Source organism: Pristiophorus japonicus, unplaced genomic scaffold (assembly GCF_044704955.1).
Source record: "Pristiophorus japonicus isolate sPriJap1 unplaced genomic scaffold, sPriJap1.hap1 HAP1_SCAFFOLD_282, whole genome shotgun sequence".
Taxonomy (NCBI): Eukaryota; Metazoa; Chordata; class Chondrichthyes; family Pristiophoridae; genus Pristiophorus; species Pristiophorus japonicus.
In genome coordinates, this window is record NW_027252582.1 from 457,395 (window position 1) to 579,290 (window position 121,896).

General features: G+C 44.9%; 50 non-coding genes across 50 annotated transcripts; all 50 read left to right on the forward strand.

Moving 5' to 3' along the window:
* The first annotated feature begins 26,166 nt into the window (after positions 1–26,166).
* trnae-uuc (transfer RNA glutamic acid (anticodon UUC)) lies at positions 26,167–26,238 on the forward strand. The gene has a single exon. It is a non-coding gene; the product is annotated as a tRNA-Glu (tRNA).
* A 1,772-nt stretch (positions 26,239–28,010) lies between these two features.
* On the forward strand, positions 28,011–28,082 carry trnae-uuc (transfer RNA glutamic acid (anticodon UUC)). The gene has a single exon. It is a non-coding gene; the product is annotated as a tRNA-Glu (tRNA).
* Positions 28,083–29,854: 1,772 nt separating this feature from the next.
* Positions 29,855–29,926, forward strand: trnae-uuc (transfer RNA glutamic acid (anticodon UUC)). The gene has a single exon. It is a non-coding gene; the product is annotated as a tRNA-Glu (tRNA).
* A 1,772-nt stretch (positions 29,927–31,698) lies between these two features.
* On the forward strand, positions 31,699–31,770 carry trnae-uuc (transfer RNA glutamic acid (anticodon UUC)). The gene has a single exon. It is a non-coding gene; the product is annotated as a tRNA-Glu (tRNA).
* A 1,772-nt stretch (positions 31,771–33,542) lies between these two features.
* Positions 33,543–33,614, forward strand: trnae-uuc (transfer RNA glutamic acid (anticodon UUC)). The gene has a single exon. It is a non-coding gene; the product is annotated as a tRNA-Glu (tRNA).
* A 1,772-nt stretch (positions 33,615–35,386) lies between these two features.
* trnae-uuc (transfer RNA glutamic acid (anticodon UUC)) lies at positions 35,387–35,458 on the forward strand. The gene has a single exon. It is a non-coding gene; the product is annotated as a tRNA-Glu (tRNA).
* Positions 35,459–37,230: 1,772 nt separating this feature from the next.
* trnae-uuc (transfer RNA glutamic acid (anticodon UUC)) lies at positions 37,231–37,302 on the forward strand. Its single transcript has one exon. It is a non-coding gene; the product is annotated as a tRNA-Glu (tRNA).
* A 1,766-nt stretch (positions 37,303–39,068) lies between these two features.
* trnae-uuc (transfer RNA glutamic acid (anticodon UUC)) lies at positions 39,069–39,140 on the forward strand. The gene has a single exon. It is a non-coding gene; the product is annotated as a tRNA-Glu (tRNA).
* A 1,772-nt stretch (positions 39,141–40,912) lies between these two features.
* trnae-uuc (transfer RNA glutamic acid (anticodon UUC)) lies at positions 40,913–40,984 on the forward strand. Its single transcript has one exon. It is a non-coding gene; the product is annotated as a tRNA-Glu (tRNA).
* Positions 40,985–42,756: 1,772 nt separating this feature from the next.
* On the forward strand, positions 42,757–42,828 carry trnae-uuc (transfer RNA glutamic acid (anticodon UUC)). The gene has a single exon. It is a non-coding gene; the product is annotated as a tRNA-Glu (tRNA).
* Positions 42,829–44,600: 1,772 nt separating this feature from the next.
* Positions 44,601–44,672, forward strand: trnae-uuc (transfer RNA glutamic acid (anticodon UUC)). The gene has a single exon. It is a non-coding gene; the product is annotated as a tRNA-Glu (tRNA).
* Positions 44,673–46,442: 1,770 nt separating this feature from the next.
* trnae-uuc (transfer RNA glutamic acid (anticodon UUC)) lies at positions 46,443–46,514 on the forward strand. The gene has a single exon. It is a non-coding gene; the product is annotated as a tRNA-Glu (tRNA).
* Positions 46,515–48,286: 1,772 nt separating this feature from the next.
* Positions 48,287–48,358, forward strand: trnae-uuc (transfer RNA glutamic acid (anticodon UUC)). Its single transcript has one exon. It is a non-coding gene; the product is annotated as a tRNA-Glu (tRNA).
* Positions 48,359–50,130: 1,772 nt separating this feature from the next.
* On the forward strand, positions 50,131–50,202 carry trnae-uuc (transfer RNA glutamic acid (anticodon UUC)). The gene has a single exon. It is a non-coding gene; the product is annotated as a tRNA-Glu (tRNA).
* A 1,771-nt stretch (positions 50,203–51,973) lies between these two features.
* On the forward strand, positions 51,974–52,045 carry trnae-uuc (transfer RNA glutamic acid (anticodon UUC)). The gene has a single exon. It is a non-coding gene; the product is annotated as a tRNA-Glu (tRNA).
* Positions 52,046–53,816: 1,771 nt separating this feature from the next.
* trnae-uuc (transfer RNA glutamic acid (anticodon UUC)) lies at positions 53,817–53,888 on the forward strand. Its single transcript has one exon. It is a non-coding gene; the product is annotated as a tRNA-Glu (tRNA).
* A 1,771-nt stretch (positions 53,889–55,659) lies between these two features.
* trnae-uuc (transfer RNA glutamic acid (anticodon UUC)) lies at positions 55,660–55,731 on the forward strand. The gene has a single exon. It is a non-coding gene; the product is annotated as a tRNA-Glu (tRNA).
* A 1,772-nt stretch (positions 55,732–57,503) lies between these two features.
* trnae-uuc (transfer RNA glutamic acid (anticodon UUC)) lies at positions 57,504–57,575 on the forward strand. Its single transcript has one exon. It is a non-coding gene; the product is annotated as a tRNA-Glu (tRNA).
* A 1,772-nt stretch (positions 57,576–59,347) lies between these two features.
* On the forward strand, positions 59,348–59,419 carry trnae-uuc (transfer RNA glutamic acid (anticodon UUC)). The gene has a single exon. It is a non-coding gene; the product is annotated as a tRNA-Glu (tRNA).
* Positions 59,420–61,190: 1,771 nt separating this feature from the next.
* Positions 61,191–61,262, forward strand: trnae-uuc (transfer RNA glutamic acid (anticodon UUC)). Its single transcript has one exon. It is a non-coding gene; the product is annotated as a tRNA-Glu (tRNA).
* Positions 61,263–63,033: 1,771 nt separating this feature from the next.
* On the forward strand, positions 63,034–63,105 carry trnae-uuc (transfer RNA glutamic acid (anticodon UUC)). The gene has a single exon. It is a non-coding gene; the product is annotated as a tRNA-Glu (tRNA).
* Positions 63,106–64,877: 1,772 nt separating this feature from the next.
* Positions 64,878–64,949, forward strand: trnae-uuc (transfer RNA glutamic acid (anticodon UUC)). Its single transcript has one exon. It is a non-coding gene; the product is annotated as a tRNA-Glu (tRNA).
* Positions 64,950–66,721: 1,772 nt separating this feature from the next.
* trnae-uuc (transfer RNA glutamic acid (anticodon UUC)) lies at positions 66,722–66,793 on the forward strand. Its single transcript has one exon. It is a non-coding gene; the product is annotated as a tRNA-Glu (tRNA).
* A 1,772-nt stretch (positions 66,794–68,565) lies between these two features.
* trnae-uuc (transfer RNA glutamic acid (anticodon UUC)) lies at positions 68,566–68,637 on the forward strand. Its single transcript has one exon. It is a non-coding gene; the product is annotated as a tRNA-Glu (tRNA).
* Positions 68,638–70,409: 1,772 nt separating this feature from the next.
* trnae-uuc (transfer RNA glutamic acid (anticodon UUC)) lies at positions 70,410–70,481 on the forward strand. Its single transcript has one exon. It is a non-coding gene; the product is annotated as a tRNA-Glu (tRNA).
* Positions 70,482–72,253: 1,772 nt separating this feature from the next.
* Positions 72,254–72,325, forward strand: trnae-uuc (transfer RNA glutamic acid (anticodon UUC)). Its single transcript has one exon. It is a non-coding gene; the product is annotated as a tRNA-Glu (tRNA).
* Positions 72,326–74,097: 1,772 nt separating this feature from the next.
* trnae-uuc (transfer RNA glutamic acid (anticodon UUC)) lies at positions 74,098–74,169 on the forward strand. The gene has a single exon. It is a non-coding gene; the product is annotated as a tRNA-Glu (tRNA).
* Positions 74,170–75,941: 1,772 nt separating this feature from the next.
* On the forward strand, positions 75,942–76,013 carry trnae-uuc (transfer RNA glutamic acid (anticodon UUC)). The gene has a single exon. It is a non-coding gene; the product is annotated as a tRNA-Glu (tRNA).
* Positions 76,014–77,785: 1,772 nt separating this feature from the next.
* trnae-uuc (transfer RNA glutamic acid (anticodon UUC)) lies at positions 77,786–77,857 on the forward strand. Its single transcript has one exon. It is a non-coding gene; the product is annotated as a tRNA-Glu (tRNA).
* Positions 77,858–79,628: 1,771 nt separating this feature from the next.
* Positions 79,629–79,700, forward strand: trnae-uuc (transfer RNA glutamic acid (anticodon UUC)). Its single transcript has one exon. It is a non-coding gene; the product is annotated as a tRNA-Glu (tRNA).
* Positions 79,701–83,308: 3,608 nt separating this feature from the next.
* On the forward strand, positions 83,309–83,380 carry trnak-uuu (transfer RNA lysine (anticodon UUU)). The gene has a single exon. It is a non-coding gene; the product is annotated as a tRNA-Lys (tRNA).
* Positions 83,381–88,080: 4,700 nt separating this feature from the next.
* trnae-uuc (transfer RNA glutamic acid (anticodon UUC)) lies at positions 88,081–88,152 on the forward strand. Its single transcript has one exon. It is a non-coding gene; the product is annotated as a tRNA-Glu (tRNA).
* A 1,766-nt stretch (positions 88,153–89,918) lies between these two features.
* On the forward strand, positions 89,919–89,990 carry trnae-uuc (transfer RNA glutamic acid (anticodon UUC)). The gene has a single exon. It is a non-coding gene; the product is annotated as a tRNA-Glu (tRNA).
* A 1,771-nt stretch (positions 89,991–91,761) lies between these two features.
* On the forward strand, positions 91,762–91,833 carry trnae-uuc (transfer RNA glutamic acid (anticodon UUC)). The gene has a single exon. It is a non-coding gene; the product is annotated as a tRNA-Glu (tRNA).
* Positions 91,834–93,599: 1,766 nt separating this feature from the next.
* On the forward strand, positions 93,600–93,671 carry trnae-uuc (transfer RNA glutamic acid (anticodon UUC)). Its single transcript has one exon. It is a non-coding gene; the product is annotated as a tRNA-Glu (tRNA).
* A 1,772-nt stretch (positions 93,672–95,443) lies between these two features.
* trnae-uuc (transfer RNA glutamic acid (anticodon UUC)) lies at positions 95,444–95,515 on the forward strand. The gene has a single exon. It is a non-coding gene; the product is annotated as a tRNA-Glu (tRNA).
* A 1,772-nt stretch (positions 95,516–97,287) lies between these two features.
* On the forward strand, positions 97,288–97,359 carry trnae-uuc (transfer RNA glutamic acid (anticodon UUC)). The gene has a single exon. It is a non-coding gene; the product is annotated as a tRNA-Glu (tRNA).
* A 1,772-nt stretch (positions 97,360–99,131) lies between these two features.
* Positions 99,132–99,203, forward strand: trnae-uuc (transfer RNA glutamic acid (anticodon UUC)). Its single transcript has one exon. It is a non-coding gene; the product is annotated as a tRNA-Glu (tRNA).
* Positions 99,204–100,975: 1,772 nt separating this feature from the next.
* On the forward strand, positions 100,976–101,047 carry trnae-uuc (transfer RNA glutamic acid (anticodon UUC)). The gene has a single exon. It is a non-coding gene; the product is annotated as a tRNA-Glu (tRNA).
* A 1,772-nt stretch (positions 101,048–102,819) lies between these two features.
* Positions 102,820–102,891, forward strand: trnae-uuc (transfer RNA glutamic acid (anticodon UUC)). Its single transcript has one exon. It is a non-coding gene; the product is annotated as a tRNA-Glu (tRNA).
* A 1,766-nt stretch (positions 102,892–104,657) lies between these two features.
* Positions 104,658–104,729, forward strand: trnae-uuc (transfer RNA glutamic acid (anticodon UUC)). Its single transcript has one exon. It is a non-coding gene; the product is annotated as a tRNA-Glu (tRNA).
* Positions 104,730–106,496: 1,767 nt separating this feature from the next.
* trnae-uuc (transfer RNA glutamic acid (anticodon UUC)) lies at positions 106,497–106,568 on the forward strand. The gene has a single exon. It is a non-coding gene; the product is annotated as a tRNA-Glu (tRNA).
* A 1,772-nt stretch (positions 106,569–108,340) lies between these two features.
* On the forward strand, positions 108,341–108,412 carry trnae-uuc (transfer RNA glutamic acid (anticodon UUC)). Its single transcript has one exon. It is a non-coding gene; the product is annotated as a tRNA-Glu (tRNA).
* A 1,772-nt stretch (positions 108,413–110,184) lies between these two features.
* On the forward strand, positions 110,185–110,256 carry trnae-uuc (transfer RNA glutamic acid (anticodon UUC)). The gene has a single exon. It is a non-coding gene; the product is annotated as a tRNA-Glu (tRNA).
* Positions 110,257–112,028: 1,772 nt separating this feature from the next.
* On the forward strand, positions 112,029–112,100 carry trnae-uuc (transfer RNA glutamic acid (anticodon UUC)). The gene has a single exon. It is a non-coding gene; the product is annotated as a tRNA-Glu (tRNA).
* A 1,772-nt stretch (positions 112,101–113,872) lies between these two features.
* On the forward strand, positions 113,873–113,944 carry trnae-uuc (transfer RNA glutamic acid (anticodon UUC)). The gene has a single exon. It is a non-coding gene; the product is annotated as a tRNA-Glu (tRNA).
* Positions 113,945–115,716: 1,772 nt separating this feature from the next.
* trnae-uuc (transfer RNA glutamic acid (anticodon UUC)) lies at positions 115,717–115,788 on the forward strand. The gene has a single exon. It is a non-coding gene; the product is annotated as a tRNA-Glu (tRNA).
* Positions 115,789–117,560: 1,772 nt separating this feature from the next.
* Positions 117,561–117,632, forward strand: trnae-uuc (transfer RNA glutamic acid (anticodon UUC)). Its single transcript has one exon. It is a non-coding gene; the product is annotated as a tRNA-Glu (tRNA).
* A 1,772-nt stretch (positions 117,633–119,404) lies between these two features.
* trnae-uuc (transfer RNA glutamic acid (anticodon UUC)) lies at positions 119,405–119,476 on the forward strand. Its single transcript has one exon. It is a non-coding gene; the product is annotated as a tRNA-Glu (tRNA).
* Positions 119,477–121,242: 1,766 nt separating this feature from the next.
* trnae-uuc (transfer RNA glutamic acid (anticodon UUC)) lies at positions 121,243–121,314 on the forward strand. The gene has a single exon. It is a non-coding gene; the product is annotated as a tRNA-Glu (tRNA).
* The last annotated feature ends 582 nt before the right edge of the window (positions 121,315–121,896 follow it).

Consider the following 121,896-nt stretch of genomic DNA (forward strand, 5'->3'; position numbering starts at 1 on the left):
CTTGGAAATAGTGGATGCATTGACAGTCATTTTCCAACATTCCATTGACTCTGGATCAGTTCCTATGGAGTGGAGGGTAGCCAATGTAACCCCACTTTTTAAAAAAGGAGGGAGAGAGAAAACACGGAATTACAGACCGGTCAGCCTGACATCGGTAGTGGGTAAAATGATGGAATCAATTATTAAGGATGTCATCGCAGTGCATTTGGAAAGAGGTAATATGATAGGTCCAAGTCAGCATGGATTTGTGAAAGGGAAATCATGCTTGACAAATCTTCTGGAATTTTTTGAGGATGTTTCCAGTAGAGTGGACAAGGGAGAACCAGTTGATGTGGTATATTTGGACTTTCAGAAGGCTTTCGACAAGGTCCCACACAAGAGATTAATGTGCAAAGTTAAAGCACATGGGAGTGGGCGTAGTGTGCTGACATGGATTGAGAACTGGTTGTCAGACAGGAAGCAAAGAGTAGGAGTGAATGGGGACTTTTCAGAATGGCAGGCAGTGACTAGTGAGGTACCGCAAGGTTTTGTGCTGGGGCCCCAGCTGTTTACACTGTACATTAATGATTTAGACGAGGGGATTAAATGTACTTTCTCCAAATTTGCGGATGACACTAAGTTGGGTGGCAGTGTGAGCTGCAAGGAGGATTCTATGAGGCTGCAAAGCGACTTGGATAGGTTAGGTGAGTGGGCAAATGCATGGCAGATGAAGTATAATGTGGATAAATGTGAGGTTATCCACTTTGGTGGTAAAAACAGAGAGACAGACTATTATCTGAATGGTGACAGATTAGAAAAAGGGCAGGTGCAAAGAGACCTGAGTGTCATGGTACATCAGTCATTGAAGGTTAGCATGCAGGTACAGCAGGCGGTTAAGAAAGCAAATGGCATGTTGGCCTTCATAGCGAGGGGATTTGAGTACAAGGGCAGGGAGTTGTTGCTACAATTGTACAGGGCATTGGTGAGGCCACACCTGGAGTATTGTGTACAGTTTTGGTCTCCTAACCTGAGGAAGGACATTCTTGCTATTGAGGGAGTGCAGCGAATGTTCACCAGACTGATTCCCGGGATGGCGGGACTGACCTATCAAGAAAGACTGGATCAACTGGGCTTGTATTCACTGGAGTTCAGAAGAATGAGAGGGGACCTCATAGAAACGTTTAAAATTCTGACGGGGTTAGATAGATTAGATGCAGGAAGAATGCTATCAATGTTGGGGAAGTCCAGAACCAGGGGACACAGTCTAATGATAAGGGGGAAGCCATTTAGGAACGAGATGATGAGGAATTTCTTCACCCAGAGAGTGGTGAACCTGTGGAATTCTCTACCACAGAAAGTTGTTGAGGCCAATTCACTAAATATATTCAAAAAGGAGTTAGATGAAGTCCTTACTACTAGGGGAATCAAGGGGTATGGTGAGGAAGCAGGAATTGGGTACTGAAGTTGCATGTTCAGCCATGAACTCATTGAATGGCGGTGCAGGCTAGAAGGGCCGAATGGCCTACTCCTGCACCTATTTTCTATGTTTCTATGTTTCTATGTAAGTTATTGTAAAAGTTTCCTTTGACATTTGATGGTTCTGGTGCCCTTGCCAAAAGGGGGCAATTGTTTTATGTTCATCTAAAATATTTGCAGCCCCTCTTCCATTATTTAAAGGGGATGCTCCTGGATATATGGTAGCACTTCAGTCCCACGCTTCTGATCATTGAGCATCATGTGCGGAGTGGAGCGGGTAATTTGGAAGGGTTCCTCGTAGGACTGTTCCTGGGCCTAGCCAAGGTGGCCATTAACAGGTCCAGGCAGCAGGCGGTCGAGTGGTTTGTTCAGCCCGACTGCCTGCCTCTTCTGCGGCTTCCTTCACACCAGGGTATGCCTGGTCATGGGGCGCATCGTGTTCACTCGTACACTCGCGTGTTTCCGCGAGAGGTGTGCACAGGAGGGACTGGAGTGCATTATTACCCCCGGCAACCATCTTTTGATTAAACATTTTTGGGTCATTTGGTTAGTTTGCAGGTTCTAGTTGATGTGTCTCTTTAACAAGGGGGAACTTGGTTTAATTATATAATTTAAAGCGTTGTAGGTTTGGGGCAGGGTGAGTGTTCGGGTCGGTATTAGGAACAGGGTCAGTAGTGGGCAAAGTGTTCGGCCCAGAGCTGAATAACTCAACAATACGGAGAATATTGATCGCACTTCTCTGGCAAACATTCCATCCAATCGGTTGATCAGAGTTTGTCAACAACTTCCTCATTTCACTCAACCTTGCATTTTACGACTTTGATCGTGTTTCTTGGTCCATTCGCCATTATATTCATACTGATTTGAAGTACGTGATGTACAGCTTCTTGAATCATGCAGCAGCATCCTTCCAGACGACTGTTCCATCACATTTTTGCCTGGTGCCTTATGCGAGGTATACTAAGCTCTGGTAGCAATGGCGTTTACGTGTCTGGTCAGTTGGCTTTCTTATCTATAGCGACACGCAGAATGTTGATGAGGTGGGATTCGATTAAGATAATACCATTGAATGTGAAGGGGATGTTTTGAAACTCTCTTGTTGGTGGTTATTATGGACTATTTCACTATCCGAGGAGTTATGCATGGAGCTGAATACTATAATCTTTAGCGAACGTGCCCATTTCTGACTCTATGATGGAGGGAACATAGGAACACGATCGGGCCAGTTAGCTCCACGATTCTGTCGCGCCATTCAATCAGATCGTGGCTGATCTGTGATCTGACTCAATATACCCGCATTTGACCCATATCCCTTATACCTTTGGTTAACGAAAATCTATCCACCTCAGATGTAAAATGATCAAATGACGCCAGCAACAACGGCCGTTTCTGGAAGGGAGCTTGAAACTTCTACCATACTTTGCGTGTATAAATATTTCCTTATCTCCATCTTAAAAGGACTGGCTCTAATTCGTAGCCTATGACCTCTCGTTTTAAAATTCCCAACCAGCAGAAATAGAGTCGATAAAGTGAAACTTTCAGTTTGCTTTACTATCTTGAAAACGTCGATCAAATCACTCCTTAATCTTCTAAATCACAGGGAATAAAACCATAATTGTGTAATCTCTCTTCGAAATTCAACCCTTGGAGTTCATAAGACTATAAGAAATAGGAGCAGGAATCGGTCATATGGCCACTCGAGCTTGCTCGGCCATTTAATATGATCATGGCTGACCCGATCATGGACTCAGCTCCACTTCCCTGCCCGCTCTCCATGAGAATTTATTACCTTATCTTTAAGAAACTGTCCATTTCTGTCTTAAATTAATTCAATGCCCCAATTTCCACATCTCCTGAGGCAGCAAATGCCACAGGTCCACAAAACTGAGAAGAAATGTCTCCTCATCTCAATTTTAAATGGGCGGCCCCTTATTCTAAGATCATGCCCTCTAGTTCTCGTCTCCCCCATCAGTGGAAACATCCTCTCTGCATCCACCTTGTCAAGCCCCTCATAATCCAATATGTTGCGATAAGATCACCTCTCCTTTTTCTGAATTCCATTAAGTAAAGGGCCCAAACTACTCAACTTTTCCTCATCAGTCAACCCCCCTCATCTTTCATTTATCATTCAGGCCAATATATCCCTCTGAAGGTGTGATGCCCAGAACTGAACGCACTACTGCACAGGGAGGGAGGTGCCATTTTTGCTGAATATTTTAGGCGCTAAAGATGTGGCCAAGATGGGGGCGGGGGTAATTTTGATCAAATGGTGAAAATAGGCGCTAAATAAAGGAGCCGTCAGTTTACCTCTAGGTGTGAATGATTCCCGACTCCCAGAACTGTTTTACATTGAACCCAGCTAAGATCAAGATGCATCATCATCATGGGCAGTCCCTCGAAATCGAGGAAGACTGGCATCCACACTCAAAGTGAGTTCCCCGTCCAATAAAGGAATTACCGTCTCTGTCACAGGTGGGACAGACAATGGTTGAAGGCAAGCGAGGCTGGGGAGTCTGGTTTGCCACATGATCCTTCTGCTGCCTGTACTTATTTTCGGCATGACAAGAATCAAGGTGCTCAGCACGCTCCAGGATGCTGTTCCTTCACGTAGGGTGGTCTTTGGCCAGGGACGCCCAGCTGTCGGTGGGGATGTTGCATTTTATCAAGGAGTCTTTGAGGGTGTTCTTGAAACGTTTCCTCTGCCCACCTGGATCAGGCCAACATCCCCAATATCGAAGCACTGACAACACTTGACCGGCTCCGTTGGTCGGGCGACATTGTCCGCATGCCCGAGACAAGACTCCCACAGCAAGCGCGCCATCAAGATGCATTCCAGTTAAAGAAGAATAGAGACAAACTTCACCCACAACTGAAGGAGATGAAAGCAGCCATTAGAGAAGCCAAGAAATATTTGCAAAAGCTGATGGTGCACAATTGTATTAGTGATAGCAACAACTTTTGCAGCTAAGTCAGGGGTCAGTAGACCGTTAAAGATGATTTTCACATCAGTCTACACTCCTGTGCAAGATGCTTAGATTCCAGCTGTGGGATGTGATATCGACAATAATATCAGCAATATTAACATAGAAAGAGATTGTCATACACTCATCGAATAGTACCGCACAGAAGGAGACTATTCTGTCCATCGAGTATGTGCCAGCTATTTCGACGAGCAATCCGTTTAGTCCCACCTCCCCATTCCCCAAATCCCTGCAATTTCTTCTCCTTTGAGTCCCTTTTGAAGGCTACTATTGAATCTGTATCCACCAACTTAACAGGTAGTGCATTACAAATCCTAACCACTCATGAGTAAAACATTTTTCCTTATGTAACCTCTGATTCTTTTGCCAATCACCTTAAATCTGTGTCCTCTGGTTATCGACCCTTCAGCCATTGGAAAACGTGTCTTACTATTTACTCCATCTGAACCCTTTGTGATGTTAAACACCTCACTTAAATCTCCACTTAGGCTTCCCTACTCTTCCAACAACCTCAGGGGCTTTTTCTGTGGTGGGACTGACCCAATATCCTCAGACTTGGTGTGGGCCTCATTCAACAAAAGTTATTAAAATTAAATAGATGAAGATAGACTATATCGGTACTTACTTACATTTAGATTTTATTTCCTGCTATTGCTACTCACGATTCCTGCCACTTTTGAGCTTGAATCATTGCATCAATATTTAGAGCAAATGACTGGGCTGAGGCCTGCCTTGAATGAAAACACGAGGACCCCTTGTAACCACAGAACCTGTGCCCCAACCACTGACACTGGAAGTGAATTCCACAGCCTCACAACTCTGTGTGAAGAAGTTTCTCCTGATCAATGTTCTCAATCTCTGACATTTAACCCTATATCCGTGGCTCGTTGTTCTGACCCATCAACCACTAGAAACAGCTCGTTTCTATTAACCCCATCCCCTCTTGCATTAAGTTAAACATTGCTCTCATATCGTCCAGTAATATGTATTGAATATTAGAAGGATGAGTCCTAACAGAACGGACACAAAAATCAGAATTAGCCTGAGAATGAGTCATTGAGAGTTCTGGTCAGGAATGCACTTTTCGGGTTGGACTTCCTGTAGTTCTGATCGGTATACTTCCACGACTGGCTGCCTCAGAGATTATTAGCGTAAAACAACAAACAGCAAACAATCTCTGCTGCTCACACCTTGTAAGCACCATCTATGGGTCTCCACAGTGAGAAAGAAAACTGCAATAGTGGAAAAGAGGAGCCCATCCTTCCCCGCGCAATCGGCATTATTACTCGATAATCTTTACCCTTCAAATAAAGTAAATCACTCAAAGCGGGTTTCCCAGACCCCGCCCACACATAGAGTGCGTTCCTTAGGCACCGCCCCCACACAGAGCGCGTTCCGGAGGGCCCACCCCCACACAGAGCGGGTTTTTCAGGCCTCGCCCCCACACAGCGCGTGTTTCCCAGGCCCCGCCCCCAGACAGCGCGTGTATCCCAGGCCCCGCCCCCACACAGCGCGAGCATCGCAGGCCCCGCCCCCGCACACACAACAAGCATCCCAGGCCCCGCCCCCACACTGCGCAGGTTCCTCAGGCCCCGCCACACAGAGCGCGGGTTCCCCAGGTCCCGCCCCCACACAGAGGGGGTTTCCCAGACCCCGACCCCAAACAGCGCTTGTTCCCTAGGCCCCGACCACTCAATCAGCGCCTGTTCTCTCGACCCTTCCACTGTCTGTGGGAATGGGTCAGTAACTCCACGTTTTCTTCTTATTTATGGTGGAAGGGACAGTCCAGTTTATCTTGGAGTGTTGAACGACTTCACTAGCCGCTCTCCCATTAACAGACGCACCCTTCCCTACTGTGCAGTTATTGTAAAGCTCTCTATTTAACGGACCTGAGCCTTTCTAACATGTCTGTTTTTTGATGATCTATTTAACTTGCTCGTTTAATTTTCAAAGACTTCAAAACTTTGCAGTATGTCGAAGTTCTCGTTTAAAGATGGAGTGGTACTTCTTTCTAAATATTATTTTCTAACCCTCTTCCGCCGCCGCCCTCCACTTTAGCGCACTCTGCACTACTGACTCGGAGGGTCCCAACTTCAATCCTTCATCTGTGCTGTTCGTTGATATCTGTCAAGGCAGCAGTTCAGGGCTATAATTAGCCTCAGTTCCACTGGGCCAACTAAGAGTAAAATCAACCACATCCCCTGCTCTTGATAGCGACCAAGTGAGCTCAATTGGGAAGTTAGGGATGTGAATTGAGGGCAGGATTGGAATTTACTGTGATGCCTACTACAATGTAAATCCTGCTGACTCTCAGTGTGGCGGCTGATGTTGAGGCACGAAATTAAAGGTAAAGACTGTGGAATTTAACCGGCAAGATTCAGCAACTTCTGCAGAGAAGGGGAGAAACAAATTCCCGGAAGGTGCAATTAATATTGCTTTTAATAAGGGTGGAGGGAGCGTGTATTTAATGTGAAACCTCATACTCACCGAGCAGGATCCTAATACAATGTGAACCCCCATTAAATGGTCTAAATTGTTATATTGGGATACCCCAAACATAGCAGGCAATTATGCTGATACATTGAGAATCCCCATACACATCTGCCAGGATCCCAATATAGTTTGAAAACCCATACACACCTGGCATGATCCAGATACACAGTGAAAATCCATAGACACCGAGGAACCTGACACACTGTCCAGACAAGTTTCGGGCCCAGGATCGTGTATCAAAAAGTGTGAGATTAGCCACTCACTATCACAGTTTGAATCCACTTGTTGTCACGTAAAGGAACAGGTATATAGAGCTGATATTACTGACAGTATCTGTGCTGATTATAGAGCTGATATTACTGACAATATCGGTGCTGATTTTAGAGCAGAAATTACTGACAGTATCTGTGCTGATTATCGAGCTCATATTATGAAAATTATCTGCACTGATTATGGAGCTGATATTACAGACAATATTTGTGCTGATTATGGAGCGATATTACTGAAAATATCTGCACTGATTACGGAGCTCATATTACTCACACTATCTGTACTGGTTATGGAGCAGATATTACTGACAATATCGGTGCAAGTTATGGAGCTCATGTTACGAACAGTATCTGTGCTGATTATGGAGAAGACATTACTGCCAATATCTGCGCTAATTATGGAGCTGATATTACTGACAGTATCTGAGCCGATTATGGAGAAGACATTACTGGCAATATCTGTACTGATTATAGAGCTGATGTTACTGAAAGTATCTGTGCTGATTATGCAGCTGATATTACTGAAAGTATCTGTGCCGATTATGGAGCTGATAGTACTGACAATATCGGTGCTGATTATGGTGCTAATATTACTGACAATATCTGTACTGATTATAGAGCGGACATTACAGTCAATACCTGTACTGATTTAGGAGCTGATATCATGGACAGTATCTGTACTGATTATAGAGCTGACATTACAGTCAATACCTGTATGATTATGGAACTGATATCACTGACAGTATCTGTACTGATTATAGAGCTAATATTACTGACAGTATCTGTGCTGATTATGGAGCAAATATTACTGACAGTATCTGTACTGATTATGGAGCTAGTATTACTGACAATATCTATACTGATTATGGAGCTGATATTATCGACAATATCTGTGTTGGTTATGGAGCTCATATTATTGAGCGTATCTGTACTGATTATGGAGCAGATATTACTGAAATTATCTGTACTGATTATAGAGCTGATATTACTGACAGTATCTGAACTGATTATGGAGCTCATATTACTCACAGTATCTGTACTGATTAGAGAGCTGATATTAGTGACAGTATCTGTGCTGATTATGGAGCTCATATTACGAACAGTATCTGTGCTGATTATGGAGCAGATATTACAGTCAATATTTGTGCTGATTAAGGAAAGATATTACTGAAAATATCTGTACTGATTATGGAGCTCATATTACTCACGATATCTTTACTGATTATGGAGCAGATATTACTGACAATATCTGCACTGATTATGGAGCTGATATTACTGACAATATCGGTGCTGATTATGGAGCAGATATTACTGACAATATCTGTACTGATTATAGAGCTGACTTTACAGTCAATACCTGCAATTATTATGGAGCTCATATCACTGACAGTATCTGTACTGATTATAGAGCTGACATTAAAGTTAAATCCTGTACTGATTATGAAGCTGATATCACTGACAGTATCTGCACTGATTATAGAGCTGATATTACTGATAATATCTGTGCTGATTATGCTGATAATATTACTGACAGTATCTGTGCTGATTATGAAGCTGATATCACTGACAGTATCTGCACTGATTATAGAGCAGATATTACTGATAATATCTGTGCTGATTATGCTGATAATATTACTGACAGTATCTGTGCTGATTATGGAGCTGATATTACTGACAGTATCTGTACTGATTATGGAGCTGATATTACTGATAGTATCTGTACTGGTTATGGAGCTGATATTACTGACAGTATCTGTACTGATTATGGAGCTGATATTACTGACAGTATCTGTACTGATTATGGAGCTGATATTACTGACAGTATCTGTACTGATTATGGAGCTGATATTACTGACAGTATCTGTACTGATTATGGAGCTGATATTACTGACAGTATCTGTACTGATTATGGAGCTCTTATTACTGACAGTATCTGTACTGATTATGGAGCTTATATTACTGACAGTATCTGTACTGGTTATGGAGCTGATATTACTGACAGTATCTGTACTGATACTGGAGCTGATATTTCGGACAGTATCGGTGCTGATATTACGGACAATAGCTGTGCTGATTATGGAGCTGATATTACTGACAGTATCTGTGTTGGCTCGGGTGCGGTTATTACTGAGTGTATCTTTGCTGTTTATGGATCTGATATTACTGAAGTATCTGCACTGATTATGCAGCTTATGTTACCGACAGTATCTATGCTGATTATGGAGCTGATATTAATGACAGTATCTGTGCCGATTATGGAGCTGATATTACTGACAGTATCGGTGCTGATTATGCAGCTGATATTACTGACAGTATCTGTGCTGATTATGGATCTGGTATTACTGAAATATCTGTACTGATTCTGCAGCTGCTATTACTAACAGTATCTGTGCTGATTATGGTGCTGACATTAAAGAGAATATCTGTGCTGATTATGGAGCCGATATGACTGAAAATATCTGTGCTGGTTATGGAGCTGATATTACTCAAAGTATCTGTACTGATTATGGAGCTGACATTATTGACAGTTTCTGTGCAGAATATGGAGCTAATATTACTGACAGTATCTGTACTGATTTTGAAGCTGAAATTAATGAAAATATCTGTACTGATTATAGAGCTGATATTAATGACAGTATCTGTGCTGAATATGGAGCTCATATTATTGAGAGTATCTGTACTGATTATGGAGCCGATATTACTGAAAATATCTGTACTGATTATAGAGCTGATATTACTGACAGTATCTGAACTGATTATGGAGCTGATATAAAAAAAATATCTGTTCTGATTATGGAGCTCATATTACTCACATTATCTGTACTGATTATAGAGCTTATATTACTGACAGTATCTGTACTGTTTATGGATCTGATATTACTGACAGTATCTGTACTGTTTATGGATCTGATATTACTGAAGTGTCTGCAGTGATTATGCAGCTCATATTACTGTCAGTATCTGTGCTGATTATAGAGCTGATATTACTGACAGTATCTGTACTGTTTATGGATCTGATATTACTGAAGTGTCTGCAGTGATTATGCAGCTCATATTACTGACAGTATCTGTACTGTTTATGGATCTGATATTACTGACTGTATCTGTACTTTTTATGGATCTGATATTACTGAAGTGTCTGCAGTGATTATGCAGCTCATATTACTGTCAGTATCTGTGCTGATTATAGAACTGATATTACTGACAGTATCTGTACTGTTTATGGATCTGATATTACCGATGTGTCTGCACTGATTATGCAGCTCATATTACTGACAGAATCTGTGCTGATTGTGGAGCTGATGTTACTGACAGTAACTGTACTGATTATGGATCTGATATTACTGACAGTGTCTTTGCTGTTTATATAGCTGATATTATTGGCAGTGTCTGTGCTGAATATAAAGCTGATATTATTGACAGTATCTCTACTGATTATAGAGCTAATATTATGACAGTATCTGTGCTGAGTAAGGAGCTCATATTACTGACACTATTTGTACTGATTATGGAGCTGATATTACTGACAGTGTCTGTGCTGATTATAGAGCTGATATTACTGACAGTATCTGTGCTGATTGTAGATCTGATATTACTGACAGTATTTGTACTGATTATGATGCTGATATTACTGAAAGTATGTGTACTGATTATGGAGCTGATATTACTGACAGTGTCTGTGCTGATTTTCGAGCTGATATTACTGACAGTATCTGTGCTGAATGTAGAGCTGATATTACTGACACTATCTGTAATGCTTATGTATCTGATATTACTGACAATGTCTGTACTCTTTCCGTTGGAATATAGATCTGCCAAACCGGCCCCTCGTTCAGCCATGTTTCTTTAACGGCGAAAATGTCATACCCTCATGTGTCTATACCACTGCTCTTTAGCTCATCCACCTTATTCGCTATACTCCTTACATTAAAGTATATACCATTCATCACCGCGAGACCTCCTTGCTTAGTACATACTGGCTCTGGTTCCTCTGTCTTACAAATTCGCTTACTAGATTTTGGCTATCCAATTTCTGCTTTACTTCCATTACTTTTGAATTCATTCTCGGGTTCCCATCACCCTGCCAATCTAGTTTAAAATCTCCCCACGTCAGCAGCAAAACTCCCCATGAGGATATTCGTCCCTGCGCTGTTGAGATGCAACTCTTCAGGATTGTAAAAGTCAAATCTCGACCAGAAGCGGTCCCAATGCCTCAAGAATTTAAAGCCCTCCCTCCTACACCAAATTTTCAGCCACGTGTTGATCCTCTCTATCCTTCTTTTCTTATACTCATTAGCACGTGGCACCAGTAGTAACCCAGAGATTACTACAGAGGCCCGCTTTCTACCCATAAACATTGAAATCAGAGCCAATTGACTTCGCCTCTCCCCTAGGCTACACATTACTTTCCTCAAAACTGGGCTGTTGGAGCATCTCTGGACAGGCCGCCCTCACGCACTGCCTGGCCCAAGTAATGGGGTGGTGACCGGTACACATACTATTAGCGGAGTGTGGAAGTTTAAGTGTACAGGAACCACTGTCTTCAGACTGAAATCCGCTTTTGTCTTTCTCGCTGAACTAGAGGTGAACAAGGCGGGCCCAGGCTCGCTGGCGCTTGTGAAAACCGGGATCAGTGAAAAGTGGACAGGCGGAATTCCCTGATCCGTGTACGTTTGTCGCTGTTCAGTTCGTTCTATTCCATGGTCCTCTCTCTGAAATGTTTGTTCCATCGGTCAGTTTTACCTCCGCCGCCGGGGCTGCAGTCGGTGAAAACCTCCAACTTTCGTTAACTGAATGATTTCGGTCCGCTTTATTGTCTCTCCAAACCCCAACCAGGTCCCGGAACACTTCCATCGGACAGAGTTTTGAAAAAGGACCAGCGCCCGAGAGGTAACAGATTATGCCCGAAGTTTAATTATCTGATGCAGGGCCAAGCTGGATCTGAGCGGGTCCCTGTGACGCTCCACTCATTCTTCATCCGGGCAGTAAGTGGCCAGGGATGGCAAAATTTGGTCATCGAATTAATTATTTGTTGAACGCTTTTTTATATACTTAATAAAGTTCGTTCCTGTAAGGTTCTTTTCTCGGTTCTTGAGCTTATTCCGGGTGAAGTGAGTAATTCGTTGTCAGAGGAATAACAAATGAGCCTGGGCGGAAGTCGGATGAACTCGGGCTTGGATCGTCTTGCAATCGGTGGTGCAGCAACAGATTTCGGCAATGTGCACTCCTGGTCTCATGTGAATATTTCTGCTCCTTTCTTTCATACCTCTTCCTTTTCTCCTGCTTTGGACCCATTAGGTCGCTGCTCCTGTTCACGAGCTTGCACCACTGACCAATGGAAGCACAGCCGTTTCAGCAGTTGAATGTGCTGACTCAACTCCGCAGTCCCAGCACGGTCAGTGTTCCATATTCAATGAGCAGACTGAACCGCTCGAGCTGTTGGCAACTTCCTTTAAACCTCAGTAACTGAGGTGGCGTTAACTCAGTGCTTCGCCCCTCCTTATATACATCTGCATATTGTACCTCGATGACATCATGCAAAAGACAATGGGCTGGATTTAACCGATCCTATGACGGCCTACGCACAGTGTACGCTGTCGCAAGTGCCCTTGTGGGATTTCGGCAGATGGATGTGGGGGGAAAAAGAAACCCCAGAACTTTTGATATGTCCAGTTTCACCATGACTGATCACATCCATCTGCTGTAAATTCCCTTTCGCTGCTGCAGGATTGGGCTATTTGCCCAACTACTACCCAGCGAACACCCAGTAAACACTTGTACTTGGTAAAAGCAGTAAGGTCATTTACCAGCATAATGGTTTGTAAAATATTGTAAGCGATTTTTAAAAATCACTTCAATTTGAATCTTCTCGTCAATTTGTCCTGATTAAAAATGCCTAGTTTTATTTTCCAATTTTATTTTTAATTTTGAAACTATTTTAGTCTGAATAGCATTTTTAGGTAATTTCCAATATGCTTGTGCGGATTAAAGAATCACCCTTTCTCATTGGTTGTCCTGACTCCCGTGAGCCCAGGTACACTGGCGAACTGCATGCGCCCCTGGGATGCATGAGACTTTACGCTGCCGCACGCCTGCAAGCCCAGGTCCGCAAAGGGCTGGAGCTATCAGGTAAGTAGGTACCTTTCTTGTGGTTGAGGTTTGAGCGTGCGGCAAGAATCCGACTGCAATTGCCAGGCCATTATCAGAAGATTGCAGCTTCGAGTCCTGTCACGCTCGTTTAACTCCGTGTAATTTTGTATTCTCTGTTCTAAATTGTCCCAAACCGATTGTTTGACAGTACTCGGCTGAAGCAACAGAAGGTCATTTGCGTGGAGATAATCGCCCAGGTTACCAGCAGAAAATTATCATTAAGGCAGTACTGGTAGCACAAATACCCTGCATGAGGAAATTCAAAGCTCAGAACTCGAGGAGATCTCTCTCCATGAGCTACACCTTCGGAGTCGATCTGAGAGGCACCCGACCATATAAGGCCCTCAGCAATGACACACATGCGACTAAAAATAAATGATATCTAGAGTGGCTGGAGAACCCAAATAACTCTTGAAGTGGCTGACACAAATCCTGACAACACCCTTCAAACAGTCGTGGCCAGGTTTGTTCGCCACTCCAGACGTTCCAGCATCTGTGGGCTGCGCTCTGTGACCTCTGCACAAGATAAAGCGGGAGCATTCAAGTAAGATGCTCAACAAACTGAGTCAATCCTCCTAGAGAACTGCGAACAGTGACATCGCCCACATGGTGCGGCTGCACACCATGGCACTACAATCACGGTCGAGCGTCAACAGACGGTCGGGACACTCGACAGAACTCCAGGACATCGTCCTCAATTCAGACTACCCTGATCAATGCTCGAGCTGACATCGCTGCTGCCACGAAGAACGCAGTCTTGGTGGAGGTCATAGCGAGACAAATGGCCGAGGCGAAAGTGACAGAAGTCCAGGCCGAGGTGACCCTCAAGTTACTTCAAGCCTGGAAATCCACCGCTGTACAGCAAGCAAGGGTAGAGGAGATGGAGCGAGCCGGGCAAGAAACACGGAGGCCTTGTGTCCAAACCTCACCGGAACAGACCTCAAATGACCATGCCTCGCACTTTCGGCATCTCACAGCCAGGCCTTCTCATTCTGCCACTGCATTCCGACTTCAGCCAGCAGCCCTGATCATTGAGCCAGCCGGAGCGTTGTGAAGAGCTGTCCCACCAGCCAGTGGCGTAGCACCAAACTACTCGAGCCTCCGTCATGTCGAGCCAGCAACCAACATGCAGGAGCCAACACTCGACTTAACAATGGCATTGCCAACACTCGTCAGCGCCAGCCTACACATGAGCCCGATTTTACGCTCCCCATCATAAAATGTTTCAGCCATGGCGCCACACATTTGAAGCCATGGCAGACCAGCCACGGAGAAACTTGCTTTTCTCATCAAGTATACAAAGTACACGTTCAAACAATTGGTACAGATTCCTTGGTACGGTGCGGACTGTGAAACGGCCAACAAGGAACTGTGCAAGGAAATGGAGAGTTTTGGCAACAAGTTGAGGTATACGACATCCTTTCTGCGGAAACTTGTCGAGCTTTTGAAGTTCAAGGCGGATGAAGCCACAAGCTTCCAGAACTTGCTGAATTATGCACAAATCGCAGCGCAGATGGCTGAATTGTCCGATTTGTGGCTGCTCAACTATCCCCACTATCTTCGCCCAACACTCACAACTCGATACCTACTTATGCAACACATGGAGGGAGCATTTATCGGAGCATAAGACTGATACTGGCAGCTACTCCTTTCACCTAAGTTGGCTAAATTTCTTACAGTAAGCCAGACACCAGTGACAGCGACCTTGTATGCAGTTCGCCTCGTAGACAGACTTAAAAGAAGATGACCATCCTTCTCCGACAAAGAAATTCGCCGGAACGACTGACCACTTGTAAGTGCCTCTGGGACCTACCCCACCGAGGGCAGAAGGGTACGTAAGGTGGAGGTTACGGTTGGCAGTGATGGCACGTGTCATACCTAATATGAGACTGAACTCCAACATACAGATGATACCTGCCTAGAAGCCAACTCATGCACTAAGAGGAACCGAACTCTGGGTAAGCATTTTTAATCCTTGATTTTGACGGAGTGTATTGGTTGGAGTGAGTTTAATTCTTGTCATGAAGTATTCCAGCCATAGAATGGCATTTTCCCAATTGAACGGAAAAGAGCATGAAAGAAAAACCAGAGGAAACCAGCAGCCACAGAGCAAACAAGCATCCATTTTAGCTCATTGTGTAATTTTAGTTAAGAACGAACCTCCTGCTGTATTAAACCTACCCAGAAGTAGTGATGTAAGAAGCTTCTCATTCAACTGTTCTGTGATGTACGGTATAATAAATAACTTTTCGATTACTGCTTTTATTTGGTTGTTAATATTACAAGAATGTTAGATCTGTATTTTATTCTTTATCACCAGTTTTCACACATTATAAAAGGATTTGGATTCTGAAGTTCTGACCTTCGGCCACATGTCTTGGTGTAGAGTTGAACCCAGCTGAAGAATCAGAGCTATGCTCGCGTTAGGCTAAATTCTGACAGAAACCGATACAAGAACCCCGTAAGTTCCATGTGAATGACGCCCTCTCCTAATTCCCCATGCATTTTGAATCTCCTGTTTCTTTTGCTCCCAATTACTTTGTTGATGGAACCATTATCCCCTTGTTTCTGGATCTCATAATTCCCCTGTTGCTGGAGCTAATTCCCCAATTTCTTGAACCAATACACCTGTTGCTGTGGCTGAAAAGTCCTCTGCTACTGGACCACCTCATTCCTCCTCTTTCTGGAGCGAATTAACATATTTCTGGAAATTCGCTTTTTGGAGTTAATAATTCTTGTGTTTCTGGAATACCTACTTCCCCAGTTTGTGGTTATTCCGATGTTTCTGGAGTTAATTCCCCTGTTTCTGGAATTAATTCCTGTAATTCAGGAAATACCATTCCCCGTTTCTGAGGCTAATTTCTCTGCTCCTGAAGCTTCATGGGACCCTGCATTTTCACGTGATTGTTCGTCATCTTGTCGCCAGTTGTTAGTTACATTAGTTTATTATGAGCCTGCTTACTGTAGATATGAGTAATGGTACCTCAGCTCCTTTATTCAAAATCCAGAGTGTTGATACAACATGCCAGGCCTGCTTATATGTAGTGCTCCCAAGGGATGCAGGGATCCCTTGAGACTCCAACAGCTATGCTTTCTGGTGGTGGTATGATACAAGTCACTCAGGTTGTATGCAAAACAAGGTATTCTTGTTGCAGGGTAATTAGTAGAGCACACTTTAAATAGTCTATTCGGAGCTCCTAATATCGCGAAATTATCAGCCACATCAAAAGAACAATTAGCTACTCCATTACCATCCGAATTTTGAAGCTCCAAAAACGGCATTTGGGTGCTCCATAAAAAAGGGAATTCGCTTCAGAAACAGGGGACTTGTAACTTCAGGAAGAGGGGAATTAGCTCCAGATACAGGGGTATAGTCTCCATAAACAGGCGTCTTAGATTGAGAAAGAACAGAATTGCTCCAGAAAAATAGCAATTGGGACGTCCACAAACCGCGATAGTAGGAGCCCATGAAAATGGAGAATTAGCTCCAAGATCAGGGGAATTAGGATCAGCAGAAACAGCATCAGAACCAGGAATGCGTGAATTAGCTCCGGAACAAATGATTTCACTCCAGGAACAGCGGAATTTGAAGCTCCAGCAACAGGGGAATTAGGTCAAGGAGAAGGGAATTAGCTGCAGTACATGTGCAATTATGAAATACAGAAACAGGGCAACTAGCTCCAGGAACATGATTTTACATAGAAAATAGGTGCAACAGGAGGCCATTCGACTCTTCGAGCCTGCAGCACCATTCATAAGATCATGGCTGATCATTCACATCAGAACTCATTTCCTGCTTTCTCTCCATACCCCTTGATTCCCTATCCACAAGGGCCATATCTAACTCTCTCTTGACTATATCTAATGAACTGGCCTCAACAACTTTCTGTGGCAGGGAATTTCACAGGGTAATAACCCTCTGACTGAAGAAGTTTCTCCTCATCTCGGTCCTAAATGGCATACCACTTATCCTTAGACTGTGATCCCTGGTTCTGGACTTCCCCAGTATCGGGAACATTCTTCCTGCCTCTAACCTGTCCACTCCCATCAGAATGTTATATATTTCGATGAAATCCCCTCTCATTCTTAAACTCCAGTGAATACAGGTGCCGTCGATCCAGTCTACCTTCACATGTCAGTCCTGCCATCCCGGGAATCAGTCTGGTGACCCTTCGCTGCACTCCCTCAATAACAAGCACGTCCGTCCTTAGATTAGAAGACCAAATCTGAACGCAATATTCTATATGAAGCCTCACCAAGGCCCTCTACAACTGTACTAAGACGTCCCTGCTCATATACACAAATCCCCTAGCCATGACGGCCATTTGCCTGCTTCACCGCGTGCTGTACCTGCATGCCAACCTTCAATGACTGATGTACCATGACAACCAGGTCTCGTTGCACCTCCCCTTTTCCGAATCTGTCACCATTCAGATGATATTCTGCATTCCTGTTTTTTCCACCAAAGTGGATAACCTCACATTTATCCACATTTTCCTGTATCTGCCATGCATTTGCCCACTCACCTAACCTATCCATGTCACCCTGCAGCCTCATGGCATCCTCCTCACAGCTCACACCGCCACCCAGCTTAGTATCATCTGCAAACTTGAAGATATTACACTCAATTCCTTCATCTAAATCATTGATGTATATTGTAAATAGCTGGAGTTCCAGCACTGAACCCTGTGACACCACACTTGTCACTGTCTCCCATTTTGAAAAGGACCCATTTATTCCGACTCTCTGCTTCCTGTCTACCATACAGGTCTATATCCACTTTAATATCTTACTCCCAAGAAATGTGCTTTAATTTTGCACACTAATTTCTTGTGTGGGACCATGTCAAAAGCCTTTCTGAAAATCAAAATATACCAAATCCACTGGTTCTCCCTTGTACACTCAACTAGTTACGTCCTCAAAATTCTCGAAGATTTGTCAAGCATGATTCCATTTCATAAATCCATGCTGACTTAGACCGATCCTGTCACTACTTTCCAAATGCGCTGCTATTTCATCTTTAGTAATTGATTCCAGCATTTTCCTCACTGCCGATATCAGGCTAACCGGTCTATAATTCCACGTTTTCTCTATCCCTCCTTTTTTAAAAAGATGTCTTACATTAGCTACCCTCCAGTCCATAGGAACTGATCCAGAGACGATCGACGTTTGGACAATGATCACTAATGTTTCCACTATTTCTAGGGCCACTTCCTTAAGTATTCTGGCATGCAGACTATCAGGCCCTGGTGATTTATCGGCCTTCAATCCTATCAATTTCTCAAACAATATCCTGACTAATAACGATTTCCTTTAAATCCTCCTTCTCACTAGACGCTCGGTCCCCTAGTATTTCCAGAAGGTTATTGTTGTCTTCCTTCGTGAAGACAGAACTTAAAATATTTGTTCAATTAGTCTGCCATTTCTTTGTTTATTATAAATTCACCTGATTCTGACTGCAACGGACCTTCGTTTGTGTTCACTCGTCTTTAACTCTTCTCATATCATCTATAGAAGTTTTTGCAGTCAGTTTTTATGTTCCGCACAAGCTTCCTCTCATATACTCTATTTCCAACCCCTCCCTACTAATGTCCTCTGCTGAATTCTAAATGTCTCCCAGTCCTCAGGTTTGCTGCATTTTCTGGGCAATTTATGTGCCTCTTCCTTGGATTCAACACTATCCCTAATTTGCCTTGTTAGCCACGGTTGAGCAACATCCCCCGTTTTATTTTTACTCCAGACAGGGATGTACAATTGTTGAAGTTCCTCCATTGCGATCTTTAAATATCTGCAAATGTCTATACACCTTCAACCCTTTATGTACCATTCGCTAGTTTATTTTAGCCAATTCACGTCCCATACCATCGAATTTACCTTTCGTTAAGTTCAGGACCCTAGTCTCTCAATTAACTATCTCTCTCCATCTTAACGAATAATTTTACCATATTTTGGTCACTCTTCCCCAAGGGGCCTCGCACAACAAGATTGCTAATTAGTCCTTTCTCATTACACATCACCCAGTCTAGGATGGCCAGCCCTCTAGTTGGTTCCTCGACATATTGGTCTAGAAATACATCCGTAATACACTCCAGGAAATCCTCCTCAACCGTATTGTTACCAGTTTGGCTAGCCCAATCCATATGAAGGTTAAAGGCGCCCATGATAACTGCTGCACCATTAATGCACGCATCCCTAATTGCTTGTATGATGTTGTCCCCAACCTCACTACTACACTTTCCAACTTCACTACTACTCTTTCGAGGTCGTACACAACGTCCACTAGCGTTTTCTGCCCCTTGGTATTCCGCAGCTCTACTCAGACAGATTCCACATCATCCAATCTAATATCCTTCCTTACTGTTGCGTTAATTTGCTCTTTAACCAGCAACGCTACCCCACCTCATTTTCCTTTCTGTCTATCCTTCCTGAATGCTGAATACACCTGGATGTTCAGTTCCTAGCCTTGGTCACCGTGGAGCCATGTCTCTGTAATCCCAATTATATCATATTCGTTGATAGCTGCCTGCACAGTGAGTTCATCCACCTTATATGAATACTCCTCGCATTGAGGCACAGAGCCATCAGGCTTGTATTTTTAACACACTTTGTCCCATTAGAATTTTACTGTAATGTGGTCGTCATTAAATTTTACCTTGTGTTTCTCTGCTCTCCCCTTTTACTTTTCTTCTATCTATCTTTGACTACTGCGCAAACTTGACTTCCCTCTGTCTCCGTGCATAGGTCCCCACCCCCTGCCATATTAGTTTAAACCCTGCCCAACAGCACTAACAAACACTCCCCCTAGGATATTGTTTCTGGTCCTGCCCAGGTGCAGACCGTCTCGTTTGCACTGGGCCCACCTCCCCCAGAACCGGTTCCAATATCCTTGGACTTTGAATCGCTCCCTCCTGCACCACTCCTCCTCAAGCCACGCATTCATCTTATCTATCCCACTATCTCTACTCTGACAAACACGTGGCACTGGCAGCCATCCTGAGATTACTACTTTTGAGAGCCTACCTTTCAATTTAAATCCTAGCTCCCGTCATTCAGCTTGTCGGTTCTTGTCGCATTTCTTTACCTCTCTCGTTGGTACCTATATGCACGATGACAACTGGCTGTTTCCGCTCCCCCTGCAGAATTTCCTGCAGCCTCTCTGGAACATCTTTGACAATTGAACCAAGGAGGCAACATACCATCCTGGAGTCTCTGTTGTGACCACAGAAACGCCTATCTATCCCCCTTACAATAGAACCCCGTACCACTATAGCTCTCCCATTCCTTTTCCTGCTCTCCTTTGCATCAGAGCCACCCACGGTGCCATGAGCTTTGCTGCTGCTACCTTCCCCTGATGAGCGATGTCCCCCAACAATATCCAAAACGGTATATTTCATTTAGATGGAGATGACTCCTGCACTGCCTTCACATTCCTGTTCTGCTTGATGATCCCCCATCCGCTATCTGCCTGTGTAACCTTTACCTGCATTGTGACCAACTCATTAAACGCTCTACTCTCGAAATCCTCAGCATCGTGGATGCTCCAGAGTGAATCCATCCACAGCTCCATTGCCCTAATGCGGTCTCCAGAAATAGTCAATATAACCCAAGAAACAAGGGGATTTCCTCCTGAAACTGGATATTAACTAGAAATAGTGGATATAGCGCTGGAAACACGGGGATTGACTCCAGAAACATGGGAATTGGGATCTCCGCACAAAAGGTAAGATAAAAGCAAAAGACTGTAGATGCTGGCTACTTGAATAATAACAGAAAATGCTGGAAATCTCAGCAGGTCAGGCAGCATCTGTGCTGAGGAAGCCGAGTTAACGTTTCGGGTCGATGACACTTTGTCAGAACTGGAACGTTTCACGAACACATATACACCACAATTTATTTACATCTATCAGAGATCAAAGAAAATTTTACTCGCTGCGGATCCTCAGCAAATGCAGCAGTGCCTGTTTTCAGTGTGCTTGTGCTGGGTGTATGGGAAGATTTTGCCGGGCCGTGGTATATCGGGGCTGCATTTCCCTCCCTCAGAGACTGTGAGATCCGACAGCATTTAATTTGTCGCTCAATGCTCTTCTCCAAAATGTGAAGAGATGAGAAACTGGACAGAGTGTCAATAAAAAGTAACAGAAAAAGAGTGAATGAATCTAACAGAATTCATGTTGAAAATTATTGTCACGCAATTTCTGAACAGCCCATCCCTCAAGCAATGTCCCGATATGAAACCCGCCTTTCCCCTTAAAATGAAGCGAAGACAAAATAACCAGAAATTGCAGAAACCTAGGATTGACCAGGAACCTTTAGACCTACTGTCTAACACTCTCCCAAATAAGCTATTTTCAACTGAACAAATGAAAGAAAACACGTTTTGAAAAAAACCTAATCCAGGAATAAATTCCCCAACCACACAGCCATCGCTTCGGGGCAATAGGTCCCGATCAGATCTCGGAACTCAGGTTTTGTTAATGCATAATGAAAATCTTAATGCCCAGGTTAAGTTTTCATTGCCCATCGCCACGGAATCAAACACGGTCCGCGACGGTGAGCGCAGCGAATCCTCACCACTAGGCTACCAAGATTAAGAGTCGCGACGCAAGGAGACATTTAATGATATTGAAGTTGAATCTCGTTGAGATCAAACAGTCCATGAATACTCGGCTGGGAAATTCAGAGCTTGGAAATCGCAAATGAACGCTATACATAGACACACAGTGAGCCAATGTGCAATGTAGGAGTGGCCCAGGACAAATGAATGCTCAGAATAAGTTATCAGTGCCCATAGTCCAGGCATTCTCTGATTCCAGTCTTGCACACGTTGCGAAGTTTATAATGCTGAATATTTCCACACTGGCAATGCATTGATTGATGATAAGCTCGAGTGATGTGCCCCAAAATGGTACCTGGAAGATAAAAGATAGCCAAGATTGGCGACATTTCCGGTATCAATCAACAATTGTAGTTCCACTTGTTGAGCGAGATCTCGTCATTTACTGCTGACTTTAAAACAGAAGGCACAGAACTGTATGTTTTAACACTGCAATGAAGGATGCGCTGCTGGTGCTTGAGGCAGCAACACTGTGGAGAGCTGTATATTTGATCCTGGACGCCTTGCAGTTCGAACAGCCAAAAATACAACGTTCTTTACCCGTGAATCGAACCCAGGTCTGTGCCAGTAAAAACACAAAATGCTATTAACGAGATCACCAGGGAAGCAGCTGCAAATATTTTTGCCAGCAAGAAGGCCAATCCAGTCCTTCCTCCTTCCTCCTTCGAAATTCTCATCACATTCGCGACTGGCAAAACAGTTCGTAGCAAATGGCATTTTTATGGAGAACACCAAAGACATGTCAACGCAACGACATCATTAAGTGCGGGCAGGCGTCCATTGAAATCTATTTCATTCTGTCATTTTCGCGGTATTTTTCACTTTCATTTGGTGTTTTTGTCCTGGACTGCAGCATTTTGCCCTGCTCCGGGCGACAGAACCGTTCTGTCTGTCTGTTCTGCTTATAACCATTGACGGGCACAGGTCTCCCGTTCATCGGTTATCAGCAAACCAAGAAACACATATAAACAGAAAGTTGTGCTTTGCACACAGTCGGCAAAGAAGCAATGACTGTTATTCCAAATAATTCCCAACTCTTGGGATTCCGTGTGGATTTGTTTCATTATGAAGATTGATTGCAAAAGTTACTAAAAACCGAATAAAAATTATGAAAAATTTGGGATGGCCCGTACGGGGATCGGGCCCGCGCTCTTGTCTTTATTGATACCACGCACGAACCGACCAAGTTAACCGGCAACAAAATGCCCTAGGGCACTAGGTGATGGAGTTACTGCATAAGCATTCAACACATCGCTTCGCTTAAACATTGTTCACTCTTCATATACAAAACTGGGCAGAGTGTAAATAGAAAGTAACAGAAAAAGCGTGCTTAATCGAAAAAAAAATCATGTTGAAAATTAGTATCACGGAACCGCAAAACAGCCCATTCCTCAAGCACTGTCTCAACAGAAAACCAGTGTCTCCCCTTAAAATGAAGGGAACGCAAAATCACCAGATATTGCTGAAATCCGGGATTGAACCAGATACCTTTAGATCTTCAGTTATTGCTCTCCCAACTGAGCTTTTTCGGCCGAGAGTGAAAATTCCCGGAAAAAGGAGGGAATGAAATGGATTTCAGTGGATGCCTAGCCCACTGAATTTTTCATAATTTTTATGAAATAACGCGGATGCGTGATACTAATTTTCGACATGCTTTTTTTTAGATTCAGCGCTCTTTTTCTGTTACTTTCTATTTATACTCTGCCCAGTTTTGTATATGAAGAGTGAACAATGTTTAAGCGATGCGATGTGTTCAATTCTTATGCAGTAACTCTATCACCCAGTGTGTGACGGATACAAAATCATCTCAGGCTGGGCTTTCACGCAGCCCAAGGGCATTTTGTTGCCGGTTAAATCGGTCGTTTAGGGCGTGGTATTAATAAAGCCAAGAGCGCGGGCCCGATCCCCGTATGGGCCATCCCAATTTTTCATGATTTTTATTCGGTTTTTAATAACTTTTACAATCAAATCTTCATAACGAAACAAATCCACACGGAATCCCAAGGGATGGGAACGATTTGGAATAACAGCCATTGCTTCTTTGCCGACGGTGTGCAGAGCACAACTTTCTGTTGATACGTGTTTCTTGCTTTGCGCATAACCGATGAACTGGAGACCTGTTCCCATCAATGGTTAAAAGCAGAACAGAAAGACAGAACGGTTCTGTCGCCAGGAGATGAGCAAAAGGCTGCATTTCAGGACAAAAGCACCAAATGAAATCTTCACACGGTACCGAGAGTGAAAATTCCAGGAAAAAGGAGAGAATGAAATGGATTTCAGTGGATGCCTAGCCGCACTTAACGCTGTGATTGCGCGGACATGTCTTTGATGTTCTCCACAAAAACTGCCATTTGCTGCGAACAGTTTTCCCTGGCGCGAATGTGATGATAATTTCTAAACAGCAAGGAGGAAAGACTGGGTTGGTCAGGGAACATTGTATCTCCGGTGCTTCGAAATGCAATGTTGTTCCTGAACATGCTTGCAGCTCAACTCGCTGTTGTTGCCCCAATCATCAGCAGCGTGTGGTGATACAACAAAAACACTTCTGTTTTCAAGTCTGCACAAAATGACAAGATCTCGCTCAACAAGTGGAACTCCAATTGCTGATAAACAACGTACATTTTGCCAATCATGGCTATCTTTAGTCTTCCAGGTACGTATTTGCGCCACATCACTCGAGCTTGTCATCAATCAATGCATTGCCACTGCGGAAATATTCAGCATTTTAAACTTCGCAAAGAGTGCAAGACTGGAATCAGGGAATGCCTCGACCATGGGCACTGATAACTTATCCTTGAGCATTCATTTGGACAGAGCCCCTTCTACAGTGCACACTGGCTCACTGCGTGTCAAAGTTTAGCGTTTAAAGGCGATTTCCAAGATCTGAATTTCCCGGCAGAGAATTCATGGAGTTTTTGATGTAACCGAGATTCACCATCACTAACGTTAAATCTCTCCTTTTCAATATCATTATACATTACATGAACACATCCGGAGCTCCGAGATGTGTTTGGGACCCATTGCCCCGAAATGAGGACTGAGTGTGCGGGGCAATTCCTTCCGGGGTTTAAGTTTTCTTTCAAAAAGGTGTGAGAAAGTTTTGCTTCGTTTTCTGTCGTGCCGAAATAGTCCAGTTGGGAGAGCGTGAGACTGAAGATTTAAAGGTCGCTGGTTCAATCCCGGGTTTCGGCAATATCTGGTGATTTTACGTTTCCTTCACTTTAAGGGGAGAAGCTGGTTTTAGATCGAGACAGTGGTTGAGGGCTGGGCTGTTCAGCGGTTGCGTGGTACTAATTTTCGACATGATTTTTTTTAGATTCAGCGCTCTTTTTCTGTTACGTTCTATTTATACTCTGCCCAGTTTTGTATATGGTACTGAAGTTTCATGTTCAGCCATGAACTCATTGAATGGCGGTCCAGGCTAGAAGAGCTGAATGGCCTGCTCCTGCACCTATTTTCTATGTTTCTAAGAGTGAACAATGTTTAAGCGATGCAATGTGTTCAATTCTTATGCAGTAACTCTATCACCCAGTGTGTGCCGGATACAAAATCATCTCAGGCTGTGCTTTCACACAGCCCAAGGGCATTTTGTTGCCGGTTAAATCGGTCGTTTAGGGCGTGGTATTAATAAAGCCAAAAGCGGGGGCCCGATCCCCGTATGCGCCATCCCAATTTTTCATGATTTTTATTTGGTTTTTAGTAACTTTTACAATCAAATCTTCATAACGAAACAAATCCACACGGAATCCCAAGGGATGGGAACGATTTGGAATAACAGCCATTGCTTCTTTGCCGACGGTGTGCAGAGCACAACTTTCTGTTGATACGTGTTTCTTGCTTTGCGCATAACCGATGAACTGGAGACCTGTTCCCGATAATGGTTAAAAGCAGAACAGAAAGACAGAACGGTTCTGTCGCCAGGAGATGAGCAAAAGGCTGCATTTCAGGACAAAACCACCAAATGAAATCTTCACACGGTAGCGAGAGTGAAAATTCCCGGAAAAAGGAGAGAATGAAATGGATTTCAGTGGATGCCTAGCCGCACTTAACGCTGTGATTGCGCGGACATGTCTTTGATGTTCTCCACAAAAACTGCCATTTGCTGCGAACAGTTTTCCCTGGCGCGAATGTGATGACAATTTATAAACAGCAAGGAGGAAAGACTGGGTTGGTCTGCTTGCTGGTACAAACGTTTGCAGCAGCTTCCCTGGTGGTCTAGTGGTTAGGATTCGGCGCTTTCACCGCCGCGGCCCGGGTTCGATTCCCGGTCAGGGAACATTGTATCTGCGGTGCTTCGAAATGCAATGTTATTCCTTAACATGCTTGCAGCTCAACTCGCTGTTGTTGCCCCAATCATCAGCAGCGTGTGGTGATACAACAAAAACACTTCTGTTTTCAAGTCTGCACAAAATGACAAGATCTCGCTCAACAAGTGGAACTCCAATTGCTGATAGACAACGTACATTTTGCCAATCATGGCTATCTTTAGTCTTCCAGGTACGTATTTGCGCCACATCACTCGAGCTTGTCATCAATCAATGCATTGCCACTGCGGAAATATTCAGCATTTTAAACTTCGCAAAGAGTGCAAGACTGGAATCAGGGAATGCCTGGACCATGGGCACTGATAACTTATCCTTGAGCATTCATTTGGACAGGGCCCCTTCTACAGTGCACACTGGCTCACTGCGTGTCAAAGTTTAGCGTTTAAAGGCGATTTCCAAGATCTGAATTTCCCGGCAGAGAATACATGGAGTTTTTGATGTAACCGAGATTCACCATCACTAACGTTAAATCTCTCCTTTTCAATATCATTATACATTACATGAACACATCCGGAGCTCCGAGATGTGTTTGGGACCCATTGCCCCGAAATGAGGACTGAGTGTGCGGGGCAGTTCCTTCCGGGGTTTAAGTTTTCTTTCAAAAAGGTGTGAGAAAGTTTTGCTTCGTTTTCTGTCGGGCCGAAATAGTCCAGTTGGGAGAGCGTGAGACTGAAGATTTAAAGGTCACTGGTTCAATCCCGGGTTTCGGCAATATCTGGTGATTTTACGTTTCCTTCATTTTAAGGGGAGAAGCTGGTTTTAGATCGAGACAGTGGTTGAGGGCTGGGCTGTTCAGCGGTTGCGTGGTACTAATTTTCGACATGATTTTTTTTAGATTCAGCGCTCTTTTTCTGTTACGTTCTATTTATACTCTGCCCAGTTTTGTATATGGTACTGAAGTTTCATGTTCAGCCATGAACTCATTGAATGGCGGTGCAGGCTAGAAGAGCTGAATGGCCTGCTCCTGCACCTATTTTCTATGTTTCTAAGAGTGAACAATGTTTAAGCGATGCAATGTGTTCAATTCTTATGCAGTAACTCTATCACCCAGTGTGTGCCGGATACAAAATCATCTCAGGCTGTGCTTTCACGCAGCCGAAGGGCATTTTGTTGCCGGTTAAATCGGTCGTTTAGGGCGTGGTATTAATAAAGCCAAAAGCGGGGGCCCGATCCCCGTATGCGCCATCCCAATTTTTCATGATTTTTATTCGGTTTTTAGTAACTTTTACAATCAAATCTTCATAACGAGACAAATCCACACGGAATCCCAAGGGATGGGAACGATTTGGAATAACAGCCATTGCTTCTTTGCCGACGGTGTGCAGAGCACAACTTTCTGTTGATACGTGTTTCTTGCTTTGCGCATAACCGATGAATTGGAGACCTGTTCCCGTCAATGGTTAAAAGCAGAACAGAAAGACAGAACGGTTCTGTCGCCAGGAGATGAGCAAAAGGCTGCATTTCAGGACAAAAGCACCAAATGAAATCTTCACACGGTACCGAGAGTGAAAATTCCCGGAAAAAGGAGAGAATGAAATGGATTTCAGTGGATGCCTAGCCGCACTTAACGCTGTGATTGCGCGGACATGTCTTTGAAGTTCTCCACAAAAACTGCCATTTGCTGCGAACAGTTTTCCCTGGCGCGAATGTGATGAGAATTTCAAAACAGCAAGGAGGAAAGACTGGGTTGGTCTGCTTGCTGGCACAAACGTTTGCAGCAGCTTCCCTGGTGGTCTAGTGGTTAGGATTCGGCGCTTTCACCGCCGCGGCCCGGGTTCGATTCCCGGTCAGGGAACATTGTATCTGCGGTGCTTCGAAATGCAATGTTGTTCCTGAACATGCTTGCAGCTCAACTCGCTGTTGTTGCCCCAATCATCAGCAGCGTGTGGTGATACAACAAAAACACTTCTGTTTTCAAGTCTGCACAAAATGACAAGATCTCGCTCAACAAGTGGAACTCCAATTGCTGATAGACAACGTACATTTTGCCAATCATGGCTATCTTTAGTCTTCCAGGTACGTATTTGCGCCACATCACTCGAGCTTGTCATCAATCAATGCATTGCCACTGCGGAAATATTCAGCATTTTAAACTTCGCAAAGAGTGCAAGACTGGAATCAGGGAATGCCTGGACCATGGGCACTGATAACTTATCCTTGAGCATTCATTTGGACAGGGCCCCTTCTACAGTGCACACTGGCTCACTGCGTGTCAAAGTTTAGCGTTTAAAGGCGATTTCCAAGATCTGAATTTCCCGGCAGAGAATTCATGGAGTTTTTGATGTAACCGAGATTCACCATCACTAACGTTAAATCTCTCCTTTTCAATATCATTATACATTACATGAACACATCCGGAGCTCCGAGATGTGTTTGGGACCCATTGCCCCGAAATGAGGACTGAGTGTGCGGGGCAATTCCTTCCGGGGTTTAAGTTTTCTTTCAAAAAGGTGTGAGAAAGTTTTGCTTCGTTTTCTGTCGGGCCGAAATAGTCCAGTTGGGAGAGCGTGAGACTGAAGATTTAAAGGTCACTGGTTCAATCCCGGGTTTCGGCAATATCTGGTGATTTTACGTTTCCTTCATTTTAAGGGGAGAAGCTGGTTTTAGATCGAGACAGTGGTTGAGGGCTGGGCTGTTCAGCGGTTGCGTGGTACTAATTTTCGACATGATTTTTTTTAGATTCAGCGCTCTTTTTCTGTTACGTTCTATTTATACTCTGCCCAGTTTTGTATATGGTACTGAAGTTTCATGTTCAGCCATGAACTCATTGAATGGCGGTGCAGGCTAGAAGAGCTGAATGGCCTGCTCCTGCACCTATTTTCTATGTTTCTAAGAGTGAACAATGTTTAAGCGATGCAATGTGTTCAATTCTTATGCAGTAACTCTATCACCCAGTGTGTGCCGGATACAAAATCATCTCAGGCTGTGCTTTCACGCAGCCGAAGGGCATTTTGTTGCCGGTTAAATCGGTCGTTTAGGGCGTGGTATTAATAAAGCCAAAAGCGCGGGCCCGATCCCCGTATGCGCCATCCCAATTTTTCATGATTTTTATTCGGTTTTTAGTAACTTTTACAATCAAATCTTCATAACGAAACAAATCCACACGGAATCCCAAGGGATGGGAACGATTTGGAATAACAGCCATTGCTTCTTTGCCGACGGTGTGCAGAGCACAACTTTCTGTTGATACGTGTTTCTTGCTTTGCGCATAACCGATGAACTGGAGACCTGTTCCCGTCAATGGTTAAAAGCAGAACAGAAAGACAGAACGGTTCTGTCGCCAGGAGATGAGCAAAAGGCTGCATTTCAGGACAAAAGCACCAAATGAAATCTTCACACGGTACCGAGAGTGAAAATTCCCGGAAAAAGGAGAGAATGAAATGGATTTCAGTGGATGCCTAGCCGCACTTAACGCTGTGATTGCGCGGACATGTCTTTGAAGTTCTCCACAAAAACTGCCATTTGCTGCGAACAGTTTTCCCTGGCGCGAATGTGATGAGAATTTCAAAACAGCAAGGAGGAAAGACTGGGTTGGTCTGCTTGCTGGCACAGACGTTTGCAGCAGCTTCCCTGGTGGTCTAGTGGTTAGGATTCGGCGCTTTCACCGCCGCGGCCCGGGTTCGATTCCCGGTCAGGGAACATTGTATCTGCGGTGCTTCGAAATGCAATGTTGTTCCTGAACATGCTTGCAGCTCAACTCGCTGTTGTTGCCCCAATCATCAGCAGCGTGTGGTGATACAACAAAAACACTTCTGTTTTCAAGTCTGCACAAAATGACAAGATCTCGCTCAACAAGTGGAACTCCAATTGCTGATAGACAACGTACATTTTGCCAATCATGGCTATCTTTAGTCTTCCAGGTACGTATTTGCGCCACATCACTCGAGCTTGTCATCAATCAATGCATTGCCACTGCGGAAATATTCAGCATTTTAAACTTCGCAAAGAGTGCAAGACTGGAATCAGGGAATGCCTGGACCATGGGCACTGATAACTTATCCTTGAGCATTCATTTGGACAGGGCCCCTTCTACAGTGCACACTGGCTCACTGCGTGTCAAAGTTTAGCGTTTAAAGGCGATTTCCAAGATCTGAATTTCCCGGCAGAGAATTCATGGAGTTTTTGATGTAACCGAGATTCACCATCACTAACGTTAAATCTCTCCTTTTCAATATCATTATACATTACATGAACACATCCGGAGCTCCGAGATGTGTTTGGGACCCATTGCCCCGAAATGAGGACTGAGTGTGCGGGGCAATTCCTTCCGGGGTTTAAGTTTTCTTTCAAAAAGGTGTGAGAAAGTTTTGCTTCGTTTTCTGTCGGGCCGAAATAGTCCAGTTGGGAGAGCGTGAGACTGAAGATTTAAAGGTCACTGGTTCAATCCCGGGTTTCGGCAATATCTGGTGATTTTACGTTTCCTTCATTTTAAGGGGAGAAGCTGGTTTTAGATCGAGACAGTGGTTGAGGGCTGGGCTGTTCAGCGGTTGCGTGGTACTAATTTTCGACATGATTTTTTTTAGATTCAGCGCTCTTTTTCTGTTACGTTCTATTTATACTCTGCCCAGTTTTGTATATGGTACTGAAGTTTCATGTTCAGCCATGAACTCATTGAATGGCGGTGCAGGCTAGAAGAGCTGAATGGCCTGCTCCTGCACCTATTTTCTATGTTTCTAAGAGTGAACAATGTTTAAGCGATGCAATGTGTTCAATTCTTATGCAGTAACTCTATCACCCAGTGTGTGCCGGATACAAAATCATCTCAGGCTGTGCTTTCACGCAGCCGAAGGGCATTTTGTTGCCGGTTAAATCGGTCGTTTAGGGCGTGGTATTAATAAAGCCAAAAGCGCGGGCCCGATCCCCGTATGCGCCATCCCAATTTTTCATGATTTTTATTCGGTTTTTAGTAACTTTTACAATCAAATCTTCATAACGAAACAAATCCACACGGAATCCCAAGGGATGGGAACGATTTGGAATAACAGCCATTGCTTCTTTGCCGACGGTGTGCAGAGCACAACTTTCTGTTGATACGTGTTTCTTGCTTTGCGCATAACCGATGAACTGGAGACCTGTTCCCGTCAATGGTTAAAAGCAGAACAGAAAGACAGAACGGTTCTGTCGCCAGGAGATGAGCAAAAGGCTGCATTTCAGGACAAAAGCACCAAATGAAATCTTCACACGGTACCGAGAGTGAAAATTCCAGGAAAAAGGAGAGAATGAAATGGATTTCAGTGGATGCCTAGCCGCACTTAACACTGTGATTGCGCGGACATGTCTTTGATGTTCTCCACAAAAACTGCCATTTGCTGCGAACAGTTTTCCCTGGCGCGAATGTGATGAGAATTTCAAAACAGCAAGGAGGAAAGACTGGGTTGGTCTGCTTGCTGGCACAGACGTTTGCAGCAGCTTCCCTGGTGGTCTAGTGGTTAGGATTCGGCGCTTTCACCGCCGCGGCCCGGGTTCGATTCCCGGTCAGGGAACATTGTATCTGCGGTGCTTCGAAATGCAATGTTGTTCCTGAACATGCTTGCAGCTCAACTCGCTGTTGTTGCCCCAATCATCAGCAGCGTGTGGTGATACAACAAAAACACTTCTGTTTTCAAGTCTGCACAAAATGACAAGATCTCGCTCAACAAGTGGAACTCCAATTGCTGATAGACAACGTACATTTTGCCAATCATGGCTATCTTTAGTCTTCCAGGTACGTATTTGCGCCACATCACTCGAGCTTGTCATCAATCAATGCATTGCCACTGCGGAAATATTCAGCATTTTAAACTTCGCAAAGAGTGCAAGACTGGAATCAGGGAATGCCTGGACCATGGGCACTGATAACTTATCCTTGAGCATTCATTTGGACAGGGCCCCTTCTACAGTGCACACTGGCTCACTGCGTGTCAAAGTTTAGCGTTTAAAGGCGATTTCCAAGATCTGAATTTCCCGGCAGAGAATTCATGGAGTTTTTGATGTAACCGAGATTCACCATCACTAACGTTAAATCTCTCCTTTTCAATATCATTATACATTACATGAACACATCCGGAGCTCCGAGATGTGTTTGGGACCCATTGCCCCGAAATGAGGACTGAGTGTGCGGGGCAATTCCTTCCGGGGTTTAAGTTTTCTTTCAAAAAGGTGTGAGAAAGTTTTGCTTCGTTTTCTGTCGGGCCGAAATAGTCCAGTTGGGAGAGCGTGAGACTGAAGATTTAAAGGTCACTGGTTCAATCCCGGGTTTCGGCAATATCTGGTGATTTTACGTTTCCTTCATTTTAAGGGGAGAAGCTGGTTTTAGATCGAGACAGTGGTTGAGGGCTGGGCTGTTCAGCGGTTGCGTGGTACTAATTTTCGACATGATTTTTTTTAGATTCAGCGCTCTTTTTCTGTTACGTTCTATTTATACTCTGCCCAGTTTTGTATATGGTACTGAAGTTTCATGTTCAGCCATGAACTCATTGAATGGCGGTGCAGGCTAGAAGAGCTGAATGGCCTGCTCCTGCACCTATTTTCTATGTTTCTAAGAGTGAACAATGTTTAAGCGATGCAATGTGTTCAATTCTTATGCAGTAACTCTATCACCCAGTGTGTGCCGGATACAAAATCATCTCAGGCTGTGCTTTCACGCAGCCGAAGGGCATTTTGTTGCCGGTTAAATCGGTCGTTTAGGGCGTGGTATTAATAAAGCCAAAAGCGCGGGCCCGATCCCCGTATGCGCCATCCCAATTTTTCATGATTTTTATTCGGTTTTTAGTAACTTTTACAATCAAATCTTCATAACGAAACAAATCCACACGGAATCCCAAGGGATGGGAACGATTTGGAATAACAGCCATTGCTTCTTTGCCGACGGTGTGCAGAGCACAACTTTCTGTTGATACGTGTTTCTTGCTTTGCGCATAACCGATGAACTGGAGACCTGTTCCCGTCAATGGTTAAAAGCAGAACAGAAAGACAGAACGGTTCTGTCGCCAGGAGATGAGCAAAAGGCTGCATTTCAGGACAAAAGCACCAAATGAAATCTTCACACGGTACCGAGAGTGAAAATTCCAGGAAAAAGGAGAGAATGAAATGGATTTCAGTGGATGCCTAGCCGCACTTAACACTGTGATTGCGCGGACATGTCTTTGATGTTCTCCACAAAAACTGCCATTTGCTGCGAACAGTTTTCCCTGGCGCGAATGTGATGAGAATTTCAAAACAGCAAGGAGGAAAGACTGGGTTGGTCTGCTTGCTGGCACAGACGTTTGCAGCAGCTTCCCTGGTGGTCTAGTGGTTAGGATTCGGCGCTTTCACCGCCGCGGCCCGGGTTCGATTCCCGGTCAGGGAACATTGTATCTGCGGTGCTTCGAAATGCAATGTTGTTCCTGAACATGCTTGCAGCTCAACTCGCTGTTGTTGCCCCAATCATCAGCAGCGTGTGGTGATACAACAAAAACACTTCTGTTTTCAAGTCTGCACAAAATGACAAGATCTCGCTCAACAAGTGGAACTCCAATTGCTGATAGACAACGTACATTTTGCCAATCATGGCTATCTTTAGTCTTCCAGGTACGTATTTGCGCCACATCACTCGAGCTTGTCATCAATCAATGCATTGCCACTGCGGAAATATTCAGCATTTTAAACTTCGCAAAGAGTGCAAGACTGGAATCAGGGAATGCCTGGACCATGGGCACTGATAACTTATCCTTGAGCATTCATTTGGACAGGGCCCCTTCTACAGTGCACACTGGCTCACTGCGTGTCAAAGTTTAGCGTTTAAAGGCGATTTCCAAGATCTGAATTTCCCGGCAGAGAATTCATGGAGTTTTTGATGTAACCGAGATTCACCATCACTAACGTTAAATCTCTCCTTTTCAATATCATTATACATTACATGAACACATCCGGAGCTCCGAGATGTGTTTGGGACCCATTGCCCCGAAATGAGGACTGAGTGTGCGGGGCAATTCCTTCCGGGGTTTAAGTTTTCTTTCAAAAAGGTGTGAGAAAGTTTTGCTTCGTTTTCTGTCGGGCCGAAATAGTCCAGTTGGGAGAGCGTGAGACTGAAGATTTAAAGGTCACTGGTTCAATCCCGGGTTTCGGCAATATCTGGTGATTTTACGTTTCCTTCATTTTAAGGGGAGAAGCTGGTTTTAGATCGAGACAGTGGTTGAGGGCTGGGCTGTTCAGCGGTTGCGTGGTACTAATTTTCGACATGATTTTTTTTAGATTCAGCGCTCTTTTTCTGTTACGTTCTATTTATACTCTGCCCAGTTTTGTATATGGTACTGAAGTTTCATGTTCAGCCATGAACTCATTGAATGGCGGTGCAGGCTAGAAGAGCTGAATGGCCTGCTCCTGCACCTATTTTCTATGTTTCTAAGAGTGAACAATGTTTAAGCGATGCAATGTGTTCAATTCTTATGCAGTAACTCTATCACCCAGTGTGTGCCGGATACAAAATCATCTCAGGCTGTGCTTTCACGCAGCCGAAGGGCATTTTGTTGCCGGTTAAATCGGTCGTTTAGGGCGTGGTATTAATAAAGCCAAAAGCGCGGGCCCGATCCCCGTATGCGCCATCCCAATTTTTCATGATTTTTATTCGGTTTTTAGTAACTTTTACAATCAAATCTTCATAACGAAACAAATCCACACGGAATCCCAAGGGATGGGAACGATTTGGAATAACAGCCATTGCTTCTTTGCCGACGGTGTGCAGAGCACAACTTTCTGTTGATACGTGTTTCTTGCTTTGCGCATAACCGATGAACTGGAGACCTGTTCCCGTCAATGGTTAAAAGCAGAACAGAAAGACAGAACGGTTCTGTCGCCAGGAGATGAGCAAAAGGCTGCATTTCAGGACAAAAGCACCAAATGAAATCTTCACACGGTACCGAGAGTGAAAATTCCAGGAAAAAGGAGAGAATGAAATGGATTTCAGTGGATGCCTAGCCGCACTTAACACTGTGATTGCGCGGACATGTCTTTGATGTTCTCCACAAAAACTGCCATTTGCTGCGAACAGTTTTCCCTGGCGCGAATGTGATGAGAATTTCAAAACAGCAAGGAGGAAAGACTGGGTTGGTCTGCTTGCTGGCACAGACGTTTGCAGCAGCTTCCCTGGTGGTCTAGTGGTTAGGATTCGGCGCTTTCACCGCCGCGGCCCGGGTTCGATTCCCGGTCAGGGAACATTGTATCTGCGGTGCTTCGAAATGCAATGTTGTTCCTGAACATGCTTGCAGCTCAACTCGCTGTTGTTGCCCCAATCATCAGCAGCGTGTGGTGATACAACAAAAACACTTCTGTTTTCAAGTCTGCACAAAATGACAAGATCTCGCTCAACAAGTGGAACTCCAATTGCTGATAGACAACGTACATTTTGCCAATCATGGCTATCTTTAGTCTTCCAGGTACGTATTTGCGCCACATCACTCGAGCTTGTCATCAATCAATGCATTGCCACTGCGGAAATATTCAGCATTTTAAACTTCGCAAAGAGTGCAAGACTGGAATCAGGGAATGCCTGGACCATGGGCACTGATAACTTATCCTTGAGCATTCATTTGGACAGGGCCCCTTCTACAGTGCACACTGGCTCACTGCGTGTCAAAGTTTAGCGTTTAAAGGCGATTTCCAAGATCTGAATTTCCCGGCAGAGAATTCATGGAGTTTTTGATGTAACCGAGATTCACCATCACTAACGTTAAATCTCTCCTTTTCAATATCATTATACATTACATGAACACATCCGGAGCTCCGAGATGTGTTTGGGACCCATTGCCCCGAAATGAGGACTGAGTGTGCGGGGCAATTCCTTCCGGGGTTTAAGTTTTCTTTCAAAAAGGTGTGAGAAAGTTTTGCTTCGTTTTCTGTCGGGCCGAAATAGTCCAGTTGGGAGAGCGTGAGACTGAAGATTTAAAGGTCACTGGTTCAATCCCGGGTTTCGGCAATATCTGGTGATTTTACGTTTCCTTCATTTTAAGGGGAGAAGCTGGTTTTAGATCGAGACAGTGGTTGAGGGCTGGGCTGTTCAGCGGTTGCGTGGTACTAATTTTCGACATGATTTTTTTTAGATTCAGCGCTCTTTTTCTGTTACGTTCTATTTATACTCTGCCCAGTTTTGTATATGGTACTGAAGTTTCATGTTCAGCCATGAACTCATTGAATGGCGGTGCAGGCTAGAAGAGCTGAATGGCCTGCTCCTGCACCTATTTTCTATGTTTCTAAGAGTGAACAATGTTTAAGCGATGCAATGTGTTCAATTCTTATGCAGTAACTCTATCACCCAGTGTGTGCCGGATACAAAATCATCTCAGGCTGTGCTTTCACGCAGCCGAAGGGCATTTTGTTGCCGGTTAAATCGGTCGTTTAGGGCGTGGTATTAATAAAGCCAAAAGCGCGGGCCCGATCCCCGTATGCGCCATCCCAATTTTTCATGATTTTTATTCGGTTTTTAGTAACTTTTACAATCAAATCTTCATAACGAAACAAATCCACACGGAATCCCAAGGGATGGGAACGATTTGGAATAACAGCCATTGCTTCTTTGCCGACGGTGTGCAGAGCACAACTTTCTGTTGATACGTGTTTCTTGCTTTGCGCATAACCGATGAACTGGAGACCTGTTCCCGTCAATGGTTAAAAGCAGAACAGAAAGACAGAACGGTTCTGTCGCCAGGAGATGAGCAAAAGGCTGCATTTCAGGACAAAAGCACCAAATGAAATCTTCACACGGTACCGAGAGTGAAAATTCCAGGAAAAAGGAGAGAATGAAATGGATTTCAGTGGATGCCTAGCCGCACTTAACGCTGTGATTGCGCGGACATGTCTTTGATGTTCTCCACAAAAACTGCCATTTGCTGCGAACAGTTTTCCCTGGCGCGAATGTGATGAGAATTTCTAAACAGCAAGGAGGAAAGACTGGGTTGGTCTGCTTGCTGGCACAAACGTTTGCAGCAGCTTCCCTGGTGGTCTAGTGGTTAGGATTCGGTGCTTTCACCGCCGCGGCCCGGGTTCGATTCCCGGTCAGGGAACATTGTATCTGCGGTGTTTCGAAATGCAATGCTCTTCCTCAACATGCTTGCAGCTCAACTCGCTGTTGTTGCCCCAATCATCAGCAGCGTGTCGTGATACCACAAAAACACTTATGTTTTAAAGTCTGCACTAAATGACAAGATCTCGCTCAACAAGTGAAACTCCAATTGCTGATAGACAACGTACATTTTGCCAATCATGGCTATCTTTAGTCTTCCAGGTACGTATTTGCGCCACATCACTCGAGCTTGTCATCAATCAATGCATTGCCACTGCGGAAATATTCAGCATTTTAAACTTCGCAAAGAGTGCAAGACTGGAATCAGGGAATGCCTGGACCATGGGCACTGATAACCTATCCTTGAGCATTCATTTGGACAGGGCCCCTTCTACAGTGCACACTGGCTCACTGCGTGTCAAAGTTTAGCGTTTAAAGGCGATTTCCAAGATCTGAATTTCCCGGCAGAGAATTCATGGAATTTTTGATGTAACCGAGATTCACCATCACTAACGTTAAATCTCTCCTTTTCAATATCATTATACATTACATGAACACATCCGGAGCTCCGAGATGTGTTTGGGACCCATTGCCCCGAAATGAGGACTGAGTGTGCGGGGCAATTCCTTCCGGGGTTTAAGTTTTCTTTCAAAAAGGTGTGAGAAAGTTTTGCTTCGTTTTCTGTCGTGCCGAAATAGTCCAGTTGGGAGAGCGTGAGACTGAAGATTTAAAGGTCACTGGTTCAATCCCGGGTTTCGGCAATATCTGGTGATTTTACGTTTCCTTCATTTTAAGGGGAGAAGCTGGTTTTAGATCGAGACAGTGGTTGAGGGCTGGGCTGTTCAGCGGTTGCGTGGTACTAATTTTCGACATGATTTTTTTTAGATTCAGCGCACTGTTACGTTCTATTTATACTCTGCCCAGTTTTGTATATGGTACTGAAGTTTCATGTTCAGCCATGAACTCATTGAATGGCGGTGCAGGCTAGAAGAGCTGAATGGCCTGCTCCTGCACCTATTTTCTATGTTTCTAAGAGTGAACAATGTTTAAGCGATGCGATGTGTTCAATTCTTATGCAGTTACTCTATCACCCAGTGTGTTCCGGATCCAAAATCATCTCAGGCTCTGCTTTCACGCAGCCCAAGGGCATTTTGTTGCCGGTTAAATCGGTCGTTTAGGGCGTGGTATTAATAAAGCAAAGAGCGCGGGCATGATCCCCGTATGAGCCAACCCAATTTTTCATGATTTTTATTCGGTATTTAGTAACTTTTACAATCAAATCTTCATAACGAAACAAATCCACACGGAATCCCAAGGGATGGGAACGATTTGGAATAACAGCCATTGCTTCTTTGCCGACGGTGTGCAGAGCACAACTTTCTGTTGATACGTGTTTCTTGCTTTGCGCATAACCGATGAACTGGAGAGCTGTTCCCGTCAATGGTTAAAAGCAGAACAGAAAGACAGAACGGTTCTGTCGCCAGGAGATGAGCAAAAGGCTGCATTTCAGGACAAAAGCACCAAATGAAATCTTCACACGGTACCGAGAGTGAAAATTCCCGGAAAAAGGAGAGAATGAAATGGATTTCAATGGATGCCTAGCCGCACTTAACACTGTGATTGCGCGGACATGTCTTTGATGTTCTCCACAAAAACTGCCATTTGCTGCGAACAGTTTTCCCTGGCGCGAATGTGATGAGAATTTCTAAACAGCAAGGAGGAAAGACTGGGTTGGTCTGCTTGCTGGCACAAACGTTTGCAGCAGCTTCCCTGGTGGTCTAGTGGTTAGGATTCGGCGCTTTCACCGCCGCGACCCGGGTTCGATTCCCGGTCAGGGAACATTGTATCTGCGGTGTTTCGAAATGCAATGCTCTTCCTCAACATGCTTGCAGCTCAACTCGCTGTTGTTGCCCCAATCATCAGCAGCGTGTCGTGATACCACAAAAACACTTATGTTTTAAAGTCTGCACTAAATGACAAGATCTCGCGCAACAAGTGGAACTCCAATTGCTGATAGACAACGTACATTTTCCCAATCATGGCTATCTTTAGTCTTCCAGGTACGTATTTGCGCCACATCACTCGAGCTTGTCATCAATCAATGCATTGCCACTGCGGAAATATTCAGCATTTTAAACTTCGCAAAGAGTGCAAGACTGGAATCAGGGAATGCCTGGACCATGGGCACTGATAACTTATCCTTGAGCATTCGTTTGGACAGGGCCCCTTCTACAGTGCACACTGGCTCACTGCGTGTCAAAGTTTAGCGTTTAAAGGCGATTTCCAAGATCTGAATTTCCCGGCAGAGAATTCATGGAGTTTTTGATGTAACCGAGATTCACCATCACTAACGTTAAATCTCTCCTTTTCAATATCATTATACATTACATGAACACATCCGGAGCTCCGAGATGTGTTTGGGACCCATTGCCCCGAAATGAGGACTGAGTGTGCGGGGCAATTCCTTCCGGGGTTTAAGTTTTCTTTCAAAAAGGTGTGAGAAAGTTTTGCTTCGTTTTCTGTCGTGCCGAAATAGTCCAGTTGGGAGAGCGTGAGACTGAAGATTTAAAGGTCACTGGTTCAATCCCGGGTTTTGGCAATATCTGGTGATTTTACGTTTCCTTCATTTTAAGGGGAGAAGCTGGTTTTAGATCGAGACAGTGGTTGAGGGCTGGGCTGTTCAGCGGTTGCGTGGTACTAATTTTCGACATGATTTTTTTTAGATTCAGCGCTCTTTTTCTGTTACGTTCTATTTATACTCTGCCCAGTTTTGTATATGGTACTGAAGTTTCATGTTCAGCCATGAACTCATTGAATGGCGGTGCAGGCTAGAAGAGCTGAATGGCCTGCTCCTGCACCTATTTTCTATGTTTCTAAGAGTGAACAATGTTTAAGCGATGCAATGTGTTCAATTCTTATGCAGTAACTCTATCACCCAGTGTGTGCCGGATACAAAATCATCTCAGGCTGTGCTTTCACGCAGCCGAAGGGCATTTTGTTGCCGGTTAAATCGGTCGTTTAGGGCGTGGTATTAATAAAGCCAAAAGCGCGGGCCCGATCCCCGTATGCGCCATCCCAATTTTTCATGATTTTTATTCGGTTTTTAGTAACTTTTACAATCAAATCTTCATAACGAAACAAATCCACACGGAATCCCAAGGGATGGGAACGATTTGGAATAACAGCCATTGCTTCTTTGCCGACGGTGTGCAGAGCACAACTTTCTGTTGATACGTGTTTCTTGCTTTGCGCATAACCGATGAACTGGAGACCTGTTCCCGTCAATGGTTAAAAGCAGAACAGAAAGACAGAACGGTTCTGTCGCCAGGAGATGAGCAAAAGGCTGCATTTCAGGACAAAAGCACCAAATGAAATCTTCACACGGTACCGAGAGTGAAAATTCCAGGAAAAAGGAGAGAATGAAATGGATTTCAGTGGATGCCTAGCCGCACTTAACGCTGTGATTGCGCGGACATGTCTTTGATGTTCTCCACAAAAACTGCCATTTGCTGCGAACAGTTTTCCCTGGCGCGAATGTGATGAGAATTTCAAAACAGCAAGGAGGAAAGACTGGGTTGGTCTGCTTGCTGGCACAGACGTTTGCAGCAGCTTCCCTGGTGGTCTAGTGGTTAGGATTCGGCGCTTTCACCGCCGCGGCCCGGGTTCGATTCCCGGTCAGGGAACATTGTATCTGCGGTGCTTCGAAATGCAATGTTGTTCCTGAACATGCTTGCAGCTCAACTCGCTGTTGTTGCCCCAATCATCAGCAGCGTGTGGTGATACAACAAAAACACTTCTGTTTTCAAGTCTGCACAAAATGACAAGATCTCGCTCAACAAGTGGAACTCCAATTGCTGATAGACAACGTACATTTTCCCAATCATGGCTATCTTTAGTCTTCCAGGTACGTATTTGCGCCACATCACTCGAGCTTGTCATCAATCAATGCATTGCCACTGCGGAAATATTCAGCATTTTAAACTTCGCAAAGAGTGCAAGACTGGAATCAGGGAATGCCTGGACCATGGGCACTGATAACTTATCCTTGAGCATTCGTTTGGACAGGGCCCCTTCTACAGTGCACACTGGCTCACTGCGTGTCAAAGTTTAGCGTTTAAAGGCGATTTCCAAGATCTGAATTTCCCGGCAGAGAATTCATGGAGTTTTTGATGTAACCGAGATTCACCATCACTAACGTTAAATCTCTCCTTTTCAATATCATTATACATTACATGAACACATCCGGAGCTCCGAGATGTGTTTGGGACCCATTGCCCCGAAATGAGGACTGAGTGTGCGGGGCAATTCCTTCCGGGGTTTAAGTTTTCTTTCAAAAAGGTGTGAGAAAGTTTTGCTTCGTTTTCTGTCGGGCCGAAATAGTCCAGTTGGGAGAGCGTGAGACTGAAGATTTAAAGGTCACTGGTTCAATCCCGGGTTTCGGCAATATCTGGTGATTTTACGTTTCCTTCATTTTAAGGGGAGAAGCTGGTTTTAGATCGAGACAGTGGTTGAGGGCTGGGCTGTTCAGCGGTTGCGTGGTACTAATTTTCGACATGATTTTTTTTAGATTCAGCGCTCTTTTTCTGTTACGTTCTATTTATACTCTGCCCAGTTTTGTATATGGTACTGAAGTTTCATGTTCAGCCATGAACTCATTGAATGGCGGTGCAGGCTAGAAGAGCTGAATGGCCTGCTCCTGCACCTATTTTCTATGTTTCTAAGAGTGAACAATGTTTAAGCGATGCAATGTGTTCAATTCTTATGCAGTAACTCTATCACCCAGTGTGTGCCGGATACAAAATCATCTCAGGCTGTGCTTTCACGCAGCCGAAGGGCATTTTGTTGCCGGTTAAATCGGTCGTTTAGGGCGTGGTATTAATAAAGCCAAAAGCGCGGGCCCGATCCCCGTATGCGCCATCCCAATTTTTCATGATTTTTATTCGGTTTTTAGTAACTTTTACAATCAAATCTTCATAACGAAACAAATCCACACGGAATCCCAAGGGATGGGAACGATTTGGAATAACAGCCATTGCTTCTTTGCCGACGGTGTGCAGAGCACAACTTTCTGTTGATACGTGTTTCTTGCTTTGCGCATAACCGATGAACTGGAGACCTGTTCCCGTCAATGGTTAAAAGCAGAACAGAAAGACAGAACGGTTCTGTCGCCAGGAGATGAGCAAAAGGCTGCATTTCAGGACAAAAGCACCAAATGAAATCTTCACACGGTACCGAGAGTGAAAATTCCAGGAAAAAGGAGAGAATGAAATGGATTTCAGTGGATGCCTAGCCGCACTTAACGCTGTGATTGCGCGGACATGTCTTTGATGTTCTCCACAAAAACTGCCATTTGCTGCGAACAGTTTTCCCTGGCGCGAATGTGATGAGAATTTCAAAACAGCAAGGAGGAAAGACTGGGTTGGTCTGCTTGCTGGCACAGACGTTTGCAGCAGCTTCCCTGGTGGTCTAGTGGTTAGGATTCGGCGCTTTCACCGCCGCGGCCCGGGTTCGATTCCCGGTCAGGGAACATTGTAGCTGCGGTGCTTCGAAATGCAATGTTGTTCCTGAACATGCTTGCAGCTCAACTCGCTGTTGTTGCCCCAATCATCAGCAGCGTGTGGTGATACAACAAAAACACTTCTGTTTTCAAGTCTGCACAAAATGACAAGATCTCGCTCAACAAGTGGAACTCCAATTGCTGATAGACAACGTACATTTTGCCAATCATGGCTATCTTTAGTCTTCCAGGTACGTATTTGCGCCACATCACTCGAGCTTGTCATCAATCAATGCATTGCCACTGCGGAAATATTCAGCATTTTAAACTTCGCAAAGAGTGCAAGACTGGAATCAGGGAATGCCTGGACCATGGGCACTGATAACTTATCCTTGAGCATTCATTTGGACAGGGCCCCTTCTACAGTGCACACTGGCTCACTGCGTGTCAAAGTTTAGCGTTTAAAGGCGATTTCCAAGATCTGAATTTCCCGGCAGAGAATTCATGGAGTTTTTGATGTAACCGAGATTCACCATCACTAACGTTAAATCTCTCCTTTTCAATATCATTATACATTACATGAACACATCCGGAGCTCCGAGATGTGTTTGGGACCCATTGCCCCGAAATGAGGACTGAGTGTGCGGGGCAATTCCTTCCGGGGTTTAAGTTTTCTTTCAAAAAGGTGTGAGAAAGTTTTGCTTCGTTTTCTGTCGGGCCGAAATAGTCCAGTTGGGAGAGCGTGAGACTGAAGATTTAAAGGTCACTGGTTCAATCCCGGGTTTCGGCAATATCTGGTGATTTTACGTTTCCTTCATTTTAAGGGGAGAAGCTGGTTTTAGATCGAGACAGTGGTTGAGGGCTGGGCTGTTCAGCGGTTGCGTGGTACTAATTTTCGACATGATTTTTTTTAGATTCAGCGCTCTTTTTCTGTTACGTTCTATTTATACTCTGCCCAGTTTTGTATATGGTACTGAAGTTTCATGTTCAGCCATGAACTCATTGAATGGCGGTGCAGGCTAGAAGAGCTGAATGGCCTGCTCCTGCACCTATTTTCTATGTTTCTAAGAGTGAACAATGTTTAAGCGATGCAATGTGTTCAATTCTTATGCAGTAACTCTATCACCCAGTGTGTGCCGGATACAAAATCATCTCAGGCTGTGCTTTCACGCAGCCGAAGGGTTTTTTGTTGCCGGTTAAATCGGTCGTTTAGGGCGTGGTATTAATAAAGCCAAAAGCGCGGGCCCGATCCCCGTATGCGCCATCCCAATTTTTCATGATTTTTATTCGGTTTTTAGTAACTTTTACAATCAAATCTTCATAACGAAACAAATCCACACGGAATCCCAAGGGATGGGAACGATTTGGAATAACAGCCATTGCTTCTTTGCCGACGGTGTGCAGAGCACAACTTTCTGTTGATACGTGTTTCTTGCTTTGCGCATAACCGATGAACTGGAGACCTGTTCCCGTCAATGGTTAAAAGCAGAACAGAAAGACAGAACGGTTCTGTCGCCAGGAGATGAGCAAAAGGCTGCATTTCAGGACAAAAGCACCAAATGAAATCTTCACACGGTACCGAGAGTGAAAATTCCAGGAAAAAGGAGAGAATGAAATGGATTTCAGTGGATGCCTAGCCGCACTTAACGCTGTGATTGCGCGGACATGTCTTTGATGTTCTCCACAAAAACTGCCATTTGCTGCGAACAGTTTTCCCTGGCGCGAATGTGATGAGAATTTCAAAACAGCAAGGAGGAAAGACTGGGTTGGTCTGCTTGCTGGCACAGACGTTTGCAGCAGCTTCCCTGGTGGTCTAGTGGTTAGGATTCGGCGCTTTCACCGCCGCGGCCCGGGTTCGATTCCCGGTCAGGGAACATTGTATCTGCGGTGCTTCGAAATGCAATGTTGTTCCTGAACATGCTTGCAGCTCAACTCGCTGTTGTTGCCCCAATCATCAGCAGCGTGTGGTGATACAACAAAAACACTTCTGTTTTCAAGTCTGCACAAAATGACAAGATCTCGCTCAACAAGTGGAACTCCAATTGCTGATAGACAACGTACATTTTGCCAATCATGGCTATCTTTAGTCTTGCAGGTACGTATTTGCGCCACATCACTCGAGCTTGTCATCAATCAATGCATTGCCACTGCGGAAATATTCAGCATTTTAAACTTCGCAAAGAGTGCAAGACTGGAATCAGGGAATGCCTGGACCATGGGCACTGATAACTTATCCTTGAGCATTCATTTGGACAGGGCCCCTTCTACAGTGCACACTGGCTCACTGCGTGTCAAAGTTTAGCGTTTAAAGGCGATTTCCAAGATCTGAATTTCCCGGCAGAGAATTCATGGAGTTTTTGATGTAACCGAGATTCACCATCACTAACGTTAAATCTCTCCTTTTCAATATCATTATACATTACATGAACACATCCGGAGCTCCGAGATGTGTTTGGGACCCATTGCCCCGAAATGAGGACTGAGTGTGCGGGGCAATTCCTTCCGGGGTTTAAGTTTTCTTTCAAAAAGGTGTGAGAAAGTTTTGCTTCGTTTTCGGTCGGGCCGAAATAGTCCAGTTGGGAGAGCGTGAGACTGAAGATTTAAAGGTCACTGGTTCAATCCCGGGTTTCGGCAATATCTGGTGATTTTACGTTTCCTTCATTTTAAGGGGAGAAGCTGGTTTTAGATCGAGACAGTGGTTGAGGGCTGGGCTGTTCAGCGGTTGCGTGGTACTAATTTTCGACATGATTTTTTTTAGATTCAGCGCTCTTTTTCTGTTACGTTCTATTTATACTCTGCCCAGTTTTGTATATGGTACTGAAGTTTCATGTTCAGCCATGAACTCATTGAATGGCGGTGCAGGCTAGAAGAGCTGAATGGCCTGCTCCTGCACCTATTTTCTATGTTTCTAAGAGTGAACAATGTTTAAGCGATGCAATGTGTTCAATTCTTATGCAGTAACTCTATCACCCAGTGTGTGCCGGATACAAAATCATCTCAGGCTGTGCTTTCACGCAGCCGAAGGGTTTTTTTTGCCGGTTAAATCGGTCGTTTAGGGCGTGGTATTAATAAAGCCAAAAGCGCGGGCCCGATCCCCGTATGCGCCATCCCAATTTTTCATGATTTTTATTCGGTTTTTAGTAACTTTTACAATCAAATCTTCATAACGAAACAAATCCACACGGAATCCCAAGGGATGGGAACGATTTGGAATAACAGCCATTGCTTCTTTGCCGACGGTGTGCAGAGCACAACTTTCTGTTGATACGTGTTTCTTGCTTTGCGCATAACCGATGAACTGGAGACCTGTTCCCGTCAATGGTTAAAAGCAGAACAGAAAGACAGAACGGTTCTGTCGCCAGGAGATGAGCAAAAGGCTGCATTTCAGGACAAAAGCACCAAATGAAATCTTCACACGGTACCGAGAGTGAAAATTCCAGGAAAAAGGAGAGAATGAAATGGATTTCAGTGGATGCCTAGCCGCACTTAACGCTGTGATTGCGCGGACATGTCTTTGATGTTCTCCACAAAAACTGCCATTTGCTGGAACAGTTTTCCCTGGCGCGAATGTGATGAGAATTTCAAAACAGCAAGGAGGAAAGACTGGGTTGGTCTGCTTGCTGGCACAGACGTTTGCAGCAGCTTCCCTGGTGGTCTAGTGGTTAGGATTCGGCGCTTTCACCGCCGCGGCCCGGGTTCAATTCCCGGTCAGGGAACATTGTATCTGCGGTGCTTCGAAATGCAATGTTGTTCCTGAACATGCTTGCAGCTCAACTCGCTGTTGTTGCCCCAATCATCAGCAGCGTGTGGTGATACAACAAAAACACTTCTGTTTTCAAGTCTGCACAAAATGACAAGATCTCGCTCAACAAGTGGAACTCCAATTGCTGATAGACAACGTACATTTTGCCAATCATGGCTATCTTTAGTCTTGCAGGTACGTATTTGCGCCACATCACTCGAGCTTGTCATCAATCAATGCATTGCCACTGCGGAAATATTCAGCATTTTAAACTTCGCAAAGAGTGCAAGACTGGAATCAGGGAATGCCTGGACCATGGGCACTGATAACTTATCCTTGAGCATTCATTTGGACAGGGCCCCTTCTACAGTGCACACTGGCTCACTGCGTGTCAAAGTTTAGCGTTTAAAGGCGATTTCCAAGATCTGAATTTCCCGGCAGAGAATTCATGGAGTTTTTGATGTAACCGAGATTCACCATCACTAACGTTAAATCTCTCCTTTTCAATATCATTATACATTACATGAACACATCCGGAGCTCCGAGATGTGTTTGGGACCCATTGCCCCGAAATGAGGACTGAGTGTGCGGGGCAATTCCTTCCGGGGTTTAAGTTTTCTTTCAAAAAGGTGTGAGAAAGTTTTGCTTCGTTTTCGGTCGGGCCGAAATAGTCCAGTTGGGAGAGCGTGAGACTGAAGATTTAAAGGTCACTGGTTCAATCCCGGGTTTCGGCAATATCTGGTGATTTTACGTTTCCTTCATTTTAAGGGGAGAAGCTGGTTTTAGATCGAGACAGTGGTTGAGGGCTGGGCTGTTCAGCGGTTGCGTGGTACTAATTTTCGACATGATTTTTTTTAGATTCAGCGCTCTTTTTCTGTTACGTTCTATTTATACTCTGCCCAGTTTTGTATATGGTACTGAAGTTTCATGTTCAGCCATGAACTCATTGAATGGCGGTGCAGGCTAGAAGAGCTGAATGGCCTGCTCCTGCACCTATTTTCTATGTTTCTAAGAGTGAACAATGTTTAAGCGATGCAATGTGTTCAATTCTTATGCAGTAACTCTATCACCCAGTGTGTGCCGGATACAAAATCATCTCAGGCTGTGCTTTCACGCAGCCGAAGGGCATTTTGTTGCCGGTTAAATCGGTCGTTTAGGGCGTGGTATTAATAAAGCCAAAAGCGCGGGCCCGATCCCCGTATGCGCCATCCCAATTTTTCATGATTTTTATTCGGTTTTTAGTAACTTTTACAATCAAATCTTCATAACGAAACAAATCCACACGGAATCCCAAGGGATGGGAACGATTTGGAATAACAGCCATTGCTTCTTTGCCGGAAGTGTGCAGAGCACAACTTTCTGTTGATACGTGTTTCTTGCTTTGCGCATAACCGATGAACTGGAGACCTGTTCCCGTCAATGGTTAAAAGCAGAACAGAAAGACAGAACGGTTCTGTCGCCAGGAGATGAGCAAAAGGCTGCATTTCAGGACAAAAGCACCAAATGAAATCTTCACACGGTACCGAGAGTGAAAATTCCAGGAAAAAGGAGAGAATGAAATGGATTTCAGTGGATGCCTAGCCGCACTTAACGCTGTGATTGCGCGGACATGTCTTTGATGTTCTCCACAAAAACTGCCATTTGCTGCGAACAGTTTTCCCTGGCGCGAATGTGATGAGAATTTCAAAACAGCAAGGAGGAAAGACTGGGTTGGTCTGCTTGCTGGCACAGACGTTTGCAGCAGCTTCCCTGGTGGTCTAGTGGTTAGGATTCGGCGCTTTCACCGCCGCGGCCCGGGTTCGATTCCCGGTCAGGGAACATTGTATCTGCGGTGCTTCGAAATGCAATGTTGTTCCTGAACACGCTTGCAGCTCAACTCGCTGTTGTTGCCCCAATCATCAGCAGCGTGTGGTGATACAACAAAAACACTTCTGTTTTCAAGTCTGCACAAAATGACAAGATCTCGCTCAACAAGTGGAACTCCAATTGCTGATAGACAACGTACATTTTGCCAATCATGGCTATCTTTAGTCTTCCAGGTACGTATTTGCGCCACATCACTCGAGCTTGTCATCAATCAATGCATTGCTACTGCGGAAATATTCAGCATTTTAAACTTCGCAAAGAGTGCAAGACTGGAATCAGGGAATGCCTGGACCATGGGCACTGATAACTTATCCTTGAGCATTCATTTGGACAGGGCCCCTTCTACAGTGCACACTGACTCACTGCGTGTCAAAGTTTAGCGTTTAAAGGCGATTTCCAAGATCTGAATTTCCCGGCAGAGAATTCATGGAGTTTTTGATGTAACCGAGATTCACCATCACTAACGTTAAATCTCTCCTTTTCAATATCATTATACATTACATGAACACATCCGGAGCTCCGAGATGTGTTTGGGACCCATTGCCCCGAAATGATGACTGAGTGTGCGGGGCAATTCCTTCCGGGGTTTAAGTTTTCTTTCAAAAAGGTGTGAGAAAGTTTTGCTTCGTTTTCTGTCGGGCCGAAATAGTCCAGTTGGGAGAGCGTGAGACTGAAGATTTAAAGGTCACTGGTTCAATCCCGGGTTTCGGCAATATCTGGTGATTTTACGTTTCCTTCATTTTAAGGGGAGAAGCTGGTTTTAGATCGAGACAGTGGTTGAGGGCTGGGCTGTTCAGCGGTTGCGTGGTACTAATTTTCGACATGATTTTTTTTAGATTCAGCGCTCTTTTTCTGTTACGTTCTATTTATACTCTGCCCAGTTTTGTATATGGTACTGAAGTTTCATGTGCAGCCTTGAACTCATTGAATGGCGGTGCAGGCTAGAAGAGCTGAATGGCCTGCTCCTGCACCTATTTTCTATGTTTCTAAGAGTGAACAATGTTTAAGCGATGCAATGTGTTCAATTCTTATGCAGTAACTCTATCACCCAGTGTGTGCCGGATACAAAATCATTTCAGGCTGTGCTTTCACGCAGCCCAAGGGCATTTTGTTGCCGGTTAAATCGGTCGTTTAGGGCGTGGTATTAATAAAGCCAAAAGCGCGGGCCCGATCCCCGGATGCGCCATCCCAATTTTTCATGAATTTTATTCGGTTTTTAGTAACTTTTACAATCAAATCTTCATAACGAAACAAATCCACACGGAATCCCAAGGGATGGGAACGATTTGGAATAACAGCCATTGCTTCTTTGCCGACGGTGTGCAGAGCACAACTTTCTGTTGATACGTGTTTCTTGCTTTGCGCATAACCGATGAACTGGAGACCTGTTCCCGTCAATGGTTAAAAGCAGAACAGAAAGACAGAACGGTTCTGTCGCCAGGAGATGAGCAAAAGGCTGCATTTCAGGACAAAAGCACCAAATGAAATCTTCACACGGTACCGAGAGTGAAAATTCCAGGAAAAAGGAGAGAATGAAATGGATTTCAGTGGATGCCTAGCCGCACTTAACGCTGTGATTGCGCGGACATGTCTTTGATGTTCTCCACAAAAACTGCCATTTGCTGCGAACAGTTTTCCCTGGCGCGAATGTGATGAGAATTTCAAAACAGCAAGGAGGAAAGACTGGGTTGGTCTGCTTGCTGGCACAGACGTTTGCAGCAGCTTCCCTGGTGGTCTAGTGGTTAGGATTCGGCGCTTTCACCGCCGCGGCCCGGGTTCGATTCCCGGTCAGGGAACATTGTATCTGCGGTGCTTCGAAATGCAATGTTGTTCCTGAACATGCTTGCAGCTCAACTCGCTGTTGTTGCCCCAATCATCAGCAGCGTGTGGTGATACAACAAAAACACTTCTGTTTTCAAGTCTGCACAAAATGACAAGATCTCGCTCAACAAGTGGAACTCCAATTTCTGATAGACAACGTACATTTTGCCAATCATGGCTATCTTTAGTCTTGCAGGTACGTATTTGCGCCACATCACTCGAGCTTGTCATCAATCAATGCATTGCCACTGCGGAAATATTCAGCATTTTAAACTTCGCAAAGAGTGCAAGACTGGAATCAGGGAATGCCTGGACCATGGGCACTGATAACTTATCCTTGAGCATTCATTTGGACAGGGCCCCTTCTACAGTGCACACTGACTCACTGCGTGTCAAAGTTTAGCGTTTAAAGGCGATTTCCAAGATCTGAATTTCCCGGCAGAGAATTCATGGAGTTTTTGATGTAACCGAGATTCACCATCACTAACGTTAAATCTCTCCTTTTCAATATCATTATACATTACATGAACACATCCGGAGCTCCGAGATGTGTTTGGGACCCATTGCCCCGAAATGATGACTGAGTGTGCGGGGCAATTCCTTCCGGGGTTTAAGTTTTCTTTCAAAAAGGTGTGAGAAAGTTTTGCTTCGTTTTCGGTCGGGCCGAAATAGTCCAGTTGGGAGAGCGTGAGACTGAAGATTTAAAGGTCACTGGTTCAATCCCGGGTTTCGGCAATATCTGGTGATTTTACGTTTCCTTCATTTTAAGGGGAGAAGCTGGTTTTAGATCGAGACAGTGGTTGAGGGCTGGGCTGTTCAGCGGTTGCGTGGTACTAATTTTCGACATGATTTTTTTTAGATTCAGCGCTCTTTTTCTGTTACGTTCTATTTATACTCTGCCCAGTTTTGTATATGGTACTGAAGTTTCATGTTCAGCCATGAACTCATTGAATGGCGGTGCAGGCTAGAAGAGCTGAATGGCCTGCTCCTGCACCTATTTTCTATGTTTCTAAGAGTGAACAATGTTTAAGCGATGCAATGTGTTCAATTCTTATGCAGTAACTCTATCACCCAGTGTGTGCCGGATACAAAATCATCTCAGGCTGTGCTTTCACGCAGCCGAAGGGTTTTTTTTGCCGGTTAAATCGGTCGTTTAGGGCGTGGTATTAATAAAGCCAAAAGCGCGGGCCCGATCCCCGTATGCGCCATCCCAATTTTTCATGATTTTTATTCGGTTTTTAGTAACTTTTACAATCAAATCTTCATAACGAAACAAATCCACACGGAATCCCAAGGGATGGGAACGATTTGGAATAACAGCCATTGCTTCTTTGCCGACGGTGTGCAGAGCACAACTTTCTGTTGATACGTGTTTCTTGCTTTGCGCATAACCGATGAACTGGAGACCTGTTCCCGTCAATGGTTAAAAGCAGAACAGAAAGACAGAACGGTTCTGTCGCCAGGAGATGAGCAAAAGGCTGCATTTCAGGACAAAAGCACCAAATGAAATCTTCACACGGTACCGAGAGTGAAAATTCCAGGAAAAAGGAGAGAATGAAATGGATTTCAGTGGATGCCTAGCCGCACTTAACGCTGTGATTGCGCGGACATGTCTTTGATGTTCTCCACAAAAACTGCCATTTGCTGCGAACAGTTTTCCCTGGCGCGAATGTGATGAGAATTTCAAAACAGCAAGGAGGAAAGACTGGGTTGGTCTGCTTGCTGGCACAGACGTTTGCAGCAGCTTCCCTGGTGGTCTAGTGGTTAGGATTCGGCGCTTTCACCGCCGCGGCCCGGGTTCGATTCCCGGTCAGGGAACATTGTATCTGCGGTGCTTCGAAATGCAATGTTGTTCCTGAACATGCTTGCAGCTCAACTCGCTGTTGTTGCCCCAATCATCAGCAGCGTGTGGTGATACAACAAAAACACTTCTGTTTTCAAGTCTGCACAAAATGACAAGATCTCGCTCAACAAGTGGAACTCCAATTGCTGATAGACAACGTACATTTTGCCAATCATGGCTATCTTTAGTCTTGCAGGTACGTATTTGCGCCACATCACTCGAGCTTGTCATCAATCAATGCATTGCCACTGCGGAAATATTCAGCATTTTAAACTTCGCAAAGAGTGCAAGACTGGAATCAGGGAATGCCTGGACCATGGGCACTGATAACTTATCCTTGAGCATTCATTTGGACAGGGCCCCTTCTACAGTGCACACTGGCTCACTGCGTGTCAAAGTTTAGCGTTTAAAGGCGATTTCCAAGATCTGAATTTCCCGGCAGAGAATTCATGGAGTTTTTGATGTAACCGAGATTCACCATCACTAACGTTAAATCTCTCCTTTTCAATATCATTATACATTACATGAACACATCCGGAGCTCCGAGATGTGTTTGGGACCCATTGCCCCGAAATGAGGACTGAGTGTGCGGGGCAATTCCTTCCGGGGTTTAAGTTTTCTTTCAAAAAGGTGTGAGAAAGTTTTGCTTCGTTTTCGGTCGGGCCGAAATAGTCCAGTTGGGAGAGCGTGAGACTGAAGATTTAAAGGTCACTGGTTCAATCCCGGGTTTCGGCAATATCTGGTGATTTTACGTTTCCTTCATTTTAAGGGGAGAAGCTGGTTTTAGATCGAGACAGTGGTTGAGGGCTGGGCTGTTCAGCGGTTGCGTGGTACTAATTTTCGACATGATTTTTTTTAGATTCAGCGCTCTTTTTCTGTTACGTTCTATTTATACTCTGCCCAGTTTTGTATATGGTACTGAAGTTTCATGTTCAGCCATGAACTCATTGAATGGCGGTGCAGGCTAGAAGAGCTGAATGGCCTGCTCCTGCACCTATTTTCTATGTTTCTAAGAGTGAACAATGTTTAAGCGATGCAATGTGTTCAATTCTTATGCAGTAACTCTATCACCCAGTGTGTGCCGGATACAAAATCATCTCAGGCTGTGCTTTCACGCAGCCGAAGGGTTTTTTTTGCCGGTTAAATCGGTCGTTTAGGGCGTGGTATTAATAAAGCCAAAAGCGCGGGCCCGATCCCCGTATGCGCCATCCCAATTTTTCATGATTTTTATTCGGTTTTTAGTAACTTTTACAATCAAATCTTCATAACGAAACAAATCCACACGGAATCCCAAGGGATGGGAACGATTTGGAATAACAGCCATTGCTTCTTTGCCGACGGTGTGCAGAGCACAACTTTCTGTTGATACGTGTTTCTTGCTTTGCGCATAACCGATGAACTGGAGACCTGTTCCCGTCAATGGTTAAAAGCAGAACAGAAAGACAGAACGGTTCTGTCGCCAGGAGATGAGCAAAAGGCTGCATTTCAGGACAAAAGCACCAAATGAAATCTTCACACGGTACCGAGAGTGAAAATTCCAGGAAAAAGGAGAGAATGAAATGGATTTCAGTGGATGCCTAGCCGCACTTAACGCTGTGATTGCGCGGACATGTCTTTGATGTTCTCCACAAAAACTGCCATTTGCTGCGAACAGTTTTCCCTGGCGCGAATGTGATGAGAATTTCAAAACAGCAAGGAGGAAAGACTGGGTTGGTCTGCTTGCTGGCACAGACGTTTGCAGCAGCTTCCCTGGTGGTCTAGTGGTTAGGATTCGGCGCTTTCACCGCCGCGGCCCGGGTTCGATTCCCGGTCAGGGAACATTGTATCTGCGGTGCTTCGAAATGCAATGTTGTTCCTGAACATGCTTGCAGCTCAACTCGCTGTTGTTGCCCCAATCATCAGCAGCGTGTGGTGATACAACAAAAACACTTCTGTTTTCAAGTCTGCACAAAATGACAAGATCTCGCTCAACAAGTGGAACTCCAATTGCTGATAGACAACGTACATTTTGCCAATCATGGCTATCTTTAGTCTTGCAGGTACGTATTTGCGCCACATCACTCGAGCTTGTCATCAATCAATGCATTGCCACTGCGGAAATATTCAGCATTTTAAACTTCGCAAAGAGTGCAAGACTGGAATCAGGGAATGCCTGGACCATGGGCACTGATAACTTATCCTTGAGCATTCATTTGGACAGGGCCCCTTCTACAGTGCACACTGGCTCACTGCGTGTCAAAGTTTAGCGTTTAAAGGCGATTTCCAAGATCTGAATTTCCCGGCAGAGAATTCATGGAGTTTTTGATGTAACCGAGATTCACCATCACTAACGTTAAATCTCTCCTTTTCAATATCATTATACATTACATGAACACATCCGGAGCTCCGAGATGTGTTTGGGACCCATTGCCCCGAAATGAGGACTGAGTGTGCGGGGCAATTCCTTCCGGGGTTTAAGTTTTCTTTCAAAAAGGTGTGAGAAAGTTTTGCTTCGTTTTCGGTCGGGCCGAAATAGTCCAGTTGGGAGAGCGTGAGACTGAAGATTTAAAGGTCACTGGTTCAATCCCGGGTTTCGGCAATATCTGGTGATTTTACGTTTCCTTCATTTTAAGGGGAGAAGCTGGTTTTAGATCGAGACAGTGGTTGAGGGCTGGGCTGTTCAGCGGTTGCGTGGTACTAATTTTCGACGTGATTTTTTTTAGATTCAGCGCTCTTTTTCTGTTACGTTCTATTTATACTCTGCCCAGTTTTGTATATGGTACTGAAGTTTCATGTTCAGCCATGAACTCATTGAATGGCGGTGCAGGCTAGAAGAGCTGAATGGCCTGCTCCTGCACCTATTTTCTATGTTTCTAAGAGTGAACAATGTTTAAGCGATGCAATGTGTTCAATTCTTATGCAGTAACTCTATCACCCAGTGTGTGCCGGATACAAAATCATCTCAGGCTGTGCTTTCACGCAGCCGAAGGGTTTTTTTTGCCGGTTAAATCGGTCGTTTAGGGCGTGGTATTAATAAAGCCAAAAGCGCGGGCCCGATCCCCGTATGCGCCATCCCAATTTTTCATGATTTTTATTCGGTTTTTAGTAACTTTTACAATCAAATCTTCATAACGAAACAAATCCACACGGAATCCCAAGGGATGGGAACGATTTGGAATAACAGCCATTGCTTCTTTGCCGACGGTGTGCAGAGCACAACTTTCTGTTGATACGTGTTTCTTGCTTTGCGCATAACCGATGAACTGGAGACCTGTTCCCGTCAATGGTTAAAAGCAGAACAGAAAGACAGAACGGTTCTGTCGCCAGGAGATGAGCAAAAGGCTGCATTTCAGGACAAAAGCACCAAATGAAATCTTCACACGGTACCGAGAGTGAAAATTCCCGGAAAAAGGAGAGAATGAAATGGATTTCAGTGGATGCCTAGCCGCACTTAACGCTGTGATTGCGCGGACATGTCTTTGATGTTCTCCACAAAAACTGCCATTTGCTGCGAACAGTTTTCCCTGGCGCGAATGTGATGAGAATTTCAAAACAGCAAGGAGGAAAGACTGGGTTGGTCTGCTTGCTGGCACAGACGTTTGCAGCAGCTTCCCTGGTGGTCTAGTGGTTAGGATTCGGCGCTTTCACCGCCGCGGCCCGGGTTCGATTCCCGGTCAGGGAACATTGTATCTGCGGTGCTTCGAAATGCAATGTTGTTCCTGAACACGCTTGCAGCTCAACTCGCTGTTGTTGCCCCAATCATCAGCAGCGTGTGGTGATGCAACAAAAACACTTCTGTTTTCAAGTCTGCACAAAATGACAAGATCTCGCTCAACAAGTGGAACTCCAATTGCTGATAGACAACGTACATTTTGCCAATCATGGCTATCTTTAGTCTTCCAGGTACGTATTTGCGCCACATCACTCGAGCTTGTCATCAATCAATGCATTGCTACTGCGGAAATATTCAGCATTTTAAACTTCGCAAAGAGTGCAAGACTGGAATCAGGGAATGCCTGGACCATGGGCACTGATAACTTATCCTTGAGCATTCATTTGGACAGGGCCCCTTCTACAGTGCACACTGACTCACTGCGTGTCAAAGTTTAGCGTTTAAAGGCGATTTCCAAGATCTGAATTTCCCGGCAGAGAATTCATGGAGTTTTTGATGTAACCGAGATTCACCATCACTAACGTTAAATCTCTCCTTTTCAATATCATTATACATTACATGAACACATCCGGAGCTCCGAGATGTGTTTGGGACCCATTGCCCCGAAATGATGACTGAGTGTGCGGGGCAATTCCTTCCGGGGTTTAAGTTTTCTTTCAAAAAGGTGTGAGAAAGTTTTGCTTCGTTTTCTGTCGGGCCGAAATAGTCCAGTTGGGAGAGCGTGAGACTGAAGATTTAAAGGTCACTGGTTCAATCCCGGGTTTCGGCAATATCTGGTGATTTTACGTTTCCTTCATTTTAAGGGGAGAAGCTGGTTTTAGATCGAGACAGTGGTTGAGGGCTGGGCTGTTCAGCGGTTGCGTGGTACTAATTTTCGACATGATTTTTTTTAGATTCAGCGCTCTTTTTCTGTTACGTTCTATTTATACTCTGCCCAGTTTTGTATATGGTACTGAAGTTTCATGTGCAGCCTTGAACTCATTGAATGGCGGTGCAGGCTAGAAGAGCTGAATGGCCTGCTCCTGCACCTATTTTCTATCTTTCTAAGAGTGAACAATGTTTAAGCGATGCAATGTGTTCAATTCTTATGCAGTAACTCTATCACCCAGTGTGTGCCGGATACAAAATCATTTCAGGCTGTGCTTTCACGCAGCCCAAGGGCATTTTGTTGCCGGTTAAATCGGTCGTTTAGGGCGTGGTATTAATAAAGCCAAAAGCGCGGGCCCGATCCCCGGATGCGCCATCCCAATTTTTCATGATTTTTATTCGGTTTTTAGTAACTTTTACAATCAAATCTTCATAACGAAACAAATCCACACGGAATCCCAAGGGATGGGAACGATTTGGAATAACAGCCATTGCTTCTTTGCCGACGGTGTGCAGAGCACAACTTTCTGTTGATACGTGTTTCTTGCTTTGCGCATAACCGATGAACTGGAGACCTGTTCCCGTCAATGGTTAAAAGCAGAACAGAAAGACAGAACGGTTCTGTCGCCAGGAGATGAGCAAAAGGCTGCATTTCAGGACAAAAGCACCAAATGAAATCTTCACACGGTACCGAGAGTGAAAATTCCCGGAAAAAGGAGAGAATGAAATGGATTTCAGTGGATGCCTAGCCGCACTTAACGCTGTGATTGCGCGGACATGTCTTTGATGTTCTCCACAAAAACTGCCATTTGCTGCGAACAGTTTTCCCTGGCGCGAATGTGATGAGAATTTCTAAACAGCAAGGAGGAAAGACTGGGTTGGTCTGCTTGCTGGCACAAACGTTTGCAGCAGCTTCCCTGGTGGTCTAGTGGTTAGGATTCGGCGCTTTCACCGCCGCGGCCCGGGTTCGATTCCCGGTCAGGGAACATTGTATCTGCGGTGCTTCGAAATGCAATGTTGTTCCTGAACATGCTTGCAGCTCAACTCGCTGTTGTTGCCCCAATCATCAGCAGCGTGTGGTGATACAACAAAAACACTTCTGTTTTCAAGTCTGCACAAAATGACAAGATCTCGCTCAACACGTGGAACTCCAATTGCTGATAGACAACGTACATTTTGCCAATCATGGCTATCTTTAGTCTTCCAGGTACGTATTTGCGCCACATCACTCGAGCTTGTCATCAATCAATGCATTGCCACTGCGGAAATATTCAGCATTTTAAACTTCGCAAAGAGTGCAAGACTGGAATCAGGGAATGCCTGGACCATGGGCACTGATAACTTATCCTTGAGCATTCATTTGGACAGGGCCCCTTCTACAGTGCACACTGGCTCACTGCGTGTCAAAGTTTAGCGTTTAAAGGCGATTTCCAAGATCTGAATTTCCCGGCAGAGAATTCATGGAGTTTTTGATGTAACCGAGATTCACCATCACTAACGTTAAATCTCTCCTTTTCAATATCATTATACATTACATGAACACATCCGGACCTCCGAGATGTGTTTGGGACCCATTGCCCCGAAATGAGGACTGGGTGTGCGGGGCAATTCCTTCCGGGGTTTAAGTTTTCTTTCAAAAAGGTGTGAGAAAGTTTTGCTTCGTTTTCTGTCGGGCCGAAATAGTCCAGTTGGGAGAGCGTGAGACTGAAGATTTAAAGGTCACTGGTTCAATCCCGGGTTTCGGCAATATCTGGTGATTTTACGTTTCCTTCATTTTAAGGGGAGAAGCTGGTTTTAGATCGAGACAGTGGTTGAGGGCTGGGCTGTTCAGCGGTTGCGTGGTACTAATTTTCGACATGATTTTTTTTATATTCAGCGCTCTTTTTCTGTTACGTTCTATTTATACTCTGCCCAGTTTTGTATATGGTACTGAAGTTTCATGTTCAGCCATGAACTCATTGAATGGCGGTGCAGGCTAGAAGAGCTGAATGGCCTGCTCCTGCACCTATTTTCTATGTTTCTAAGAGTGAACAATGTTTAAGCGATGCAATGTGTTCAATTCTTATGCAGTAACTCTATCACCCAGTGTGTGCCGGATACAAAATCATCTCAGGCTGTGCTTTCACGCAGCCCAAGGGCATTTTGTTGCCGGTTAAATCGGTCGTTTAGGGCGTGGTATTAATAAAGCCAAAAGCGCGGGCCCGATCCCCGTATGCGCCATCCCAATTTTTCATGATTTTTATTCGGTTTTTAGTAACTTTTACAATCAAATCTTCATAACGAAACAAATCCACACGGAATCCCAAGGGATGGGAACGATTTGGAATAACAGCCATTGCTTCTTTGCCGACGGTTTGCAGAGCACAACTTTCTGTTGATACGTGCTTCTTGCTTTGCGCATAACCGATGAACTGGAGACCTGTTCCCGTCAATGGTTAAAAGCAGAACAGAAAGACAGAACGGTTCTGTCGCCAGGAGATGAGCAAAAGGCTGCATTTCAGGACAAAAGCACCAAATGAAATCTTCACACGGTACCGAGAGTGAAAATTCCAGGAAAAAGGAGAGAATTAAATGGATTTCAGTGGATGCCTAGCCGCACTTAACGCTGTGATTGCGCGGACATGTCTTTGATGTTCTCCACAAAAACTGCCATTTGCTGCGAACAGTTTTCCCTGGCGCGAATGTGATGAGAATTTCAAAACAGCAAGGAGGAAAGACTGGGTTGGTCTGCTTGCTGGCACAGACGTTTGCAGCAGCTTCCCTGGTGGTCTAGTGGTTAGGATTCGGCGCTTTCACCGCCGCGGCCCGGGTTCGATTCCCGGTCAGGGAACATTGTATCTGCGGTGCTTCGAAATGCAATGTTGTTCCTGAACATGCTTGCAGCTCAACTCGCTGTTGTTGCCCCAATCATCAGCAGCGTGTGGTGATACAACAAAAACACTTCTGTTTTCAAGTCTGCACAAAATGACAAGATCTCGCTCAACAAGTGGAACTCCAATTGCTGATAGACAACGTACATTTTGCCAATCATGGCTATCTTTAGTCTTGCAGGTACGTATTTGCGCCACATCACTCGAGCTTGTCATCAATCAATGCATTGCCACTGCGGAAATATTCAGCATTTTAAACTTCGCAAAGAGTGCAAGACTGGAATCAGGGAATGCCTGGACCATGGGCACTGATAACTTATCCTTGAGCATTCATTTGGACAGGGCCCCTTCTACAGTGCACACTGGCTCACTGCGTGTCAAAGTTTAGCGTTTAAAGGCGATTTCCAAGATCTGAATTTCCCGGCAGAGAATTCATGGAGTTTTTGATGTAACCGAGATTCACCATCACTAACGTTAAATCTCTCCTTTTCAATATCATTATACATTACATGAACACATCCGGAGCTCCGAGATGTGTTTGGGACCCATTGCCCCGAAATGAGGACTGAGTGTGCGGGGCAATTCCTTCCGGGGTTTAAGTTTTCTTTCAAAAAGGTGTGAGAAAGTTTTGCTTCGTTTTCGGTCGGGCCGAAATAGTCCAGTTGGGAGAGCGTGAGACTGAAGATTTAAAGGTCACTGGTTCAATCCCGGGTTTCGGCAATATCTGGTGATTTTACGTTTCCTTCATTTTAAGGGGAGAAGCTGGTTTTAGATCGAGACAGTGGTTGAGGGCTGGGCTGTTCAGCGGTTGCGTGGTACTAATTTTCGACATGATTTTTTTTAGATTCAGCGCTCTTTTTCTGTTACGTTCTATTTATACTCTGCCCAGTTTTGTATATGGTACTGAAGTTTCATGTTCAGCCATGAACTCATTGAATGGCGGTGCAGGCTAGAAGAGCTGAATGGCCTGCTCCTGTACCTATTTTCTATGTTTCTAAGAGTGAACAATGTTTAAGCGATGCAATGTTTTCCATTCTTATGCAGTAACTCTATCACCCAGTGTGTGCCGGATACAAAATCATCTCAGGCTGTGCTTTCACGCAGCCGAAGGGTTTTTTTTGCCGGTTAAATCGGTCGTTTAGGGCGTGGTATTAATAAAGCCAAAAGCGCGGGCCCGATCCCCGTATGCGCCATCCCAATTTTTCATGATTTTTATTCGGTTTTTAGTAACTTTTACAATCAAATCTTCATAACGAAACAAATCCACACGGAATCCCAAGGGATGGGAACGATTTGGAATAACAGCCATTGCTTCTTTGCCGACGGTGTGCAGAGCACAACTTTCTGTTGATACGTGTTTCTTGCTTTGCGCATAACCGATGAACTGGAGACCTGTTCCCGTCAATGGTTAAAAGCAGAACAGAAAGACAGAACGGTTCTGTCGCCAGGAGATGAGCAAAAGGCTGCATTTCAGGACAAAAGCACCAAATGAAATCTTCACACGGTACCGAGAGTGAAAATTCCAGGAAAAAGGAGAGAATGAAATGGATTTCAGTGGATGCCTAGCCGCACTTAACGCTGTGATTGCGCGGACATGTCTTTGATGTTCTCCACAAAAACTGCCATTTGCTGCGAACAGTTTTCCCTGGCGCGAATGTGATGAGAATTTCAAAACAGCAAGGAGGAAAGACTGGGTTGGTCTGCTTGCTGGCACAGACGTTTGCAGCAGCTTCCCTGGTGGTCTAGTGGTTAGGATTCGGCGCTTTCACCGCCGCGGCCCGGGTTCGATTCCCGGTCAGGGAACATTGTATCTGCGGTGCTTCGAAATGCAATGTTGTTCCTGAACATGCTTGCAGCTCAACTCGCTGTTGTTGCCCCAATCATCAGCAGCGTGTGGTGATACAACAAAAACACTTCTGTTTTCAAGTCTGCACAAAATGACAAGATCTCGCTCAACAAGTGGAACTCCAATTGCTGATAGACAACGTACATTTTGCCAATCATGGCTATCTTTAGTCTTGCAGGTACGTATTTGCGCCACATCACTCGAGCTTGTCATCAATCAATGCATTGCCACTGCGGAAATATTCAGCATTTTAAACTTCGCAAAGAGTGCAAGACTGGAATCAGGGAATGCCTGGACCATGGGCACTGATAACTTATCCTTGAGCATTCATTTGGACAGGGCCCCTTCTACAGTGCACACTGGCTCACTGCGTGTCAAAGTTTAGCGTTTAAAGGCGATTTCCAAGATCTGAATTTCCCGGCAGAGAATTCATGGAGTTTTTGATGTAACCGAGATTCACCATCACTAACGTTAAATCTCTCCTTTTCAATATCATTATACATTACATGAACACATCCGGAGCTCCGAGATGTGTTTGGGACCCATTGCCCCGAAATGAGGACTGAGTGTGCGGGGCAATTCCTTCCGGGGTTTAAGTTTTCTTTCAAAAAGGTGTGAGAAAGTTTTGCTTCGTTTTCGGTCGGGCCGAAATAGTCCAGTTGGGAGAGCGTGAGACTGAAGATTTAAAGGTCACTGGTTCAATCCCGGGTTTCGGCAATATCTGGTGATTTTACGTTTCCTTCATTTTAAGGGGAGAAGCTGGTTTTAGATCGAGACAGTGGTTGAGGGCTGGGCTGTTCAGCGGTTGCGTGGTACTAATTTTCGACATGATTTTTTTTAGATTCAGCGCTCTTTTTCTGTTACGTTCTATTTATACTCTGCCCAGTTTTGTATATGGTACTGAAGTTTCATGTTCAGCCATGAACTCATTGAATGGCGGTGCAGGCTAGAAGAGCTGAATGGCCTGCTCCTGCACCTATTTTCTATGTTTCTAAGAGTGAACAATGTTTAAGCGATGCAATGTGTTCAATTCTTATGCAGTAACTCTATCACCCAGTGTGTGCCGGATACAAAATCATCTCAGGCTGTGCTTTCACGCAGCCGAAGGGTTTTTTTTGCCGGTTAAATCGGTCGTTTAGGGCGTGGTATTAATAAAGCCAAAAGCGCGGGCCCGATCCCCGTATGCGCCATCCCAATTTTTCATGATTTTTATTCGGTTTTTAGTAACTTTTACAATCAAATCTTCATAACGAAACAAATCCACACGGAATCCCAAGGGATGGGAACGATTTGGAATAACAGCCATTGCTTCTTTGCCGACGGTGTGCAGAGCACAACTTTCTGTTGATACGTGTTTCTTGCTTTGCGCATAACCGATGAACTGGAGACCTGTTCCCGTCAATGGTTAAAAGCAGAACAGAAAGACAGAACGGTTCTGTCGCCAGGAGATGAGCAAAAGGCTGCATTTCAGGACAAAAGCACCAAATGAAATCTTCACACGGTACCGAGAGTGAAAATTCCAGGAAAAAGGAGAGAATGAAATGGATTTCAGTGGATGCCTAGCCGCACTTAACGCTGTGATTGCGCGGACATGTCTTTGATGTTCTCCACAAAAACTGCCATTTGCTACGAACAGTTTTCCCTGGCGCGAATGTGATGAGAATTTCAAAACAGCAAGGAGGAAAGACTGGGTTGGTCTGCTTGCTGGCACAGACGTTTGCAGCAGCTTCCCTGGTGGTCTAGTGGTTAGGATTCGGCGCTTTCACCGCCGCGGCCCGGGTTCGATTCCCGGTCAGGGAACATTGTATCTGCGGTGCTTCGAAATGCAATGTTGTTCCTGAACATGCTTGCAGCTCAACTCGCTGTTGTTGCCCCAATCATCAGCAGCGTGTGGTGATACAACAAAAACACTTCTGTTTTCAAGTCTGCACAAAATGACAAGATCTCGCTCAACAAGTGGAACTCCAATTGCTGATAGACAACGTACATTTTGCCAATCATGGCTATCTTTAGTCTTCCAGGTACGTATTTGCGCCACATCACTCGAGCTTGTCATCAATCAATGCATTGCTACTGCGGAAATATTCAGCATTTTAAACTTCGCAAAGAGTGCAAGACTGGAATCAGGGAATGCCTGGACCATGGGCACTGATAACTTATCCTTGAGCATTCATTTGGACAGGGCCCCTTCTACAGTGCACACTGACTCACTGCGTGTCAAAGTTTAGCGTTTAAAGGCGATTTCCAAGATCTGAATTTCCCGGCAGAGAATTCATGGAGTTTTTGATGTAACCGAGATTCACCATCACTAACGTTAAATCTCTCCTTTTCAATATCATTATACATTACATGAACACATCCGGAGCTCCGAGATGTGTTTGGGACCCATTGCCCCGAAATGATGACTGAGTGTGCGGGGCAATTCCTTCCGGGGTTTAAGTTTTCTTTCAAAAAGGTGTGAGAAAGTTTTGCTTCGTTTTCTGTCGGGCCGAAATAGTCCAGTTGGGAGAGCGTGAGACTGAAGATTTAAAGGTCACTGGTTCAATCCCGGGTTTCGGCAATATCTGGTGATTTTACGTTTCCTTCATTTTAAGGGGAGAAGCTGGTTTTAGATCGAGACAGTGGTTGAGGGCTGGGCTGTTCAGCGGTTGCGTGGTACTAATTTTCGACATGATTTTTTTTAGATTCAGCGCTCTTTTTCTGTTACGTTCTATTTATACTCTGCCCAGTTTTGTATATGGTACTGAAGTTTCATGTGCAGCCTTGAACTCATTGAATGGCGGTGCAGGCTAGAAGAGCTGAATGGCCTGCTCCTGCACCTATTTTCTATGTTTCTAAGAGTGAACAATGTTTAAGCGATGCAATGTGTTCAATTCTTATGCAGTAACTCTATCACCCAGTGTGTGCCGGATACAAAATCATCTCAGGCTGTGCTTTCACGCAGCCCAAGGGCATTTTGTTGCCGGTTAAATCGGTCGTTTAGGGCGTGGTATTAATAAAGCCAAAAGCGCGGGCCCGATCCCCGTATGCGCCATCCCAATTTTTCATGATTTTTATTCGGTTTTTAGTAACTTTTACAATCAAATCTTCATAACGAAACAAATCCACACGGAATCCCAAGGGATGGGAACGATTTGGAATAACAGCCATTGCTTCTTTGCCGACGGTGTGCAGAGCACAACTTTCTGTTGATACGTGTTTCTTGCTTTGCGCATAACCGATGAACTGGAGACCTGTTCCCGTCAATGGTTAAAAGCAGAACAGAAAGACAGAACGGTTCTGTCGCCAGGAGATGAGCAAAAGGCTGCATTTCAGGACAAAAGCACCAAATGAAATCTTCACACGGTACCGAGAGTGAAAATTCCAGGAAAAAGGAGAGAATGAAATGGATTTCAGTGGATGCCTAGCCGCACTTAACGCTGTGATTGCGCGGACATGTCTTTGATGTTCTCCACAAAAACTGCCATTTGCTACGAACAGTTTTCCCTGGCGCGAATGTGATGAGAATTTCAAAACAGCAAGGAGGAAAGACTGGGTTGGTCTGCTTGCTGGCACAGACGTTTGCAGCAGCTTCCCTGGTGGTCTAGTGGTTAGGATTCGGCGCTTTCACCGCCGCGGCCCGGGTTCGATTCCCGGTCAGGGAACATTGTATCTGCGGTGCTTCGAAATGCAATGTTGTTCCTGAACATGCTTGCAGCTCAACTCGCTGTTGTTGCCCCAATCATCAGCAGCGTGTGGTGATACAACAAAAACACTTCTGTTTTCAAGTCTGCACAAAATGACAAGATCTCGCTCAACAAGTGGAACTCCAATTGCTGATAGACAACGTACATTTTGCCAATCATGGCTATCTTTAGTCTTCCAGGTACGTATTTGCGCCACATCACTCGAGCTTGTCATCAATCAATGCATTGCTACTGCGGAAATATTCAGCATTTTAAACTTCGCAAAGAGTGCAAGACTGGAATCAGGGAATGCCTGGACCATGGGCACTGATAACTTATCCTTGAGCATTCATTTGGACAGGGCCCCTTCTACAGTGCACACTGACTCACTGCGTGTCAAAGTTTAGCGTTTAAAGGCGATTTCCAAGATCTGAATTTCCCGGCAGAGAATTCATGGAGTTTTTGATGTAACCGAGATTCACCATCACTAACGTTAAATCTCTCCTTTTCAATATCATTATACATTACATGAACACATCCGGAGCTCCGAGATGTGTTTGGGACCCATTGCCCCGAAATGATGACTGAGTGTGCGGGGCAATTCCTTCCGGGGTTTAAGTTTTCTTTCAAAAAGGTGTGAGAAAGTTTTGCTTCGTTTTCTGTCGGGCCGAAATAGTCCAGTTGGGAGAGCGTGAGACTGAAGATTTAAAGGTCACTGGTTCAATCCCGGGTTTCGGCAATATCTGGTGATTTTACGTTTCCTTCATTTTAAGGGGAGAAGCTGGTTTTAGATCGAGACAGTGGTTGAGGGCTGGGCTGTTCAGCGGTTGCGTGGTACTAATTTTCGACATGATTTTTTTTAGATTCAGCGCTCTTTTTCTGTTACGTTCTATTTATACTCTGCCCAGTTTTGTATATGGTACTGAAGTTTCATGTGCAGCCTTGAACTCATTGAATGGCGGTGCAGGCTAGAAGAGCTGAATGGCCTGCTCCTGCACCTATTTTCTATGTTTCTAAGAGTGAACAATGTTTAAGCGATGCAATGTGTTCAATTCTTATGCAGTAACTCTATCACCCAGTGTGTGCCGGATACAAAATCATCTCAGGCTGTGCTTTCACGCAGCCCAAGGGCATTTTGTTGCCGGTTAAATCGGTCGTTTAGGGCGTGGTATTAATAAAGCCAAAAGCGCGGGCCCGATCCCCGGATGCGCCATCCCAATTTTTCATGATTTTTATTCGGTTTTTAGTAACTTTTACAATCAAATCTTCATAACGAAACAAATCCACACGGAATCCCAAGGGATGGGAACGATTTGGAATAACAGCCATTGCTTCTTTGCCGACGGTGTGCAGAGCACAACTTTCTGTTGATACGTGTTTCTTGCTTTGCGCATAACCGATGAACTGGAGACCTGTTCCCGTCAATGGTTAAAAGCAGAACAGAAAGACAGAACGGTTCTGTCGCCAGGAGATGAGCAAAAGGCTGCATTTCAGGACAAAAGCACCAAATGAAATCTTCACACGGTACCGAGAGTGAAAATTCCCGGAAAAAGGAGAGAATGAAATGGATTTCAGTGGATGCCTAGCCGCACTTAACGCTGTGATTGCGCGGACATGTCTTTGATGTTCTCCACAAAAACTGCCATTTGCTGCGAACAGTTTTCCCTGGCGCGAATGTGATGAGAATTTCTAAACAGCAAGGAGGAAAGACTGGGTTGGTCTGCTTGCTGGCACAAACGTTTGCAGCAGCTTCCCTGGTGGTCTAGTGGTTAGGATTCGGCGCTTTCACCGCCGCGGCCCGGGTTCGATTCCCGGTCAGGGAACATTGTATCTGCGGTGCTTCGAAATGCAATGTTGTTCCTGAACATGCTTGCAGCTCAACTCGCTGTTGTTGCCCCAATCATCAGCAGCGTGTGGTGATACAACAAAAACACTTCTGTTTTCAAGTCTGCATAAAATGACAACATCTCGCTCAACAAGTGGAACTCCAATTGCTGATAGACAACGTACATTTTGCCAATCATGGCTATCTTTAGTCTTCCAGGTACGTATTTGCGCCACATCACTCGAGCTTGTCATCAATCAATGCATTGCCACTGCGGAAATATTCAGCATTTTAAACTTCGCAAAGAGTGCAAGACTGGAATCAGGGAATGCCTGGACCATGGGCACTGATAACTTATCCTTGAGCATTCATTTGGACAGGGCCCCTTCTACAGTGCACACTGGCTCACTGCGTGTCAAAGTTTAGCGTTTAAAGGCGATTTCCAAGATCTGAATTTCCCGGCAGAGAATTCATGGAGTTTTTGATGTAACCGAGATTCACCATCACTAACGTTAAATCTCTCCTTTTCAATATCATTATACATTACATGAACACATCCGGACCTCCGAGATGTGTTTGGGACCCATTGCCCCGAAATGAGGACTGGGTGTGCGGGGCAATTCCTTCCGGGGTTTAAGTTTTCTTTCAAAAAGGTGTGAGAAAGTTTTGCTTCGTTTTCTGTCGGGCCGAAATAGTCCAGTTGGGAGAGCGTGAGACTGAAGATTTAAAGGTCACTGGTTCAATCCCGGGTTTCGGCAATATCTGGTGATTTTACGTTTCCTTCATTTTAAGGGGAGAAGCTGGTTTTAGATCGAGACAGTGGTTGAGGGCTGGGCTGTTCAGCGGTTGCGTGGTACTAATTTTCGACATGATTTTTTTTAGATTCAGCGCTCTTTTTCTGTTACGTTCTATTTATACTCTGCCCAGTTTTGTATATGGTACTGAAGTTTCATGTTCAGCCATGAACTCATTGAATGGCGGTGCAGGCTAGAAGAGCTGAATGGCCTGCTCCTGCACCTATTTTCTATGTTTCTAAGAGTGAACAATGTTTAAGCGATGCAATGTGTTCAATTCTTATGCAGTAACTCTATCACCCAGTGTGTGCCGGATACAAAATCATCTCAGGCTGTGCTTTCACGCAGCCCAAGGGCATTTTGTTGCCGGTTAAATCGGTCGTTTAGGGCGTGGTATTAATAAAGCCAAAAGCGCGGGCCCGATCCCCGTATGCGCCATCCCAATTTTTCATGATTTTTATTCGGTTTTTAGTAACTTTTACAATCAAATCTTCATAACGAAACAAATCCACACGGAATCCCAAGGGATGGGAACGATTTGGAATAACAGCCATTGCTTCTTTGCCGACGGTTTGCAGAGCACAACTTTCTGTTGATACGTGCTTCTTGCTTTGCGCATAACCGATGAACTGGAGACCTGTTCCCGTCAATGGTTAAAAGCAGAACAGAAAGACAGAACGGTTCTGTCGCCAGGAGATGAGCAAAAGGCTGCATTTCAGGACAAAAGCACCAAATGAAATCTTCACACGGTACCGAGAGTGAAAATTCCCGGAAAAAGGAGAGAATGAAATGGATTTCAGTGGATGCCTAGCCGCACTTAACGCTGTGATTGCGCGGACATGTCTTTGATGTTCTCCACAAAAACTGCCATTTGCTGCGAACAGTTTTCCCTGGCGCGAATGTGATGAGAATTTCTAAACAGCAAGGAGGAAAGACTGGGTTGGTCTGCTTGCTGGCACAAACGTTTGCAGCAGCTTCCCTGGTGGTCTAGTGGTTAGGATTCGGCGCTTTCACCGCCGCGGCCCGGGTTCGATTCCCGGTCAGGGAACATTGTATCTGCGGTGCTTCGAAATGCAATGTTGTTCCTTAACATGCTTGCAGCTCAACTCCCTGTTGTTGCCCCAATCATCAGCAGCGTGTGGTGATACAACAAAAACACTTCTGTTTTCAAGTCTGCACAAAATGACAAGATCTCGCTCAACAAGTGGAACTCCAATTGCTGATAGACAACGTACATTTTGCCAATCATGGCTATCTTTAGTCTTCCAGGTACGTATTTGCGCCACATCACTCGAGCTTGTCATCAATCAATGCATTGCTACTGCGGAAATATTCAGCATTTTAAACTTCGCAAAGAGTGCAAGACTGGAATCAGGGAATGCCTGGACCATGGGCACTGATAACTTATCCTTGAGCATTCATTTGGACAGGGCCCCTTCTACAGTGCACACTGACTCACTGCGTGTCAAAGTTTAGCGTTTAAAGGCGATTTCCAAGATCTGAATTTCCCGGCAGAGAATTCATGGAGTTTTTGATGTAACCGAGATTCACCATCACTAACGTTAAATCTCTCCTTTTCAATATCATTATACATTACATGAACACATCCGGAGCTCCGAGATGTGTTTGGGACCCATTGCCCCGAAATGATGACTGAGTGTGCGGGGCAATTCCTTCCGGGGTTTAAGTTTTCTTTCAAAAAGGTGTGAGAAAGTTTTGCTTCGTTTTCTGTCGGGCCGAAATAGTCCAGTTGGGAGAGCGTGAGACTGAAGATTTAAAGGTCACTGGTTCAATCCCGGGTTTCGGCAATATCTGGTGATTTTACGTTTCCTTCATTTTAAGGGGAGAAGCTGGTTTTAGATCGAGACAGTGGTTGAGGGCTGGGCTGTTCAGCGGTTGCGTGGTACTAATTTTCGACATGATTTTTTTTAGATTCAGCGCTCTTTTTCTGTTACGTTCTATTTATACTCTGCCCAGTTTTGTATATGGTACTGAAGTTTCATGTTCAGCCTTGAACTCATTGAATGGCGGTGCAGGCTAGAAGAGCTGAATGGCCTGCTCCTGCACCTATTTTCTATGTTTCTAAGAGTGAACAATGTTTAAGCGATGCAATGTGTTCAATTCTTATGCGGTAACTCTATCACCCAGTGTGTGCCGGATACAAAATCATCTCAGGCTGTGCTTTCACGCAGCCCAAGGGCATTTTGTTGCCGGTTAAATCGGTCGTTTAGGGCGTGGTATTAATAAAGCCAAAAGCGCGGGCCCGATCCCCGGATGCGCCATCCCAATTTTTCATGATTTTTATTCGGTTTTTAGTAACTTTTACAATCAAATCTTCATAACGAAACAAATCCACACGGAATCCCAAGGGATGGGAACGATTTGGAATAACAGCCATTGCTTCTTTGCCGACGGTGTGCAGAGCACAACTTTCTGTTGATACGTGTTTCTTGCTTTGCGCATAACCGATGAACTGGAGACCTGTTCCCGTCAATGGTTAAAAGCAGAACAGAAAGACAGAACGGTTCTGTCGCCAGGAGATGAGCAAAAGGCTGCATTTCAGGACAAAAGCACCAAATGAAATCTTCACACGGTACCGAGAGTGAAAATTCCCGGAAAAAGGAGAGAATGAAATGGATTTCAGTGGATGCCTAGCCGCACTTAACGCTGTGATTGCGCGGACATGTCTTTGATGTTCTCCACAAAAACTGCCATTTGCTGCGAACAGTTTTCCCTGGCGCGAATGTGATGAGAATTTCTAAACAGCAAGGAGGAAAGACTGGGTTGGTCTGCTTGCTGGCACAAACGTTTGCAGCAGCTTCCCTGGTGGTCTAGTGGTTAGGATTCGGCGCTTTCACCGCCGCGGCCCGGGTTCGATTCCCGGTAAGGGAACATTGTATCTGCGGTGCTTCGAAATGCAATGTTGTTCCTGAACGTGCTTGCATCTCAACTCGCTGTTGTTGCCCCAATCATCAGCAGCGTGTGGTGATACAAAAAAAACACTTCTGTTTTCAAGTCTGCACAAAATGACAAGATCTCGCTCAACAAGTGGAACTCCAATTGCTGATAGACAACGTACATTTTGCCAATCATGGCTATCTTTAGTCTTCCAGGTACGTATTTGCGCCACATCACTCGAGCTTGTCATCAATCAATGCATTGCCACTGCGGAAATATTCAGCATTTTAAACTTCGCAAAGAGTGCAAGACTGGAATCAGGGAATGCCTGGACCATGGGCACTGATAACCTATCCTTGAGCATTCATTTGGACAGGGCCCCTTCTTCAGTGCACACTGGCTCACTGCGTGTCAAAGTTTAGCGTTTAAAGGCGATTTCCAAGATCTGAATTTCCCGGCAGAGAATTCATGGAGTTTTTGATGTAACCGAGATTCACCATCACTAACGTTAAATCTCTCCTTTTCAATATCATTATACATTACATGAACACATCCGGAGCTCCGAGATGTGTTTGGGACCCATTGCCCCGAAATGAGGACTGAGTGTGCGGGGCAATTCCTTCCGGGGTTTAAGTTTTCTTTCAAAAAGGTGTGAGAAAGTTTTGCTTCGTTTTCTGTCGGGCCGAAATAGTCCAGTTGGGAGAGCGTGAGACTGAAGATTTAAAGGTCACTGGTTCAATCCCGGGTTTCGGCAATATCTGGTGATTTTACGTTGCCTTCATTTTAAGGGGAGAAGCTGGTTTTAGATCGAGACAGTGGTTGAGGGCTGGGCTGTTCAGCGGTTGCGTGGTACTAATTTTCGACATGATTTTTTTTAGATTCAGCGCTCTTTTTCTGTTACGTTCTATTTATACTCTGCCCAGTTTTGTATATGGTACTGAAGTTTCATGTTCAGCCTTGAACTCATTGAATGGCGGTGCAGGCTAGAAGAGCTGAATGGCCTGCTCCTGCACCTATTTTCTATGTTTCTAAGAGTGAACAATGTTTAAGCGATGCAATGTGTTCAATTCTTATGCAGTAACTCTATCACCCAGTGTGTGCCGGATACAAAATCATCTCAGGCTGTGCTTTCACGCAGCCCAAGGGCATTTTGTTGCCGGTTAAATCGGTCGTTTAGGGCGTGGTATTAATAAAGCCAAAAGCGCGGGCCCGATCCCCGTATGCGCCATCCCAATTTTTCATGATTTTTATTCGGTTTTTAGTAACTTTTACAATCAAATCTTCATAACGAAACAAATCCACACGGAATCCCAAGGGATGGGAACGATTTGGAATAACAGCCATTGCTTCTTTGCCGACGGTGTGCAGAGCACAACTTTCTGTTGATACGTGTTTCTTGCTTTGCGCATAACCGATGAACTGGAGACCTGTTCCCGTCAATGGTTAAAAGCAGAACAGAAAGACAGAACGGTTCTGTCGCCAGGAGATGAGCAAAAGGCTGCATTTCAGGACAAAAGCACCAAATGAAATCTTCACACGGTACCGAGAGTGAAAATTCCCGGAAAAAGGAGAGAATGAAATGGATTTCAGTGGATGCCTAGCCGCACTTAACGCTGTGATTGCGCGGACATGTCTTTGATGTTCTCCACAAAAACTGCCATTTGCTGCGAACAGTTTTCCCTGGCGCGAATGTGATGAGAATTTCTAAACAGCAAGGAGGAAAGACTGGGTTGGTCTGCTTGCTGGCACAAACGTTTGCAGCAGCTTCCCTGGTGGTCTAGTGGTTAGGATTCGGCGCTTTCACCGCCGCGGCCCGGGTTCGATTCCCGGTCAGGGAACATTGTATCTGCGGTGCTTCGAAATGCAATGTTGTTCCTTAACATGCTTGCAGCTCAACTCGCTGTTGTTGCCCCAATCATCAGCAGCGTGTGGTGATACAACAAAAACACTTCTGTTTTCAAGTCTGCACAAAATGACAAGATCTCGCTCAACAAGTGGAACTCCAATTGCTGATAGACAACGTACATTTTGCCAATCATGGCTATCTTTAGTCTTCCAGGTACGTATTTGCGCCACATCACTCGAGCTTGTCATCAATCAATGCATTGCTACTGCGGAAATATTCAGCATTTTAAACTTCGCAAAGAGTGCAAGACTGGAATCAGGGAATGCCTGGACCATGGGCACTGATAACTTATCCTTGAGCATTCATTTGGACAGGGCCCCTTCTACAGTGCACACTGACTCACTGCGTGTCAAAGTTTAGCGTTTAAAGGCGATTTCCAAGATCTGAATTTCCCGGCAGAGAATTCATGGAGTTTTTGATGTAACCGAGATTCACCATCACTAACGTTAAATCTCTCCTTTTCAATATCATTATACATTACATGAACACATCCGGAGCTCCGAGATGTGTTTGGGACCCATTGCCCCGAAATGATGACTGAGTGTGCGGGGCAATTCCTTCCGGGGTTTAAGTTTTCTTTCAAAAAGGTGTGAGAAAGTTTTGCTTCGTTTTCTGTCGGGCCGAAATAGTCCAGTTGGGAGAGCGTGAGACTGAAGATTTAAAGGTCACTGGTTCAATCCCGGGTTTCGGCAATATCTGGTGATTTTACGTTTCCTTCATTTTAAGGGGAGAAGCTGGTTTTAGATCGAGACAGTGGTTGAGGGCTGGGCTGTTCAGCGGTTGCGTGGTACTAATTTTCGACATGATTTTTTTTAGATTCAGCGCTCTTTTTCTGTTACGTTCTATTTATACTCTGCCCAGTTTTGTATATGGTACTGAAGTTTCATGTTCAGCCTTGAACTCATTGAATGGCGGTGCAGGCTAGAAGAGCTGAATGGCCTGCTCCTGCACCTATTTTCTATGTTTCTAAGAGTGAACAATGTTTAAGCGATGCAATGTGTTCAATTCTTATGCAGTAACTCTATCACCCAGTGTGTGCCGGATACAAAATCATCTCAGGCTGTGCTTTCACGCAGCCCAAGGGCATTTTGTTGCCGGTTAAATCGGTCGTTTAGGGCGTGGTATTAATAAAGCCAAAAGCGCGGGCCCGATCCCCGGATGCGCCATCCCAATTTTTCATGATTTTTATTCGGTTTTTAGTAACTTTTACAATCAAATCTTCATAACGAAACAAATCCACACGGAATCCCAAGGGATGGGAACGATTTGGAATAACAGCCATTGCTTCTTTGCCGACGGTGTGCAGAGCACAACTTTCTGTTGATACGTGTTTCTTGCTTTGCGCATAACCGATGAACTGGAGACCTGTTCCCGTCAATGGTTAAAAGCAGAACAGAAAGACAGAACGGTTCTGTCGCCAGGAGATGAGCAAAAGGCTGCATTTCAGGACAAAAGCACCAAATGAAATCTTCACACGGTACCGAGAGTGAAAATTCCCGGAAAAAGGAGAGAATGAAATGGATTTCAGTGGATGCCTAGCCGCACTTAACGCTGTGATTGCGCGGACATGTCTTTGATGTTCTCCACAAAAACTGCCATTTGCTGCGAACAGTTTTCCCTGGCGCGAATGTGATGAGAATTTCTAAACAGCAAGGAGGAAAGACTGGGTTGGTCTGCTTGCTGGCACAAACGTTTGCAGCAGCTTCCCTGGTGGTCTAGTGGTTAGGATTCGGCGCTTTCACCGCCGCGGCCCGGGTTCGATTCCCGGTAAGGGAACATTGTATCTGCGGTGCTTCGAAATGCAATGTTGTTCCTGAACGTGCTTGCATCTCAACTCGCTGTTGTTGCCCCAATCATCAGCAGCGTGTGGTGATACAAAAAAAACACTTCTGTTTTCAAGTCTGCACAAAATGACAAGATCTCGCTCAACAAGTGGAACTCCAATTGCTGATAGACAACGTACATTTTGCCAATCATGGCTATCTTTAGTCTTCCAGGTACGTATTTGCGCCACATCACTCGAGCTTGTCATCAATCAATGCATTGCCACTGCGGAAATATTCAGCATTTTAAACTTCGCAAAGAGTGCAAGACTGGAATCAGGGAATGCCTGGACCATGGGCACTGATAACCTATCCTTGAGCATTCATTTGGACAGGGCCCCTTCTTCAGTGCACACTGGCTCACTGCGTGTCAAAGTTTAGCGTTTAAAGGCGATTTCCAAGATCTGAATTTCCCGGCAGAGAATTCATGGAGTTTTTGATGTAACCGAGATTCACCATCACTAACGTTAAATCTCTCCTTTTCAATATCATTATACATTACATGAACACATCCGGAGCTCCGAGATGTGTTTGGGACCCATTGCCCCGAAATGAGGACTGAGTGTGCGGGGCAATTCCTTCCGGGGTTTAAGTTTTCTTTCAAAAAGGTGTGAGAAAGTTTTGCTTCGTTTTCTGTCGGGCCGAAATAGTCCAGTTGGGAGAGCGTGAGACTGAAGATTTAAAGGTCACTGGTTCAATCCCGGGTTTCGGCAATATCTGGTGATTTTACGTTTCCTTCATTTTAAGGGGAGAAGCTGGTTTTAGATCGAGACAGTGGTTGAGGGCTGGGCTGTTCAGCGGTTGCGTGGTACTAATTTTCGACATGATTTTTTTTAGATTCAGCGCTCTTTTTCTGTTACGTTCTATTTATACTCTGCCCAGTTTTGTATATGGTACTGAAGTTTCATGTTCAGCCTTGAACTCATTGAATGGCGGTGCAGGCTAGAAGAGCTGAATGGCCTGCTCCTGCACCTATTTTCTATGTTTCTAAGAGTGAACAATGTTTAAGCGATGCAATGTGTTCAATTCTTATGCAGTAACTCTATCACCCAGTGTGTGCCGGATACAAAATCATCTCAGGCTGTGCTTTCACGCAGCCCAAGGGCATTTTGTTGCCGGTTAAATCGGTCGTTTAGGGCGTGGTATTAATAAAGCCAAAAGCGCGGGCCCGATCCCCGTATGCGCCATCCCAATTTTTCATGATTTTTATTCGGTTTTTAGTAACTTTTACAATCAAATCTTCATAACGAAACAAATCCACACGGAATCCCAAGGGATGGGAACGATTTGGAATAACAGCCATTGCTTCTTTGCCGACGGTGTGCAGAGCACAACTTTCTGTTGATACGTGTTTCTTGCTTTGCGCATAACCGATGAACTGGAGACCTGTTCCCGTCAATGGTTAAAAGCAGAACAGAAAGACAGAACGGTTCTGTCGCCAGGAGATGAGCAAAAGGCTGCATTTCAGGACAAAAGCACATAATGAAATCTTCACACGGTACCGAGAGTGAAAATTCCCGGAAAAAGGAGAGAATGAAATGGATTTCAGTGGATGCCTAGCCGCACTTAAGGCTGTGATTGCGCGGACATGTCTTTGATGTTCTCCACAAAAACTGCCATTTGCTGCGAACAGTTTTCCCTGGCGCGAATGTGATGAGAATTTCTAAACAGCAAGGAGGAAAGACTGGGTTGGTCTGCTTGCTGGCACAAACGTTTGCAGCAGCTTCCCTGGTGGTCTAGTGGTTAGGATTCGGCGCTTTCACCGCCGCGGCCCGGGTTCGATTCCCGGTCAGGGAACATTGTATCTGCGGTGCTTCGAAATGCAATGTTGTTCCTGAACATGCTTGCAGCTCAACTCGCTGTTGTTGCCCCAATCATCAGCAGCGTGTGGTGATACAACAAAAACAATTCTGTTTTCAAGTCTGCACAAAATGACAAGATCTCGCTCAACAAGTGGAACTCCAATTGCTGATAGACAACGTACATTTTGCCAATCATGGCTATCTTTAGTCTTCCAGGTACGTATTTGCGCCACATCACTCGAGCTTGTCATCAATCAATGCATTGCCACTGCGGAAATATTCAGCATTTTAAACTTCGCAAAGAGTGCAAGACTGGAATCAGGGAATGCCTGGACCATGGGCACTGATAACCTATCCTTGAGCATTCATTTGGACAGGGCCCCTTCTTCAGTGCACACTGGCTCACTGCGTGTCAAAGTTTAGCGTTTAAAGGCGATTTCCAAGATCTGAATTTCCCGGCAGAGAATTCATGGAGTTTTTGATGTAACCGAGATTCACCATCACTAACGTTAAATCTCTCCTTTTCAATATCATTATACATTACATGAACACATCCGGAGCTCCGAGATGTGTTTGGGACCCATTGCCCCGAAATGAGGACTGAGTGTGCGGGGCAATTCCTTCCGGGGTTTAAGTTTTCTTTCAAAAAGGTGTGAGAAAGTTTTGCTTCGTTTTCTGTCGGGACGAAATAGTCCAGTTGGGAGAGCGTGAGACTGAAGATTTAAAGGTCACTGGTTCAATCCCGGGTTTCGGCAATATCTGGTGATTTTACGTTTCCTTCATTTTAAGGGGAGAAGCTGGTTTTAGATCGAGACAGTGGTTGAGGGCTGGGCTGTTCAGCGGTTGCGTGGTACTAATTTTCGACATGATTTTTTTTAGATTCAGCGCTCTTTTTCTGTTACGTTCTATTTATACTCTGCCCAGTTTTGTATATGGTACTGAAGTTTCATGTTCAGCCTTGAACTCATTGAATGGCGGTGCAGGCTAGAAGAGCTGAATGGCCTGCTCCTGCACCTATTTTCTATGTTTCTAAGAGTGAACAATGTTTAAGCGATGCAATGTGTTCAATTCTTATGCAGTAACTCTATCACCCAGTGTGTGCCGGATACAAAATCATCTCAGGCTGTGCTTTCACGCAGCCCAAGGGCATTTTGTTGCCGGTTAAGTCGGTCGTTTAGGGCGTGGTATTAATAAAGCCAAAAGCGCGGGCCCGATCCCCGTATGCGCCATCCCAATTTTTCATGATTTTTATTCGGTTTTTAGTAACTTTTACAATCAAATCTTCATAACGAAACAAATCCACACGGAATCCCAAGGGATGGGAACGATTTGGAATAACAGCCATTGCTTCTTTGCCGACGGTGTGCAGAGCACAACTTTCTGTTGATACGTGTTTCTTGCTTTGCGCATAACCGATGAACTGGAGACCTGTTCCCGTCAATGGTTAAAAGCAGAACAGAAAGACAGAACGGTTCTGTCGCCAGGAGATGAGCAAAAGGCTGCATTTCAGGACAAAAGCACATAATGAAATCTTCACACGGTACCGAGAGTGAAAATTCCCGGAAAAAGGAGAGAATGAAATGGATTTCAGTGGATGCCTAGCCGCACTTAAGGCTGTGATTGCGCGGACATGTCTTTGATGTTCTCCACAAAAACTGCCATTTGCTGCGAACAGTTTTCCCTGGCGCGAATGTGATGAGAATTTCTAAACAGCAAGGAGGAAAGACTGGGTTGGTCTGCTTGCTGGCACAAACGTTTGCAGCAGCTTCACTGGTGGTCTAGTGGTTAGGATTCGGCGCTTTCACCGCCGCGGCCCGGGTTCGATTCCCGGTCAGGGAACATTGTATCTGCGGTGCTTCGAAATGCAATGTTGTTCCTGAACATGCTTGCAGCTCAACTCGCTGTTGTTGCCCCAATCATCAGCAGCGTGTGGTGATACAACAAAAACACTTCTGTTTTCAAGTCTGCACAAAATGACAAGATCTCGCTCAACAAGTGGAACTCTAATTGCTGATAGACAACGTACATTTTGCCAATCATGGCTATCTTTAGTCTTCCAGGTACGTATTTGCGCCACATCACTCGAGCTTTTCATCAATCAATGCATTGCCACTGCGGAAATATTCAGCATTTTAAACTTCGCAAAGAGTGCAAGACTGGAATCAGGGAATGCCTGGACCATGGGCACTGATAACCTATCCTTGAGCATTCATTTGGACAGGGCCCCTTCTTCAGTGCACACTGGCTCACTGCGTGTCAAAGTTTAGCGTTTAAAGGCGATTTCCAAGATCTGAATTTCCCGGCAGAGAATTCATGGAGTTTTTGATGTAACCGAGATTCACCATCACTAACGTTAAATCTCTCCTTTTCAATATCATTATACATTACATGAACACATCCGGAGCTCCGAGATGTGTTTGGGACCCATTGCCCCGAAATGAGGACTGAGTGTGCGGGGCAATTCCTTCCGGGGTTTAAGTTTTCTTTCAAAAAGGTGTGAGAAAGTTTTGCTTCGTTTTCTGTCGGGCCGAAATAGTCCAGTTGGGAGAGCGTGAGACTGAAGATTTAAAGGTCACTGGTTCAATCCCGGGTTTCAGCAATATCTGGTGATTTTACGTTTCCTTCATTTTAAGGGGAGAAGCTGGTTTTAGATCGAGACAGTGGTTGAGGGCTGGGCTGTTCAGCGGTTGCGTGGTACTAATTTTCGACATGATTTTTTTTAGATTCAGCGCTCTTTTTCTGTTACGTTCTATTTATACTCTGCCCAGTTTTGTATATGGTACTGAAGTTTCATGTTCAGCCATGAACTCATTGAATGGCGGTGCAGGCTAGAAGAGCTGAATGGCATGCTCCTGCACTTATTTTCTATGTTTCTAAGAGTGAACAATGTTTAAGCGATGCAATGTGTTCAATTCTTATGCAGTAACTCTATCACCCAGTGTGTGCCGGATACAAAATCATCTCCGGCTGTGCTTTCACGCAGCCCAAGGGCATTTTGTTGCCGGTTAAATCGGTCGTTTAGGGCGTGGTATTAATAAAGCCAAAAGCGCGGCCCCGATCCCCGTATGCGCCATCCCAATTTTTCATGATTTTTATTCGGTTTTTAGTAACATTTACAATCAAATCTTCATAACGAAACAAATCCACACGGAATCCCAAGGGATGGGAACGATTTGGAATAACAGCCATTGCTTCTTTGCCGACGGTGTGCAGAGCACAACTTTCTGTTGATACGTGTTTCTTGCTTTGCGCATAACCGATGAACTGGAGACCTGTTCCCGTCAATGGTTAAAAGCAGAACAGAAAGACAGAACGGTTCTGTCGCCAGGAGATCAGCAAAAGGCTGCATTTCAGGACAAAAGCACCAAATGAAATCTTCACACGGTACCGAGAGTGAAAATTCCCGGAAAAAGGAGAGAATGAAATGGATTTCAGTGGATGCCTAGCCGCACTTAACGCTGTGATTGCGCGGACATGTCTTTGATGTTCTCCACAAAAACTGCCAATGCTGCGAACAGTTTTCCCTGGCGCGAATGTGATGAGAATTTCTAAACAGCAAGGAGGAAAGACTGGGTTGGTCTGCTTGCTGGCACAAACGTTTGCAGCAGCTTCCCTGGTGGTCTAGTGGTTAGGATTCGGCGCTTTCACCGCCGTGGCCCGGGTTCGATTCCCGGTCAGGGAACATTGTATCTGCGGTGCTTCGAAATGCAATGTTGTTCCTGAACATGCTTGCAGCTCAACTCGCTGTGGTTGCCCCAATCATCAGCAGCGTGTGGTGATACAACAAAAACACTTCTGTTTTCAAGTCTGCACAAAATGACAAGATCTCGCTCAACAAGTGGAACTCCAATTGCTGATAGACAACGTACATTTTGCCAATCATGGCTATCTTTAGTCTTCCAGGTACGTATTTGCGCCACATCACTCGAGCTTGTCATCAATCAATGCATTGCTACTGCGGAAATATTCAGCATTTTAAACTTCGCAAAGAGTGCAAGACTGGAATCAGGGAATGCCTGGACAATGGGCACTGATAACTTATCCTTGAGCATTCATTTGGACAGGGCCCCTTCTACAGTGCACACTGACTCACTGCGTGTCAAAGTTTAGTGTTTAAAGGCGATTTCCAAGATCTGAATTTCCCGGCAGAGAATTCATGGAGTTTTTGATGTAACCGAGATTCACCATCACTAACGTTAAATCTCTCCTTTTCAATATCATTATACATTACATGAACACATCCGGAGCTCCGAGATGTGTTTGGGACCCATTGCCCCGAAATGATGACTGAGTGTGCGGGGCAATTCCTTCCGGGGTTTAAGTTTTCTTTCAAAAAGGTGTGAGAAAGTTTTGCTTCGTTTTCTGTCGGGCCGAAATAGTCTAGTTGGGAGAGCGTGAGACTGAAGATTTAAAGGTCACTGGTTCAATCCCGGGTTTCGGCAATATCTGGTGATTTTACGTTTCCTTCATTTTAAGGGGAGAAGCTGGTTTTAGATCGAGACAGTGGTTGAGGGCTGGGCTGTTCAGCGGTTGCGTGGTACTAATTTTCGACATGATTTTTTTTAGATTCAGCGCTCTTTTTCTGTTACGTTCTATTTATACTCTGCCCAGTTTTGTATATGGTACCGAAGTTTCATGTTCAGCCATGAACTCATTGAATGGCGGTGCAGGCTAGAAGAGCTGAATGGCCTGCTCCTGCACCTATTTTCTATGTTTCTAAGAGTGAACAATGTTTAAGCGATGCAATGTGTTCAATTCTTATGCAGTAACTCTATCACCCAGTGTGTGCCGGATACAAAATCATCTCAGGCTGTGCTTTCACGCAGCCCAAGGGCATTTTGTTGCCGGTTAAATCGGTCGTTTAGGGCGTGGTATTAATAAAGCCAAAAGCGCGGGCCCGATCCCCGTATGCGCCATCCCAATTTTTCATGATTTTTATTCGGTTTTTAGTAACTTTTACAATCAAATCTTCATAACGAAACAAATCCACACGGAATCCCAAGGGATGGGAACGATTTGGAATAACAGCCATTGCTTCTTTGCCGACGGTGTGCAGAGCACAACTTTCTGTTGATACGTGTTTCTTGCTTTGCGCATAACCGATGAACTGGAGACCTGTTCCCGTCAACGGTTAAAAGCAGAACAGAAAGACAGAACGGTTCTGTCGCCAGGAGATGAGCAAAAGGCTGCATTTCAGGACAAAAGCGCCAAATGAAATCTTCACACGGTACCGAGAGTGAAAATTCCCGGAAAAGGAGAGAATGAAATGGATTTCAGTGGATGCCTAGCCGCACTTAAGGCTGTGATTGCGCGGACATGTCTTTGATGTTCTCCACAAAAACTGCCATTTGCTGCGGACAGTTTTCCCTGGCGCGAATGTGATGAGAATTTCTAAACAGCAAGGAGGAAAGACTGGGTTGGTCTGCTTGCTGGCACAAACGTTTGCAGCAGCTTCCCTGGTGGTCTAGTGGTTAGGGTTCGGCGCTTACACGCCGCGGCCCGGGTTCGATTCCCGGTCAGGGAACATTGTATCTGCGGTGCTTCGAAATGGAATGTTGTTCCTGAACATGCTTGCAGCTCAACTCGCTGTTGTTGCCCCAATCATCAGCAGCGTGTGGTGATACAACAAAAACACTTCTGTTTTCAAGTCTGCACAAAATGACAAGATCTCGCTCAACAAGTGGAACTCCAATTGCTGACAGACAACGTACATTTTGCCAATCATGGCTATCTTTAGTCTTCCAGGTACGTATTTGCGCCACATCACTCGAGCTTGTCATCAATCAATGCATTGCCACTGCGGAAATATTCAGCATTTTAAACTTCGCAAAGAGTGCAAGACTGGAATCAGGGAATGCCTGGACCATGGGCACTGATAACCTATCCTTGAGCATTCATTTGGACAGGGCCCCTTCTACAGTGCACACTGGCTCACTCCGTGTCAAAGTTTAGCGTTTAAAGGCGATTTCCAAGATCTGAATTTCCCGGCAGAGAATTCATGGAATTTTTGATGTAACCGAGATTCACCATCACTAACGTTAAATCTCTCCTTTTCAATATCATTATACATTACATGAACACATCCGGAGCTCCGAGATGTGTTTGGGACCCATTGCCCCGAAATGAGGACTGAGTGTGCGGGGCAATTCCTTCCGGGGTTTAAGTTTTCTTTCAAAAAGGTGTGAGAAAGTTTTGCTTCGTTTTCTGTCGTGCCGAAATAGTCCAGTTGGGAGAGCGTGAGACTGAAGATTTAAAGGTCACTGGTTCAATCCCGGGTTTCGGCAATATCTGGTGATTTTACTTTTCCTTCATTTTAAGGGGAGAAGCTGGTTTTAGATCGAGACAGTGGTTGAGGGCTGGGCTGTTCAGCGGTTGCGTGGTACTAATTTTCGACATGATTTTTTTTAGATTCAGCGCTCTGTTACGTTCTATTTATACTCTGCCCAGTTTTGTATATGGTACTGAAGTTTCATGTTCAGCCATGAACTCATTGAATGGCGGTGCAGGCTAGAAGAGCTGAATGGCCTGCTCCTGCACCTATTTTCTATGTTTCTAAGAGTGAACAATGTTTAAGCGATGCGATGTGTTCAATTCTTATGTAGTTACTCTATCACCCAGTTTGTTCCTGATACAAAATCATCTCAGGCTCTGCTTTCACGCAGCCCAAGGGCATTTTGTTGCCGGTTAAATCGGTCGTTTAGGGCGTGGTATTAATAAAGCAAAGAGCGCGGGCATGATCCCCGTATGAGCCAACCCAATTTTTCATGATTTTTATTCGGTTTTTAGTAACTTTTACAATCAAATCTTCATAACGAAACAAATCCACACGGAATCCCAAGGGATGGGAACGATTTGGAATAACAGCCATTGCTTCTTTGCCGACGGTGTGCAGAGCACAACTTTCTGTTGATACGTGTTTCTTGCTTTGCGCATTACCGATGAACTGGAGAGCTGTTCCCGTCAATGTTTAAAAGCAGAACAGAAAGACAGAACGGTTCTGTCGCCAGGAGATGAGCAAAAGGCTGCATTTCAGGACAAAAGCACCAAATGAAATCTTCACACGGTACCGAGAGTGAAAATTCCCGGAAAAAGGAGAGAATGAAATGGATTTCAGTGGATGCCTAGCCGCACTTAACGCTGTGATTGCGCGGACATGTCTTTGATGTTCTCCACAAAAACTGCCATTTGCTGCGAACAGTTTTCCCTGGCGCGAATGTGATGAGAATTTCTAAACAGCAAGGAGGAAAGACTGGGTTGGTCTGCTTGCTGGCACAAACGTTTGCAGCAGCTTCCCTGGTGGTCTAGTGGTTAGGATTCGGCGCTTTTACCGCCGCTGCCCGGGTTCGATTCCCGGTCAGGGAACGTTGTATCTGCGGTGTTTCGAAATGCAAGGCTGTTCCTCAACATGCTTGCAGCTCAACTCGCTGTTGTTGCCCCAATCATCAGCAGCGTGTCGTGATACCACAAAAACACTTATGTTTTAAAGTCTGCACTAAATGACAAGATCTCGCTCAACAAGTGGAACTCCAATTGCTGATAGACAACGTACATTTTGCCAATCATGGCTATCTTTAGTCTTGCAGGTACGTATTTGCGCCACATCACTCGAGCTTGTCATCAATCAATGCATTGCCACTGCGGAAATATTCAGCAATTTAAACTTCGCAAAGAGTGCAAGACTGGAATCAGGGAATGCCTGGACCATGGGCACTGATAACTTATCCTTGAGCATTCATTTGGACAGGGCCCCTTCTACAGTGCACACTGGCTCACTGCGTGTCAATGTTTAGCGTTTAAAGGCGATTTCCAAGATCTGAATTTCCCGGCAGAGAATTCATGGAGTTTTTGATGTAACCGAGATTCACCATCACTAACGTTAAATCTCTCCTTGATTCGCGACTCTGATCTCTCTTCATCATGTCACTGCAAAGGACAGAACCTGCTTTAATTTCACCTTGGCTCGGGGTCAGTGCGCTCAATAGGCCTTCGGCCCGTCTCCCTTTCACACCCCATCAGTGTCGAGAACAGAACAGGGAATTTTACTGACATGTTAAGTTCTAAAACAGTATATAAACTCTCCAGTATATTTCACAGTGTCTTCAACACTGTGAGATCTAGCCTGGTGTGCAATATTTGTGTCTTTATGAACACTTCATCAGTACATTAAATGAACATATGGAACTACAATTGCTGATTGACATTGTACGGTTTGCCAACATTTAAGTGCAGTGTGAGAACAATCACAATGATCATTATTCTTCCATGTACTTTCTTGCGCGGCATTACCCGAACAAACCGAGCTGATCACAGCCCGGCTATCAGTCAATTCATTGCCAGTGCGGAAAAATGCACATTTTCAACGTAGCAACGTGCACAATACCGGAATCAGAGAGTGCCTGGATCGTGGGCAGTGATGAATTAACATGAGCATTAAGATTTTCAATATCATTATACATTACATGAACACATCCGGAGCTCCGAGATGTGTTTGGGACCCATTGCCCCGAAATGAGGACTGAGTGTGCGGGGCAATTCCTTCCGGGGTTTAAGTTTTCTTTCAAAAAGGTGTGAGAAAGTTTTGCTTCGTTTTCTGTCGTGCCGAAATAGTCCAGTTGGGAGAGCGTGAGACTGAAGATTTAAAGGTCACTGGTTCAATCCCGGGTTTCGGCAATATCTGGTGATTTTACGTTTCCTTCATTTTAAGGGGAGAAGCTGGTTTGAGATCGAGACAGTGGTTGAGGGCTGGGCTGTTCAGCGGTTGCGTGGTACTAATTTTCGACTTGATTTTTTTTAGATTCAGCGCTCTGTTACGTTCTATTTATACTCTGCCCAGTTTTGTATATGGTACTGAAGTTTCATGTTCAGCCATGAACTCATTGAATGGCGGTGCAGGCTAGAAGAGCTGAATGGCCTGCTCCTGCACCTATTTTCTATGTTTCTAAGAGTGAACAATGTTTAAGTGATGCGATGTGTTCAATTCTTATGCAGTTGCTCTATCACCCAGTGTGTTCCGGATACAAAATCATCTCAGGCTCTGCTTTCACGCAGCCCAAGGGCATTTTGTTGCCGGTTAAATCGGTCGTTTAGGGCGTGGTATTAATAAAGCAAAGAGCGCGGGCATGATCCCCGTATGAGCCAACCCAATTTTTCATGATTTTAATTCGGTTTTTAGTAACTTTTACAATCAAATCTTCATAACGAAACAAATCCACACGGAATCCCAAGGGATGGGAACGATTTGGAATAACAGCCATTGCTTTTTTGCCGACGGTGTGCAGAGCACAACTTTCTGTTGATACGTGTTTCTTGCTTTGCGCATAACCGATGAACTGGAGAGCTGTTCCCGTCAATGGTTAAAAGCAGAACAGAAAGACAGAACGGTTCTGTCGCCAGGAGATGAGCAAAAGGCTGCATTTCAGGACAAAAGCACCAAATGAAATCTTCACACGGTACCGAGAGTGAAAATTCCCGGAAAAAGGAGAGAATGAAATGGATTTCAGTGGATGCCTAGCCGCACTTAACGCTGTGATTGCGCGGACATGTCTTTGATGTTCTCCACAAAAACTGCCATTTGTTGCGAACAGTTTTCCCTAACGCGAATGTGATGAGAATTTCTAAACAGCAAGGAGGAAAGACTGGGTTGGTCTGCTTGCTGGCACAAACGTTTGCAGCAGCTTCCCTGGTGGTCTAGTGGTTAGGATTCGGCGCTTTCACCGCCGCTGCTAGGGTTCGATTCCCGGTCAGGGAACATTGTATCTGCGGTGTTTCGAAATGCAAGGCTGTTCCTCAACATGCTTGCAGCTCAACTCGCTGTTGTTGCCCCAATCATCAGCAGCGTGTCGTGATACCACAAAAACACTTATGTTTTAAAGTCTGCACTAAATGACAAGATCTCGCTCAACAAGTGGAACTCCAATTGCTGATAGACAACGTACATTTTGCCAATCATGGCTATCTTTAGTCTTGCAGGTACGTATTTGCGCCCCATCACTCGAGCTTGTCATCAATCAATGCATTGCCACTGCGGAAATATTCAGCAATTTAAACTTCGCAAAGAGAGCAAGACTGGAATCAGGGAATGCCTGGACCATGGGCACTGATAACTTATCCTTGAGCATTCATTTGGACAGGGCCCCTTCTACAGTGCACACTGGCTCACTGCGTGTCAATGTTTAGCGTTTAAAGGCGATTTCCAAGATCTGAATTTCCCGGCAGAGAATTCATGGAGTTTTTGATGTAACCGAGATTCACCATCACTAACGTTAAATCTCTCCTTGATTCGCGACTCTGATCTCTCTTCATCATGTCACTGCAAAGGACAGAACCTGCTTTAATTTCACCTTGGCTCGGGGTCAGTGCGGGTCAATAGGCCTTCGGCCCGTCTCCCTTTCACACCCCATCAGTGTCGAGAACAGAACAGGGAATTTTACTGACATGTTAAGTTCTAAAACAGTATATAAACTCTCCAGTATATTTCACAGTGTCTTCAACACTGTGAGATCAAGACTGGTGTGCAATATTTGTATCTTTATGAACACTTCATCAGTACATTAAATGAACATATGGAACTACAATTGCTGATTGACATTGTACGGTTTGCCAACATTTAAGTGCAGTGTGAGAACAATCACAATGATCATTATTCTTCCATGTACTTTCTTGCGCGGCATTACCCGAACAAACCGAGCTGATCACAGCCCGGCTATCAGTCAATTCATTGCCAGTGCGGAAAAATGCACATTTTCAACGTAGCAACGTGCACAATACCGGAATCAGAGAGTGCCTGGATCGTGGGCAGTGATGAATTAACATGAGCATTAAGATTTTCAATATCATTATACATTACATGAACACATCCGGAGCTCCGAGATGTGTTTGGGACCCATTGCCCCGAAATGAGGACTGAGTGTGCGGGGCAATTCCTTCCGGGGTTTAAGTTTTCTTTCAAAAAGGTGTGAGAAAGTTTTGCTTCGTTTTCTGTCGTGCCGAAATAGTCCAGTTGGGAGAGCGTGAGACTGAAGATTTAAAGGTCACTGGTTCAATCCCGGGTTTCGGCAATATCTGGTGATTTTACGTTTCCTTCATTTTAAGGGGAGAAGCTGGTTTGAGATCGAGACAGTGGTTGAGGGCTGGGCTGTTCAGCGGTTGCGTGGTACTAATTTTCGACTTGATTTTTTTTAGATTCAGCGCTCTGTTACGTTCTATTTATACTCTGCCCAGTTTTGTATATGGTACTGAAGTTTCATGTTCAGCCATGAACTCATTGAATGGCGGTGCAGGCTAGAAGAGCTGAATGGCCTGCTCCTGCACCTATTTTCTATGTTTCTAAGAGTGAACAATGTTTAAGCGATGCGATGTGTTCAATTCTTATGCAGTTACTCTATCACCCAGTGTGTTCCGGATACAAAATCATCTCAGGCTCTGCTTTCACGCAGCCCAAGGGCATTTTGTTGCCGGTTAAATCGGTCGTTTAGGGCGTGGTATTAATAAAGCAAAGAGCGCGGGCATGATCCCCGTATGAGCCAACCCAATTTTTCATGATTTTAATTCGGTTTTTAGTAACTTTTACAATCAAATCTTCATAACGAAACAAATCCACACGGAATCCCAAGGGATGGGAACGATTTGGAATAACAGCCATTGCTTTTTTCCGACGGTGTGCAGAGCACAACTTTCTGTTGATACGTGTTTCTTGCTTTGCGCATAACCGATGAACTGGAGAGCTGTTCCCGTCAATGGTTAAAAGCAGAACAGAAAGACAGAACGGTTCTGTCGCCAGGAGATGAGCAAAAGGCTGTATTTCAGGACAAAAGCACCAAATGAAATCTTCATACGGTACCGAGAGTGAAAATTCCCGGAAAAAGGAGAGAATGAAATGGATTTCAGTGGATGCCTAGCCGCACTTAACGCTGTGATTGCGCGGACATGTCTTTGATGTTCTCCACAAAAACTGCCATTTGCTGCGAACAGTTTTCCCTGGCGCGAATGTGATGAGAATTTCTAAACAGCAAGGAGGAAAGAATGGGTTGGTCTGCTTGCTGGCACAAACGTTTGCAGCAGCTTCCCTGGTGGTCTAGTGGTTAGGATTCGGCGCTTTCACCGCCGCGGCCCGGGTTCGATTCCCGGTCAGAGAACATTGTATCTGCGGTGTTTCAAAATGCAATGCTATTCCTCAACATGCTTGCAGCTCAACTCGCTGTTGTTGCCCCAATCATCAGCAGCGTGTCGTGATACCAGAAAAACACTTATGTTTTAAAGTCTGCACGAAATGACAAGATCTCGCTCAACAAGTGGAACTCCAATTGCTGATAGACAACGTACATTTTGCCAATCATGGCTATCTTTAGTCTTGCAGGTACGTATTTGCGCCACATCACTCGAGCTTGTCATCAATCAATGCATTGCCACTGCGGAAATATTCAGCATTTTAAACTTCGCAAAGAGTGCAAGACTGGAATCAGGGAATGCCTGGACCATGGGCACTGATAACTTATCCTTGAGCATTCATTTGGACAGGGCCCCTTCTACAGTGCACACTGGCTCACTGCGTGTCAATGTTTAGCGTTTAAAGGCGATTTCCAAGATATGAATTTCCCGGCAGAGAATTCATGGAGTTTTTGATGTAACCGAGATTCACCATCACTAACGTTAAATCTCTCCTTTTCAATATCATTATACATTACATGAACACATCCGGAGCTCCGAGATGTGTTTGGGACCCATTGCCCCGAAATGAGGACTGAGTGTGCGGGGCAATTCCTTCCGGGGTTTAAGTTTTCTTTCAAAAAGGTGTGAGAAAGTTTTGCTTCGTTTTCTGTCGTGCCGAAATAGTCCAGTTGGGAGAGCGTGAGACTGAAGATTTAAAGGTCACTGGTTCAATCCCGGGTTTCGGCAATATCTGGTGATTTTACGTTTCCTTCATTTTAAGGGGAGAAGCTGGTTTGAGATCGAGACAGTGGTTGAGGGCTGGGCTGTTCAGCGGTTGCGTGGTACTAATTTTCGACATGATTTTTTTTAGATTCAGCGCTCTGTTACGTTCTATTTATACTCTGCCCAGTTTTGTATATGGTACTGAAGTTTCATGTTCAGCCATGAACTCATTGAATGGCGGTGCAGGCTAGAAGAGCTGAATGGCCTGCTCCTGCACCTATTTTCTATGTTTCTAAGAGTGAACAATGTTTAAGCGATGCGATGTGTTCAATTCTTATGCAGTTACTCTATCACCCAGTGTGTTCCGGATACAAAATCATCTCAGGCTCTGCTTTCACGCAGCCCAAGGGCATTTTGTTGCCGGTTAAATCGGTCGTTTAGGGCGTTGTATTAATAAAGCAAAGAGCGCGGGCATGATCCCCGTATGAGCCAACCCAATTTTTCATGATTTTTATTCGGTTTTTAGTAACTTTTACAATCAAATCTTCATAACGAAACAAATCCACACGGAATCCCAAGGGATGGGAACGATTTGGAATAACAGCCATTGCTTCTTTGCCGACGGTGTGCAGAGCACAACTTTCTGTTGATACGTGTTTCTTGCTTTGCGCATAACCGATGAACTGGAGAGCTGTTCCCGTCAATGGTTAAAAGCAGAACAGAAAGACAGAACGGTTCTGTCGCCAGGAGATGAGCAAAAGGCTGCATTTCAGGACAAAAGCACCAAATGAAATCTTCACACGGTACCGAGAGTGAAAATTCCCGGAAAAAGGAGAGAATGAAATGGATTTCAGTGGATGCCTAGCCGCACTTAACGTTGTGATTGCGCGGACATGTCTTTGATGTTCTCCACAAAAACTGCCATTTGCTGCGAACAGTTTTCCCTGGCGCGAATGTGATGAGAATTTCTAAACAGCAAGGAGGAAAGACTGGGTTGGTCTGCTTGCTGGCACAAACGTTTGCAGCAGCTTCCCTGGTGGTCTAGTGGTTAGGATTCGGCGCTTTCACCGCCGTGGCCCGGGTTCGATTCCCAGTCAGGGAACATTGTATCTGTGGTGTTTCGAAATGCAATGCTGTTCCTCAACATGCTTGCAGCTCAACTCGCTGTTGTTGCCCCAATCATCAGCAGCGTGTCGTGATACCACAAAAACACTTATGTTTTAAAGTCTGCACTAAATGACAAGATCTCGCTCAACAAGTGGAACTCCAATTGCTGATAGACAACGTACATTTTGCCAATCATGGCTATCTTTGGTCTTCCAGGTACGTATTTGCGCCACATCACTCGAGCTTGTCATCAATCAATGCATTGCTACTGCGGAAATATTCAGCATTTTAAACTTCGCAAAGAGTGCAAGACTTGAATCAGGGAATGCCTGGACCATGGGCACTGATAACTTATCCTTGAGCATTCATTTGGACAGGGCCCCTTCTACAGTGCACACTGACTCACTGCGTGTCAAAGTTTAGCGTTTAAAGGCGATTTCCAAGATCTGAATTTCCCGGCAGAGAATTCATGGAGTTTTTGATGTAACCGAGATTCACCATCACTAACGTTAAATCTCTCCTTTTCAATATCATTATACATTACATGAACACATCCGGAGCTCCGAGATGTGTTTGGGACCCATTGCCCCGAAATGATGACTCAGTGTGCGGGGCAATTCCTTCCGGGTTTAAGTTTTCTTTCAAAAAGGTGTGAGAAAGTTTTGCTTCGTTTTCTGTCGGGCCGAAATAGTCCAGTTGGGAGAGCGTGAGACTGAAGATTTAAAGGTCACTGGTTCAATCCCGGGTTTCGGCAATATCTGGTGATTTTACGTTTCCTTCATTTTAAGGGGAGAAGCTGGTTTTAGATCGAGACAGTGGTTGAGGGCTGGGCTGTTCAGCGGTTGCGTGGTACTAATTTTCGACATGATTTTTTTTAGATTCAGCGCTCTTTTTCTGTTACGTTCTATTTATACTCTGCCCAGTTTTGTATATGGTACTGAAGTTTCATGTTCAGCCATGAACTCATTGAATGGCGGTGCAGGCTAGAAGAGCTGAATGGCCTGCTCCTGCACCTATTTTCTATGTTTCTAAGAGTGAACAATGTTTAAGCGATGCAACGTGTTCAATTCTTATGCAGTAACTCTATCACCCAGTGTGTGCCGGATACAAAATCATCTCAGGCTGTGCTTTCACGCAGCCCAAGGGCATTTTGTTGCCGGTTAAATCGGTCGTTTAGGGCGTGGTATTAATAAAGCCAAAAGCGCGGGCCCGATCCCCGTATGCGCCATCCCAATTTTTCATGATTTTTATTCGGTTTTTAGTAACTTTTACAATCAAATCTTCATAACGAAACAAATCCACACGGAATCCCAAGGGATGGGAACGATTTGGAATAACAGCCATTGCTTCTTTGCCGACGGTGTGCAGAGCACAACTTTCTGTTGATACGTGTTTCTTGCTTTGCGCATAACCGATGAACTGGAGACCTGTTCCCGTCAATGGTTAAAAGCAGAACAGAAAGACAGAACGGTTCTGTCGCCAGGAGATGAGCAAAAGGCTGCATTTCAGGACAAAAGCGCCAAATGAAATCTTCACACGGTACAGAGAGTGAAAATTCCCGGAAAAAGGAGAGAATGAAATGGATTTCAGTGGATGCCTAGCCGCACTTAAGGCTGTGATTGCGCGGACATGTCTTTGATGTTCTCCACAAAAACTGCCATTTGCTGCGAACAGTTTTCCCTGGCGCGAATGTGATGAGAATTTCTAAACAGCAAGGAGGAAAGACTGGGTTGGTCTGCTTGCTGGCACAAACGTTTGCAGCAGCTTCCCTGGTGGTATAGTGGTTAGGATTCGGCGCTTTCACCGCCGCGGCCCGGGTTCGATTCCCGGTCAGGGAACATTGTATCTGCGGTGCTTCGAAAAGCAATGTTGTTCCTGAACATGCTTGCAGCTCAACTCGCTGTTGTTGCCCCAATCATCAGCAGCGTGTGGTGATACAACAAAAACACTTCTGTTTTCAAGTCTGCACAAAATGACAAGATCTCGCTCAACAAGTGGAACTCCAATTGCTGATAGACAACGTACATTTTGCCAATCATGGCTATCTTTAGTCTTGCAGGTACGTATTTGCGCCACATCACTCGAGCTTGTCATCAATCAATGCATTGCCACTGCGGAAATATTCAGCATTTTAAACTTCGCAAAGAGTGCAAGACTGGAATCAGGGAATGCCTGGACCATGGGCACTGATAACTTATCCTTGAGCATTCATTTGGACAGGGCCCCTTCTACAGTGCACACTGGCTCACTGCGTGTCAATGTTTAGCGTTTAAAGGCGATTTCCAAGATCTGAATTTCCCGGCAGAGAATTCATGGAGTTTTTGATGTAACCGAGATTCACCATCACTAACGTTAAATCTCTCCTTTTCAATATCATTATACATTACATGAACACATCCGGAGCTCCGAGATGTGTTTGGGACCCATTGCCCCGAAATGAGGACTGAGTGTGCGGGGCAATTCCTTCCGGGGTTTAAGTTTTCTTTCAAAAAGGTGTGAGAAAGTTTTGCTTCGTTTTCTGTCGTGCCGAAATAGTCCAGTTGGGAGAGCGTGAGACTGAAGATTTAAAGGTCACTGGTTCAATCCCGGGTTTCGGCAATATCTGGTGATTTTACGTTTCCTTCATTTTAAGGGGAGAAGCTGGTTTGAGATCGAGACAGTGGTTGAGGGCTGGGCTGTTCAGCGGTTGCGTGGTACTAATTTTCGACATGATTTTTTTTAGATTCAGCGCTCTGTTACGTTCTATTTATACTCTGCCCAGTTTTGTATATGGTACTGAAGTTTCATGTTCAGCCATGAACTCATTGAATGGCGGTGCAGGCTAGAAGAGCTGAATGGCCTGCTCCTGCACCTATTTTCTATGTTTCTAAGAGTGAACAATGTTTAAGCGATGCGATGTGTTCAATTCTTATGCAGTTACTCTATCACCCAGTGTGTTCCGGATACAAAATCATCTCAGGCTCTGCTTTCACGCAGCCCAAGGGCATTTTGTTGCCGGTTAAATCGGTCGTTTAGGGCGTGGTATTAATAAAGCAAAGAGCGCGGGCATGATCCCCGTATGAGCCAACCCAATTTTTCATGATTTTTATTCGGTTTTTAGTAACTTTTACAATCAAATCTTCATAACGAAACAAATCCACACGGAATCCCAAGGGATGGGAACGATTTGGAATAACAGCCATTGCTTCTTTGCCGACGGTGTGCAGAGCACAACTTTCTGTTGATACGTGGTTCTTGCTTTGCGCATAACCGATGAACTGGAGAGCTGTTCCCGTCAATGGTTAAAAGCAGAACAGAAAGACAGAACGGTTCTGTCGCCAGGAGATGAGCAAAAGGCTGCATTTCAGGACAAAAGCACCAAATGAAATCTTCACACGGTACCGAGAGTGAAAATTCCCGGAAAAAGGAGAGAATGAAATGGATTTCAGTGGATGCCTAGCCGCACTTAACACTGTGATTGCGCGGACATGTCTTTGATGTTCTCCACAAAAACTGCCATTTGCTGCGAACAGTTTTCCCTGGCGCGAATGTGATGAGAATTTCTAAACAGCAAGGAGGAAAGACTGGGTTGGTCTGCTTGCTGGCACAAACGTTTGCAGCAGCTTCCCTGGTGGTCTAGTGGTTAGGATTCGGCGCTTTCACCGCCGCGGCCCGGGTTCGATTCCCGGTCAGGGAACATTGTATCTGCGGTGTTTCGAAATGCAATGCTGTTCCTCAACATGCTTGCAGCTCACCTCGCTGTTGTTGCCCCAATCATCAGCAGCGTGTCGTGATACCACAAAAACACTTATGTTTTAAAGTCTGCACTAAATGACAAGATCTCGCTCAACAAGTGGAACTCCAATTGCTGATAGACAACGTACATTTTGCCAATCATGGCTATCTTTGGTCTTCCAGGTACGTATTTGCGCCACATCACTCGAGCTTGTCATCAATCAATGCATTGCTACTGCGGAAATATTCAGCATTTTAAACTTTGCAAAGAGTGCAAGACTTGAATCAGGGAAGGCCTGGACCATGGGCACTGATAACTTATCCTTGAGCATTCATTTGGACAGGGCCCCTTCTACAGTGCACACTGACTCACTGCGTGTCAAAGTTTAGCGTTTAAAGGCGATTTCCAAGATCTGAATTTCCCGGCAGAGAATTCATGGAGTTTTTGATGTAACCGAGATTCACCATCACTAACGTTAAATCTCTCCTTTTCAATATCATTATACATTACATGAACACATCCGGAGCTCCGAGATGTGTTTGGGACCCATTGCCCCGAAATGATGACTCAGTGTGCGGGGCAATTCCTTCCGGGGTTTAAGTTTTCTTTCAAAAAGGTGTGAGAAAGTTTTGCTTCGTTTTCTGTCGGGCCGAAATAGTCCAGTTGGGAGAGCGTGAGACTGAAGATTTAAAGGTCACTGGTTCAATCCCGGGTTTCGGCAATATCTGGTGATTTTACGTTTCCTTCATTTTAAGGGGAGAAGCTGGTTTTAGATCGAGACAGTGGTTGAGGGCTGGGCTGTTCAGCGGTTGCGTGGTACTAATTTTCGACATGATTTTTTTTAGATTCAGCGCTCTTTTTCTGTTACGTTCTATTTATACTCTGCCCAGTTTTGTATATGGTACTGAAGTTTCATGTTCAGCCATGAACTCATTGAATGGCGGTGCAGGCTAGAAGAGCTGAATGGCCTGCTCCTGCACCTATTTTCTATGTTTCTAAGAGTGAACAATGTTTAAGCGATGCAACGTGTTCAATTCTTATGCAGTAACTCTATCACCCAGTGTGTGCCGGATACAAAATCATCTCAGGCTGTGCTTTCACGCAGCCCAAGGGCATTTTGTTGCCGGTTAAATCGGTCGTTTAGGGCGTGGTATTAATAAAGCCAAAAGCGCGGGCCCGATCCCCGTATGCGCCATCCCAATTTTTCATGATTTTTATTCGGTTTTTAGTAACTTTTACAATCAAATCTTCATAACGAAACAAATCCACACGGAATCCCAAGGGATGGGAACGATTTGGAATAACAGCCATTGCTTCTTTGCCGACGGTGTGCAGAGCACAACTTTCTGTTGATACGTGTTTCTTGCTTTGCGCATAACCGATGAACTGGAGACCTGTTCCCGTCAATGGTTAAAAGCAGAACAGAAAGACAGAACGGTTCTGTCGCCAGGAGATGAGCAAAAGGCTGCATTTCAGGACAAAAGCGCCAAATGAAATCTTCACACGGTACCGAGAGTGAAAATTCCCGGAAAAAGGAGAGAATGAAATGGATTTCAGTGGATGCCTAGCCGCACTTAAGGCTGTGATTGCGCGGACATGTCTTTGATGTTCTCCACAAAAACTGCCATTTGCTGCGAACAGTTTTCCCTGGCGCGAATGTGATGAGAATTTCTAAACAGCAAGGAGGAAAGACTGGGTTGGTCTGCTTGCTGGCACAAACGTTTGCAGCAGCTTCCCTGGTGGTATAGTGGTTAGGATTCGGCGCTTTCACCGCCGCGGCCCGGGTTCAATTCCCGGTCAGGGAACATTGTATCTGCGATGCTTCGAAATGCAATGTTGTTCCTGAACATGCTTGCAGCTCAACTCGCTGTTGTTGCCCCAATCATCAGCAGCGTGTGGTGATACAACAAAAACACTTCTGTTTTCAAGTCTGCACAAAATGACAAGATCTCGCTCAACAAGTGGAACTCCAATTGCTGATAGACAACGTACATTTTGCCAATCATGGCTATCTTTGGTCTTCCAGGTACGTATTTGCGCCACATCACTCGAGCTTGTCATCAATCAATGCATTGCTACTGCGGAAATATTCAGCATTTTAAACTTTGCAAAGAGTGCAAGACTTGAATCAGGGAAGGCCTGGACCATGGGCACTGATAACTTATCCTTGAGCATTCATTTGGACAGGGCCCCTTCTACAGTGCACACTGACTCACTGCGTGTCAAAGTTTAGCGTTTAAAGGCGATTTCCAAGATCTGAATTTCCCGGCAGAGAATTCATGGAGTTTTTGATGTAACCGAGATTCACCATCACTAACGTTAAATCTCTCCTTTTCAATATCATTATACATTACATGAACACATCCGGAGCTCCGAGATGTGTTTGGGACCCATTGCCCCGAAATGATGACTCAGTGTGCGGGGCAATTCCTTCCGGGGTTTAAGTTTTCTTTCAAAAAGGTGTGAGAAAGTTTTGCTTCGTTTTCTGTCGGGCCGAAATAGTCCAGTTGGGAGAGCGTGAGACTGAAGATTTAAAGGTCACTGGTTCAATCCCGGGTTTCGGCAATATCTGGTGATTTTACGTTTCCTTCATTTTAAGGGGAGAAGCTGGTTTTAGATCGAGACAGTGGTTGAGGGCTGGGCTGTTCAGCGGTTGCGTGGTACTAATTTTCGACATGATTTTTTTTAGATTCAGCGCTCTTTTTCTGTTACGTTCTATTTATACTCTGCCCAGTTTTGTATATGGTACTGAAGTTTCATGTTCAGCCATGAACTCATTGAATGGCGGTGCAGGCTAGAAGAGCTGAATGGCCTGCTCCTGCACCTATTTTCTATGTTTCTAAGAGTGAACAATGTTTAAGCGATGCAACGTGTTCAATTCTTATGCAGTAACTCTATCACCCAGTGTGTGCCGGATACAAAATCATCTCAGGCTGTGCTTTCACGCAGCCCAAGGGCATTTTGTTGCCGGTTAAATCGGTCGTTTAGGGCGTGGTATTAATAAAGCCAAAAGCGCGGGCCCGATCCCCGTATGCGCCATCCCAATTTTTCATGATTTTTATTCGGTTTTTAGTAACTTTTACAATCAAATCTTCATAACGAAACAAATCCACACGGAATCCCAAGGGATGGGAACGATTTGGAATAACAGCCATTGCTTCTTTGCCGACGGTGTGCAGAGCACAACTTTCTGTTGATACGTGTTTCTTGCTTTGCGCATAACCGATGAACTGGAGACCTGTTCCCGTCAATGGTTAAAAGCAGAACAGAAAGACAGAACGGTTCTGTCGCCAGGAGATGAGCAAAAGGCTGCATTTCAGGACAAAAGCGCCAAATGAAATCTTCACACGGTACCGAGAGTGAAAATTCCCGGAAAAAGGAGAGAATGAAATGGATTTCAGTGGATGCCTAGCCGCACTTAAGGCTGTGATTGCGCGGACATGTCTTTGATGTTCTCCACAAAAACTGCCATTTGCTGCGAACAGTTTTCCCTGGCGCGAATGTGATGAGAATTTCTAAACAGCAAGGAGGAAAGACTGGGTTGGTCTGCTTGCTGGCACAAACGTTTGCAGCAGCTTCCCTGGTGGTATAGTGGTTAGGATTCGGCGCTTTCACCGCCGCGGCCCGGGTTCGATTCCCGGTCAGGGAACATTGTATCTGCGATGCTTCGAAATGCAATGTTGTTCCTGAACATGCTTGCAGCTCAACTCGCTGTTGTTGCCCCAATCATCAGCAGCGTGTGGTGATACAACAAAAACACTTCTGTTTTCAAGTCTGCACAAAATGACAAGATCTCGCTCAACAAGTGGAACTCCAATTGCTGATAGACAACGTACATTTTGCCAATCATGGCTATCTTTGGTCTTCCAGGTACGTATTTGCGCCACATCACTCGAGCTTGTCATCAATCAATGCATTGCTACTGCGGAAATATTCAGCATTTTAAACTTTGCAAAGAGTGCAAGACTTGAATCAGGGAAGGCCTGGACCATGGGCACTGATAACTTATCCTTGAGCATTCATTTGGACAGGGCCCCTTCTACAGTGCACACTGACTCACTGCGTGTCAAAGTTTAGCGTTTAAAGGCGATTTCCAAGATCTGAATTTCCCGGCAGAGAATTCATGGAGTTTTTGATGTAACCGAGATTCACCATCACTAACGTTAAATCTCTCCTTTTCAATATCATTATACATTACATGAACACATCCGGAGCTCCGAGATGTGTTTGGGACCCATTGCCCCGAAATGATGACTCAGTGTGCGGGGCAATTCCTTCCGGGGTTTAAGTTTTCTTTCAAAAAGGTGTGAGAAAGTTTTGCTTCGTTTTCTGTCGGGCCGAAATAGTCCAGTTGGGAGAGCGTGAGACTGAAGATTTAAAGGTCACTGGTTCAATCCCGGGTTTCGGCAATATCTGGTGATTTTACGTTTCCTTCATTTTAAGGGGAGAAGCTGGTTTTAGATCGAGACAGTGGTTGAGGGCTGGGCTGTTCAGCGGTTGCGTGGTACTAATTTTCGACATGATTTTTTTTAGATTCAGCGCTCTTTTTCTGTTACGTTCTATTTATACTCTGCCCAGTTTTGTATATGGTACTGAAGTTTCATGTTCAGCCATGAACTCATTGAATGGCGGTGCAGGCTAGAAGAGCTGAATGGCCTGCTCCTGCACCTATTTTCTATGTTTCTAAGAGTGAACAATGTTTAAGCGATGCAACGTGTTCAATTCTTATGCAGTAACTCTATCACCCAGTGTGTGCCGGATACAAAATCATCTCAGGCTGTGCTTTCACGCAGCCCAAGGGCATTTTGTTGCCGGTTAAATCGGTCGTTTAGGGCGTGGTATTAATAAAGCCAAAAGCGCGGGCCCGATCCCCGTATGCGCCATCCCAATTTTTCATGATTTTTATTCGGTTTTTAGTAACTTTTACAATCAAATCTTCATAACGAAACAAATCCACACGGAATCCCAAGGGATGGGAACGATTTGGAATAACAGCCATTGCTTCTTTGCCGACGGTGTGCAGAGCACAACTTTCTGTTGATACGTGTTTCTTGCTTTGCGCATAACCGATGAACTGGAGACCTGTTCCCGTCAATGGTTAAAAGCAGAACAGAAAGACAGAACGGTTCTGTCGCCAGGAGATGAGCAAAAGGCTGCATTTCAGGACAAAAGCGCCAAATGAAATCTTCACACGGTACCGAGAGTGAAAATTCCCGGAAAAAGGAGAGAATGAAATGGATTTCAGTGGATGCCTAGCCGCACTTAAGGCTGTGATTGCGCGGACATGTCTTTGATGTTCTCCACAAAAACTGCCATTTGCTGCGAACAGTTTTCCCTGGCGCGAATGTGATGAGAATTTCTAAACAGCAAGGAGGAAAGACTGGGTTGGTCTGCTTGCTGGCACAAACGTTTGCAGCAGCTTCCCTGGTGGTATAGTGGTTAGGATTCGGCGCTTTCACCGCCGCGGCCCGGGTTCGATTCCCGGTCAGGGAACATTGTATCTGCGGTGCTTCGAAATGCAATGTTGTTCCTGAACATGCTTGCAGCTCAACTCGCTGTTGTTGCCCCAATCATCAGCAGCGTGTGGTGATACAACAAAAACACTTCTGTTTTCAAGTCTGCACAAAATGACAAGATCTCGCTCAACAAGTGGAACTCCAATTGCTGATAGACAACGTACATTTTGCCAATCATGGCTATCTTTAGTCTTGCAGGTACGTATTTGCGCCACATCACTCGAGCTTGTCATCAATCAATGCATTGCCACTGCGGAAATATTCAGCATTTTAAACTTCGCAAAGAGTGCAAGACTGGAATCAGGGAATGCCTGGACCATGGGCACTGATAACTTATCCTTGAGCATTCATTTGGACAGGGCCCCTTCTACAGTGCACACTGGCTCACTGCGTGTCAATGTTTAGCGTTTAAAGGCGATTTCCAAGATCTGAATTTCCCGGCAGAGAATTCATGGAGTTTTTGATGTAACCGAGATTCACCATCACTAACGTTAAATCTCTCCTTTTCAATATCATTATACATTACATGAACACATCCGGAGCTCCGAGATGTGTTTGGGACCCATTGCCCCGAAATGATGACTCAGTGTGCGGGGCAATTCCTTCCGGGGTTTAAGTTTTCTTTCAAAAAGGTGTGAGAAAGTTTTGCTTCGTTTTCTGTCGGGCCGAAATAGTCCAGTTGGGAGAGCGTGAGACTGAAGATTTAAAGGTCACTGGTTCAATCCCGGGTTTCGGCAATATCTGGTAATTTTACGTTTCCTTCATTTTAAGGGGAGAAGCTGGTTTTAGATCGAGACAGTGGTTGAGGGCTGGGCTGTTCAGCGGTTGCGTGGTACTAATTTTCGACATGATTTTTTTTAGATTCAGCGCTCTTTTTCTGTTACGTTCTATTTATACTCTGCCCAGTTTTGTATATGGTACTGAAGTTTCATGTTCAGCCATGAACTCATTGAATGGCGGTGCAGGCTAGAAGAGCTGAATGGCCTGCTCCTGCACCTATTTTCTATGTTTCTAAGAGTGAACAATGTTTAAGCGATGCAACGTGTTCAATTCTTATGCAGTAACTCTATCACCCAGTGTGTGCCGGATACAAAATCATCTCAGGCTGTGCTTTCACGCAGCCCAAGGGCATTTTGTTGCCGGTTAAATCGGTCGTTTAGGGCGTGGTATTAATAAAGCCAAAAGCGCGGGCCCGATCCCCGTATGCGCCATCCCAATTTTTCATGATTTTTATTCGGTTTTTAGTAACTTTTACAATCAAATCTTCATAACGAAACAAATCCACACGGAATCCCAAGGGATGGGAACGATTTGGAATAACAGCCATTGCTTCTTTGCCGACGGTGTGCAGAGCACAACTTTCTGTTGATACGTGTTTCTTGCTTTGCGCATAACCGATGAACTGGAGACCTGTTCCCGTCAATGGTTAAAAGCAGAACAGAAAGACAGAACGGTTCTGTCGCCAGGAGATGAGCAAAAGGCTGCATTTCAGGACAAAAGCGCCAAATGAAATCTTCACACGGTACCGAGAGTGAAAATTCCCGGAAAAAGGAGAGAATGAAATGGATTTCAGTGGATGCCTAGCCGCACTTAAGGCTGTGATTGCGCGGACATGTCTTTGATGTTCTCCACAAAAACTGCCATTTGCTGCGAACAGTTTTCCCTGGCGCGAATGTGATGAGAATTTCTAAACAGCAAGGAGGAAAGACTGGGTTGGTCTGCTTGCTGGCACAAATGTTTGCAGCAGCTTCCCTGGTGGTCTAGTGGTTAGGATTCGGCGCTTTCACCGCCGCGGCCCGGGTTCGATTCCCGGTCAGGGAACATTGTATCTGCGGTGCTTCGAAATGCAATGTTGTTCCTGAACATGCTTGCAGCTCAACTCGCTGTTGTTGCCCCAATCATCAGCAGCGTGTGGTGATACAACAAAAACACTTCTGTTTTCAAGTCTGCACAAAATGACAAGATCTCGCTCAACAAGTGGAACTCCAATTGCTGATAGACAACGTACATTTTGCCAATCATGGCTATCTTTAGTCTTGCAGGTACGTATTTGCGCCACATCACTCGAGCTTGTCATCAATCAATGCATTGCCACTGCGGAAATATTCAGCATTTTAAACTTCGCAAAGAGTGCAAGACTGGAATCAGGGAATGCCTGGACCATGGGCACTGATAACTTATCCTTGAGCATTCATTTGGACAGGGCCCCTTCTACAGTGCACACTGGCTCACTGCGTGTCAATGTTTAGCGTTTAAAGGCGATTTCCAAGATCTGAATTTCCCGGCAGAGAATTCATGGAGTTTTTGATGTAACCGAGATTCACCATCACTAACGTTAAATCTCTCCTTTTCAATATCATTATACATTACATGAACACATCCGGAGCTCCGAGATGTGTTTGGGACCCATTGCCCCGAAATGATGACTCAGTGTGCGGGGCAATTCCTTCCGGGGTTTAAGTTTTCTTTCAAAAAGGTGTGAGAAAGTTTTGCTTCGTTTTCTGTCGGGCCGAAATAGTCCAGTTGGGAGAGCGTGAGACTGAAGATTTAAAGGTCACTGGTTCAATCCCGGGTTTCGGCAATATCTGGTGATTTTACGTTTCCTTCATTTTAAGGGGAGAAGCTGGTTTTAGATCGAGACAGTGGTTGAGGGCTGGGCTGTTCAGCGGTTGCGTGGTACTAATTTTCGACATGATTTTTTTTAGATTCAGCGCTCTTTTTCTGTTACGTTCTATTTATACTCTGCCCAGTTTTGTATATGGTACTGAAGTTTCATGTTCAGCCATGAACTCATTGAATGGCGGTGCAGGCTAGAAGAGCTGAATGGCCTGCTCCTGCACCTATTTTCTATGTTTCTAAGAGTGAACAATGTTTAAGCGATGCAACGTGTTCAATTCTTATGCAGTAACTCTATCACCCAGTGTGTGCCGGATACAAAATCATCTCAGGCTGTGCTTTCACGCAGCCCAAGGGCATTTTGTTGCCGGTTAAATCGGTCGTTTAGGGCGTGGTATTAATAAAGCCAAAAGCGCGGGCCCGATCCCCGTATGCGCCATCCCAATTTTTCATGATTTTTATTCGGTTTTTAGTAACTTTTACAATCAAATCTTCATAACGAAACAAATCCACACGGAATCCCAAGGGATGGGAACGATTTGGAATAACAGCCATTGCTTCTTTGCCGACGGTGTGCAGAGCACAACTTTCTGTTGATACGTGTTTCTTGCTTTGCGCATAACCGATGAACTGGAGACCTGTTCCCGTCAATGGTTAAAAGCAGAACAGAAAGACAGAACGGTTCTGTCGCCAGGAGATGAGCAAAAGGCTGCATTTCAGGACAAAAGCGCCAAATGAAATCTTCACACGGTACCGAGAGTGAAAATTCCCGGAAAAAGGAGAGAATGAAATGGATTTCAGTGGATGCCTAGCCGCACTTAAGGCTGTGATTGCGCGGACATGTCTTTGATGTTCTCCACAAAAACTGCCATTTGCTGCGAACAGTTTTCCCTGGCGCGAATGTGATGAGAATTTCTAAACAGCAAGGAGGAAAGACTGGGTTGGTCTGCTTGCTGGCACAAACGTTTGCAGCAGCTTCCCTGGTGGTCTAGTGGTTAGGATTCGGCGCTTTCACCGCCGCGGCCCGGGTTCGATTCCCGGTCAGGGAACATTGTATCTGCGGTGCTTCGAAATGCAATGTTGTTCCTGAACATGCTTGCAGCTCAACTCGCTGTTGTTGCCCCAATCATCAGCAGCGTGTGGTGATACAACAAAAACACTTCTGTTTTCAAGTCTGCACAAAATGACAAGATCTCGCTCAACAAGTGGAACTCCAATTGCTGATAGACAACGTACATTTTGCCAATCATGGCTATCTTTAGTCTTGCAGGTACGTATTTGCGCCACATCACTCGAGCTTGTCATCAATCAATGCATTGCCACTGCGGAAATATTCAGCATTTTAAACTTCGCAAAGAGTGCAAGACTGGAATCAGGGAATGCCTGGACCATGGGCACTGATAACTTATCCTTGAGCATTCATTTGGACAGGGCCCCTTCTACAGTGCACACTGGCTCACTGCGTGTCAATGTTTAGCGTTTAAAGGCGATTTCCAAGATCTGAATTTCCCGGCAGAGAATTCATGGAGTTTTTGATGTAACCGAGATTCACCATCACTAACGTTAAATCTCTCCTTTTCAATATCATTATACATTACATGAACACATCCGGAGCTCCGAGATGTGTTTGGGACCCATTGCCCCGAAATGAGGACTGAGTGTGCGGGGCAATTCCTTCCGGGGTTTAAGTTTTCTTTCAAAAAGGTGTGAGTAAGTTTTGCTTCGTTTTCTGTCGTGCCGAAATAGTCCAGTTGGGAGAGCGTGAGACTGAAGATTTAAAGGTCACTGGTTCAATCCCGGGTTTCGGCAATATCTGGTGATTTTACGTTTCCTTCATTTTAAGGGGAGAAGCTGGTTTGAGATCGAGACAGTGGTTGAGGGCTGGGCTGTTCAGCGGTTGCGTGGTACTAATTTTCGACATGATTTTTTTTAGATTCAGCGCTCTGTTACGTTCTATTTATACTCTGCCCAGTTTTGTATATGGTACTGAAGTTTCATGTTCAGCCATGAACTCATTGAATGGCGGTGCAGGCTAGAAGAGCTGAATGGCCTGCTCCTGCACCTATTTTCTATTGTTCTAAGAGTGAACAATGTTTAAGCGATGCGATGTGTTCAATTCTTATGCAGTTACTCTATCACCCAGTGTGTTCCGGATACAAAATCATCTCAGGCTCTGCTTTCACGCAGCCCAAGGGCATTTTGTTGCCGGTTAAATCGGTCGTTTAGGGCGTGGTATTAATAAAGCAAAGAGCGCGGGCATGATCCCCGTATGAGCCAACCCAATTTTTCATGATTTTTATTCGGTTTTTAGTAACTTTTACAATCAAATCTTCATAACGAAACAAATCCACACGGAATCCCAAGGGATGGGAACGATTTGGAATAACAGCCATTGCTTCTTTGCCGACGGTGTGCAGAGCACAACTTTCTGTTGATACGTGGTTCTTGCTTTGCGCATAACCGATGAACTGGAGAGCTGTTCCCGTCAATGGTTAAAAGCAGAACAGAAAGACAGAACGGTTCTGTCGCCAGGAGATGAGCAAAAGGCTGCATTTCAGGACAAAAGCACCAAATGAAATCTTCACACGGTACCGAGAGTGAAAATTCCCGGAAAAAGGAGAGAATGAAATGGATTTCAGTGGATGCCTAGCCGCACTTAACACTGTGATTGCGCGGACATGTCTTTGATGTTCTCCACAAAAACTGACATTTGCTGCGAACAGTTTTCCCTGGCGCGAATGTGATGAGAATTTCTAAACAGCAAGGAGGAAAGACTGGGTTGGTCTGCTTGCTGGCACAAACGTTTGCAGCAGCTTCCCTGGTGGTCTAGTGGTTAGGATTCGGCGCTTTCACCGCCGCGGCCCGGGTTCGATTCCCGGTCAGGGAACATTGTATCTGCGGTGTTTCGAAATGCAATGCTGTTCCTCAACATGCTTGCAGCTCACCTCGCTGTTGTTGCCCCAATCATCAGCAGCGTGTCGTGATACCACAAAAACACTTATGTTTTAAAAACTGCACTAAATGACAAGATCTCGCTCAACAAGTGGAACTCCAATTGCTGATAGACAACGTACATTTTGCCAATCATGGCTATCTTTGGTCTTCCAGGTACGTATTTGCGCCACATCACTCGAGCTTGTCATCAATCAATGCATTGCTACTGCGGAAATATTCAGCATTTTAAACTTCGCAAAGAGTGCAAGACTGGAATCAGGGAATGCCTGGACCATGGGCACTGATAACTTATCCTTGAGCATTCATTTGGACAGGGCCCCTTCTACAGTGCACACTGACTCACTGCGTGTCAAAGTTTAGCGTTTAAAGGCGATTTCCAAGATCTGAATTTCCCGGCAGAGAATTCATGGAGTTTTTGATGTAACCGAGATTCACCATCACTAACGTTAAATCTCTCCTTTTCAATATCATTATACATTACATGAACACATCCGGAGCTCCGAGATGTGTTTGGGACCCATTGCCCCGAAATGATGACTCAGTGTGCGGGGCAATTCCTTCCGGGGTTTAAGTTTTCTTTCAAAAAGGTGTGAGAAAGTTTTGCTTCGTTTTCTGTCGGGCCGAAATAGTCCAGTTGGGAGAGCGTGAGACTGAAGATTTAAAGGTCACTGGTTCAATCCCGGGTTTCGGCAATATCTGGTGATTTTACGTTTCCTTCATTTTAAGGGGAGAAGCTGGTTTCAGATCGAGACAGTGGTTGAGGGCTGGGCTGTTCAGCGGTTGCGTGGTACTAATTTTCGACATGATTTTTTTTAGATTCAGCGCTCTTTTTCTGTTACGTTCTATTTATACTCTGCCCAGTTTTGTATATGGTACTGAAGTTTCATGTTCAGCCATGAACTCATTGAATGGCGGTGCAGGCTAGAAGAGCTGAATGGCCTGCTCCTGCACCTATTTTCTATGTTTCTAAGAGTGAACAATGTTTAAGCGATGCAATGTGTTCAATTCTTATGCAGTAACTCTATCACCCAGTGTGTGCCGGATACAAAATCATCTCAGGCTGTGCTTTCACGCAGCCCAAGGGCATTTTGTTGCCGGTTAAATCGGTCGTTTAGGGCGTGGTATTAATAAAGCAAAGAGCGCGGGCATGATCCCCGTATGAGCCAACCCAATTTTTCATGATTTTTATTCGGTTTTTAGTAACTTTTACAATCAAATCTTCATAACGAAACAAATCCACACGGAATCCCAAGGGATGGGAACGATTTGGAATAACAGCCATTGCTTCTTTGCCGACGGTGTGCAGAGCACAACTTTCTGTTGATACGTGGTTCTTGCGCATAACCGATGAACTGGAGAGCTGTTCCCGTCAATGGTTAAAAGCAGAACAGAAAGACAGAACGGTTCTGTCGCCAGGAGATGAGCAAAAGGCTGCATTTCAGGACAAAAGCACCAAATGAAATCTTCACACGGTACCGAGAGTGAAAATTCCCGGAAAAAGGAGAGAATGAAATGGATTTCAGTGGATGCCTAGCCGCACTTAACACTGTGATTGCGCGGACATGTCTTTGATGTTCTCCACAAAAACTGCCATTTGCTGCGAACAGTTTTCCCTGGCGCGAATGTGATGAGAATTTCTAAACAGCAAGGAGGAAAGACTGGGTTGGTCTGCTTGCTGGCACAAACGTTTGCAGCAGCTTCCCTGGTGGTCTAGTGGTTAGGATTCGGCGCTTTCACCGCCGCGGCCCGGGTTCGATTCCCGGTCAGGGAACATTGTATCTGCGGTGCTTCGAAATGCAATGTTGTTCCTCAACATGCTTGCAGCTCACCTCGCTGTTGTTGCCCCAATCATCAGCAGCGTGTCGTGATACCAGAAAAACACTTATGTTTTAAAGTCTGCACTAAATGACAAGATCTCGCTCAACAAGTGGAACTCCAATTGCTGATAGACAACGTACATTTTGCCAATCATGGCTATCTTTGGTCTTCCAGGTACGTATTTGCGCCACATCACTCGAGCTTGTCATCAATCAATGCATTGCTACTGCGGAAATATTCAGCATTTTAAACTTCGCAAAGAGTGCAAGACTGGAATCAGGGAATGCCTGGACCATGGGCACTGATAACTTATCCTTGAGCATTCATTTGGACAGGGCCCCTTCTACAGTGCACACTGACTCACTGCGTGTCAAAGTTTAGCGTTTAAAGGCGATTTCCAAGATCTGAATTTCCCGGCAGAGAATTCATGGAGTTTTTGATGTAACCGAGATTCACCATCACTAACGTTAAATCTCTCCTTTTCAATATCATTATACATTACATGAACACATCCGGAGCTCCGAGATGTGTTTGGGACCCATTGCCCCGAAATGATGACTCAGTGTGCGGGGCAATTCCTTCCGCGGTTTAAGTTTTCTTTCAAAAAGGTGTGAGAAAGTTTTGCTTCGTTTTCTGTCGGGCCGAAATAGTCCAGTTGGGAGAGCGTGAGACTGAAGATTTAAAGGTCACTGGTTCAATCTCGGGTTTCGGCAATATCTGGTGATTTTACGTTTCCTTCATTTTAAGGGGAGAAGCTGGTTTTAGATCGAGACAGTGGTTGAGGGCTGGGCTGTTCAGCGGTTGCGTGGTACTAATTTTCGACATGATTTTTTTTAGATTCAGCGCTCTTTTTCTGTTACGTTCTATTTATACTCTGCCCAGTTTTGTATATGGTACTGAACTTTCATGTTCAGCCATGAACTCATTGAATGGCGGTGCAGGCTAGAAGAGCTGAATGGCCTGCTCCTGCACCTATTTTCTATGTTTCTAAGAGTGAACAATGTTTAAGCGATGCAATGTGTTCAATTCTTATGCAGTAACTCTATCACCCAGTGTGTGCCGGATACAAAATCATCTCAGGCTGTGCTTTCACGCAGCCCAAGGGCATTTTGTTGCCGGTTAAATCGGTCGTTTAGGGCGTGGTATTAATAAAGCAAAGAGCGCGGGCATGATCCCCGTATGAGCCAACCCAATTTTTCATGATTTTTATTCGGTTTTTAGTAACTTTTACAATCAAATCTTCATAACGAAACAAATCCACACGGAATCCCAAGGGATGGGAACGATTTGGAATAACAGCCATTGCTTCTTTGCCGACGGTGTGCAGAGCACAACTTTCTGTTGATACGTGGTTCTTGCTTTGCGCATAACCGATGAACTGGAGAGCTGTTCCCGTCAATGGTTAAAAGCAGAACAGAAAGACAGAACGGTTCTGTCGCCAGGAGATGAGCAAAAGGCTGCATTTCAGGACAAAAGCACCAAATGAAATCTTCACACGGTACCGAGAGTGAAAATTCCCGGAAAAAGGAGAGAATGAAATGGATTTCAGTGGATGCCTAGCCGCACTTAACACTGTGATTGCGCGGACATGTCTTTGATGTTCTCCACAAAAACTGCCATTTGCTGCGAACAGTTTTCCCTGGCGCGAATGTGATGAGAATTTCTAAACAGCAAGGAGGAAAGACTGGGTTGGTCTGCTTGCTGCCACAAACGTTTGCAGCAGCTTCCCTGGTGGTCTAGTGGTTAGGATTCGGCGCTTTCACCGCCGCGGCCCGGGTTCGATGCCCGGTCAGGGAACATTGTATCTGCGGTGCTTCGAAATGCAATGTTGTTCCTCAACATGCTTGCAGCTCACCTCGCTGTTGTTGCCCCAATCATCAGCAGCGTGTCGTGATACCAGAAAAACACTTATGTTTTAAAGTCTGCACTAAATGACAAGATCTCGCTCAACAAGTGGAACTCCAATTGCTGATAGACAACGTACATTTTGCCAATCATGGCTATCTTTGGTCTTCCAGGTACGTATTTGCGCCACATCACTCGAGCTTGTCATCAATCAATGCATTGCTACTGCGGAAATATTCAGCATTTTAAACTTCGCAAAGAGTGCAAGACTGGAATCAGGGAATGCCTGGACCATGGGCACTGATAACTTATCCTTGAGCATTCATTTGGACAGGGCCCCTTCTACAGTGCACACTGACTCACTGCGTGTCAAAGTTTAGCGTTTAAAGGCGATTTCCAAGATCTGAATTTCCCGGCAGAGAATTCATGGAGTTTTTGATGTAACCGAGATTCACCATCACTAACGTTAAATCTCTCCTTTTCAATATCATTATACATTACATGAACACATCCGGAGCTCCGAGATGTGTTTGGGACCCATTGCCCCGAAATGATGACTCAGTGTGCGGGGCAATTCCTTCCGGGGTTTAAGTTTTCTTTCAAAAAGGTGTGAGAAAGTTTTGCTTCGTTTTCTGTCGGGCCGAAATAGTCCAGTTGGGAGAGCGTGAGACTGAAGATTTAAAGGTCACTGGTTCAATCTCGGGTTTCGGCAATATCTGGTGATTTTACGTTTCCTTCATTTTAAGGGGAGAAGCTGGTTTTGGATCGAGACAGTGGTTGAGGGCTGGGCTGTTCAGCGGTTGCGTGGTACTAATTTTCGACATGATTTTTTTTAGATTCAGCGCTCTTTTTCTGTTACGTTCTATTTATACTCTGCCCAGTTTTGTATATGGTACTGAACTTTCATGTTCAGCCATGAACTCATTGAATGGCGGTGCAGGCTAGAAGAGCTGAATGGCCTGCTCCTGCACCTATTTTCTATGTTTCTAAGAGTGAACAATGTTTAAGCGATGCAATGTGTTCAATTCTTATGCAGTAACTCTATCACCCAGTGTGTGCCGGATACAAAATCATCTCAGGCTGTGCTTTCACGCAGCCCAAGGGCATTTTGTTGCCGGTTAAATCGGTCGTTTAGGGCGTGGTATTAATAAAGCAAAGAGCGCGGGCATGATCCCCGTATGAGCCAACCCAATTTTTCATGATTTTTATTCGGTTTTTAGTAACTTTTACAATCAAATCTTCATAACGAAACAAATCCACACGGAATCCCAAGGGATGGGAACGATTTGGAATAACAGCCATTGCTTCTTTGCCGACGGTGTGCAGAGCACAACTTTCTGTTGATACGTGGTTCTTGCTTTGCGCATAACCGATGAACTGGAGAGCTGTTCCCGTCAATGGTTAAAAGCAGAACAGAAAGACAGAACGGTTCTGTCGCCAGGAGATGAGCAAAAGGCTGCATTTCAGGACAAAAGCACCAAATGAAATCTTCACACGGTACCGAGAGTGAAAATTCCCGGAAAAAGGAGAGAATGAAATGGATTTCAGTGGATGCCTAGCCGCACTTAACACTGTGATTGCGCGGACATGTCTTTGATGTTCTCCACAAAAACTGCCATTTGCTGCGAACAGTTTTCCCTGGCGCGAATGTGATGAGAATTTCTAAACAGCAAGGAGGAAAGACTGGGTTGGTCTGCTTGCTGGCACAAACGTTTGCAGCAGCTTCCCTGGTGGTCTAGTGGTTAGGATTCGGCGCTTTCACCGCCGCGGCCCGGGTTCGATTCCCGGTCAGGCAACATTGTATCTGCGGTGTTTCGAAATGCAATGCTGTTCCTCAACATGCTTGCAGCTCACCTCGCTGTTGTTGCCCCAATCATCAGCAGCGTGTCGTGATACCACAAAAACACTTATGTTTTAAAGTCTGCACTAAATGACAAGATCTCGCTCAACAAGTGGAACTCCAATTGCTGATAGACAACGTACATTTTGCCAATCATGGCTATCTTTAGTCTTGCAGGTACGTATTTGCGCCACATCACTCGAGCTTGTCATCAATCAATGCATTGCCACTGCGGAAATATTCAGCAATTTAAACTTCGCAAAGAGTGCAAGACTGGAATCAGGGAATGCCTGGACCATGGGCAATGATAACTTATCCTTGAGCATTCATTTGGACAGGGCCCCTTCTACAGTGCACACTGACTCACTGCGTGTCAAAGTTTAGCGTTTAAAGGCGATTTCCAAGATCTGAATTTCCCGGCAGAGAATTCATGGAGTTTTTGATGTAACCGAGATTCACCATCACTAACGTTAAATCTCTCCTTTTCAATATCATTATACATTACATGAACACATCCGGAGCTCCGAGATGTGTTTGGGACCCATTGCCCCGAAATGATGACTCAGTGTGCGGGGCAATTCCTTCCGGGGTTTAAGTTTTCTTTCAAAAAGGTGTGAGAAAGTTTTGCTTCGTTTTCTGTCGGGCCGAAATAGTCCAGTTGGGAGAGCGTGAGACTGAAGATTTAAAGGTCACTGGTTCAATCTCGGGTTTCGGCAATATCTGGTGATTTTACGTTTCCTTCATTTTAAGGGGAGAAGCTGGTTTTCGATCGAGACAGTGGTTGAGGGCTGGGCTGTTCAGCGGTTGCGTGGTACTAATTTTCGACATGATTTTTTTTAGATTCAGCGCTCTTTTTCTGTTACGTTCTATTTATACTCTGCCCAGTTTTGTATATGGTACTGAAGTTTCATGTTCAGCCATGAACTCATTGAATGGCGGTGCAGGCTAGAAGAGCTGAATGGCCTGCTCCTGCACCTATTTTCTATGTTTCTAAGAGTGAACAATGTTTAAGCGATGCAATGTGTTCAATTCTTATGCAGTAACTCTATCACCCAGTGTGTGCCGGATACAAAATCATCTCAGGCTGTGCTTTCACGCAGCCCAAGGGCATTTTGTTGCCGGTTAAATCGGTCGTTTAGGGCGTGGTATTAATAAAGCAAAGAGCGCGGGCATGATCCCCGTATGAGCCAACCCAATTTTTCATGATTTTTATTCGGTTTTTAGTAACTTTTACAATCAAATCTTCATAACGAAACAAATCCACACGGAATCCCAAGGGATGGGAACGATTTGGAATAACAGCCATTGCTTCTTTGCCGACGGTGTGCAGAGCACAACTTTCTGTTGATACGTGGTTCTTGCTTTGCGCATAACCGATGAACTGGAGAGCTGTTCCCGTCAATGGTTAAAAGCAGAACAGAAAGACAGAACGGTTCTGTCGCCAGGAGATGAGCAAAAGGCTGCATTTCAGGACAAAAGCACCAAATGAAATCTTCACACGGTACCGAGAGTGAAAATTCCCGGAAAAAGGAGAGAATGAAATGGATTTCAGTGGATGCCTAGCCGCACTTAACACTGTGATTGCGCGGACATGTCTTTGATGTTCTCCACAAAAACTGCCATTTGCTGCGAACAGTTTTCCCTGGCGCGAATGTGATGAGAATTTCTAAACAGCAAGGAGGAAAGACTGGGTTGGTCTGCTTGCTGGCACAAACGTTTGCAGCAGCTTCCCTGGTGGTCTAGTGGTTAGGATTCGGCGCTTTCACCGCCGCGGCCCGGGTTCGATTCCCGGTCAGGGAACATTGTATCTGCGGTGCTTCGAAATGCAATGTTGTTCCTGAACATGCTTGCAGCTCAACTCGCTGTTGTTGCCCCAATCATCAGCAGCGTGTGGTGATACAACAAAAACACTTATGTTTTAAAGTCTGCACTAAATGACAAGATCTCGCTCAACAAGTGGAACTCCAATTGCTGATAGACAACGTACATTTTGCCAATCATGGCTATCTTTAGTCTTGCAGGTACGTATTTGCGCCACATCACTCGAGCTTGTCATCAATCAATGCATTGCCACTGCGGAAATATTCAGCAATTTAAACTTCGCAAAGAGTGCAAGACTGGAATCAGGGAATGCCTGGACCATGGGCAATGATAACTTATCCTTGAGCATTCATTTGGACAGGGCCCCTTCTACAGTGCACACTGACTCACTGCGTGTCAAAGTTTAGCGTTTAAAGGCGATTTCCAAGATCTGAATTTCCCGGCAGAGAATTCATGGAGTTTTTGATGTAACCGAGATTCACCATCACTAACGTTAAATCTCTCCTTTTCAATATCATTATACATTACATGAACACATCCGGAGCTCCGAGATGTGTTTGGGACCCATTGCCCCGAAATGATGACTCAGTGTGCGGGGCAATTCCTTCCGGGGTTTAAGTTTTCTTTCAAAAAGGTGTGAGAAAGTTTTGCTTCGTTTTCTGTCGGGCCGAAATAGTCCAGTTGGGAGAGCGTGAGACTGAAGATTTAAAGGTCACTGGTTCAATCTCGGGTTTCGGCAATATCTGGTGATTTTACGTTTCCTTCATTTTAAGGGGAGAAGCTGGTTTTCGATCGAGACAGTGGTTGAGGGCTGGGCTGTTCAGCGGTTGCGTGGTACTAATTTTCGACATGATTTTTTTTAGATTCAGCGCTCTTTTTCTGTTACGTTCTATTTATACTCTGCCCAGTTTTGTATATGGTACTGAAGTTTCATGTTCAGCCATGAACTCATTGAATGGCGGTGCAGGCTAGAAGAGCTGAATGGCCTGCTCCTGCACCTATTTTCTATGTTTCTAAGAGTGAACAATGTTTAAGCGATGCAATGTGTTCAATTCTTATGCAGTAACTCTATCACCCAGTGTGTGCCGGATACAAAATCATCTCAGGCTGTGCTTTCACGCAGCCCAAGGGCATTTTGTTGCCGGTTAAATCGGTCGTTTAGGGCGTGGTATTAATAAAGCAAAGAGCGCGGGCATGATCCCCGTATGAGCCAACCCAATTTTTCATGATTTTTATTCGGTTTTTAGTAACTTTTACAATCAAATCTTCATAACGAAACAAATCCACACGGAATCCCAAGGGATGGGAACGATTTGGAATAACAGCCATTGCTTCTTTGCCGACGGTGTGCAGAGCACAACTTTCTGTTGATACGTGGTTCTTGCTTTGCGCATAACCGATGAACTGGAGAGCTGTTCCCGTCAATGGTTAAAAGCAGAACAGAAAGACAGAACGGTTCTGTCGCCAGGAGATGAGCAAAAGGCTGCATTTCAGGACAAAAGCACCAAATGAAATCTTCACACGGTACCGAGAGTGAAAATTCCCGGAAAAAGGAGAGAATGAAATGGATTTCAGTGGATGCCTAGCCGCACTTAACACTGTGATTGCGCGGACATGTCTTTGATGTTCTCCACAAAAACTGCCATTTGCTGCGAACAGTTTTCCCTGGCGCGAATGTGATGAGAATTTCTAAACAGCAAGGAGGAAAGACTGGGTTGGTCTGCTTGCTGGCACAAACGTTTGCAGCAGCTTCCCTGGTGGTCTAGTGGTTAGGATTCGGCGATTTCACCGCCGCGGCCCGGGTTCGATTCCCGGTCAGGGAACATTGTATCTGCGGTGCTTCGAAATGCAATGTTGTTCCTGAACATGCTTGCAGCTCAACTCGCTGTTGTTGCCCCAATCATCAGCAGCGTGTGGTGATACAACAAAAACACTTATGTTTTAAAGTCTGCACTAAATGACAAGATCTCGCTCAACAAGTGGAACTCCAATTGCTGATAGACAACGTACATTTTGCCAATCATGGCTATCTTTAGTCTTGCAGGTACGTATTTGCGCCACATCACTCGAGCTTGTCATCAATCAATGCATTGCCACTGCGGAAATATTCAGCAATTTAAACTTCGCAAAGAGTGCAAGACTGGAATCAGGGAATGCCTGGACCATGGGCAATGATAACTTATCCTTGAGCATTCATTTGGACAGGGCCCCTTCTACAGTGCACACTGACTCACTGCGTGTCAAAGTTTAGCGTTTAAAGGCGATTTCCAAGATCTGAATTTCCCGGCAGAGAATTCATGGAGTTTTTGATGTAACCGAGATTCACCATCACTAACGTTAAATCTCTCCTTTTCAATATCATTATACATTACATGAACACATCCGGAGCTCCGAGATGTGTTTGGGACCCATTGCCCCGAAATGATGACTCAGTGTGCGGGGCAATTCCTTCCGGGGTTTAAGTTTTCTTTCAAAAAGGTGTGAGAAAGTTTTGCTTCGTTTTCTGTCGGGCCGAAATAGTCCAGTTGGGAGAGCGTGAGACTGAAGATTTAAAGGTCACTGGTTCAATCTCGGGTTTCGGCAATATCTGGTGATTTTACGTTTCCTTCATTTTAAGGGGAGAAGCTGGTTTTCGATCGAGACAGTGGTTGAGGGCTGGGCTGTTCAGCGGTTGCGTGGTACTAATTTTCGACATGATTTTTTTTAGATTCAGCGCTCTTTTTCTGTTACGTTCTATTTATACTCTGCCCAGTTTTGTATATGGTACTGAAGTTTCATGTTCAGCCATGAACTCATTGAATGGCGGTGCAGGCTAGAAGAGCTGAATGGCCTGCTCCTGCACCTATTTTCTATGTTTCTAAGAGTGAACAATGTTTAAGCGATGCAATGTGTTCAATTCTTATGCAGTAACTCTATCACCCAGTGTGTGCCGGATACAAAATCATCTCAGGCTGTGCTTTCACGCAGCCCAAGGGCATTTTGTTGCCGGTTAAATCGGTCGTTTAGGGCGTGGTATTAATAAAGCAAAGAGCGCGGGCATGATCCCCGTATGAGCCAACCCAATTTTTCATGATTTTTATTCGGTTTTTAGTAACTTTTACAATCAAATCTTCATAACGAAACAAATCCACACGGAATCCCAAGGGATGGGAACGATTTGGAATAACAGCCATTGCTTCTTTGCCGACGGTGTGCAGAGCACAACTTTCTGTTGATACGTGGTTCTTGCTTTGCGCATAACCGATGAACTGGAGAGCTGTTCCCGTCAATGGTTAAAAGCAGAACAGAAAGACAGAACGGTTCTGTCGCCAGGAGATGAGCAAAAGGCTGCATTTCAGGACAAAAGCACCAAATGAAATCTTCACACGGTACCGAGAGTGAAAATTCCCGGAAAAAGGAGAGAATGAAATGGATTTCAGTGGATGCCTAGCCGCACTTAACACTGTGATTGCGCGGACATGTCTTTGATGTTCTCCACAAAAACTGCCATTTGCTGCGAACAGTTTTCCCTGGCGCGAATGTGATGAGAATTTCTAAACAGCAAGGAGGAAAGACTGGGTTGGTCTGCTTGCTGGCACAAACGTTTGCAGCAGCTTCCCTGGTGGTCTAGTGGTTAGGATTCGGCGCTTTCACCGCCGCGGCCCGGGTTCGATTCCCGGTCAGGGAACATTGTATCTGCGGTGCTTCGAAATGCAATGTTGTTCCTGAACATGCTTGCAGCTCAACTCGCTGTTGTTGCCCCAATCATCAGCAGCGTGTGGTGATACAACAAAAACACTTATGTTTTAAAGTCTGCACTAAATGAAAAGATCTCGCTCAACAAGTGGAACTCCAATTGCTGATAGACAACGTACATTTTGCCAATCATGGCTATCTTTAGTCTTCCAGGTACGTATTTGCGCCACATCACTCGAGCTTGTCATCAATCAACGCATTGCCACTGCGGAAATATTCAGCATTTTAAACTTCGCAAAGAGTGCAAGACTGGAATCAGGGAATGCCTGGACCATGGGCACTGATAACCTATCCTTGAGCATTCATTTGGACAGGGCCCCTTCTACAGTGCACACTGGCTCACTGCGTGTCAAAGTTTAGCGTTTAAAGGCGATTTCCAAGATCTGAATTTCCCGGCAGAGAATTCATGGAGTTTTTGATGTAACCGAGATTCACCATCACTAACGTTAAATCTCTCCTTTTCAATATCATTATACATTACATGAACACATCCGGAGCTCCGAGATGTGTTTGGGACCCATTGCCCCGAAATGATGACTCAGTGTGCGGGGCAATTCCTTCCGGGGTTTAAGTTTTCTTTCAAAAAGGTGTGAGAAAGTTTTGCTTCGTTTTCTGTCGGGCCGAAATAGTCCAGTTGGGAGAGCGTGAGACTGGAGATTTAAAGGTCACTGGTTCAATCTCGGGTTTCGGCAATATCTGGTGATTTTACGTTTCCTTCATTTTAAGGGGAGAAGCTGGTTTTAGATCGAGACAGTGGTTGAGGGCTGGGCTGTTCAGCGGTTGCGTGGTACTAATTTTCGACATGATTTTTTTTAGATTCAGCGCTCTTTTTCTGTTACGTTCTATTTATACTCTGCCCAGTTTTGTATATGGTACTGAACTTTCATGTTCAGCCATGAACTCATTGAATGGCGGTGCAGGCTAGAAGAGCTGAATGGCCTGCTCCTGCACCTATTTTCTATGTTTCTAAGAGTGAACAATGTTTAAGCGATGCAATGTGTTCAATTCTTATGCAGTAACTCTATCACCCAGTGTGTGCCGGATACAAAATCATCTCAGGCTGTGCTTTCACGCAGCCCAAGGGCATTTTGTTGCCGGTTAAATCGGTCGTTTAGGGCGTGGTATTAATAAAGCAAAGAGCGCGGGCATGATCCCCGTATGAGCCAACCCAATTTTTCATGATTTTTATTCGGTTTTTAGTAACTTTTACAATCAAATCTTCATAACGAAACAAATCCACACGGAATCCCAAGGGATGGGAACGATTTGGAATAACAGCCATTGCTTCTTTGCCGACGGTGTGCAGAGCACAACTTTCTGTTGATACGTGGTTCTTGCTTTGCGCATAACCGATGAACTGGAGAGCTGTTCCCGTCAATGGTTAAAAGCAGAACAGAAAGACAGAACGGTTCTGTCGCCAGGAGATGAGCAAAAGGCTGCATTTCAGGACAAAAGCACCAAATGAAATCTTCACACGGTACCGAGAGTGAAAATTCCCGGAAAAAGGAGAGAATGAAATGGATTTCAGTGGATGCCTAGCCGCACTTAACACTGTGATTGCGCGGACATGTCTTTGATGTTCTCCACAAAAACTGCCATTTGCTGCGAACAGTTTTCCCTGGCGCGAATGTGATGAGAATTTCTAAACAGCAAGGATGAAAGACTGGGTTGGTCTGCTTGCTGGCACAAACGTTTGCAGCAGCTTCCCTGGTGGTCTAGTGGTTAGGATTCGGCGCTTTCACCGCCGCGGCCCGGGTTCGATTCCCGGTCAGGGAACATTGTATCTGCGGTGTTTTGAAATGCAATGCTGTTCCTCAACATGCTTGCAGCTCACCTCGCTGTTGTTGCCCCAATCATCAGCAGCGTGTCGTGATACCACAAAAACACTTATGTTTTAAAGTCTGCACTAAATGACAAGATCTCGCTCAACAAGTGGAACTCCAATTGCTGATAGACAACGTACATTTTGCCAATCATGGCTATCTTTGGTCTTCCAGGTACGTATTTGCGCCACATCACTCGAGCTTGTCATCAATCAATGCATTGCTACTGCGGAAATATTCAGCATTTTAAACTTCGCAAAGAGTGCAAGACTGGAATCAGGGAATGCCTGGACCATGGGCAATGATAACTTATCCTTGAGCATTCATTTGGACAGGGCCCCTTCTACAGTGCACACTGACTCACTGCGTGTCAAAGTTTAGCGTTTAAAGGCGATTTCCAAGATCTGAATTTCCCGGCAGAGAATTCATGGAGTTTTTGATGTAACCGAGATTCACCATCACTAACGTTAAATCTCTCCTTTTCAATATCATTATACATTACATGAACACATCCGGAGCTCCGAGATGTGTTTGGGACCCATTGCCCCGAAATGATGACTCAGTGTGCGGGGCAATTCCTTCCGGGGTTTAAGTTTTCTTTCAAAAAGGTGTGAGAAAGTTTTGCTTCGTTTTCTGTCGGGCCGAAATAGTCCAGTTGGGAGAGCGTGAGACTGAAGATTTAAAGGTCACTGGTTCAATCTCGGGTTTCGGCAATATCTGGTGATTTTACGTTTCCTTCATTTTAAGGGGAGAAGCTGGTTTTCGATCGAGACAGTGGTTGAGGGCTGGGCTGTTCAGCGGTTGCGTGGTACTAATTTTCGACATGATTTTTTTTAGATTCAGCGCTCTTTTTCTGTTACGTTCTATTTATACTCTGCCCAGTTTTGTATATGGTACTGAAGTTTCATGTTCAGCCATGAACTCATTGAATGGCGGTGCAGGCTAGAAGAGCTGAATGGCCTGCTCCTGCACCTATTTTCTATGTTTCTAAGAGTGAACAATGTTTAAGCGATGCAATGTGTTCAATTCTTATGCAGTAACTCTATCACCCAGTGTGTGCCGGATACAAAATCATCTCAGGCTGTGCTTTCACGCAGCCCAAGGGCATTTTGTTGCCGGTTAAATCGGTCGTTTAGGGCGTGGTATTAATAAAGCAAAGAGCGCGGGCATGATCCCCGTATGAGCCAACCCAATTTTTCATGATTTTTATTCGGTTTTTAGTAACTTTTACAATCAAATCTTCATAACGAAACAAATCCACACGGAATCCCAAGGGATGGGAACGATTTGGAATAACAGCCATTGCTTCTTTGCCGACGGTGTGCAGAGCACAACTTTCTGTTGATACGTGGTTCTTGCTTTGCGCATAACCGATGAACTGGAGAGCTGTTCCCGTCAATGGTTAAAAGCAGAACAGAAAGACAGAACGGTTCTGTCGCCAGGAGATGAGCAAAAGGCTGCATTTCAGGACAAAAGCACCAAATGAAATCTTCACACGGTACCGAGAGTGAAAATTCCCGGAAAAAGGAGAGAATGAAATGGATTTCAGTGGATGCCTAGCCGCACTTAACACTGTGATTGCGCGGACATGTCTTTGATGTTCTCCACAAAAACTGCCATTTGCTGCGAACAGTTTTCCCTGGCGCGAATGTGATGAGAATTTCTAAACAGCAAGGAGGAAAGACTGGGTTGGTCTGCTTGCTGGCACAAACGTTTGCAGCAGCTTCCCTGGTGGTCTAGTGGTTAGGATTCGGCGCTTTCACCGCCGCGGCCCGGGTTCGATTCCCGGTCAGGGAGCATTGTATCTGCGGTGCTTCGAAATGCAATGTTGTTCCTGAACATGCTTGCAGCTCAACTCGCTGTTGTTGCCCCAATCATCAGCAGCGTGTGGTGATACAACAAAAACACTTATGTTTTAAAGTCTGCACTAAATGACAAGATCTCGCTCAACAAGTGGAACTCCAATTGCTGATAGACAACGTACATTTTGCCAATCATGGCTATCTTTAGTCTTCCAGGTACGTATTTGCGCCACATCACTCGAGCTTGTCATCAATCAACGCATTGCCACTGCGGAAATATTCAGCATTTTAAACTTCGCAAAGAGTGCAAGACTGGAATCAGGGAATGCCTGGACCATGGGCACTGATAACCTATCCTTGAGCATTCATTTGGACAGGGCCCCTTCTACAGTGCACACTGGCTCACTGCGTGTCAAAGTTTAGCGTTTAAAGGCGATTTCCAAGATCTGAATTTCCCGGCAGAGAATTCATGGAATTTTTGATGTAACCGAGATTCACCATCACTAACGTTAAATCTCTCCTTTTCAATATCATTATACATTACATGAACACATCCGGAGCTCCGAGATGTGTTTGGGACCCATTGCCCCGAAATGAGGACTGAGTGTGCGGGGCAATTCCTTCCGGGGTTTAAGTTTTCTTTCAAAAAGGTGTGAGAAAGTTTTGCTTCGTTTTCTGTCGTGCCGAAATAGTCCAGTTGGGAGAGCGTGAGACTGAAGATTTAAAGGTCACTGGTTCAATCCCGGGTTTCGGCAATATCTGGTGATTTTACGTTTCCTTCATTTTAAGGGGAGAAGCTGGTTTGAGATCGAGACAGTGGTTGAGGGCTGGGCTGTTCAGCGGTTGCGTGGTACTAATTTTCGACTTGATTTTTTTTAGATTCAGCGCTCTGTTACGTTCTATTTATACTCTGCCCAGTTTTGTATATGGTACTGAAGTTTCATGTTCAGCCATGAACTCATTGAATGGCGGTGCAGGCTAGAAGAGCTGAATGGCCTGCTCCTGCACCTATTTTCTATGTTTCTAAGAGTGAACAATGTTTAAGCGATGCGATGTGTTCAATTCTTATGTAGTTACTCTATCACCCAGTTTGTTCCGGATACAAAATCATCTCAGGCTCTGCTTTCACGCAGCCCAAGGGCATTTTGTTGCCGGTTAAATCGGTCGTTTAGGGCGTGGTATTAATAAAGCAAAGAGCGCGGGCATGATCCCCGTATGAGCCAACCCAATTTTTCATGATTTTTATTCGGTTTTTAGTAACTTTTACAATCAAATCTTCATAACGAAACAAATCCACACGGAATCCCAAGGGATGGGAACGATTTGGAATAACAGCCATTGCTTCTTTGCCGACGGTGTGCAGAGCACAACTTTCTGTTGATACGTGTTTCTTGCTTTGCGCATAACCGATGAACTGGAGAGCTGTTCCCGTCAATGGTTAAAAGCAGAACAGAAAGACAGAACGGTTCTGTCGCCAGGAGATGAGCAAAAGGCTGCATTTCAGGACAAAAGCACCAAATGAAATCTTCACACGGTACCGAGAGTGAAAATTCCCGGAAAAAGGAGAGAATGAAATGGATTTCAGTGGATGCCTAGCCGCACTTAACGCTGTGATTGCGCGGACATGTCTTTGATGTTCTCCACAAAAACTGCCATTTGCTGCGAACAGTTTTCCCTGGCGCGAATGTGATGAGAATTTCTAAACAGCAAGGAGGAAAGACTGGGTTGGTCTGCTTGCTGGCAGAAACGTTTGCAGCAGCTTCCCTGGTGGTCTAGTGGTTAGGATACGGCGCTTTCACTGCCGCGGCCCGGGTTCGATTCCCGGTCAGGGAACATTGTATCTGTGGTGTTTCGAAATGCAATGCTCTTCCTCAACATGCTTGCAGCTCAACTCGCTGTTGTTGCCCCAATCATCAGCAGCGTGTCGTGATACCACAAAAACAGTTATGTTTTAAAGTCTGCACTAAATGACAAGATCTCGCTCAACAAGTGGAACTCGAATTGCTGATAGACAACGTACATTTTGCCAATCATGGCTATCTTTAGTCTTGCAGGTACGTATTTGCGCCACATCACTCGAGCTTGTCATCAATCAATGCATTGCCACTGCGGAAATATTCAGCATTTTAAACTTCGCAAAGAGTGCAAGACTGGAATCAGGGAATGCCTGGACCATGGGCACTGATAACTTATCCTTGAGCATTCATTTGGACAGGGCCCCTTCTACAGTGCACACTGGCTCACTGCGTGTCAATGTTTAGCGTTTAAAGGCGATTTCCAAGATCTGAATTTCCCGGCAGAGAATTCATGGAGTTTTTGATGTAACCGAGATTCACCATCACTAACGTTAAATCTCTCCTTTTCAATATCATTATACATTACATGAACACATCCGGAGCTCCGAGATGTGTTTGG